The sequence below is a fragment of the Leptosomus discolor genome, chromosome 5 (assembly GCF_034619465.1).
Source record: "Leptosomus discolor isolate bLepDis1 chromosome 5, bLepDis1.hap2, whole genome shotgun sequence".
Classification (NCBI taxonomy): domain Eukaryota; kingdom Metazoa; phylum Chordata; class Aves; order Leptosomiformes; family Leptosomidae; genus Leptosomus; species Leptosomus discolor.
Genome location: NC_141395.1, coordinates 57,745,309 through 57,880,400, shown reverse-complemented (window position 1 = coordinate 57,880,400; position 135,092 = coordinate 57,745,309). Strand labels below are relative to the sequence as shown.

The 135,092-nt window shown below is 41.4% G+C and overlaps 2 protein-coding genes across 8 annotated transcripts; both read right to left on the bottom strand.

The window, feature by feature from the left end:
* Window positions 1-20,571: 20,571 nt before the first annotated feature.
* LAPTM4B (lysosomal protein transmembrane 4 beta) lies at window positions 20,572-79,350 on the bottom strand. The gene is made up of 7 exons (XM_086465695.1): window positions 79,255-79,350; window positions 62,882-62,993; window positions 55,751-55,824; window positions 55,026-55,148; window positions 46,750-46,848; window positions 39,032-39,127; window positions 20,572-20,646 (listed from the first exon to the last, which is right to left on the bottom strand). The coding sequence occupies exons 1-7, from the start codon at window positions 79,348-79,350 to the stop codon at window positions 20,572-20,574; spliced, it is 675 nt and encodes a 224-aa protein (XP_086321821.1).
* A 16,062-nt stretch (window positions 79,351-95,412) lies between these two features.
* On the bottom strand, window positions 95,413-130,233 carry MTDH (metadherin). 7 transcript variants are annotated; one of them, XM_086465016.1, is made up of 13 exons: window positions 129,829-130,233; window positions 123,552-123,656; window positions 119,080-119,161; window positions 118,457-118,636; window positions 116,914-116,982; window positions 114,124-114,372; window positions 111,836-111,922; window positions 109,739-109,837; window positions 107,322-107,446; window positions 106,657-106,776; window positions 104,053-104,190; window positions 99,892-100,039; window positions 95,413-98,263 (listed from the first exon to the last, which is right to left on the bottom strand). In XM_086465016.1, the coding sequence occupies exons 1-13, from the start codon at window positions 130,231-130,233 to the stop codon at window positions 98,193-98,195; spliced, it is 1,878 nt and encodes a 625-aa protein (XP_086321142.1). In that variant the 3' UTR covers window positions 95,413-98,192. The 7 variants fall into 7 exon arrangements, with proteins under 7 accessions (XP_086321142.1, XP_086321141.1, XP_086321144.1 ...); XM_086465015.1 differs by having other exon boundaries at window positions 99,892-100,048; window positions 104,071-104,190; XM_086465018.1 differs by lacking the exon at window positions 111,836-111,922.
* Window positions 130,234-135,092: the final 4,859 nt, after the last annotated feature.

Below are 135,092 nucleotides of genomic sequence, written 5' to 3'. Positions count from 1 at the left end.
TTTTCAATTTTCATGAACTGTCATGTGAGAATACTGAAAAATGAAATTGGGACTTCATCCTTAAAATACCTATTTCCTTTGTTGGACAGCACTCAGAACAACACAAGCCTGTTTTTACCCTTTCAAACATCTTTCCATGGAAGTCTCCTCATAAGGTATTGATGGCTGGTTTGGACAGAGACACCCCTGAATATTCAGTGTCAGTGGTGATAAATCAATGACTTTCTCTACTGCATGGTGCATGTTACTAAGATTTGTCCTCTTCACTGTGATAACTCTTGAATAATATCAAGGGAGAAGAGATGCTCTGTGGCTTATGCTGAAGTCAGTGTCCTTCTATCTCTTACCCCACCACAGGGAAATTTATTTCACACAGAATTGGGAAACGCTTCCACTGGCCTGGAACACCACCTTTTTTTCATTCAGGGACCTTAAAAACATACCTGTCTTTGGGCAGATCATGCTGAAAAATAAATTGGAAAACTAGGGCAGTAATATGTTTCAGCTCATGCCTCCTGCTCCTCTGGGTGGTCTCATTCCTCATCCTGTAGTGCAATTTCCCTTCAAGGCTAAATCAGAGACATGAACACCATAGACCCCTACTCTCCACCTTCTCTAGCTGCCACCAAAACTGGCACAATGCACAGAAGGGGAAATTCTCAGCAGTTACCAGGAACATCAACTCCTTTAGTAACTGCAGATAATATCCCCTCTCTTGAACCCTATATAATTTCTCGTCATAAATGGGAAGGAAAGGGAAGACAAAAAAAAAGCACCAGAGGCAGCAGTTACTACCGCTGTAGAGGCTGCCTCCAGCTTTCCTTGTTTGATAGCTAAAAGAGACAACCACTTACTTCCAGCTGCCAGCAGATCTAATGTCAGTGGTTTTAAGTTATAAAGAACATAAGTGCACAAAAGGAGAAGCATTCTGAAGTTCTTTCAGCACTCCTTATCATTTACTCATTTTAAGATAACAGGAAACTGTAATGAAATCAAAAGCTTTTACTGAAGTTAAAGAAACTGCAAACGATCTATGTAAGTCAGCAAAATCAGTCTGTGTCCCCAGGTTAGCAAGCACAGTGAGTTACTTGGAAAACCAATGAGCTCTTATTACATGAAAGCCACAAAATATCTTATTCTCAACCCCATCACCTCACAAATTAAAAAAAATTAAGGACAGCAGGCACTGTAAAGCCCTGTTAACTATCAGTTACAACATGTTCCAAGATACTTCACTATACCCAAGCCTGCACATGCATTGCTAGTCCATTAGTCATTAAAATCACTGTGTGTGGCACAGAGTATTAAAAATTTCCTCCATCTTTCTGAACCAGTTGCTGACACAGCATTTTCCAGTTCTGAAAAACAGCTATAGAGCCCCACAGTGTCCAACATCGCAAGATATCTGTCCCTAGCTACGCAGGTGTTGTGTGGGGGCAGCTGGCCACAATCAGGAGGATGATTTTAGCACATCAGCAAGAAGTACCATTTTGCCTTCATCCCTACAAAGGAGCACTCTGCTGTCATCCTGTTCCACCAAATGATGCACTGGATTTTCTGCGACTCCTTGCTGTACAAGAAGGGCTTCACTAGGCTCAGCAGCACATGACAGGTAGAACCCCCTAAATCATGGTCATCAACTGGATCTCATCAATATGGTCAAATCATGAAGAAGAAAACAGGTTGCAGGCGCTCTAAGTTTGTAAATTCCTCCTCTGCTCCTCAACCCTGATGGCAGGCACTATGAGCACATGAACCGACCCACCACTGCACCAAGTCCTACTAAGCAGCAGAGCTCCCTTGTTAACACTTTCTTCAGCTCCTTTTCAGAGGCTAATCTGGGCCACTCATGCCGTCAGTAGTATCAGGTCCGTCTGGGAAACTCATTATATAAAAGTCAATTAGTAATTCAGCTGTATTCTGAGACAGACAACCCAAACGCAAGCAGCTTTCGTACTAGCGCAGCAAGCCACCATAATAACAGAACTAACTGTTGACTTGGCAACATCAGTCTTTTCTATCAATCTAAAACAATGACTGTCTGGACAGTAAGAGCAACCCAAATCTGCAGTGTGTTTAGGATCAGAAGTTGTGTACTTCAGCACAAGAAGACTGGGACAAATTCTTTGCATGGGTCCATGAAGGTCTGCTTCCTGACAGGAAGTTTTATGGCCACACATGGTTGTTTTGTGTCTGCAGAAGGGCACAATCCTAGCATATGATGGCAATTTGCCTGTTCCAGACATGTCTATATAGTGATGGGGACAGGATGACAGCCACAGATTCATAAACTCTTCCAGCTTTGCTTCCTATGCTTTCATATTGTCCTCCTCATCCAGCACGAATCCCTGTCTCGGCAGCTAAAAGGATATTCCAGTCCTCTCTGCACTGAGAGATCCCCCTGCCTTGCGTAGCAATTGGGCTGCAGCTGAAAGAAACTCCATCCGTATCTAATTATTCTGGCTGCCGCTATGAATGCCCACAGCTGAGTTGTATCCTGGACTAATAAAATCAGATGTGACAGTGGACTAAATTAAGTCAGGTTTTGAAACAGTAAAAGGAAGACCCAAGATGCATTATAGAGCAGTTCCTAGAAAGGAGGTGAATGACCTTTGGTAATCAGCCAAATATTCCCACAAACCCAACACTGAACATGAGTACCCGTACGCAGAGTGTAGCTGAAGGTGCTACAGGTTACAGGAGGGCAACCACACTCTGGAAGCTGTCAGAAGAGCATGGCGGAAGAACAGCTTGCCTGTCCAAGCACAGACGTCAGATAAGCACCCACACACCTTGATGAGTATACACACCAACACATACAGTATATCAGCGTGAGCACGTATCAGCATTAAATTTTAGTGTGAGGTGTAAATGTAATGGTAGGACTTTTACACAATGGGCTTAGTTATCTAAAGGGCTTAAAGTGTATATACTACATGTATAATTTAATTTTCTACAACTCTAATGAAATAAAAGAACATTAAGGGATCTATGAGTTATTTTTAAGTCATTCATCTAAATCACATATAAACCTCCTGACATCACTGTTGTAAAACTAGTAACCACTAAATCATAGAATCGTAGAATAATTTAGGTCAGAAAGGACCTCTGTAGGTCATCAGATCCAACTCCCACTCAGAGCTGAAGCTGACGACCATTTCAGTCATTTCAGAAACTTGCCATAAAAAAGTTAACAGTGGTGCTGTAGAACAGTGCACCCATAGTATGGTTTACTCTGCATAGTTTCCAGTGGTCAGATAGCAGGCTTCAGCAGTAGGAATTCTTATTTTATGACAGCATCAATCTCCATGTTATGATTTTCTTCAGTTGCCACTTGGACAATAGACCTTTTCATTATCTTGTTCTTTTGGAGAAGACTCATTTGCACTTTCTGGTTCTGAATCTGGTCTAGACATCAGAGTTTCCACAAAGTTCCCAGAAGAGTGGCACAGGAAAACTGAGAAACTTCACTTTTACCATGAAGAGTAGGTATTTATACAAAAGCATATATTATATGGCATATAATACATATGTGGGCTGCTTAGTTTTGCCTCTGTGAAGTGCAGTCACAAACCATAACAGACTGTTAATTGCAAACAGAAAGGCTTTTTTTTAAAAAAAAATAAAAATGATACAGTAGTTCTGAAATTTACTCGCAAACCCACATTGACCCCAGTACCAGCACCAGTGTAAAACGGTAATTTGGGAATCAAAACCATGCCATTCCTTGCTCATAATGGAAACATGATCTAATAATGAGTACACTATATAAAAGGAGATTATTAATGATGTCCAGATTATAATTAAATAGCAGTGCTTAGTGTTTTATCCTCCTGCGGAGACAGTTGGGAGAATACATGTGAGAGTATTTTGATCTGATTAGCCTTTCCCTAGTTTGCCTGGACTGACTAAAACATATTTTACTATTACAGCTGGGTCCCAGCTCATAAGCACTAGTGTGCATTAGTTTGTTCGCGAGAAGTCCCGGTGAAGTCAATGGAAAGACTCAGGTAAAGTAATTAGGTGTGAATATTGAGTGCAAGATTGAGGATCTTAGCTGCAGCCTTGTGTAATAACCAAGTGCTACATTTTCTTAAGAGATAAAATAAATCAAATTTAATTTGATGAATATAGTTATAATCATAGTGATACACAGTACATAAGGAAAAGTTTTAAAAAATCTGGTGTTAAAGCTGACACATCTATATGAAAGTGTATAATTCAAAAATTATTTTGCAGATTTTGTAGGATTTTATGGAAAAGCCGTATGTGTATTTTACTGAGCTCTTGATTTAAGGAGAATTTATGATGGGATTCAGTACGGTAATTTCTTCTGAAGTAGTCAGCTGCCTGACAGCAGCACAGCTATAACATGGAACATAGCATGTTACCATTTCTGATCTCAGTCAGGATCATTCACTCCTCGAATGGTGTCCCCAAAAGAAAACCCAAGCATTTAGGAAGTATTACATAAGCCTGTAGGCTGCATTCTTCCCTCTCGGTCAACACTAACCCATGGTTAAGCAGTGACAGCGGCCAGTGTGATGCAGAAAGACCTGTCTTCTGAAACACGAATATGTGGTCACTAAAGATGCCACAACAGTGGCATCTTATAAGATAAGATTAAAGAGCACCATCTAGGCTGGGTTTCCAGGGTAAGCATACGACAGGCAGCAAACCGTTCCCCACTCCCTCCACGTCCAGCAAATGCACTGCTCCCCGGAGCGCGGGCAGCTCCCACGCCGGTGTCAGGGGTGACCGCTCCAGTGCGGAGCTACCGGCGGGGCTGCACCCCCTGCACGGCGATAAGCCGCATTCTGGAAGCTGGTAAAGACACCTGCAGGCTACTCACTAACCAATGTTCCTAGGTAAAGTCCGACTCCGATTCTGCACTGACTTTAAAATACAGAGGGGTTTTTTCCTTACAGCACACACGCTGTTAAAAAAGTTACTCAAGCATGCACGGGGAAGAGGGTGTGCGGGGAGTTTGCTCAGACCCATGCAGTCCAGAGGAAAGGCAGGCATTTCTCCTGCGGCTGAAACACAAGCAGCAAACCACTCCAGCAGGACCCAGCAAGCGAGCATCTAACCCAGCCCCGGACCCCGCCGCGGCCCCTTGCCTCGGCCTCCCGCTCCCCGCCAGGCCCCTGCCGCCCGCGCTGCAGCCCCCGCTGCCCGCGGGGCCCTGCCCGGCCTCCCCCTCACCCGAAGGGGCCCGGAGTAGGACCCCTTCCCCGCCGAGCCGGGGCCCCGGGGCGGGGGTGACCGCAGGCTGTGCCGTGCCACGGAGGTGCCGGCAATGCCGAGCCCCGCCGGGCGGCGCGGGAGGCAGCGGGGAGCCGGTGCCCCCGGGCGGACCCGCCTGGCGGGCGGGAGAGGCGAGGCGGGGCAGGGCAGCGGGGGCGGCAGAGCCGGGCTTACCTGAGGGGCTGGCGGGGCCGCTCCGCTCGGCGGCGGGCAGCGGCGGCGGCCGGGAGCGAGCGCGGGAGCGCCTCCTCCCCCCTCGGCGCGGCCCCGGACGGCGCTCCCCCTCCCGCCCCCCCGGGAGCGCCGCGGGCCGGGGGGAGCTGCCGCCTCCCGCCAGCCCCGTCCCCGAGCGGCCGTAGCCCGGCTCAGCCGTACTGAGGAGAGGGAAAGAGGGGGGTCCCCCTAGGGAGACACCGGCCTCCCTGCCCAGACCTCCAGAGCCGTCTGATCCCCGCGCGGCCCCGGCAGGCAGCCGCGGGCGGCCGGGCCCCTCTCAGCCGCCTCCGCCGTCAGGGACACGGTCCCGCTCCTTCCGGCATACCCCGTGAGGGACACGGGCTGTCGCCTCGGTCCCTCCCGCCTGTCCCGCATGAGGAACGCGGGCCGTCCTCCCGCTCACTCCCGCATGCCGTGAGGGAAGAAACAGGATCGACGGCCCTCACAGGGCACGGGCCGTCGGCCCCCCGTCTTCCCCCCCGCCCCCCGAGGGACGCGAGACCCGCTCCCTCCCGTCAGCTCCGTCAGGGATGCGGGCTGCCGGCCCCACACCCTCCGGGCTCCTGGCTGCGGTGGCCCCGTCTCGGCCCCGCCGCCCCGCGCCCGCCGCGCACCTCGGCCCCGCCGCCGGTTCCTCCCTGTCGGTCCTGGCCCTGCGCTGCGAGGGGGCGGCAAGAGGAGCTCCTGCAGCCCCGAGGAGGAGTGCCTGCCCGGCCGAGGGGGCTCTCCCCGCAGGAGAGGGCCGTGCGGTCCCCGCTAGAGCAAAGCAGTGTGCTTTTGGGCTGGCGGCTCAGCGCCGGGCCGGAGGCATCCTTCCCGGGCCAGTGCCGTGCTCCCCGGGCCGGGCCCGCGCTCCCTTCCAGGGAAGCCGACCAAGGGAAACGTCGGGGAATGGAAATCCCATTCCCCGCGCCGAGGACCTCCGGGCCAAGGCAAACAGTCCCTGGTGAATCATGCGGGTGTCTGCCACCGCGGCGAGCCTGTGGGAGCCTCCGTCGGGGAAAACGCTGAGGGAGGCGTGAAATAAATGGGCCAGGTAGAAGGGATCGTCGTTTCTCAGCTGTCAGAGCAGCGGCACAGTCAGTATTCTAGGCAGAAAAAGCTGAGTATGAGGTTTATATCAACATTTATGGTTTTATTATATATGAAGAAGAAAAAAAATAAAATTCCTTCTTTGTTCCAAAGCAATTGTGATTTCTGTTTCCTGGGAAAAAAAACAACAGTGAAAGCCGTTCCAAACAGCGAAGGTGAGCCAGGCTCACTGTCATGTCCGACAGGAAAGGGATGAAATTGCCAAGCCATGTCAATTGCAGTGCATCAGGTGCCAGTGCGGTTGGAGAGAGGAGATTTGTACTCCACAGGGTTGCTGCAGTGGTGAGCAAACTTTGGAAATCAGCAGAGCTAATTTGAGTAAGTTTTGTAAGTCACAATTAATTGTCTGTGAGGTGAGTGTACAAAATCTAATCCCTAAAAAGTGGGGTGTAAATGGTGAGCAAATCTCAAACTGAAAGTGGCCTGGTTCACCCCATCTTTCATTCTGAGCATTGGCTCCTGAGCCTCTCCTGTAGCTAGAGGAAAGGGAAAAATTAAAAAGTCAGACGAACATTGATAGATGTTATAGCAAACCCAGCAAAGCCAAGTGCAGAACAGTTCACCCGTTCTGTTTTATCCTTTTTAATGTAGCACAGGACGAGGCCCCAGTCATGGTCCCCATTAGTGCTCCGTCATCTCAAATTCAGAATCTGTACCCCTGAAGATTTCACTGTGCTGTGGCTTGAGGCACCAGCCGAGTTGCCAGAGGAATACAAAAGGCAGGAGAGAAAGTGTGGTGAGAAGACGATGATGTGAGAGCCCAGAGGCTCGGCTTGGTAGCCTCAGCTCCAGCTTACGCATAGGAAATCCCAACAGTAGCTCTTTCCAGAGGCCGTGCAGCCTGTTGCCATTGGCAGGTTGGACACGGAAGGTATCCCAGCCAGACATCAAAGGAAGGGGTATGATGTCAGTGATAAGGCATCTTTTTGCTTCATAAGAGACAGCTTGGAAGATGGGGGGATTTTTATTTGACTTTACTGATCAGCTTTGCTATTTATTTAATACTGTATCAGAAATTCTGTGTATTCCCCACATTACAGAGTCACACTGTCTCTTCGCCGCTTGTCCTTCCTCAGATGATGAGCTTCTGTCCTCCACTTCCATGGTATGACTTCTTTTTGTTTGAGAGAGACATTGTTCGACAGTAGATAAATCCTACCCAATACGTGATCATTCATTTTATATGATGGTATTTCATCTCTCTTCTAGTTCTTTCATTAAGTTCATTCATTTTTTTCCAAATAAGATCCTCCTTCTCCTTTACATTTACAATGCCTATTAACTCTCCTATGTTTTATCAGAAAACTTCCACTTTTGCCTGCCAGTTTCATGAATGAAAAAGTCAAATGTTAAATAAGATTCCCAAACTGATCTTTTAATGAATGACAATAACTTTTTCTCTAACTTTCCCTATCGAACACTCCCTCATCCCTTTTTTCCTGTTGCCATGAGCTAGGTCCATACTTAGCTCATATTCCTTCTCCTAGTTCCCATTTCAATTGCCAATTTCCTCTGTGGCAATGCTTTTCTGCAGTGCAGACAGATTAGATATACTGCAGTTCCTTTACCTAAAAAAAAGCAAGTTAGATGAGCACAGCCTAATGCTGGGAAACTAATCCTACTATCGCTTGTTCATGTTCCACGACATCTTTAATTATTCTTTGCTTCAAAATTTGTTCTGAGTTTTTAGTACTACTTGGATCAGAACAAAAGCTGAGATGGCCTTTGTACAAATCAAGTTGCTCTAAGGTATTCATTGCTTTTCATTGGGCACCATTTGTCTCAATCCAATTGTTAAGAAAATTTGGTGTGATAGCTGTGCTGTCACTAGGGATGGAAATCGTCTGCTCCCCTTGACATGATCATGTTTTAAGGCTCATATCTCCCTTGCTTGTAGTTGCTGCTGCTCTTGCTCATTATCCTGCCTTTGTCTGTGTTGACTGTATAAAATATTTACAGATAGCAAAGTTTTTAGCACTAGATAGACAAACTTATAGCAAGACAGGTTTCTTAAAGGCCTCGATAAAAGTTTTGTTAGTTTCTATTGCAAACAAGAAAATATTTAGATCTTAGTAAAAATAAATACATAAAAAGTGGTTGTTAGTGTAATAAAAAGTCTGTGACTTTTGCAAGTGGAGGAATTCAGCTTTTTATTTATTGACATGCAACGTTTGAAATGCTTATAAACAAGATCGTTAAGCTGTTGTACTATTAAGTGTCTTCATTAATCTATAAACCAAACCATATTTTTTAAAACTTTTCAAAAGTTTCTATCTGACAGCCCTATGATTGGAAATGTTATAATGCACATGTAATATTAAGTCGTAGGTTTGTAAGTCACACTGCACTGCAATTAACCAAGCAGAGCTTCCAATGAATACGCAAATTGCAGTCTATCAATGGAAGCACCAGCCTTAATTATATAAATAGAAGAGATGCCCTTTCCTGGCTCCAATACTCGCTGAAATGAAGTTGTCTCCACTGGCACCTGGAGTGCTGGATCAGCAGGTACTTGGTATCTCAAGAAACATACAATGCAAGTTCTTTCTAGTTACAGTGGGATCTTCAAATTTCTAAAATAGCTTGAGAGTAAAACTGTGTTGATCTTTTCTTTCTCTACTACTGTTCTTAAACAAAAAGAAAGAAGACAGATTTTTTTTTTTTTTTGCTTAGATGTTGTGGTTAAAACGACTGTCATGTAAAACAGGTATGTTATGGTTGGTCAGGAGTTGTCAATTACTTTATGATTCTCCATTGTTCTAACTTAAAATCACTTAAATACAAGATAAGGATATAGGGTTCGAGGCTGTATCTAATCTGTTTTCCTGAAGAAGTAGATAGACTTCTATATAGAATGTGCTATATATCATCATCCCCGCCAAAACATTATCCTTTTGCTGTGTCCACAAGCCCTTTCTCCTTCAGGGCTGCACTTAACTTCTTTTCTTTGCTGTTTTGAACATCTTTTCCATAGCTAGCCACCTCCTTGAGGCTTATGTGATTCTAATTTGTACACGGTACATTATATAGCTTCTAAAAAGAAATGAAGAGAGATATTTTTTTAAAAGCCATACTGTTTTCTTGCATGGATCCTTTCTGTTCAGCTGACACTTTCATAATTACAGGAACATTGCTGCTGGTTAAAAACAAACTCAGTAAAGATTCAAATGCAGATGTAATGACAATATTTATTTCTCGCTTGTGATAAAAAAGGACTCACCTGAGCCTTAGTGATGGATGGATGATACATGAATTGCACAGTTCCGTTCACGGTTTGTGAACTTCATTACATATATTTAAAAACAGGGGAACTGAAAAAGATCGAAGGGTTTGAAGGACTGTGAATTTGTAAAAACCGTGCACCTACTTTTCTCCCACACTTCTGTGTCGATTTTGCTGTGTTGTAGTTCCAGATGCTTGAGGATTAGGATCTTGTTTAGCTCTGTACTTAATTCTAAGAATCACTTCGTATTCTTAAGGCATTTGAAAAAGTCAGATAACTCACAGCCTCAGTTCAGTCCTTTATTCTTTGCTCTCTCTGTACCACTGAAGACCTCCGTCTTTCTGATTGCCACAGATAACAGCTAAAGTCACCTGCAGTGGCTCAGAGAAATGGGCAAAAGGCAAAAGTTTTGCTTATTGAAGCCCGGATGTTGCAACTAATAAAGTTTTTCCTACTGAAATCCTCTTGGAAACTTCATTTGACTCTTTAAAATGTTTGGAAGAAGAAAATAAGAACTCTTGCAGCTGGTACCTGAAAATTTGCCATGTATGTGAGGTACATCCTTTCTTCATTTGCCTCAGAAAAACTGCGTGGTAGTGTATTGTTACTGTCCAGACTGGACAATGTTTACCATTGAAAAAAAATTGATATAAGATATCATCAGGGGTGGGACTCAATGAAGTTATATGCTGTTGATAAAACACATACTGAAATCATCTGTGGACAGCACTCACCTGCTTTAACTACCTAAAAAATTGTCCTGGGATTGCCTCTCTGCCATGTATGTTCATAGGCTTTACTTTTGCTGTAACTTTCAACATGTGGACAGTAAAATTGAATTGTCAGCATTTCCCTTGGTAATTTAAGCCATGCCATGCTTAAATTCAACTCTCCTTCAGAATCCAAGACAATGGTTTTTTGCTCAGTTCTTGGGACAAAATTGAGATCAGATATACAAGGAGCTGAACTTAGGTCTTGCAGTATGATTCCGAAAGCGTGCAAGCTGCTAGCTCTAAATGAGTCCTTGCACAATGAAAAATATTCTAAACATAGTGGTGTCTTTGGATTTTCACCCCTGTCTGGGTCTTAAACTAAGTAACAAGGTTCTTCATGAATCTTAGGTAATGTCTGTGTTGTGCTCAAAATAGGCACTGACATTTCATCCGAACTACAACTTTGGCAGAATTTAGGCAGTCTGGCTTTTGACCTAACGGTGTTCGTACAGAACTATGTAGATAAAAGTTTAAAAAGAGAGAATGACATCAACATTTAAATTTTGGCGATTCAGATGCCAAGCAACTAAATGGTAGCCAATCCAGCCAGATCTCTGAGTGCTTTTGTGGTATCATTTGCAGCAGAAATACCTGCCTGACTGTCTGTCATTGCTGTGGCTCCTGAGTCGAGCTTTATCCTGATTTCATCTTTAATGAAATGACGTGAGCCGGCAGTGTGCTCAGGTGTCCAAGAAGGCAAATGGCATCTTGGCCTGTATCAGGAATAGTGTTGTCAGCAGGAGCAGGGTGGTGATTGTGCCCCTGTACTCGGCTTTGGTGAGGCCGCACCTCGAGTACAGTGTCCAGTTTTAGGTCCCTCTCTACAAGAAGGACATTGAGGTGCTGCAGAGGGTACAGAGGCGGGCTGCCAAGCTAGTAAAGGATTTGGAGCATGTCTCATATGAGAAATGGCTGAGGGATCTGGGGCTGTTTAGGCTGGAGAAGAGGAGGCTGAGGGGAGACCTTAATTGCTCTCTACAACTACCTGGAAGGAGGATGTAGTGAGGTGGGGGTCAGTCTGTTCTCCCAAGTAACAAGCGATAGAACAAGGGGAAATGGCCTTAAGCTGCACCAGGGGAGGTTCAGGCTGGATCTTAGGAAGAATTTCTTTACTGAAAGGGTTGTCAGGCATTGGAACGGCCTGCCCAGGGAGGTGGTGGAGTCACCGTCCCTGAAGGTGTTTAAGAGATGGGTAGATGTTGGGACATGGTTTAGTGGTGTTGATAGAGCTAGGACAAAGGTTGGACTCGATGAACTTGAAGGTTTCTTCCAACCTAAACTGTTCTATGATTATATGGTTACTACTATAAAAGGAACCAGATTGTCTCGTAGCAGGTATCAACAAAACTGCAGTGCTTAAACACATGTGCTGGTCCGTATTTTAAAAAAAGGAGTTAATACAAAAATATTAGTGAAACTTGCCTGCCTCAGAATGACTCAGCTGAAATACGTTCTGTTAAAAGGCTGTTACGGTAATGTATATTAATTAATATAGAGAACCGTGGCTATTATGAACCACTTTGGTGTTGATTAAATGTTGCGTACTGGAAGCATCTTTTCTTTTGACTATGGTACAGCTATGATGCTGAACCCTAGTTAAGTCTGACTCGTGAACCACCTTGAGGAGACAATAGGAGGCACCAAAGCCTGCACTGAACTTAGGTTTAAAGATGATTACTCATGGTCTCCATGTTAAGCATGTGTTCAGAGGTTTTGGTCGTTCTTAAAAAAATCATCGCCTTAAAAAAAGTATTTGAATCCTGAAAGTTGGCCTTGCAATGCCTAGGTTTGTGGCAATGGCCCTGCGAAAACCTGGTGCTTCATGAAGCTCATAATGTACATGTTAATGCCCTTTGTTGCCAATCCTGTTCTGACACCTATAAGACAAGAAGTCTGGTCCTTGCTGCCAGGGCTGTGCGGCAGACCTTGGGAGCTGAGAAAGGATGGCAGGCCTGACCAGCTCTCTGCGAGTCCTTGTGCTGGTCACCCTGTGCTCACTCTCAGGCACACTTCCAGGGCAGATGTTGCAAGCCTCTGTACAAACAGCTGTTAGCCACAGCAAAGCCACACCTGCACCTCGGACTGTCCTGCAAAAGACACTAGGAGCCACTTCTGCGTTTTGTGAGGAGCAGATTTCTGCCGATTTGTGCTGGCTGTACTGTGAAAGCACACAGGGGGACTTGGGTGGCTGAACAGCTTCAAGGAGCTTGTGCATGAGCTGGGCAGCAACCTGCTCAGCCCTGTCCAAACTGATGATGCGTTAAACGTAATTATCAGGTCTTTCTCCTTACCAGAACCCCCTGGGGCCAAGGCAGGAGGTGAACACCAAGTTCCACAGACTGGAGAAAACCTGGTCTGCAATGCAGAACTGCAGGCGCCAAGGGAGTAGCGAAACATGAGCAAATTGTAGCATTTGTATGGTTGGGCAGCCACTGAACATGCTGTTCAGACATCACTTTTGGAATAAACATGCAAGTTCTTCTTTGAGCCTTCTACATACTAAGAGATGTGGAATTTCCCTGAATCAATTAATTCCTGAATTAATTTACGGATTGCCTTACAAAACCAGTCATTTATTACTCAAAAAATAGCCAAGGAGAAAAAAATACCATAACAAACATTATCAAATATGAAGGATGGAGATGTAGAATAGCAGAAAACCAGCTTATTTCTAGTCTGATTTTTCTGTCTGCAGGTTTCTATCCTTAGGTGCTGTTACACTTCTGTTGGCTGCATCGAAGGCAACTTTTATTGAAGTTTTGTTCCCTATGTACTTACTTATATGGTGTCCTTAAGTCACCTCCTAAATATGAGTTATTAAAGGCATTGCATTTCCTGAGTTTTTCGCTTGATGGCATATTTTCCAACTCTCTAATGGTTCTTCCAGCTCTTTGCTAACTCACTCCAAGGTTTTTTAAATATTCTGCTTGAATTATTCACAGTTTTAAGGATAGGCAAATTAGAAATTTTTTTTGCCTTTTTATTGATGATATATGCTTTCTTTAAAGTCATGGATGAAGAATTTAAAGCACCATGGAGTCAAAAACTGGTCCTTGCAGAATTTGTCTTGAAACATACTCACTTACTGACTATTCTTTGCTCACATACAGCTGAGATTTATGGGCTGTTTTCCAATCTATTTCATCTGTGCACTGCTGTTGCTATAGCATTCTAGTTCCCTACTCAAATATTGTGTTGCATCAGGTAAAGTGCCTAAGAAATATGCAAGTGTATAATGTTTACCCTTGGCCCCATATTGGTCCCTTTCATATCCCCTTTCAAAAAATAAAAAAAGGTACTTTGACAAAGTCTGTTTCCCCAAACAGTCCTGTGTTCTATTATCAGTTTTCTGAGTAATGCACTAAATGATGGAATTACAGAAAAAATTGCGTAGGAAGTGACCTAAAAAAAATCCCCAGGGATGGTGTTCACCTCTCTAAGTTATAGCCTTGTATGATGAATCTTCTGTTATACCTGAAGTCTAAAAATGTTAATTCAGGAGCTCTCAAAGATGTTCTTTTTGAGTACCACCGCTGGTGGTGGTGGTAGCATTTGCCAATGTTTTGGCTCTGTACCAGATCACTGTGCTTTTGAAGACTGAAGAGGAAAAAAACTTGGAAAAAGAAGTTGTAGTGAAAGGACAAAGGATGAAAGGCTTCTTGAAAATACTACTAGATATAATAGTAGATATTGCAGATACAGAATATCTTAAATAATTTAATGTGTTCTTCTTAATGTTAAAAAAAAAAAAAAGTCCTCAACCCTCCCTGCAAAGAGAGGAAAAAGCAACCAAAATATAACGATGTATTATGTTGTGCTTTGGGCTCTTTTTGCTGCTGATTCACAAGACAAAAAAACCCACAAATAAAATATACCTTTGAAACAGAAACCATCCATTTCCTAAGATGAAAATATGGCCATAAATAACTTTATGAAATAGCTATATTTAAAATGAAAACGTTTGCATCAAAAAAAGAAGCAAACTTCAATATTTTTTGAGATAACCCCCCCCAAACCTACTGTATCAACTAATCTGGTTCATTAAAACCATTTTGAACTTCTTTAGTTGCTTTTTCTTTATGAGAAGCAAAGAAGCAGGTTCACACAACAGCAGGAAATTTAAGCTGGCCTGTGCAACTGATAAAGCTAATTTCATCCTTTGCTCTAATGCAATGAAGGAAATTAAACCCATTCCAATTTTCTAATGGTTTGATGGGGAGAAGACTTTAAGAACTCACAAAAGATAAATATTTGTAACTAATTGCCAGCTTTTGCCTTTGTTCCTTTACTTTCATTGCCCTTGCTGCCCTCAGGTAAGTGCATCTGATACTTTTGATGCTGATAATATATGACTGCATTCATATAAATAGCACCAATCTCCCAGAGTGTCTCACCAATTTATTGTTTATCTAGCAGTCTTAAAGTGGTGTACTGGTGAATCACAAAATATAACTATAAAAGTAATTGTCTGTCCAGCCAAATTTTCTCCATAAGAGACAGGATGCCTGTTTATGCTTGCCCCTGGCCCAGAAAGAAGCTCAAAAAATCTGCCATCTGTAAAGTAGAACATATCTGTCTTACTAGGACAGTGGCTGTATTTTTAAGATCACCTTGTCCATCCTGACACTGAATGGGCTTAGAGGATGCGAAAAGTCTACCAGTCACAGAATCACAGAATGTTAGGCGTTGGAAAGGACCTCAAAAGATCATCCTAGTCCAAATCCCAATGTTGGACCTCTGTCTCTAATTGCATCCTTGCCTCAGCTGTCATGAAGGCACCTGAAATCGGGCATTTTGGACAGTGAAGCAGTATCAGAATTACAGGTGATCAGCTCCCCAGAGTTCCTGATGAGGAAGTAGAAGGAATCACAAAAAAAAAAAATCTCTCAACCCCTCCGAAAACTAGAAGTATTTGGATACTTGGGCAAAGTTTATACAAAACCAGAAACATGTTAGAGTCATTAGCAGGATGCACTGAAGTACAATAATGGAGCCCAGGTTCTGAGCTAAAAAGCTGTGTGTGGCTCAGCCCTGCTACTGCTGGTCCTGTTGACGTCAAAGAGCAAACAGGAGTCCTCTGAAATGGCTGCAGAGACTCCGTGGTACTGCAGCTCCCTCTCTCAGAGTAGCTTCACAGCTCTTCTGTCTCTGCTGGCTAGCAAGCGTCTCCTGTAAGCCAAGTAGCCAGCCCTGCATGCCTGATTCATCCTCTTGCAGTTTATTCAGCCTTCCAAATGACCCTGTGTCCTCTGCTCAGACTAATTAGTTAAGTCCAGCTGTGGCTACAAAGGACAAACCTTTCATGACTTTCTGAAAACTCTCCTGTTTGAAAGGTTTGAATAATCTGAAGGAAAAAAAGTAAGTTACTGCATTAAATTTCATATAAGTTCTTCTTTAAAATAAGCTACTGTTGTAGCTCATTGTCTAGGATATAGTTGTAGAACTGCCTTTTTGCTTTGAAATAACTTTGTATCTGCTGGCTGGGTGACAATGAGGTTTTCGCTCCCGTTGCCTCAGAATCCTGTTCTGCTGGAGGTAGACACAGGCTGCAGGCAGAAGGTCACAGATCTGGCTTCCACACCCCACTGAGCTATTCAGTGAAAAACTGGCCACGTTGCAGAACCATTTTGGGTCAAATCCATGGGTGTGGAGACATCATTTACAAATACCAGAGTCCTTCTCTGAAAGAACTGTAATCCTGATTTATCAGAGCCGAGCTTCCCTTTAGATAGCTACGGTTGCTGTTTTGGGTTTCTTAGAGCTGTGAACTGAGATAGTGCTGGAACATCTCCGTAGCCATAGGCACTGAAATTTTGCAAGTAATGCTTTTTCGTGGTACCTGACTGCAATTTCCACAGCTAATGGAGACGTGTAAATGGGAAGGATATAACTTAGCTCCAGAGAAGCAGCTTCTAAGGAGAGCAGCCTCTAAGGAGACAATCTCTAAGGAGAGCAGCCTCTAAGGGTATAACTTAGCTCCAGAGAAGAAGATTGGAGTCTTCTGTCAAACTAGACAATTTGGCAGGAATTTAACTAATACTCCTTTATGTTTAGGAAAATAAATCTATAGATGTTTTTGCCTTACAACAAGTAAGACCAAGCTATCATCCAGTCCAGCAATAAAGGTCCAAAACAGAGCTGGCATAACAGCTAACGTAGCAGATTACATTTCCTCCTGCCCATAGCGGAGGAGAAAGACAGCATGTAAGCTAAGCAGGTTTGTAGCAGTGAACCCTGTCAATGCAATGACATCTGTCTCTCCATGCTGTTTAAAGAACATACATAAACATTGCCCTCCCATCCTCTGTCCATGTTGCCGCTCTTCTCTCCATTCTGTCCTTACCAGTAGCCACGTCTTCCATCCTGCATATCCCAAGCAGCAGTGTGCAGACTTGATATTAGCAAAGATTTGTTAGAACTGTCCATGGTGTCCCTAGTTGCTATACTTTGGCCAACAGGGTAGCGGTGAGAAATGCCCTATTTTGATAGCAATGAATTTAGAATTTGTTTCAAACTAGTTATTGTTCCCTCTGCTTCCTTGCCATGGATCTATCTGATACGGCCTTTGGTAATACATCAAGTGTGGATTGTTTTTACCAACCAGAGGTTTTCCCAAAGAAGTACAGACAGGCTAACATCTAAAATAATGGTCGTTAATAATTGTTTTAGAAAATTTAATGTACTTAGGAGCACTAGTGCCACACGCTTGGGTCACCACTACAAATTCCTCTTTGCTTCCTCCAATGCAATGGATGCATGGATGAGCGTACAGCAAAGGGAATCTGCATTGTTCCATCAGGAATAAGAGCATCAGACACAGAAGAGAGAAATGGGATTAGTGCCTTAGTGAGTGTAGGCTTTATGAAGCCTGCAATGCGTTATAAAAGACATGTCCAAAAATTAGAATATTTTAGCAAAAGATCTACTTATATTTCTGTTACTATCAATGTTTAGATTCCTACTTGCTGGTTTTGGCCCCATATTTATGATGTTCCATGCTAGCATACCTTGAAAATATTTTCTTTTCACTCTTAAGTTACTAGAAATTATTAATAAACTGCTATGTTAGAGTTTAAGATAAGAAAACAGGAGAGAATTTGAGTAAGCACATGCTCCTAATATCTGGGAGAAAGGAAAAAATGCAAGGAATAGTGAAAAAAGCACTGTTAGGAGCAAGCAGTTCCCAAAGCCCAGAAACTTAAGAAGCCAGGTTTTTAAGGCGTTTCTGCGTCACAGACGACTGACTAGTAAAAATGAATTATAGAAAAGCTGTGGTGTGAATTCCCCAGGATTAGACATGGAAATGGAGAATGAATTCAACTGAGGATGAAAAACCTTCAGCTGGAGTTCATGTCCCTTCATGTAACTCGGAGAATCTAATTTTTTGAGGAAGTAAGGGAACTTGTCTCCCATGTGGATCCTCTGATAGGTCAGCAGAGCTGAACTTATTTTACATTATTTGCTCCCTCCTACGCAGGTGTCTTTCTACAGTATGTGCAGGAATGTCATGGTTTTAATACCATAACCTCCCTCCCTCTTTAACTCAAATTGGACAAAATCCAAAAGGTATTAGGAGTACTGGCAGGACACATGTACTCGCACTTATGCACGTATGGTGTGTGTGAAGAAGTCGTGATTCTTTAGTAAGACAAGGTAAAGTCTACAGAAATTTCATGTGAATTAGCACATTCTCCCTATAATGATGTGGAGGAAAAGAAGCCCCAGCTTTCAGTGTAGCTCAGTATAGCCCTGATCTGTATCACACACTTCATCAGACCTGGAAAACTGCCTGCAGTTCTGGGCAACAAACTAAAAGCTTGACTTATCTCTTGTTTTTATTATACAATAAATTATAGAACTTACTGCTCTGTTCTCCATTTATACAGTATGGAGTGAAAGCTGGTGAATCGACTGGTGAGTGGACTGAAAAACTGTTGTTTAGGTCCCTTACAGAGAAAATCCTGCCATGTCAGATTGATTGGACAGGAATTTATGTATATTTGTGCTTGGAAGACCAGCAAAAATGATTTCCATAGTCTTGAGGAAACACCCTTTTATTGTAGAGAAGTTTGTATACACAGATGTGATGTATTTACAACCAGCTTTTTTCAAAGAGATGACTGTTTAAAATCCTTCACAAATCTGTCAAGAATGAAAGAAAATGAAGCTCAGAAGCCCAGCCAGCCAGCCCAATCCCCAAATTCAGATTAATTCCCGAAGATAACTGTAATCAGATAATAATACATGGACCGATTCTGAAGGAAGCAATAGGAGTGTGACAGAGATCAATGGATGGACTTCAGGATTGGTTCAGTCAAAAGCACTGCTTAGTTTGATCTCAGAGTAGAAGAACCCCAAAGTAAAATTCCAACAAGGAGATGGGAACTTGCCTTTTCCCAAGGTTGTGGAAGAGACAGGCAAAAAGAGTCTGGCCCTTCCTTCCCTGGCCTCTGCAAGAACAGGTCACAGTGGCAACCTCTGTGAAAAGAAGTTGTTTGTCCTGTGTTCTCCTGGAAAGCTCTTTTCCAGAAAAAGGCAGGAAAAGCTCCACTCTTCTTCAGTCTGCAGAATGGAGTCAGTGCACTGAGGGTGAGAATGGGTGTCCTCCTTAAGGAAGGGTGTGCACTCACATGCCAGCTCAGTCACAGGAGAGATGGCACCTTGGTTTCTTCTGATGCCCCTTCAAACTGTGGCTCAGCTCTGCACTGCCCTTTACCTGGGGTGGTGTGCAATGGCATCAGTTTAGCTTCAGCCTGTTCAATCACCCCAAATGCAGAGGAGACAACACAGGGGGAAATGATGAGAGGTAGAGACACACATTATATTCCCTTTTCCTGTTCTTCTTCAATTAAAAGTAGAACCTTCATCAGCAACAAAAAGTTACATGTGCAGGAGGCACTTCTCTGGGGAAGAAATAAATACCTCACACAAGCATTCATGAATGGATGAGTCCCATGAGAAACATTCTCAACACAACCAGTTCAGTCATAAAAGGAATCTAAAATCCCCACATTGATATATATGAGAAACACGCAAAACATATCTGCTAATGCTCAAGGAAGTTACATGCATAAGTTTCCCATAGGTTGGGAATATATATCTCAGAATCTGCATAATTTAGTTCACACTCAGCAGAACATCGCGATATTTACAGGCACATTCCAATGGGAAAACATTTGCATATTGAGTGCGAAAGATGCAGCTTTGTCACCTAACCATGGGACTTTAAAGGCAGGGATTTTGTGACCTCAAAATACTATTTGTGAAGTTGGTGGGGAGGAAAAAGGTGTGTAGGCAGGAAAAGAAAATTACTAGAAATTGGTAAGAACTCTTTTTTTTTTTTCAGTGTTAGAATGGTTGCAAGCTAGGACAAAGTGAGTCTGTGTAGACCGCAGGTTCTGTCTTTTACATGTCACAGAATGCTTCGTCTACTGTCATTTCCCATGCTTATTCTTCCCAATTAAATTTGTTTCCCATTAGCCAGGTTGATGAGAATACTGCATAAGACTCATTCTTCTTGCGATCATTATCCTTCATAGCATAAAAACATAATAAATTCTTGCAGAACAGGAATGAAGTGGAATGTCACTTTTTTTGGACTTGGTCTGTATTCAAAAGGTGAAAGCGGGCATCTGAGAAACACACTTGTAATGCTTTGGAAGTTTTACAAATAAAAAAAATAAAGTTATATTCTGAACCTGATGAAGAATTCCAAGTTCTATGTTCTCTAGCACTGCATGTCAGACACGGTGGAAAAAGCTATTCAGTGACTACTGTAACCTTAGTGCTACCCAGAATTGTTCTGAAACCAGTTCACTAGTTTCTGAAACACTACTGTAGCTACAGCAAATTATTAAAACTATCTACAGAATTTTAATCATACAATTCAGGTTTCAATATGTCAGCAAAACAGCAATATATAACCCTTAGAGGTTATATTCTGGAAGTGAAATTGTCAAACTATTGCTCCAATGTCTGAAAAGTAAAGCTATCCTCCCTAGGTACACGGCACTCTCTCACTTATGCTGACACATAAGGTGGTGGTGGATCTTTAGCAGCTCCATTCACAGGCTCATCATATGGTGGCAACAGGACCTGCAGGGAAAGAAAAAAAAAGTTATATTTTTTAAAAAGAAGCCAGCTGATAAAATTTACAGGAAAGAAAATGTTTAAGGCCTTGTCCTAAAAAATAACAAAAAAGAGTAAATTAGTGAGCAGGACCAGAATAGCTAGAAAATGAAAGAGTACTAACTTGAAGTTCCTCCTTTTCAATTTGTGTGCTTGTTTTCATTACGAAGGAAAACATGATTTCTTCTCATTTCTTATTGACTCCAGTGAAAGCTCGATTTCAGCCAAAGATCATTCATTGCTAGTACCTGAATTTGTTCAATCTGTCAGTGAGAGCAGCTGGTTATTCTGCAGCTCTCCTCTGTCAAAAGCGCTTAAACCATGCCTCCTGGAGGAATGCTCAGTGCTAAGCCAGGGAGGGAAAAGTCCCCAAAACCTCTCTTTCTGAGACTAGCTAATAATGATTTTGGGGTGGGGAGAAAGAAAGCAAATGGAGAAAAAATCACCCAATGTCAAAATGAATCTCCAGATTTGTGCTTCTGGGGCACTCAGCTGTGAGAAGGAAGACCTACATTCCCATAAGGCCTTCAGTGAACGCTTAAACAGCTGATAGCAATTAGGACAGCTTTAATCATATATCATCCCCGTTCACAGCAGCCCAGGCACCTTCCTAGGACATGGGAGATACAAGTTCAGGCCACGCAGGGCAGAGGAGGGATTTGAACCAAAATTTCTACTTCTTTAAGCACGCATGCTAGCTATCATGCAATTTTTAATGGCATCAGCACTGATGTTAATTAGCTTGCATGTGAAAAGGCCAAGGAGCTCTTGGCCTGTGAATCCCAGCAGGGACTGAGGATAAAATAGATGTCTGAATGAAGAATGAGTATATGTTCCCTAAAATATCTCAATATCGTGTAAGAATATCAGTTGTAGTGCACTGGCAGAGATACTTTATGCAGCTGAAGATCAATTATTCATGATGGAATTTCTAGATTTATCAGCATTACTTCTTGGCCATTAAAGAGCACACAAAGCTGATTGATTGTCTAAACATACATAGGGAAAATCCTGGTCTCGATAAAGTCAATGGAAGTTTTGCCATGAGAGAATTTTACCGGTTCTTAAAGAAGTTGATAACCTGCCTTCTGCAAATAAACTTCCATAATCATCCCCTTTGGACCTCATCCACAACATAAAAAAATCAGTGGGAATCTTTCTGTAGATTTAAACAGATTTTGGATCAGGCTTTTGTGGGATAGTTCCAAGGGTGATTCACATTATACTTATGTAATTTACAGACATGCATAGATGACCATGTGTTCAAGTACATCTGTGCACATGTTTGTTAGGTTACAGAACGGACATCTTGGCATCTTCAGCCTTTCATCAACACAGTTTCATTATTTAGGAAAGGAAATTGTCAGAGCTATCGCTCTTTATGAATACCATATGTTTGAGCTGGTAAATGCAATATACTATGCACATAGCCACTACATAATCTAAAAAGCCTTGTATCAAAAAGCGTTTAATAAATTGTGTCAACTTTAAAGGGCGCAAACAGCTTATGGCAGACTTCTTATCTAGTGAAATTAGGACAACATATAGAACTTCAAATAAATATTGTGATAAAAATAATAAATATATTTTGCAATGCAACTTCAGTAATTCACACCACTAAAGCATCTAAACTGTGAAAAAAGCTACAGTTGTGATCCTCTCCTTAGTGCTGATCATTAGTTTAATAACAGGGTTTCTAGTAAAATCCTTGTGTTACTCAAAAAGGCACTAGTTTCTCAAATGTACTGAAACTTGTTCATTAGTTGATTATGAAGCAATATAATTAGTAATTAAATCCGATCTACATATGACTCTGAAAATGAATCAAGTTGGCTTTGTGGAGATTTAACCGTCTTACTGCACCCTTGTAATGCTAAGCCCCAAACTGTGGTCCCTTCCTTTCAGGTTCAGAGTCCATTTAATCAGGCATGATAAGAAATGACAGCGGACACAATCTAAAAAGCTGTCCATCTTCCAGGTCTACGAGCTGATGAATAAAGGACAATACCTCTTCCTGTGCTCTGATCCTCTTTTAGGTCAATGTGTCCTGAGACTACTGTAGTTACATCAATATTACTTCAGCATTGAGGTTACTGTCATGTGCAGTAGGTCTGCTGGGAGGTTTACTGCTATGAGTAAGCGTCTTCATTCCCCTCACTCCTGTATCAAACAAAATCTGCCTGGTAGGAGAACAGCCTCCTGGTGGGGCTTTTACCTCTTGGGAGGCGAGCACTCTGCTTTGCTCTATGGACCCAAAACTCGTACATAGGTCAATGGCTGCTTTCTCAGAAGACACTTTCTCACTTATCAACAGTTCAACAAGGAGTGAAGGGAGATAGGAATACCTACAGGAGCCATTTTGGAGAAGTCACTGACCAAATCCTAAGGCATATGGATTTCTATAGGAATATTCAAGATATGTCCGGTATGAACTGGGGACACCACTAAAAAGATTCAGAAGTTTCACAAGAAAATATCCACAGTGGAAGGCTAAAGAGTATTTGCCAAATGTCTGTAAGGTTTAGGGTCACTTTACTACCAGCAAAGCTTGTTTGTTCTGAACAGTTCTATCAGTGATGACTTTACAGGCTTACTCCCCACACGTTTTTGTGTTTAAATGTTTAAATCTCCTGATCTTGCATTCCCCGACATGAACAGAATAGTGATAAAAAATAATGAGTATAGAATGAGCAGAATTCAAAATTACTACCTTTGCCTAGCGGTATTTGAATTAGACAGAGAAAATAGGTACAGCATATTAAACAAAGGTTAAGATGAATGAATGAACATGATGGACAATACATGGAAGAAAGCACTTGTAGTTCATGGAATACACGGCGCTGGCTGGGACCCCAAGCATCTCATGTCATTAGTATAATATAAGTCCATTAAACTAATTTAACTGTTTTACTTTCAGTCAATGTGGTTTTGTTACTGTTACTTAATCATCTGTCAACTATAAGTCTAAATAATCATCCCTCAGCTTCCATGAGTCTGAAAAACTCTTCGACCACTCTATAATTACAAATCTTGCAACTCTGCTTCTGTAAGACTACCTTTTAATTATTTTTGACAAAAACAGAGTTTCAGGCCATTACTTTCCCTTAATAATTTTTGCATCTTTTCTTGATTAAATCTATTTTGGCAAAAGGGAGAGACATGATAAAACCTGAATTATCTCAGCTTTTGACTGTTTACTGTTGGAATGGTTAACAGTTTACAAAAATCTCAAGGAAAATAGAATTCCATTAGAAATTTAATTATTGAATTTGAAACCAATTCATCATTGAATTTGAAATAATTTGAAATTTAATCATTCAATTAGTTACTAAAGTAGCTGAGATGAAAATCTGTATCAGAGTAGTTTTCCCTTCTCTTGTGTTAATTTTAAATCTCAACATGGTTTAATGGAAGCATCTAAGTGCCTTGGACATAAAACAGCATAGTTATTCAGGCAGTACGTTATGCTTTCCAGAGACATAAAATGGAAGTCAGTCACTGAGCCAAAGGGTGAATTCAGAAACTGGAAAAATAGACAGAAACTCACTATTCAGTCTTATCTAAGAACCTAACTAGAGTGGATGTGGTCTAAAATAATTCATGAAGGACAAAAATATATGTATATTTTAGGTCCATGGTACCCCCAAGGTAGAATATCCACTAGGACGACTGATGTGTTTTTCTTCCTAGGCACTACATTTGAGCATTTCCTTGCTTGTTTGTTGTGAATTGAGAAAAATGTATGTTAGTTCCTCTGGATGCTCTGGGACTAATATTTACAGAGCGTTTGAGATTATCACTCACAAGTTACTATAAAAAGTAATTATGAAGGACCCCCATTTTTTGGAACTCAGTGATCCCTGTGAAAGGAAGCACTGACTTTTTGTCAGTAGACTAGCAAGCAAGTTTGGAAGGTTAGATGGTTGCAGGTTTCAGTCCTATAGGATTCCTAAAATCCGAAGGACAGCAGCTCCTAACTTATTTCACAACCACTATAACTATTAAAGAACCATGTAGCACTTTAGCATCATCCTTCAAGATGCAGCCAGAGGAGGAGGTGATATAACTCACTGTTTGTATAGTTGTCTGGTGATAAAAAAATTGCACAGAGACCCTGAAATCAGAGCTTAGGTTTGAACCCTCAGACTAAGAGGGTTCAAAGCCACAGCTCCTATCTGCCATACAAATGCTCCAGATATGACGTTTTTGGTTAGGTTGAAAGGATCGTTTTCCACTCTCCTGTTGTCACAGTTAAGCTACGTGTGCAAGAATCCATGGGGAAAGAAAGAAAATAGGAGAAAGTGTTGCTATGTAGCCCCATGGTTAGAGCGCTTAAGTGGAACCGGGAGTCCTGGGTGCTGGGCTTTGCTCCCAATACCATTTAAGCGTTTTGTGATAAGCAGTCTTGTATAATACACAGAAATAATCCAGAACTGACCCATAAGAAATCCTGGTCCTGACTTAGCTGGTGTCATCCAAGTGGTTTGGATAATTGTATTACATACGCATCTCTCTATTATAAAGGACACGATACAGGATGATCTTCTCTGGAAGAAATAATTACCATACAAATTTGCCAATGGCTGTAACATATTCAGTTAATATAACCATATGACATGTCTTATTTTTTACATCCTGGTTAATCTGGTTTTGGAGAATAAGTTTTTAAAGACATTGCTTAGAAATATGCCTAAGAAGAAACACAGGCAAATATTTGTGTATTCAAACAGTTTGGAATTAATCTTGGCCCAAAGGTGTGGTTGGTTGTTGGGTTTGGGTTTTTTTGGGGGAGGGGGGATTACATAATTTCAATAATCACTCTGTAGTTTTGCAGCTGATTCCACATTTATCTGACCTTCCAGTGGAAAATTTTCTTTCTTCAGCCTATGTACAAATTTTCTCATATTGCTGCAGGTACTCCTGTTTGAACTCAAGCTCTTGGTGTGTAGTATGTTTCTAGAGGATAAAATATGCTTAGTCCTGTATGAGTAAACTTTGTTTAATTTATTATTTTTGCATTCTTAAGGGTCTCACCCCAAACTCACTGAACTTTCTGTATCTACAGAGAGCTTTGGAATGCTTTTTCCCGCAGCTGTTTGTATTCTTCACCGGGTGGAATGGTACAATTGTCGCATAACAGATTTGAGTTTGAACAGCATTTTGGCTGGCAGCTATATGAAACTTTTGAGAGTTCCCATGGAAAGATACCTTGTTGATGTCTTGTCAGAAACGAACATTGTTAGAGACAGCTCTAACATACTTTCCCCTACAGCTTCTGGAATAGAAATGCACTTGATAATGCCAAAAGAGCTATAGATCAAAAATGTCTATGGAAAGTGCTGATGGTTGTAGTGACCATTAAGGATGTTTTCTCAAACTTCAGCTTTTCAACAAAAACTCGAGTCCTTTATGCTGAAGGACTTCACATTGCATCAATACACAACATATAGACAGGGAGAGGTGACAATGAATAGCTAAGCGGAATTAAGGTCATCACTACTGCAGTTTAGTCCTGGTGCTGTCGCTGACCTTTTGAGTTTTGACAAATCATATGACTTTGTCTTTACAAATAGGAAGATCTCGCATTTGTAAACTAGGCATATTATCTGAAACATCTTAAAAGCTGTTGGAAACCTTAAGATAGATTTTAAAGTCTCTTGGATGAAACTTGCATATGACTGTATGAAACAGGGACTAAATTGTGGAAATATTTACAAACTAAATATATGTTTGCAGAAATTTCAGCCTATGCCTGAAAATGTTTACCTCAGCCTCTTCACCACAGCTATGTATGCATTACGTATCATTCTTCTGCAGAGGTGTCCTTTACATTTCAGACAGCCAAACCACTAGCAGGAATCCTTATGGGATGCCTGTGCAAATACACATGGAGGAAAGGGAGAGAGGGAAAAAGGAGCCTTTTCTTTCAAACAGCTCACATACCATGTCAGTGGGTTCAGGCCTTATTCTGTTTACTTAAAAAGGGCAGGAGACTAACCACAAAGTGAATAGTGGTAGGCAGATGGTGAGAATATGCCAGAGTACTAGATCGTTTCACAGGTAAAAGTGCTGAACCACAGGAATTTCCTCAACTGGGAGCCTCTGTCCGATGTGCAGCCCCTGACCTGGTGATGGGACAAACCCTGACACAGCTGCAGGTTGAAATACAGTCACCACGTGCCTTTCCTTTCTTAATTCAGGATAAATTTTCTCCTAGCTGTAGCACAGGGCTGAGGTATCAAGTTCAGAGACAACTGAATTGAAAGATGAGTTTTTAAGCAGCAGGTGCCTAGTTGCACGAGTCCTCTACTCCGGGTTCATTTAGTCTCAGTGATTCCAGCCCAAGACCAGTCACCAACTTGTACCAATCTGATACCATTGTGTGGCTTGGACAGGGTTTAATGATATGCAATCACATTTACTAATTTCATGTTTACTTCCCTGCTCTCCTGTCATTCACCCAGCCAAGAGGAGTGGTATTTCCTCCCACAGCTGTGGTGCTTTGAGGAGCCATTAACTGTGACCTAAACCACACTCAGCTGCAATGAAGCAGTAAGCAGCAAGCCTACAAACAGCTCTAGAGGGAGGGCTGCTGACGTGACCACCTGTCCAGTTCAAGATAGTCCCAACAGCCCTCATGTACTGTTGGGTTCTTGACTACGCAAATATTATGAAGATCACCTGGGGAAAACAGAAGGTTTCTGTGTGGATAAACAGCTATAGCCAGCTGATTGCTTCACTCTGTATGCAGGAAAGGCTGAGAATAAGTCTCTGCAACATTTTCCTGTCAAGTCTGACAATATGGTTTTCTTCTGAGAAGTCTGAGATTACAAAGGAAAATGTAAAATTTAAGATGTGTTTTTTGCTTTAGATTTTCAGAAATCCAGATCTTCTCAGTAGAGCTCTGTTTTGGAGACTTAAGGTACCAGGTGGCAGCTTTTCCTTTAGTACTATGTATGACAATGAGCACTGGATTATGTGTAAATATCACTGATTATATAATTAATTTTGTATTTTATTGGAAATGAAACAGGCCTATTAATGTAGCAAATGTTTTATTTCCTGTACAAAATTTACTGGAAGCTACTATATATACTTATTTTATTGAGGCAGACTCTTCAAAAGTTTCTAATGTTTCTGTACATAGGGTGGGAAGAAGTAGCATCTATCAAGAGTTTCTGAAGAAAGGTGGGGGTTTTTTACAACAGGTGCCCAAGAATTTTTAAGCCCCAGGGTTTTCAGATGTCTCAGAAGTCAGTCACCCAAGGTCTTCTGCTACTTCTAAATATTCAGGTCGTAAAATGCAGGTGCAAACTGCAGCTTTGGGTCAACTGATCTGGTCATGTCTGAGGTAACTTCAGAAAAGTAGGTAATATTTGGCCCTGAAAAACAGTAGATCATGCACACTCAGATTATCAAAGAAGAGAAAATGACTGAAGCAGTTAGGAAGCATTAAAACTAAATCCATTGAGAATTCAGAGTTTTCTCTTTAACCCCTTAACATGAAGACACACTTTACACTGACTGTATGAAAAGACTGACAACTTTCAGGAGAAGAGGGAGCTTTTCCTAGTAGTGAAGAAACAGGAAGAATAATAATTCTGTGGTGAGAAGCAGTGAAATGTTGCATACAAGATAAGCACTGGAGAAAGACATAGGGATTAGCTTTCATCATGCTGCAGCTAAACATGTGCACGTAGGGACAGCTCTACTGGATCAGGTGAAAGGTCCATCCAGATCACAGAAGTTAGTGACGGATGATGAAGAAAGAGAATTGCAAGACAGAAAAATAAAATAAAGAAAGAGCAGTGCAAACATATATGGTCACAACTTGCCCAGAATATTCTCCAAACTGTCAGAAATTTGAATGTCAAGGACTTGCTGAATTACTGGTCATGTCTTAAAGTAATTTTTCTTCTACTGATTTTTCTAGTCTGCATTTGAACCCATGTTGACTTTTAGTACCCACAACGCCCTGTAGTAAGCAGTCCCACAGCTAATCTAGGTGATACATGAAGAAATACCTTCTTTGGTTTGCTATGAAACCTGCCAGTAGCTATTTCATTGAATGACCCCTGGTTCTTTTGCTAAGACAGTGAGCCGTTGTTCCTCCTTTACCTCCTCTGGCACTCATGATTTTAAAGACCTCTACCGTGGTCTCTATTGTTCTGTCCCTCTTTCATCCCACTAAGGATCCTTGTTACCCTGCAGTGCAGTCTGCAGTTAATTTCTCCATACTAAGAAACTCACTTGACAGTTTTGGGTCCAGGCTGAAGAGAAAGCTCCAAGACCAGGCATGTGGAGAAGCGTTACCGTCAGGAAGGTGCTGGGGAGGAAGCTGACCTCCATCTGGACAAAGCTTCCTTCATGCTCAAGAGAGTGGCAGGCACTTTCACCCACCTGAACTATGTTAGATGTCCTTCCAGATGAGATCAACTGCCCTTTAGAAGCAATTCTTATAAATAAATGCTTATAAATATCTGTTTATAATGTAAATGGCTGCTCTGGTCAAATGGGTCCAGTGAAAGCAATTGTTCCTGAGGAAGCCAGAGAGCAATGTTTACAAAAAAACTTCCCTATCTGTCCCCAGATAAAAAAGCCCTGAGCATAGGGCCAAAGCTTCATATCTGAGCCAAATCATATTTAATATAAAATGAGAAATGTTTTAATTTGCTTTATGCACAGATGCTTTTGCTTGAAAAGCTTGTCCAAAATGTGCTAGTTAATTACTATTTAAGGGTTTCACGATATGTTGTCTGTCAAATAAATCCCAAGAAACTTTCCTCTCAACATGGACAGGAAGCATTTTCATGTTTATATGCATGCATTTCCTTTAGAAACCACACTAGAATGGTAACAGATGGAGTAACTGGAAGCAGAATAGCTCAGAGATAATTTATAACCCCATTCAGTGAAGAAGTAGGCCTCAATGCTGCAAAATCATCTGTGCAAAGTTAGAGTTGGTATGTTTTATTTTCCTTTAACTAAACTGTTTGTTTACTCCAAGCCACCAGCTCTCCAAGACACAATTTAAGAAACTTTACATGAGTTTATGGATTTCTGTAATGAAGCAGCACCATGTTTTCAGCCTCCAGATAGAGGAATAAATGTATATATTACTAGGACACAGCAATATTTAGGGACGGATTGTGAATACCCTTGAGTGGGAAGAAAATTAGATTCAGGAAGCTATTGTCTTTTTCCATCATGTGCAACCTCATGAAAGTCATCCAGAATAATGGTGCAATTACCCTCTCCATTCAAAGGCATGGAGGGATAGTCCACCTCAGGCCACAGAAGCCTTTCCTACATCTTGGCCAGCCCTCTACTGCTACATCTCTAGTTGCGCATCGTGATTTTGTACGGACAGAACATATTTATTTTTTCGTTAATTTTTTTTCAAAATGAGCATTTGCGGGGTAAGCGCATGCTTCCTCAGGGGGTACTTGCCTGCATGTCATCAGTACTGAAGACTTGAAGTATACTTTGTATAACAAACAGTTGATGTGTTGTCCTGAGTGCAGAGACTGTGACAGAGCACTAATTTTTCAATGGAGTTTTTAATTACTAATCTGCATCTCTTTCTATCTTTATTTCCTCTTATGATTACATTGTGTATCCCACTCAAGGGTTAAGTCAGGAACCTAGGAATACCTTACAAGGGGCAGTCAAATTGTTTAACTAGACTGATCATCTCCCAAGAGTGTGCCATGGGAGCAGCCCTGCTTGCATTGCAGATATTGCTGGAAAGGCTTCTGTCTTATTTTCATCTCACCAGATGGACCATATTTCCCTATCTATATGCCTAGGGACATGGGGGGACCAAATGCCAGTCTTTGGGCACCACAACAGAGAGATGGGACAGTTGTAAAGTTCAGAGGTAGATTTTGAAGTTTCATAACTTTTGGGAGCAGTAAGATCTGGGATTTTGAGATGACCAATCTCTAGCTGCATCTTCCATACATATTTGTCACTGATTTTTATTTTTATACAAACACATTATTTTGGTATCACTATTAAAAAGTAAGGCATAATATTGCCATATAAAATACAGTTTTTCTTGCACACTGTATTTAGACATTTCCTAGTGAATGCTGAAGGTAAGCCTTTGTTTATAATCAAATTATTATACTACCGTGTTGAAACTACAAAGGACTAGTGTCATGAAACGTGATGAACTGACAGCTGAGGAAAAAGTCTTATGTTTATATAAGAATCCATTAATGTTAGTAAATCACAACTGTAAAGCACCTGCCAACCAGTAACTCTCACAAACTTTTGCAGATCTTTTAAATTTGGTACATGAACGCTTACTCAGCCTTGTTCCTTCTGAAGTTGAGTGTTTGCCACAGCATTCATTTAAAGCAGACCTCACTTTCCTCACTGCTCCTGAGACAGAGGACCAAAACCACAAGTGCTGTGGAGTTCAGGGCAGACCACAGTGGACAGTCCTCTGTCCACAAAGAGTCCCAAGGGACACTTGGGAAAAGTGCAGTTGCTCTATGGGAGCCATTAAAGTGAATTGAAATCAGACTGAAAGAATGGTCCAGAATTCACCAGAAGCCATTAATAACCACAGGAAGCCAGACCTCTTGATTACTGTCACACCCTCAGCAAAACAACCGCAGCTGGGTGCTCCTCCCTGGTCGGGAGCTGAGCGTTGCTTTCAGGCAGTTTCTAGGAGAGCAATGCCACCTACTGAACCACCAGCTGCAGCGGCTCCCTCCTGCCCAGCTGATGATGTTCCTTCTGCATCTGCACGGTCTGTGGTGTTGGGTAAGTTTCTGCAAAGAGGCTCTGGGCTGGAGGGACTGGGATGTGCGAGGAGTTCCTCCTTTGCTTGGCAAAGGCCAGGCTTGCACTGTGCAAGGGGGAGCGGTGCAAAGATACCAGATGAGGTGGTGATGGAGCTGAAGGCAGGACCGACCCTGGAAAGAGCAGCTCTGCAGAAAGGCAGGGCTTCTAGTGTGGGCCAACTATATGGCTCTAAAGCCACAGCATGGCTAACTGCTGCCGGGACTTTGCCTCTTGCAACCTGCTGCATTACCCTGTTTGAGCAACAACTGCCTGAGTGAATTCAGGCCTCCCCTGTCCTTCGTTGCACAGTGTTAACTAAAACCTGAGCCTGACCTGGAAAATTCACACACGGCTCAGCTTATACACCAATATATCCTTGGCAACAGGGTTTTAAGTTGTCACTGGCTTTTGCTGCACTGATACATATCCTTGGAATTATACTGAAGACTTTGACTAGTTTTTTGAAGCCCACAAAACAGCAGCCGTCAGATGGTGATGAATCAACCCTGTTAGAAAAAAAGGTCTGTGAAGAAACACTGCAAATTTATAAACACTCTGGTTTTTCCTACATTGCAACACTCCCAATTAGTGAATCCAAAAAGATTTGAAAGATTTAAATTACACATCCCCATTTCATGTCTTCTTTTTAATCTAATTATGAACACTGAGAACAGATTTGTCTATTTCTATTGCAAATCTCTTACAAATTGTCATGTATTAGAATAATTCCAGTATTTGACCTGCAAACACAAATACAGATTTTGTGTTTAAAACAAACAGATAAACCTGTATATTTTGATCTTGTAATTGAACTTGTAAGTAAATTTAATGGCTGTAATGACAAGTAAAAAAGTTTTGGAAATCTTATTGTTAAACTTGAGAGGGTATTTGCCCCAAATTGACACCATTTATAGCCTGTTCCAAACAGCACAGCTGGCTTCTGACAGCAGCTACCTAGTAATAGGTGAGACTTGTAACAAGAAGTGTGATTAGCAAATAGCAGTAAGCAACAGAGAAAAAAGGCAGTATGAAGCAATTCAGTCCACAGGGAATGCTGGATTTTAAGACAAAATCCTTCCGTAAACAAAGAAGCAGTGGAAGAAAGAGCTGAGTATAGACGATAAGATGGGAAAATTACAATAAAAGAAGAACAATCAATCTCTTCACTAAGATTAAAGGACAGCTGCCAAGGGATGGGGCTTCGCTGCAGGTAGAATATGAAATGCTGGAGCAGCTGAGTATGTTTGTTGGCAGATGCAGACTGTCATGATGCATTTCTGGAACTCAGAATCAAACAGAAGAGGATGAAGTGAACTTATTGCACATGCACACTAGTAAGATGTGAATGCTGGCATCCATGTGGAGCCTGAGCCCTTTGAAGATTCTCTGATTAAAGACATTGCTCTGGGAATGTTTATAAGTGCAATGCTGCAGAAAAACAGATCCAGCATTTAAACCACACTCCCAGTTCTCATGTAGACTATTGCCTGTGGTTACTAACTAATCAGCCCCTTTACTTCAGTCACTGGGTAGTTCTGCTTATACCCTTTTTTTTTCTTGCCACTGCTGCTTCTTCCTCTTCTCTGCCTCCTGTTTTACCTGCTTTCCCTCTTGCAGGTTTTATCAGACAGTTTCCACTAGGGAAGGTCAGAGCTTGTCTGCCTGGACTCAGTTGGAGGGCCTGAGAAGGCCTCAGAGTCATGCCAGGTGTATAACTTGTGGTATTCACTCCCTTCAAAGCACTTTCATGGTTACTGCTCACTGGAAAAAGATACCTCTGATCTAATGGCCCAGTAATAATGCTATGCATACAAACTGTCACACAAGACCAGCTACCTAGTGAACAGTGCCAAGTTTGTGGGATTTTTATGCCACATTATGGAAAATATCTTTAAAGCAGGATTTTTCTCCAAGTTGTGTTCTACTCTGATGTGTAGCACCCCAAAACTGGCTAAGTAGTTGGAAATCACAGGTCCAAAAGCACCTATCAGAAACAGGAACTCTTACACATGGTTTCTCTGCCTGTGGTCTCCATCTCACACTTCAGTCTGTTTACTTGGCGTGAGTCTAAGGGGCTTTCTCTCTGTCCATAGCCAAAGTAATTGCCTTCCACACACGTAGAATAACACAATAACACAAAGAATGGCTCTTCCAACCTTATCCAAGAATATTCTTGCTCTGCTCAAAGGAATCATCCAGCAGGAATGAAAGACCCAACTCTGAACTTCTCAAATAGGTCTCCTATTGCTTTGAGAAAGGGAGAGCAAACAAAAGTGTTGACAGATTAATTACAGGCTACTTGGTTGATGTCATGTCCACAGAAGGAATGTATCTGCATGGAACAAACAAGTAACTTATTAACCGTTGTGAATAAATGTATGTCAGATAAAATCCGTTGGAGCGATTTGACAAAAGTACACAAGGGTCTAAATCCCACTTTGAAGGGAGGTTTACAGCTTTACATTTTATCCCCACTGGCAGCATGACCGGAGATGAAACTTCCATTGATTGACTTTAGTGAGAGTTAAAAATAAACAAAATTAAATCCCCCGGCTATCCAAGAGCACAAAGGAGCTGCTCCTGCTCTGGAGAACAAAATTTCTAACTTTGGGTTATCTTCTGCACTCATATACTGGCAATTTTTCCAAATTGGATGAACACTTCCATGGTACTGCTGTCACAGTTTAAATTAGTGTAGAAAATTAATCTTCATCTGTGTTGTGCTGGAGCAGTTGGCAGGAAAAAGCAATCCCAGACTCGGAAAGTGGAAAAAAATATTTTTCAGTTTACTGTGGTTCACTGTGGGGGGCCACCTTACTGCCATGCCAAAATCTCCTACAGATACCTCCAGAAACTGAGGAGAGAGAAGTATTGGAAAAACACTTAGAGGAGGGAGATTATACCGTATCCCCAAGTGACTCTGCTGTGACTATAGTACACCGCTGGCTACCCAGGTCCTGGTGTTATCAGCCCCTGGAGCAGAAGAGGGTCATGTCTTCCCACCAGCTGGGGTCCAGGCCATTCTTCTGCCCAGCACCACCTGATCTCCCCACCCCATAATGCAGTCTGTTCACGGAGACAAGCCGGGTACTTTCATGTGCTATCAAACTTTGATCAAGAGCCACAGAAGGAGGACCTCTTGCCTAACAGGGGCAGCAGGAATATCCTGTTCACAGTCTGGAGTGGAGAGGACGTCTGTTTTTTCCAGATGGCACGCTTGCAAAAAGTACAGCTTAAACCACTTAGAGTGAGAGACAAAAATCAGATTATCTGGTAGCCGATAACCTTAGCTATCAGGTTAGTTACAGTTCAGATCTATGAGCATTATTTATAAGAACCAGTTTGATCAGGAGGAGCTAACTGGAGATTTCTATACTGAGAATTTATTAGACAGTAGGAAGGCAAAGAGACAGCTGAATATTTTTTTTTAAAAAAGTATTACTGAATTGGGGGCAGGTAACAGAGAGGGGTCTGTAGAGAGGACCTCACAAGGAGCGTGACACAAAGTACGACAGACAAAGGAGAGTGCCAGCAACCGGCGTTGACAGAGCAGTCCTGTATGAGGACAGACAACACAAAAGCTCATGTCTTGGAAGGACATAACAGTAGATTTCCACCATGTGACCAGACAAGAAGATGGATAAATACTGCTGTTGAGACCTGTACGCTCTCAACATGAATTTACAGAGTCATGATGGACATATTTTAGATAGAAATGGAGGAAACTAATGGTGAGACCCACCAAGGACTTCCTGAATGCGGAGAGCCAAGGAACAAGGAACAAGAATGTAGCCCGCACAGCTGTGCTTAAGGAGTTATCCGTTCTCCTAATCAAATCTGGATGTGATGGGTAACTGTGCTTACACACCTTGCCAGTGGTAAATTAAGAAATGCAGTAAACCAAAACATAATCTGTTTATTATTTTCAGAACAACTTTCTCGACTGCAGAAACAATTATATACAATCACAGCTTCTTACTCTTTTGAACCAAATCATTGTGGTCTATATTAGTTTCCTTCTTTCCTAAGAAAGAGATGTGTAATCCAAACATCTCAGAAGGGTTCACAGGTGCTACAGCCAGCAAGTAACTGTGGACCCTTCCTGTCTCTTGTGCCATGGCATCCCAACGAGTAAGGATTTGATTGTTCTTCTCAAGAAAAGCTCAGTCATTAATGTCATATTTCCATTTAAATTGAAACTCTTAGATGTATCTTTCAAGCAGGTTTCAAGCAGGTTTATTTCTTTTTTCCCCTGGGTGCAAATTATAATAAAAATAAGGTATACATTTCATTTTTAAGATATTTTTCGAAGACAGCTCTCCCAAAAATTTGTAAAACACAGTAATAAATTTCTGAGCTTCATTGAAAATATTTATGTAACTGCAGAAAGATTATGAATTTCTAATCATCTCAATACATAAACCAGATCTTTTAATTTTTGGCAGTAAACTAACCCATAATCTAGCCCATGTCTAAACTGCATTCTAAATGTGGGGCGTTTTTTTAATACTGTGTCTAGCACTTGCAAACCTAAGAACTTAAAAAAAAAAAATCTTGTATGTAGAATGTAGATGAGATGCATTAACTACTATGCAGTCCAAGGGATATTAGAAGGTAGCAACTGGAATCTGATCTCCAGATTTTCGAAGTGTTGCGGTACATTTGAAACTTGTTACTCTAAATGGTAGCTGGTAACCCAGCCCCATATTGAAGCTTAGATTTTCTCTTCCATTTGTACAGATTGGTATTCTTTCAGCTAATTCTGATGACAAGTATATATCAAAAAACCATCCCTGAAGACGAGAATATGCCCTGCAGATATGACCTGCAGCTCTGTTGGAATTCAGGTAGCAGGTCTGATTCTAAAAATGACACATTTCTTCCAAAGCAGAGGGCAGAGATTGACCCACATTTTTAAAGAAACTTGTAGTTTCTAATTTAAAGGCATGTTGGCATGAAGGAGCCCTGCTGAAAGAAGTTTCCCAACATCAATAAAAATGAAAAAACATTGGATTAGCACAAAAGTACACTTGAGTGTTGGGGGAATATTATAAAATTCAACAGACAGCAGTGACCTATCACAGCAGTTCAAACTTTCATGAGTTTTCTTCAAGAATCCTAAACTGTCAAAGGTCCTTAGCACTCAACTTTCAAAGCCCTATTCTTCCACACTTCATTTTGAAACCTGTTTTATCCTATTGTGTTGAGCTTGCTTTTTCACAATCATGTGAAGAGATTTTGCTGATGCCTCTCAGTGTAGACATAGAAAAATATTTTTTTGAGTCTGTGATTTTGGGGGGGGTGTGAAGGTAGTGCGGAACAATCTTCTGATTCACAGAGGAGAATGATGAGGATTTAACCCTACAAACTGTTGTTCCTTGCTGAAGCTCAGCAATGAGCAGAAGAAAGAAAGAGCCTGCTGAGGAGCATGTCAGCTCCTCCATAACATTGCTGAGTGCACTGTGCTGGTGGGTGTCCACAGAGCTTGTCAGGCAAGACTGTGCAAGAGATAGAGACTGACTGTGTCACCTAGGGATGAAGGTACTCATCCTGACTGGAGAGTAGCAGTCAGACATAGGTTTGAATGAAGCTTGCCTGCATCCCAAATAAATAATTCAAAACCCAGGTTGTTAGTGGCTCTCTCTCCTCTTGTCTCTCTGTCTGGGCCTGAGAAACTCTTCCCCAGCAGCGTTGCTTCTGAGGCTTTCTGTACTCCTGAACAAGAACTTTTGGGTGAAATTTTGGTTGGCTGGTAAATTCCCAAACAGCTCTTTCTATAGGACCAGATCTAATGTCATCTCATCGAATTTACTTAGAAAGAATGAACAACAAATGCATCATACCCGAAAGCAAAAGATTCTGACCATATTCAAATTAAGGAGTTGTAAATATCGAGGGAAGAGTCCAATGGCCAGGGCACCAGCTAAGAATGCACAGCCTTTCTCAAAACCTGCCTCTGCTGTAGCTGTCTTGTAAGATCAAGATAAGCAAAGCTATATTAAACTTTCAGTGTAAGAATATGTCATCTGTAAAAGGGATAAAAGGGTTTCCTTTCCTCACAGAAACACAGGTGCTTTAAAGATGAGGAGGCAGCTCAGAGAACTTTGGTAATTACTAAAACCAAAAGTACCTAGAGAAGTTTTGGTAACCAGGCATATCTGAAAACCGAAATATTTTGCTTTGTAAAGGCAGCAGTGGGTCAGGTCGTTTTAATGTAGCTTTTAAAAGTAAGCTTAGTTTCACACATAATGCAGCTAACACTCTCCCACCACTGAGCCTGCAAGTTCTGTGGGTTGTAGAGTTAGCAATGTTTGAAGCTGAGTTACAATGAGCTGAACAAAAGAGCTATAAAAATTATTTCACATAAAACTCCTGGTTTTACTCAAAGTAGATTCCAGTAAAGAAAGTAGTAACACTTCTTAGCTTTCAATAAACCCATACTTTTACACTTAAATGTTCTGGTTGCCAGCTCTGATCATAGCTCTTAAAGCTTCTTATGCTTTTATTAAAGCTGCAGGTATTGCAGACAAATAACTATGCAAGAGTTACAGCTTTCATGTAAAAGTAGTAATATTTTTCTAAGCCCTTGTGGCTGCACAGGAATCGCTCATTCCAATGCTTTAAAGTTGATGGTCTAATATCTCAGGGTGTGGAGACCACCCACGATTATGAAATTCTGAAATTCTAGCCAGATGATCCAAAGGACCAAGTTCATGCTACTCTCATTCTGTTATGTAAATGATGTAAAGACCCTCCTTACATAAGCCAGTGGAGTCACCCCAGGGCCTGATTTGGCACAGTGCCCTCAGTGTGTAGCTTGGGTGGAACCAAGCAGCTCCATGGAGATACTGTTGCAGGAAGAACTGTCTCTTCCCAGGGACTCTTTCTTCTTGTATTTCATCAGTGCCTTCTACAACAAGCAAGACATTGCTTACCAGTCATGCCTGGCACGTATGCATGTCAGCACTAAACTGCTATAAAGTGAACTGACACCTTCCGTTCTTTGAGGTTGAAATCTGTTTATTCGGTCCTTTCATGTTGATCTTTGTTTCATTCTGTCTCCTTACTACACCAAGCCTATCATGCACTGGGAGATGAATCACTGAACTTTTGTTGGCTTTTAGCTCCTCTCTGTGAATATGTAAAGCACTACACCAGATGTTGAGTGTCCTAAATCACAGTTTCTGCAGCTCAATCCACATTTCACAGCAGGTGTAGACCATGGCATCCCTGGGTCTTGATCAGTCCCTCCGCTGTCCAGATCATCACACAGCTGGAGAGCTCAGAACTGGGGGTCATTCCTGGGGCCACGAGGTAAGCTGTAGTTTATGCTTAACACAGACCCTTTAACAGATTATGTTAATATAATAAAACCAGTACTTTAGCAATAGATGTGATTTGTAACCATAGGACACCAGTCTGTTGAATCTCAAGTCTAAATGTAACCAACAGATGAGGACTCTCTAAGGAATTAAGATGGTTAACTAAGGAGTCAGAAATTAATATAAAGTTATTAAATGCATAGTATCAGACAAACGCAATCTGACATCCTTACCGCAGTGTCATTGGTGGTAATGTACACCAACACATCTGAGTTGTTTCTGCCATTGATGTATCGGTAACAATTCCACACGCAGCTTATCAAGTAACCCTGCAAAGAAAAGGGATTTATTATTCTGTGCAGAAAATAAACCATATACATTTTTCTATTAGAGCATTTCTGTTCTTGTATAAATAAGAATATGAGCCTGATAGAAGCATGGGACAGTCACTTTGCTGGTCGCAGTGACCATAAGTGTGTGTAGGGGTTCTATGAGTAATCCAACTCCATTCCTCATACTGAGAGCTGGGGTTGTTCAGTCTTGAGAGAGAAAGGTTCTGGGGAGGCCTTTCCACATATAAAGGGGGCTTATAAGAATGATGGAAAGAGACTTTTTACCAAGGCCTGTAGTGACGGGCCAAGGGGCAGCGCTTTTAAACTGAAAGAGGATAGAGTTAGAATGGACACAAGGAAGAAACTTTTTACGATGAGGATGGTGAGACACAGGAATATGTTGCCCAGAGAAATTGTGGATGCCTCATCCCCAGAAGTGTTCAAGGCCAGGTTGGATGGGGCTTTGAGCAATTTGATCCAGTGGAAGATGTTCCTGCCCACAGCAGGGTGTTGGACTAGATGACCTTTAAATGTCTCCTCCAATCCAAACCATTCTATAATTATATGGTTTTGTGATTATGGGTACTTGTGCTGCACTATGAGCCGCTTCATCTAGGCAGTTACTGCAATCTAGACCTATCTGAATGAAGTTTGCTATTCCAGATATTTAATATTACAGCATACTTAATGTAGACTAATTGTTTTGAAAAGAATCAGTTTCTCTGGGCCTGAATATAATCAAAGTAATATCATTTTGTGTATATAACCTCCATTTTACTTAAATAAGCAGGTCACATATGCTGGCTGGGTTTCCTACACCTCTCTAGAAATACAGAGAGGTGAGAGTTCAGTCAGACACCTTGTTACTGTGCATGGGATACTGCGTACCAGCAGGGGTGAGTTTGACGACATGAAATGATGGTACAACTTACACTGTGACAAAAAAGAGAAGGTGCTGCAGATGCAGAATGTCTCAGGGACAGCAGCAAAAAATAAGCAGAAACCAGTTTTGGATTCCTCCATGGTAAGGATGTTTAAATATTGTCAGCTGGGGGTTAGTAGTATTAGAAAGTGGAAGCAAATCCCAGTAAGAAGCACACAAGCACATTGGGCACTGAAGAATCATCAAGCAAATTACAGGAAACTCTCCTAGTCTTGTGAGTGGAAGCCTGGCCAATGACTATGTCATGATCCCTTATATCACCTGCATTGCTTCAATACTCCATTTCACTTAATCTGACACTAAACCAATGTATTCCATATGACTGGAATGGTCTGGGATCTTCCTATTCTTACCTGATTAGAGAAAATTGCCAGTGTTAAAGTTTTTATTAAAATCTGAAATTATTTCTGACCTTTTAACTATTATTAGAAATACTTCCATTTTTTTTTTAATTGTAAACGAAAAAACCTGTTATTGCAGCAATAAGCCTACTGCAGGACCATAAACTTCATTGGTTTTGTTCTTGGAGCTCATTTGGCTTTGGGTAGGAGTGCTGCCTGTCAAACAACTAGTTGTCTCCACTTTTTTTTGAACTGGTTGTGCAAAATGCTCACATCCATCATCTCCTTCACCAGCAGGAGAGATTCCAGTTTGGCCAGCAGAGATGAGCAAAGTGGCTAGAAGGAAGACAGGAGGCAGTAACACATGTGGAGGAGCAGGAGTCAGACCCTCAGCATGCCAGGGACAAGGCTGGTGGGACTAAGCAGTTGCCTCTGGAGTTTTCTGCTTCCCACATAGTCACACATGGCAGTCATGAGAAGAACAATGTGTTTTGATAGTGCACAACTTGTATTTTTACTTAGTAGGTTCTGCATAGCAATTCTTTCACAAACCTACTGCGTGCAAATTAAACTGCCAGCACTGATTGGATTTGCATGTGTGTCTCACTCTGAGTGAGTCATATTTTTGTGACTCACTTGCACTGATGACCTTCCAAAAGCCTCTTATCCTTTTGAGCTGCCCCGTGCTTCCTCCCTCTCCAGAGCTGTCACACGATCGGTGTTTTTCAGGATGCCACATGACTCACTGATGGCTCGCTTGCAGATCAGGAAGTTTTTTCCACCAGGGCCAAGCTGGCTGAAATCCAGTAAGTTTGCTTCCTCTTCTTTACCGCATCTGACAGACCCTGAATGGCTTGGAGGTGTTGCAGACTTTGACAATACTTTTGACCATCAAATGGGGAGAGCAAAAGGAGTCCCAAGGTAAGGTTAGACTGGCTTTACAGCCTGAGCTGTGAACTATGCAAACTTGCCCCAGGCTACTGAAACAAGTGGAGTAAAGGCACATACATGCAGAACTGCATCTTTTCCAGAATTAAATAAAATGCCATTGTTAAATATGAATAGTAATAAGTAGTTCAGTAGCTTTCAATGCTCAGATACTATGCGCTGAGAAAGGCATAAGAGCTAGTACAGAATAGGGATTGAACATAGTACACTTCTGTGGGGACATGACCCATCTTTGTAAGAATTCCTTTACATTAATCCTACCTGTTTGCAAACCAATTTCTGTATGCCTTCTGTCATAATCAAAACTGAGGGAAGCCCTGTTACAGCTAATACAGTCTTATCTGGGAGAAGCTAGTGGGGGATTTATTTTTTAATGCTCCCATTTCATTACATATGGTGAATAAAACACATTTAACCCCACAATGAACCCCTACAGCTCTCCGAGCTCTGAGCCCTAGCTCTAATCAGCTCTGATCCTGCATGCACGGGCTGTTTTTCCATGGGTGAGGTCCGTTCCAGCCCTTGAATTAAAGAGGTCATCAGCCAGCACACACCAAATAATTGGCCCCGAGACACTGACCCATATACAGCTGAGAGTGGGGGCAGCTCAGAGCATGTCCTTGTCCAAGTGCTTTGGACATGTGCTGCTGGCCTGCAAATCGTGAGTCATGGAAACTCGTTTTCCTCAACCTGTAACTTCTTTAAATCTGTTCCTAATCATTGTTTTCTACTGATGCTGCTGCAATGTTAAATGGGATTGCTGAATCAGTTACCGATTTTTTTCCTGAAAAACTTGGCTGACGTTTTATATACTGCTTTAAAATGTGTGGCTGGACACATAGTATATAAATATATCTATATTTCTCTCAGGAGACCAGTGTTCACATTTCGGATAGGCCCAACATAAAAGGCATTAAGTCACTTCAGCCTAATCCACCCTTAGTGGTATTCCCGCATACCATAGCACAGGCCACCAACAGACACCTTTTGAGGGGCAGCCCCAAGTAGCCACCACGTGAAGGGACAGGTGCACAAGAAGGGCTGAATGTGGAAACAGGCGCTGTGCCTACTTCTACCAGCTTTCAGTCTTCCCCTTTGAATGGTGGGAAATAACTCGAGCCCTTAAGGAACTGAAACCCACAAAACTTCATAACCCTGCCTCTCGCCGTTGTTATTGCACATACACTTGTTAAGCAGCATAACGACAGTAATCTGCTACACAACTTCTGCTCATCAGTCACATGCCCAACCAGCTGACTGACCAGCATCTTTGTGGGAATTAGAGGCTGCTGTATACTGCTGTCGTAACACAGCAAGGAAAAGTCTGTGCTGATCTGGGTCACAGAAGCCCTCTGGGCAGCTCCCTCGCTGGCAGCAAGCGCAGGGTGAATGCTACAGACCTGACAGATCTCCCTCAGGTTAGGAACTGCCTGCACTAAGTCCTGTTTTGTTCTCCAGCTGCTTTGAGTTTTCTATATACAGAGATAAGCTGGTCTTCAGTAACTGGTGAAAATGAGATAAAGTTTTCTACACAAACTGAAATATATATGAAGATTTCAGAGGGATGCTAGTGGCAGAGCAATTGGCCACATGTATTTCACATGTTGGTGCTGCAAAAGGATAAACAATGCGTTGCTGTGCTGATGAAATCCACAATTAAATTCATCTTCTCAGCACAGAAGAATGTGTATCTTGTGAGTATAAAAACGCTCCTTATAACTGCAAAGAAATGCTGTGATTGAAAAGAATTAATGATGTCAAACCAAACCACTGGCCTGCAACACTTTACATGGCACCTTATACAGGCCAGGACATCATCTGTTGGCTCACAGTTGCACATACTGGAGTATGCAATTTAAAGCAAATAAGCAAATGTCCCCTGCTTTAAAGACGCTTCTCGTCTAAGTATGCTGCCAGTACCAGTGGCAAGCCCAGTGCTTTCGTGGAACAGGTGGCAACCTTGTGGCTCTGTGTTGGCCATTCCTGGGAGAGGGGATCAGAGCTTGGCTGTTGAGGCTGTGTTCATGGTCCCGACTGCTGCTCCATCACCCCTGTGGGAAGGTAGTAGCTACAGGTGCAATGTGCTGCAGATCAGGGTTCCCCCTGGCAGGAGGCATCCCCCTGGGCTGAGACACGAAATCTCTCAGGGTGAGCACAGAACTTCATTCTGCATCACCCCTTCCTATCTGTTGAGGACACCAGGACATTCAGAGCGGTCTCATCTCCAGGCTTGACACCTTGTACACACAGGTTACAGGCATAATATGGAGACCACGGTTAATAGTTTGCTGAAGACCAGCCTGTCTCACTGAACTGGAATACATTTCAGCTGCCCCACTGGCAACTACCTCTTCCTACCTCCTTTCCAGAAAAAGAAAGGCAACAAGAGAAGAGGAGGCCCTGGTCTGCAGCTGCAGGGCAGCCTGGGGGACAGGTTTATTCTGGTTGTATTTGTGCTTATCTGAGCCTAGCTCATTTGGGCCTGGGGGACTTTGCCCACGGTGGGGAGGGGGAAGTCGAAGCCTCAACCGTTCTGTCTGAGCAGCTGGGGCTGGCCAGAGGAAACTGAGGCCCTGTTCCCCAAACCAGCTGCAGATGAGGGCGTGATTCGAAAGCCACTGTGTTGGCTATATACCATTTGAAGTCCTGCGTACATGTGTATAAATACACTTGTGCTGCTGGATGTCCTTCCTCACCCAGATAGGAAACACCTATGTTTCATGGTATGTAACTCTGGTTCAGTTTCTATACAAACACAGTAAATGGAATAACACATTTTGGTCTACTCTGAAAAAGATTCTGCATGAAACCACCTGAAATATCCATTAGCTGCTTTGGATCCAAGTAAATCCTAAGGACTAAAAACACAAGTGCTTGTGTGTGGTTAGCTGCCGTGCTTTCTTACTGCCCTCTCTTGTCCCTCTTTTTTTTTCACAGTCCCATGACTGCAAAGCACAAAACCACCATCTAATACTGCTATATCTTGATTTCTACTCAGTAGTGTTTTCCTTTGCATGTAGCTTCACCCAAAACAAGTATGTCACGATGCCAAATATTTCTGAGGAATTATGTGATTCTGTTTCATATTTCCCACCAGCTGAATGCAGCTTTTCCTACTGTAGCTTTTCCTAGGTTACAATGTTTTCATTTCTCTCCCCATTTCTAGTCAAGAGAGGGAGAGGGAGCTCAGGCATATTTTTATGCACAGTACCTTTTCAGTTTCAGTATATAAATGTGGTACCATCTGTTAAGTCTATCAGTGATAAAGTGTGATGCATCTGATAGTGTCCAGCTTTCTTTTTATGGAGCAGATTCCATAAATCTGCACAGCAGCTCTTCTGGAAACACAAGAAATTCAAGTGAAAATGCTAACAGGAATTTAGCATGTGCTTCTGTGTGAGTCATATTTTTTGTGACTCATTTGCACGACAATATGTTGCTAGAATGAGCATTATAAGCCACACATATTATTGGAAAAAACATGTCTTGGCCACTTTAAAACAAAATGAGTCTTTTGCACTATTAATTTCTTAGGTCTGTTTTTTCTGTAGTAAGTATTTTTGCCATTCCAATTTTAGTTGCATTTTTTTATAAGCTTGAGACTTCCTTGCCACTCTTAATCAATGAAATACCAGACCCACCTAGGGCAAGAATGAGCTAATGCTTGCATCTGAGAAACTTAAAGAGCACATCCCATGTGGTACCTGACAGATTTACATATTTATTACATTCATACATATTTCTTAAAGGTGCAAACAAAATCAGCTGTATGGTTCTGAACATAGAAAGCCAGAAGGCTAAACTGTATTTCTAAATCACAGAATAGAAGTGAATATCACTTCCAACAGCACCTTAAAATACCTTATCTGTTTGTTTTTTTTTTTCCAATTTTGAAGTAGCTTCTAATCTACCTCTTTTGCCACAATAACTTTCCCTGTCCATGTTGTCAAATGTGTTGTCTGGAAGCAACATCCCTGGTGTCACTGTGGCTTTTTGGGATTTCTCTAACCTAATGCATAATTGCTCTGCAAAGAAAGATCAAGAACTATTCTGAACTAAAACCCAACATGAGAAATACAAGAACAGCAGCTCGGTGCTGTGAGAAATTTACAGAAGGGTGCATGAAGAGGGCAAATACACCAACATACTTTCCAAGAGGTCCAAGGCTCAGGGGACAAGTTGAGCCACAGGTGGTTGTTTTTCATACATCATTTGGTCTGATCTTATTCTGAGCTCCTTTTGGACTTCTGCCCCGCACAGCAGGTGGGGGTCAACCTCGCTAGACCATGAATCTGGGTGCAGTGGTTTCACATCAGCCTCTTCCAGCTGTGCAAGGCAATGCTACATCTCCCCTTCGTTTGGTATCTGCCACCTCCACCCCTCTCACATACAAAGTTTGCATAACAGCAAATGAATTATCACTCCCTGTGCCGTTTTACTGCCTGGTGTGACAGTCCTTTACAATGCCCCTCCCAGGAGGAATTTGGATCTATTTACCTGCTGTACAACATCCTTTTTCAGGTAGGGCACCAGAAGTGAAGGCATGCTTCTAGAGGTGGTAGATATCAAAACTGGCAAAGAAATCTTTAGATTTCTGGTTGTTCTATTTCTTAGCATTTGATTTACTTATTTCACCAGAACTGAGCAGTAAGCTATATATTTTCACAGGTCTATCTATTATAGCTACAAGCTCGCTTTTTCAGGTGGTCATGCTTAGTTCAGAATCTGCTGCAGTGTCTGCCAAACAAGATTGTGCTTCCTCTGTGCCCACCACTTAGAATTCATCACCACTGAGCCTCTCTGCCATTTCATTAATCAGTCCCTCAGTGTCATGAGATCCTTCTGCAAAGCTTTCTTGGCTGATTGTTTTCCCTATTTTGAATGACATTGCAAAAAAATGTTGTTGTTAGATTTCCTTCTCCTTCCCAGATCTTTTATGAATGTACTGAACAGCATGGGTCTTGCTGTTGTAAAGACTGATAATTTATCCTTATTCTTTATTTCCTAGCTACAGTCTGTGAGATGACCTTTTCTCTTGTCCCTATGCATCTTAGGGTGTTTTTTAAAGCCTTTGATGAGAGACTCTGCCAAACACCTTTTGAAAAACCAAAAAGACTGTATCACCAGACTCTCCCTATTCCACTGGATGACTCACTCCTTCAAAGGATTTGTGTGTCATGAGCTCCCCCTACAAGCACCATGCTTCCCCATTGTGGCCTATATGTTCTTGTATTTGTCTCTTTTTCCACGATGTCTATCACTTTGGTTTGTATAGCTGTTGGGCTGCCTGGTCTGTGGTTCCCAAATCTCTTCTAAAGCCAGGCCTCCCAGCAAGGGACATTCCACCCATGACCAGAAGTAGACTTTATACACAGTAATGCACTTACCTTAAAAGCCAAAATGATACTGATGAAAAGGAGGATAATCACAACTAGACATGTAGGGTTCACAGACATAATCTCTTCCTTGTAGGGAAAATTGGCGGGCTGCATAAGCAAAAATAAGCAAAACACTGTAAATTAATGTCACAAGTCATTTAAAAGCCATTCAATTAGTGCACTCTCTAATTAAGTTTATAAAACCTTCTGTAATCTACTAAATCGGGAGCTCCCTGCACCAACGACCAGTTTCAGTAAGTTTGGCTGGAACAGGCATTATGAAGACTCAGCTGCCAAATGTTTCCGGGAGGGCTAAGGGATTGGCTTTTTGCTTGGTATATGGTCTGGGCTATCTTTTACTCTGTGCACATTGGGTTTGTATCTGACACAAACTAGCAAAGGATGTCTCCTTGGGAGCTTTGCAGCAGTAAACCTGCCATCTTGGGCAACAGCAGGCAAGTCCTGCACTTATTAACTGATCATTATACTGGCACTGGTTGTCAAAGGCCAGTGGCTCCTTCCAGAAAGTCAAAGCTGGAAAAGCTGAACAGCACAATCCTTTCACCTAAATATTTGATCAAAAGACATTGCGCCTATTCTGATCCATCTTATTTTAGCTAAATTTGGACTACTTCTCCAGGAACACTTGTTAGTGCTGCTGTCTGAGTGCATGCACTCGGTAGTGCGTGTCTCAGGCATGGGTCCTACAGGCGAGCAATGTCATGATTTCAAATCAAATTTGTGCTCCAGGTCCTTCTGTTATCTCATACATGAAATGGAAGTGACAAAATTAATCTCCTCTCTTAGCACAGGCTCTAGTGATTACAATTGTGAACACTGTAGGTTCACTAGCTGAAAAACAAGCTCTAAAAATGTTTTACTGTATTTGGCATTGCTTAAAGAAAACACACCCTTTAAAATGAACGTTCCAAATAATTTTGAAATATTGCAAGGCACAAGTTCCTCTTTCAGTTAGAATAAACCATTGTTCACAGGCAGAGCTGTTCTCCACAAAAGATAGCTCTGCTGCAACACTGGCTCATTATAACTGAATGCATTAGCTCCTTCCACACACAACCCCCTTTTCCCTTACAGGTCTAATTACTTAACCAGGCCAGTTCTGCATCCTTGTCAGGACAATTAACTAGACCGAGCTATAACTGTATTCTTGGCAATGATGGTGTAAATCCGGAGTAACCCCTTAATACCCCTTATACCAGCACTCAGGCCAGTGCATCAGGAAATTATCTTTTTTTTTTTGGACAGCTGATAGTGAGAATAGCTCTTTATTTAGCACTTTTGCGAACCGTTCAGAGTGGTTAACATCAACAGCAGCTGTAACCGTTTGCAGATAAATGTTACACGAGCACATTTTCCGCTTCTTGACAGCAATGTTTCTGTTCCTGTACTGAATTTCATGGCTGAAGTTTTTATCACATTATCTTCTTTATCAAGATACAGCGTTTGTAGGAAACTAGCTTGCTATAATTCAATAAGTTGCTGATTTATTTTTTTTTTTCACAGAAAGTTCTTGCTAAATATAGTGGAAGTAGTCACCCAGAGACCAAGAAAGCAAGAGTATATGCCAAGAGAAGATGCACAGAAAAATAAACATGAACCTTATATGCAGAAAATTTAAGTATTAATGCCACAGCCTGGCCTCCTACTTGCAGGAGGGAGGCCATGCACATGGTTAGAAAGTCCAGTCAGTTACGGACAGTTACAGTAAAATTGCCCCAAAACAATTGTTTTAGTACTGAGCTACCATTAAAAAACTAGTCAAACTAGTTTGTGAATGTAATAATAAATGCCTTGTGAGGCTTTGGTCCTCCTACACTCTGGTTTTTGGGAACCAGTCATTGGTCTAAGACTGGATGACTGCATGCTGTGGTCATAGCCATAACCTAATGCACTGTTTCCAGACATCAGCTCAACTGGGATTTGTACGACGGCAAGAGGATGGCAAGAAAATTACCAAGAAAGTTCCCGCTACCTTGAATAGCAGGAACGTCTGCTGGAGCCATAAGCCCCAGCCTAGTCTGGGGCCAGCACGTGCTGCTAAGCAGCCCCTGGCCCTCCGTTACATCAGCAGTGTTTCAGGTGAAAGCAATTCAGCACCACAAGCAGCAAGCCAGGAGAGCACATGAGGAGCAAATGCTGTGGTTTATCCTCTTCAGGCTCAGCTTTCTGTGTCTCTGTCCTGAAGAGATGTGAGGTGTAAGCAAGCCCCAGCGAGGTGGCAGGTGCTGCACCCATGTGGTGGTCACCCCCACCCACAAGCACCGGGAGATCTTGCTGTGGGCTGTGAAAACTGAAGCTGGCCCCTCCTGGAGCTTCCCTGCTTGCTGTGTGGGAGAGAAAGCTTTCAGGACTTCAATGAATAGCCCAGGGGTATGGGGTCAGCATGGAAGAAACTCCGTTTGTTTGCTAATCAGGCTGGTGGCACCTGCCGACCAGAAGACGTTTAATGCTGGCTTGCCTAGGCTGGCCTGAGAGCAGTCTAATCTTCACTCACAACTACAAGTCTCTTCAGTGCAGTAGGTAAAGCAATTTATAAAACCTGCAGCTTTTGGCAAAGAAGCAGGAAAGATGGTGGGAAGCATCTCAGCTGGTTACAGGCTCACTTGGTGCAGACACCATCATGGAGCCAGTGCTATCAGGAGGCCCTTGGGATCCTCCCACAGCAGCAGCCACTCCCAAAATATCATTCACTCCCATGGAAAAGGGGTACCAACAGTGGTTCAGATGAATCAAAGACCCACTACCCTCCGACTGCAGTAACAATCTTAAACACTAATGTAGATGTATGAGGTGGGAAAAGAAATTTTGCTCCTGCGCTAGGGGTTTTCTTTGCTGTGCGGAGACCAGTAGCTGAAATCCTACTGCTGGTAAGGCCCTGGGCACTGGGCTTATTGCTGCAGCTCAGTGTCAAATGTTGTGCAAGGTCTGATGAAGCTGAGGCTGAAATACATCTGGGTGGGAAAAATCAAGCTCATCACTGGAAATACAGGAGTGATTTTGCAGCAGGACATGATGAAATTTTCTATACAAACAAGAGGTAGTTGTAGTGGTGTGGCACTGGCATGCTAAAGTCATAATTAAAGTGCCATTTATAACCTTGTCAAGGACATGGAGAGGGTGCATGCATAATAAAATACGTGGTAAACTTTCAATTTAAAAAATATTACTGCTTATACATAGCAAAGCTCTATTAGACACTTAAAAATAATCTAAAATTTGCATGGAGAGTATATTTCTACTGCATCAATATTGTACAAATGCACATGAAGAATAAAAAGCCCAAGGCTGAAGCCCTTTCTCATTCCCTCAGCCTGCTTGCATAACCTTTCATGTTTTCCTTCCCCTTGCAACACAAAAAAATCCACTTTAAAAGATGGTGTGGTTTCTCATTCAACCGTTACAATCCTCCAAGTATCAGAATCTCACAAAATTGAAAGAAAAAGTAATGTGTAGAATTTTTAAAGCTCTGCTATAATTCTTTGGAATTATAAAACCGCATTAAAAATGTCAGAAAGATATTCCTTTTCTAAGCTTTAGTTTATAGGAAAAATTTCTTTAGGTTTAATCTCTTTTACATTCTCTAGATGTTTCCCTAGGATTTAAAATAATGACTGATACCACCTGAATTGTTAGACAGCAGCATTGCGGGTAGTCCGATAGTAAAGCTGTTTTACATACTTTCAAATTTTCTTTAGATGAACTGAAATAGTCATGTACTTTAATAAAAAACAAGTTTGCATAGCTCAGTTGCAGACTAGCCTGTTCTGCACCTCTGCTTCAGTTCATTTCATATACTGTTATCAGATGACAGAAGATGAAGTGTTTAATTTGAAGGCTTTAGAAAGCCCATATATCAAAGATTTAGTGGAGTTAAAGAAAAGAAATGTGCTTTAGGTCAAACTATTTTAGACCACTACTGCTCCAAGAATCAAAATTATTTTTATTTTACACATGGTGGATTTATGGTGTGTGAAGGTTTTTGGTTTTGTAGTGACAGTGATAATGACCAAGATGTCCAACATAACCCTTAGAAAGTTTTATCACATGTGATCACCATACAACATTTCAAATGCTAGATTTGTAACATCTACTTATTTTACATGACCCTTCATGCTGAGATGCTCCTGCAATTTATGGGAATTAAGTGGTACATCTGTGTGCCATTGGCTATTAAAGGGCAACAAAATTTTCCAAAGACTCTTGGGCCTCTGAAAGAAGCAGCCAGTATAGGCTGACACTAGCAAATGCCCTGTGAACACAATGTTCTGTATTTTAGAAATGCAACATTTTCAGCTACAGCTCTGCCTAGCCTATTGATAGGTATTCATTTATCATCTTGTTAAAAGTACATGGAGGGTTTCACAGTAGCTTGCAACTCATCACTGATGAACTGAAATCTGGCAGATGTGCACCAAAGTGAAAAGATAACATAATCCCAGACACTAGCATAGGGAAGTAGAAATGGTTAAAAATACAGGGGTTTCACCTTAGAGCAAGAAAAAAAATGTTTTTCTGAGACTGCCAAATATATTCCATTACCTAATGCATACATTGTTCCAGATATTCATAATGGATTTGAAGAACGATTGGGATTTTTCATTTCCCTTATGGAGCTGTGCTCCCTGAAATATCATTCCCCAAATTCAAAGCACTTTTAGAGGAATAAAAACTGTAAGAATGCCAGGAAGAAACAGAACCCTTCCTTTCTGCCTACCTTGGCAGACCTCTGCAAAGGGGGTGAGGGCAAGATGACTCTAGAGCTTATTTATAAATCATCAGGAGGGATCCTACCCAACTGTCAGGACTCAGGTCCCACCTATGCAGACAAGGGTACTAACTGCAGTCTTGTTCTAAACATGGTGTCTGAGATGACAAACCCATCTACCATGAGTGTTATTACAAGGTAAGGAACCAAGTCCATGGGTACAAAGCCTGTTTAACAATATTTGAGTGCTAGCACTGCATGGATGGCATTTTTGCTAAAAAATTTAAAAGCTTGGGTTTAGTTTTATCTCATTGTGTGTCTGATTATCTGATACCAGGGAATGTGATCTTCACCTCTCCCACTTGCTTTTGCCACCTCAGACAGTGTATTTTCTCTGAACTGAATGCAACAACCTTTTGCCAACTGATGTGGCCCTTCCACAAAAGGGTACGAGGGATTCCTGCTGAGCCACTTGTGCTTGGGACCACAGTTAAGACACAGGAGGCATAAGCAGCTTCAAAGCAGATGCAGAACAGCTTCAAAACCTTGTTGAACAGGTGACATCAACCGTACAAAACTTATCACAGACCTTGGTTTTTGCCAATCACTAATCTCCAATGTGAATGATAAGATAGAAATGACTCCTTGTTTCTAAATGAACTTGACTTGGACTAGTTTTTAGCTACTCATTATCATTATGCCTCTCATCTAATTTAAACAGCCTTTTAATACCTCATTATTCTGCATATGAAAACCCTAATGGCATCACCTCTTGGTCTCTTTCTCTGTAAAGGAAGCAGGAAAAGCTGATTGTCTGTCATCATGCTACAATGTATCCAGCTTTTACAGAGTTTTTGGAGGAACTTTTCTGCATGTTCTCTGACATTTAAGCATTTTAATTTTAGTTTAATTTTATTTAATGAATTTTAAGCATTACAACCAGACACCATAAATAGACAGCTCAAACTTATGCCACCAACTGAGGAGGGAAGTCTCCTCTCCATTGCTACTCATTGCTGGTTTTTTCTGTCTACAAATCCCATAAGCAGTTTTTACAAAGAGGAAAAAACCCCTGGGGACTCTTGCTTTGGCACTTTGTTCCCTAGACTGCTTACAGGGTCACTGCATCCCAGGTACAGTTGCCATACTGTGTGCTCATCTGTATTCCTCATGTTTTTTCATTTTTTTGCATTTAGCAATGTAGCACACATTAATGACTGAACTCAGGTTCTTGGTCAGTCTAGCTCACTCTGATTAATGGCTCCATCCTTCGTGTTATTTGTTTCTTCATTAATCTCTGTGTCAGCCATGGGTTTTATCAGAAGTGATTTTGCTGGGAAAAGTCACAAGTACTGCCTCTGGGAAATGCAGAGATGTGCTCACTTTGGGCAATGCAGGGATAGAGTTCTTCAAAGGATGACGCAGGGCAGCTAGATTAGGCTCCTGCTTGCAACCTCCCGCTAGAGGACATGATCCCTCTAGACAGTGAGCCTGGGGAAGCTCTCTCAAGGCTGACGTTAGCCTTTGTGAACAGCCTCTTGGGTACCAAGGTTATTAATGGAAGTCAGGAAGAGAGGAAATCTACTGCCGATTCCTGGAGTCCTTCCTGTACCCAAAATAGAAACTCTTTGGCAGATGGTTGGCTTGACCATGACCCTCTGCAGTCTGCCAGCTAACCTCTCCTAATCCATTTGATACACCCTTTATCGATCTGGTGCTTTATTGTTGCTCTGAGCATCATGCTGCGAAGTCAAACGTCTCACGAAAGTCTATTATGCCCCTGCCCATCTTTATTGACGAAGCCAGTAATCTTGTCAGTGAAAGATAATGAGTTTGCCTGCAGGACTGATTTTCCGTGAAAGCATGCTGGCAGTCATTAATCATATTCCTCTGGTCTAATCCTTCATCAATTGACTCTCCTCTCAGCCCTTCTGTTATTATTCTGCTTGGTAGCAATGTCAGGCTAATCAGCCCATAATTATCCTGGAAATCCCCCTTGCCCTTTTGAGCACTGACAGTTTAGCACTCCTGAAGTCTTGCGGCATTTCATTACCAGGCCGGAAAATGATTTACAACAGCAAGACAAAGACATGTGCAACCAGAGGTTTTAACACTCCAGAGCAGCAACGCAGCTCATAAAGTGCTCTGCTGCACCATTCCCAATACCTTCCAAGGCATGCTCCTTGTATTTCTGCTATGGAAGGGCCTATTATTTTTTTATCTGCAGGAACAACAGTGATGTTTTAGGAGACATTTTGAGAGAATCAGCTGCTCTTTGCCCTTCTAGTGAGCTGGCTCCAGATGTGGCACCAGGTTTTCAGCAGAAGAGCAGGGGCTTTTTGGTGCGCGTCTCCCAGCCTGCTCCTGTGCCCGTCACGTCCTTGCAGTGACTAAGACTGAGTAAAGCCCAGTTACGACTCACACTCTGGGAAGTGGGGGAGTTCCTGCAGCCACACAGACCCTGGTGCTGCCACAACAGCAGGGCTGGCACTGATACAAAAGCAAGGAACTGCAGGCAAAGGATGGGCAGGGGGGCTACAGCCAGCAGTGGTGCCAGCTTCAAGCACTTGCCAACCTATGGCCATGATTTACTCTTTTCCACTCGTATCTCTTGAGAACCTTTTGAATTATTCCTATGATTCTTTTCCAGTGTACCATCAGCTGTGAATGCAGGCGGGTGTTAAATAAGGTGAAGGATAACAGGCCCCTGATGCATCCCAGCTCCTGCTGACTTGACACATTGCCTCTTCCTGCAGATTTGTGTGGCTACTTATCTGCCTGCTGTTTCTCATTACCTGTTATTTATACTGCCCTAGCTAGTTTTCCATCCACATGACAAAGTTCATAGCCAAGCTAATCTGTATTCAGGTTCTCAAGGCAGATTTTCAGAGACAACTGCAGCATTGGTTTCTCCAGATCTCTGCAACTCCACCTGAACCCTACCAGACATGGCACGCGGTCCAGTGATGAGATAAAGGCTGGTGGGCTCTTGTCTTTACTTCAGGTGGTTGCAATAGTATCTTCTAAGCTCACACAATACTGGCTGTGGATGTTTGGCCAAAGTAGACCATGGCAGGAAGGGAGCCTCTAGTTGTCCCTAAGACAGAATCCAAAAATATTTTCCGGCAAAAACAAACCTACATTGAATCAAACTCCTGCTTAATGAAATCTGTGTTAAAACCACCAAATAAATTAAAAGGAACAACAAAACATCCTTGAAATAGCACCAAAAATAAGCCACTGGATATGAACACAATAACTGAATCCAAAAGCAATTGCTTATTATCTATGTCTTGCAATATGAGTCTCATTCTAAATGAAGTGCTGTTGAGAGCTTCCACAACATTGCAAAACTCCAGAGCTCTGCATAAACATGGTAATGTAAGTCATGTAACCTTCCAAGGATGTTGAATACAGACTATCAAGGACTGAGAGGACTTTTCAAGGACTCCTTAGGAAGTCAACGGGAAACTGTTGGATAGAAATAAGAGGAGAAACAGAGCACCTTGCATAGCTTTTTCCCCCAAAGCCCCCAAAGGCTTGTGAACAAGTGATTTACCAGCTGGCGGAGGTAGTCTTGAATTGTGCTGGGGTAGACAAGTACACTGATGGCAACCAATGTGTTGAGAGCAAAGTCAAAGATCTGGTAGCAGAAGAAAGGGATGATCCAAGCCGCATGTTGCTAAAAAGGAAATAAAATAAATACTCATCAGCCACAAGCTAAAATAGAAGGATATGCGTCTTTCTGCACTAAAATCTAAGGAATATTTGACACAATACAGTGTTAAATCAGCTAAAAGAAATATGACATTCAGCCAAAAGGGTTGGCCAAGCCAGTTAGGCTGCTGAACTGCAGTAATATGTGTGGTGTAAGTCCCACAACTCATTATACCAGGACATTTAGAAACCACATGATACTTTTCCCCCCTACTTAATAGGATTAATATTGGGATAAAACACAGGCTTGAGAGGTGAATGGGAAAAAATTCCCGTAACTTTGGTAGGCACAAGATTCAGTCCTCTGAACTAACAGTTTGCCCAAAGCTTACTCATATTTGAAACTGCAGGCAGTCAACACAACTGGGCAGTCTTCCTGCCTGCAGTGCGGGGCTCTGGGATACCACTGATCTGAGCAAGCTGTTCTGCTGCTTCTTTGACTTCTTTTTTCTCTCAGTTTTCAGCTAAACAACTAAACAAGAAATTTTAGAAAGCAATTTTCTTAATTTTGTTTCTACAGAACTGTATAGTTCGCTTGATTCATGTCTTGACCAAACAATGAATTACCTTATACGCTCCATACGTAGCCATTGCACAGATCAGAATCATAAGAAGAGAAATTGCTGTGGCAATGCACATATCTGGAAGAGAAACAAATCAAAATGATTGCAGATAAATTCAGAGCTTGGTTCAGTTATTTTGCCATCCAAGTCGTGCAGAGCATCCCAAAGGGCGGGGTGGGAAGTGCATGGAGATGGGGTCAGGTGCATCATTCAGCCATTGCTGAAGGAATTCTCTGCCTCTTGTGAGAAACCTCCTAAATATGACAAGTGCAGACAGTGATTACACTGTGCAAGCCTCTGCAGCCTCTATGAGGCTGTGGAGATGCCACGAATGGTTTAATTTTTCTAAGGATTTTCAAAAATCAGGAGCAGTCTTGACAAGAAGACTATTTTGCCATTGATGATGACATCTGCTGTCAGAAAGCGTCTGCTTTTCTGTGCTACAGATAGTTTTTGCACTAATAGCTGATGTATACCATTGTATGTGATGTGATTGTATGATGTATACCATATATCTCTGAAAACTCTGGAAGAGGAGAAATGAATTTTTAAAAGCAAAACTGGCAGGTAGAAGCATATTAGAGCAGAAATAACATCTTGGAAATTTTCATATCAACCAAGAATACTACAGAGATATACAGTTTATTAATGAAGATGTGTAACTGTCAGGAAAGATGAAGTAGTACAAGAAGAAAAATATTCTTTGAGGTCTTGATTGGAGTAATTACAGGACTCCTATCTTTTTCTGCTGTTTCTGCTCAGCTTTCAATTAATTTTTCATTAGATTTAAGGCATTCCTAAGCCAAGAACAGCTGGAAGAAGATCCTGGGGGAAAAATTACATACATTTGGTCTTTTCGATTACAGCTCCCTTGAAATCATTACAGGTCATAGTCAGGATACCAGAAGCGTATTTCTGAACCCAACCTTATAGTGAGTTTGGAAGTGCAACTGAGTATTGCGAGTACTTTTTAAAGACTAAGCCAGTGCACAAATAGGAGAGAGGACATGACTTTAGAGTCCCACACCTGTCGTTATCTCTGAGGTGCCTGCTGTTCACACTGCTGTCACCAGGTGCATTTAAACTGCCTGCCTCGGTGAGACGTTTGGTGGACCTGAGACTCAGAAATACATGACAGTGTTCAGGCCATTCACTACCCATCACTGCCTGATTTTGGAGGCATTCAAAGTTTGAAGATGCCTCTGTTTGATCACAGATTTGCAACAACATTTAACTCAGCACATGATGAGGAGCATCCCAAAGCATGGGACAGTCCCTCAATCTCGCTGGCTGCATCAAAATGAGGTTCTGGGTAGACGCCCTGAAGCCTTCATCAAAGTCCCTGGAAGGTCCTGATCTGGTAGCTGCGGACAAGTCTCACCTACCACCAGCAGGCAGCAGTGCAGGTTCACCTGAGTAATGGCTGAAAAGGAAGGACAGACACTCTCATTTGTCATTTTTTCCAGCCTACCAGTACAATCAACCATGTAGAAGACAAAGGACCCAGTCCTTGATCCTCCTCTGCCTGAAGGAACACAAAGCTTGCACTAGTGCAAAGCTCCTGCCAGCACTAATCCAGATTTCTGCTGGCCCTTGATGCAGAGACGAACCTGAGACTTGTGAAGCTAGCAGAAAAAATGAGCAAGAGGAGACTGTTGCTGGCTGGTGAGGGCATCTCCAGAGGGTGATTACATACACTGGGCTGCAGGCTCCTTGGATATCGTGCCTACCAACAGCAAGATTAAGGTCTCCCCTTTTCCAGGACACTGCTCTTGTCCTTGGTTTCAGGACTCTTACTCTCTCTCTCTCTTGTCCCCAAAGGCTGATTTAATGGATAGGGCCCCTTTCCTAGGCACTTGGAGGAGCACATTTAAACTGCTGTAGTCTGATGAAGTCCTGGAGTCCAGATGTCCTTACTCACAGTGCAAACACTGGCATCTTTTTCTTACTGTCAAAATAAGCATGTCTCACCCAGAAGAGGCACCAGCAGCCAGTGCTGAGGTTAGCTGCACCCCTGCACCCACTGGTTCCTACCCAGTGGCTTTATGCAGCTCAGCTTATGAGCACTTAGAAATGCCATGGGGAGGCAGCTGGGCTTCCTGCTCACAATTCAGGAGGGGATGACATTTCAGTGCATCTCAGACTGCTCTTCATCCCAAAGAAGATTCATCCCAGAGCAGAAGGTACCTCCTTCTCCTCTTTGACTGTGTAGAGAATCTGGACGTTCACTGCAGGTGTCTGAGCTGCAGTGCTGTGATCAGTCTCCAGGTTTATAGGAGCTGTAAGCCTGTGTGGTGCTTATTAGAGGTGATCTGAACTCTGCCCTCAAGAGGAAGAAGCACCCACAAAATAAACCTGTACTAATAAAAGGTACTGCAGTCTCTTCAGGCACTCTTAACTGTGTGGTCATTTACTGGCTGCTCACATACATCCTGTGAAATCAAAATGATCTTGAATGGACCAGGTACAATCGAGGTAATGGAACAAAAGGAGAGTAGTGGAGATGGCTGTCTGTAGCCACTAACCTCAGTTGAACCTCTTGTAAAAGAGGCTCTTGGATCAATATTTTCATTTTAACCATCAGTTTGAAGGCACTGCTCATGTATTTGCTCTGTCCGTTCTTAATCCCAGTTACCTACTCACTGTACCCAAGGGGAAGCTGCTGTCACTGTCATTTGCAGCAGATGCAGCAGTCACAGGCCTTGCTTTGCTTGTGGCTGCGGCAGTACTGGTTCAGAGCCAAGGCCTAACAAACGGCATTAAACTTGACATTGAAGCTCTGGTCTGACACACTCAATCTCTCTGTCTCCAGTGTCTCTCTAGCTGAGCTCCGCTGTGCCAAGTCCTAGTTGGCTGAAGATGGTTCTTTCTCATTTAAGGCTTCATTGGGTTTTTTGAGCTGTGTCTGCTTCAATTAATCAGAATGAAACTAGATATGTAGCACATTAAATGAGAAGCTAACAGGGGTGTGTGAATTTTTTTCCAGCCATGCTGTACTTGCCGTGGCATTCATGGGTAGAAGGTCTGTACTTGGATGCCTACAGTGGTTATACAGCCTGTTGTCCTAGATGGCTCTTCTAGTGGATTTAAAGAAATCAGTTGGGGTTTTTTCCTCTTACACTTTGCAGTGAGATCCTACCTTCCTGCTGAATTAGGGAGAAGATGCTGCTGGGGCTGGGCAGAGCTTCTGCTGTGGGGTGCTTGTGTGCACGGCAAGCTCTGCAGCTGGAGCTCCCTTGAACTCACCTCACAAGCATTTCCTTGCCTTCCCCTCCTCTTGCAGAGAAGGCTGGTGGAGAGTGCTGTGGGGTCAGGGAGGAGCAGCCAGTGCGGCCACTTCCTGAGCCAGGACCTGTGTGGAGTGATGGAGACCTCAAATCCTCCAGCTCATCACCTGCCCCAGCCCTGGAGTTAATTACTGGCTCACAGCTCCGACAACAAGGGCTAGAAAGCTACTGATCAGCAGCCTGCAATCCTCAGGCAGGTCTGCTCATGCACCCTCCTAGCCTTATTTATCCAGCAGCCTGGCCTCCTTACTGCTAGCTAAGGATTACTGCCTCACTCTCTCCTCCAAGCTGCTTGTGCAAGTTCGGTGCCGCTGCTGCCATGCCAGCCTCCTGGGTCACCTCCGTGTGGCAGTGGCATTTTCTCTCTGGCAAAGGAAGAAAGCCAATGAGAAGGAAAGAGTTTCCTGCACCTTTAAGCCCAGCTCATTTGCTCCAGAGGATAACGCTAGAGGGGAAGATGCAGCCCTGAATGTGTTATGCTGGAGCAGGGAACTAGTTTTTTCCCCCTCCCTGTGACATGGGGCTTATGCTACATGTGTAGTGTTGATGGATTTGGGCAGGAAGGGTACTTACGCTACTACTTCCATTTAGCTCCCCAACAGAATTCCAAGCTTGCTGTCTGTAGGTTTTTCTATTAAAATTTTTCTATTTGAATTAATCTCTTTAAGCCCTGGATGCATGTCACGTTCAGCAGAGACCATCACTTATTCTGCCCTGCCCAGAGAACTCTGCTTGTCTTGTCTGCCCGTCCCAGAGCAGGGACACAGATGGATTTGAGCCCGAGTTGTTGACATTGGTGTCAAAAGTTCCCCTCAGTTTCTATAGGGCACACATAGGATTTCAGTCCTTGTTGTCATACAGCTGGTAAAATATCACACACATCTGTGACACTGTGAAGGCAGTAAATAAACCCAGGCAACACTTGCTGCTTGTTTGGGCTGTTGACATGTCAGGATCATGGTCTGTGTATCTGAAGAGGCTGAGCAGGAGGCTCAGGTAAAACCCTCTGGGAAGTCAAAATGATTTATAGGGATTTTCCACCCCTTGCCCAGAGATTAGTAGTCTTTTAACAGCAGCAGTATTACATTGGGCAGCTCACACGTTTCTAATTTTTCCTAGTCCAGCTTCTAGTTCATAAACTCCCTCAGGCCCTAAGGAAATAATAAAAAGAAAGATGAGACTTAATGGGCTCAGCTGAATATCCAGCACAGGAGGAAGCCCAGCATTTTCCCCAGCTCCCAGATGTACATCTCAGGGAGCCAGCCAAACCACACACACTGGTGTCTTCCAGTACCTCCATCTGCCACATGGCAAGTCTTGGCAGACTTCTTTTCCCCCTTGTTTCCTTTTCTAGAATAGAAAGGAAAAGCTACAACCTACAGCTTTTTCTAAGTGCTGAGGTAAATCCTTTCTCTGCTTAATCAAACAGGCATTTTGGAGTCTCTGGGAACCATGCTAAATCCTGAAATTAAGGCTGAGCAGCTTTTCGCAGAAGAATTGATGCTGCACTGGCATTTTAAAGCAGTTTGCACTAGACTGGCTCTGGCTCTGCATGTGGCAGGAATTTTTCCCGCTGCTGGAACAGAAAATTGAATATTCTCCATACACCAGTCCTGAGCACAGCCAGAAATAAATATGAATACGAATACAAATACTGGGGGAATCCTCATTTCTTGAAAGACAAGAAAAATCAGTCACTAACTTCAGGTTAGCCATGATTCTGCTACTGTGACTCAGCGGATACATTTATTTCCAGCTGATATTTTCAGATCTTTTATGATGGAGCATATTTGAGGAGGGAGGGAAAGGAAGTGGCAATTTTACATGTAAACTCTGTGTCTGCATTTTAGTTTTGTTCGTTTGCTATTGATAGGAGCACCAAAAGTAGTAATGGGAATAATGGCTACTAGTATTTCCGTCATTATTATTTGCCAACACAAGTCCGTATAGATAACAACTTTGGGACCTTCATTAGCATAAAAATTGATGTATGTTCCTGTATCTCATACACATAGTTTCACATCTAAGAATTTCAGAACATTCAGCTAACCTGGAAAACATTTCTTCAAGAAAGTCAAATAAAAGTAGGACAAGAGAAGAGCACATGGAATTTTGCCTGGTGTTTTATCTCATAAGAAAACATTTCCTCAGATTTGAACAAATACAGTCATACTTAAAGAAAAAAGGAAAAAAATTATCTCCTGCCAGCTATTTCCAGTAACTATAAAAGCCTGATTCAGCTGCCTTTACTCAGTAAGGCATTAAACTGAAGGGAGTCAAAGAATAAAAGGAGACATTAATTCAAATGTTCATTCGTAACTTAACTGCCTGTGAAACGTTCCCTTTACTGAATAGAAATGAGGTCGCTTGGCCCACAAGCCATCCTTTTACAGTCTTGCAGGGTTCACTTCAGAAGCCCCGACAGAAAAAAAAAACAGAAAATACAATTTTCAAGTGTAGATGGAAATCCCTAATGTACTTGATCTGACAGCTATTGCATTACAAAACAGAATTACTATTTTAGAGCCCTGGGCACTGGCAGGCCTCTGATGTTGGCTATATAAAACCACACTGACAGACAGTCATTACCAAGGTTAATCTCTGAGAATTAGGACAAGGCAGTCAGTTTTAATATGTCAGAATCAGCCAGGAGCCCATCTGTATCTACTATGGTCCTTACTTTCTTAAATCCAGTTATATAAGAAGATTTTTAGTCGGAAGTTGTAGGTGGTTTTTCAATGAAGACACAATAAAGTAGCAATTGCCCCTTATTATTAATTAAATGTAGACCCTCAAGGCATATCTGCACTAAAGACCTTCTGGAAATAAGCATCCCTTAACTGATACCCAACAGCTCTGACACAGCATGGGTGCAATTATTTTTCTCACATGTCGGGCTGTTCCTTTTCCTACTTATATTTTTATTGACTTCAGTAGGAACGAGGAAAGGACTTAGAGGCTTTTGCTATGGATGGGTGTGATTCTGAGCAGCAAGACACCAGTGTAACTAGCAGGAGACCTTGTTTCAGATTACTGTGAGAAATGTTGAATGTAACAATCTTGTGAGCAGAAACGAAAATAAACAGGTGCTTTTATCAAAGTTGCATTGAGGGAAAACTGTTTAGATACGAATTAAACAGCTAAAGCAAATCAACAAACCAAACATCACCAAAGAATTTGAAACAGTTGTGGAAGAAAGAAACATTTGCCAAGGACAGGAGGCTTTTGCAGGAGACATACATGGCCTGGCTCACCCTTCCATTGAACCAACTGTACTGAAAATTTTCTATGTTGCCCTTTGGTGAGAGAAGGAAGCAGCCCTGTGTTATCCTTAATACACTGATGAATATACAGTTGATATTTATACCTGCATCTATTACAACAGGTTTGTGCAACTCGCGCCACATGCACGAGGGGTGTGTAAATATGTACAACATGAACAAACACATTCAGCCAGTTACATAAACAGCAGTATGGGTTCTTATGCATGTGCAAGCACTATGGGACATGATCTGGGAGGTGCAGAGACTCCTTATCTCCCTGTGTCTTGCAAAATCCCCTAGGGCTTTCAGCGTCATGGTCAGGGATAACATCTCCTCGCCTAGGGTTGGCTCTGCCCCTGCCAAGCCAGGACATAGCAGAGCAGATGGATTACCAATAGGTGGCAGATAAGGTTACCACTAGGTGACCAGTTTGAACTGTGCCATGAATACACCTTTCACAATAATAATGCATTTGTAATATACCAAGGTGAAGCAATAATTAAAGGACAGTAATTATTGAAATAATAGCACAGTTACATAAATGCTGGAGCAATGATTACTAGTATTTAGGCAGTTTGTACTTACTGGCATCATCCATAAATTCAAATTCACCGCCTAATTCAGCACTGGTCAGGTGGTACTGGTCAGGATCAGTCAGGGCGCTCAGCAGAATCAGCAATACCACCGAATTGATAATCTACAGAGAGGAAAAAGGGGAAAGGGTCAGGCTGTGAAAGCAATCCATGAAAAATCTCTGAGCAGCATATATCCGCCACAGTCCATGCCAACTATGGCAGAGGCTGTTTTCCAACCGTACAACTGTAGTGTTTACCTAACACTGCACTTGGTTTCTCTGGGTGTGTGTAAACAGGACCCATTTCTTCCCCAAGAGGCGGTAGGAAAATGGAAAAAAAACCCGTAGATTACCCCTTTTCGTTCCGACCCTCTCCCATACCATCGGAAAAGTTAGCACTGCTCTTTCAGAGTATAAAAATCTTGTTAGCACATCCCCTTCCATTTGTTCTGTTGCAAAAACTAAAATCAATTAAAAACAATAATTTTGAGATTATTAAAAATGAGTGCGATAGTCAAGGATTATTATTATGGCAGAGCTGGAACTGGGGACAGGCCCTGTGAAATCGCTAGATGATCAAAGAAGAGCTGATTTGTTGGAAAAGGCTGAATTTTAAGAGGCCGCGAGTGATGAGCTGATTCACATGAGCTGCTAAATCAGGAGGCCTTGAGGGGATGGGCATAGGTGGCAATGTGAGCCCAATGTCTGATGCCCACATTCATATGTGTCATACGGCACAGAGGGACATTCACATACACTGAGGCCTCGGCTATGAAATGCAATACGGGAATTAAACACTAGAATACAGTATCAAGTGATTCAGTAGAAGCAGATTGTCAAGTATCAGCTATGAGAGGAACGCAGAGGTAGCCAAGAGCTATATTTTAAAACAAATCTGAACAAAATGCTCATATCACTTTGAAGTGAAGAGGGCTAATTGCAGAAAAGAAGATTGCTCAGCATGAAATAATACAGCCAGGCTAAAAGATTATTCTACAGAACTAGGAAGATAACAAATGAACAGGAAAAAGGAGAAAAGAAAGCCAATAATAGAGTATGCTGGGAAAGATGGATTTTTATTTCTTTGGTTCTCGCTTTGAAGTCATCCTAATCTGGTCACAAGTTAGTAAGAGCAACAAAAAGGTGAGGAACACAGGCTACTATAAGCGTTTTTTGATAGGCAGATTCCATCAAGTTTAGCTGATACCAGATCTGTTAGCAATGATCTTTGAAAAACTGTTGAGAATAGATTAAGTTCACAAGATGGGGAAAGAGCAAGCACGGTCTATGCCTTTTCAAAGAAGGAAGACCATGTGAAGATTTTCTAGCTAGATTGTGAGATTTAAGAATAAAATAAAGAACAGACAATCAAGAAGTCTCCCCACTAGCACTTCAAATTTGTACGGTCATAACCAGCAATCCCCATGGGCTTGTTAAGGACTAACTGTAATGAATTCATCTTATTGTCCTTCTCTGACAGACTAAGAGGCCTTGTGGACAGGGAAAAAGCAGTAGATATCATCTCTTTGCATCTCAGGAAGCCCTTTGACATTATGAGATTCTCATAAATGAGCTAGGAAAACCTAGTTTGGTTGAAAGCGCAGGAAGGTGAGTGGACAGCCAGATGGATAATTGTAATGAAATAACAGTTGTCAAGGATTCACAGACAGCATGGAAGATATATTGATCATGGTTTTCCAGTATCGTTGAAAGTTTTGGTATTTCAAGTCACTTGTGACTTGTACCTTTCTTTAATTTGCAGACAATGCCAAGCTGTAAGCACTTTAGGAGATAAGATTAAAAAGATTTTGCCCAGCTGTGGTAGAATTCAGACAATAGACCACAGTTCAGTACCAACAAGCATAGAGCATCACAATTGTGACAAACTGCAGAAGAACAAGAGGAGAAATAACAGAGTAGGTAACAATTTCTCAGAAAGGAGTCCGGGTATGGCAATGAACAAACTGAATGTGACTCAGTGCCACCTCATGAGCTCATCTTTGTAGCTACATGGTGGTGGGCAGTACTGCAGAAATCTGGGTATTAGATGCACAAGTCATCCTCCCACTTGCCCTCCAGAGGGCCTCTGCAGAAACGGTCCAGTTCGAAGTCCTAAAACTTACCGAGAAAATACCTGTGGAGGATCCCACAACAGAACAGAGGGTGATCAGACATCTGGAAAGTGTGACGGACAGGGAAAAAAATGGGGTTGCTTAGTAAGGAGAAGGTGGAGGGAGATGCTCTCAGTCTTTTGTGTGCCAAAGGCAAGGAAAAGAAGGAAACAATAGACTTTTCTCCAGATCCGCTGGGAGATGAGTAAAGTTACAGATTTAAATTACAGCAAAAGGAAATTTAGGTTAGGCAGATTGCTAAACAATAAGAACAATCGGACAGCAGAAAAGATTGTTAGATAAGGATTTAGATATCTTCATTGCTGCGTTTTTTCATAGAACAGTTAAATAGCTTTTTGTTGGAAATGTAGCCATAGATGGTATTGGCTTTGCTTTGAAGACAGATCAGATGACTGTCAAGATTCAAAGTCACATTCTACAAATCCTACTAATTTTTAACATTACGTATAACTTTATATTGCAATCCAGTTCTTGCTTTATACTCCTTTGTGGAAAGTTAGAGGACATATGCCAGCAATAAATACGTTACTTAAGAGGAGTACTCAAAATAGCCAAGCAACCAGAAACTATAAATGTATATAGTGTTGCTATTTTAAAGACATACAAGTTTAATCTTTTGTACAGATATAGTCATGAAGACTCATAAAATATTGACCTAGGCACTCTCTCCATATGGATATGTCCAGATTCAGATTATGTGTTTGTCAGCATTGCCTTTAAGTCTCCTTATAAGACACAGATTGTGTTTGTCTGATCTGAAGTCTGCTGTGGTCAGTAGGAATCTCTCTAATGCTCTTTAGTGCATTACTTTTCTGTTCTATCACGTTGTTCTCTTGAGATCTTCATGATCTCTGAGCACCTTTCAACCGTGCTGTCAGCAGTGCGAGTGAAATAGATCATATATTTATTTGCTTACCCCTTCCTCTGAGAAGAAATGTGTGCACAGTTGGGTGTATGACGTTTTTCTTCTTTTGAAAGCGATGCAAATGTTGAATTTTGAAAAATGCTTTAATGCATAAATTTAATGTGCCTAAAAACTTGCCAATGTGGCATCTTCCAAGGACACATAATCAAGGACAAGAGCATAAAGTGATCCTTGTTGATTTATGCAGTTGGTATGAGAGTTGAAATCTCTGTCTAGGAAAAGCAAGGGAGATTTTTCTGCTCTCTCAATAGGACCAAGATTTCCTTCAAGATGTTTTACATTCCTTCAGCAACAAATAATGGTAATGACATTACATAATGTAATGAAAGCATTTTCATTACGCAAAATTTCAGTAAGAATCTAAGCCCTATACCTTGACAATGAGACATGTTGTCCTGCTTTTATGGATGGAGAAACAGAAACCTGCTCATGAACATGCAGCAGCATGCTGTTCAGCAGTAAGAATAAAATGCAAGATTTTGCACTTACAAGACAGATCTGTGACCACTGGGTCCTGCTGCTGGTTACAGCCATAGTGCTACCCAGAGTTATAGGAGAGGAGCCCTGTGGGCACTTACAGGCCTTACTGGCCCTGCCCAGCCCCATCTTGGGCCTCCCCACACCTCTGCCCATGGCCCAGGACCCCACTTCAGCTCAGCCTGGGGCCATCAGTCCCTGCCCCCGTGGTACCACTGGAGTGCCAGTCTCCAGCCATGCTTCCTGGATGGACCCTTGGAATGCATGTTGTAGCTTGTCTCCAGTTGTGTCCCCCGTCTCATCCCCTTTTGCTCCTGGTTGAAGCCCCCTGGATGGCCCCTGGCCCTGGTTCATCATCTGCCATGTTGGAGGTTGTTGATGGACCCCATTATCAGCCCCCAGTTCTGCACCTGGTGCCCAGAGTGCCCTAACAAGAGACTGGACAAAGATCCCACAGAAAGTCCTAGGAATGCCCAACTGTCCTCTTACCCTGATACAGAAATAAAATAACAATTTAAAAAATCCCCAAATCTTGCTTCTCTGGTGAGCAGACGGAATACATCCACCTTCTCATCAATGCAGAGGAGGAAAATAACTCAGCTTTGTAGAGACTCCAGAATGTATAATGAAAAGGGAAAAATAAGAAACATTATGGAGGAGATGACTAGTCCAAATATTGGAGCACTACTTGGATTTCCTGCTCTGGGCTTAGAAAAACACAATTTCAGATTTGAGTAGAAGATATTCTAAACAGCAACCACTGTGTGAGAGAAGATGCATGCAGGCATGAGGGAGAAAGGCAGCACATGCTGAGACTAGGACCAGCGCTGCCAGCCACTGCTGCTGCTTCCATCCGCACTGTGATAAGGAGCCAGCAGCGTAGGTACGATGTGAGGCAGCTCTGCTACAGGGAACGTGCAGCATTTAGGATGCAAGGAAGCAACCCCATGTCTTCCACAGACAGCATCCAGTGTTTAGAAACTATATAATGCACTAAAATTTCAGTTTCTAAAAATTCTGCCACCAATGAGTGAGTTGCTTTCTTTTCCACATCATTTGTTCCAGAGATCAGCAGTGAACTGTGGTGACCCATGGAGAAAAAATGCAGGGCATAGATGGTGTCAGAAGCCACTGCATCCACAGGTGATGAGAAAATGAGTACCACTATAATTTCAGACCCTTCACAGAAGTTCAGCTTTATGGTATCTATCTCAGCTTATATAACATAAAATTAGTTCCAGTAGCTCCTAAAAGCATGCCATTAACACAGATCTTTTGCTGATTCCTAACTCAAGCAGACAGAGAAATGCTCAAGCCAGCAACTTACATAGATGTCTGTAAATACTAAAAGAGTGGTCAGGATTTACAATGGCTTAATTTTTCCCTGCCTTTCTCCAGCTTACAGTCCAGAATTGAAATAAAATTTCTCTGATAAAGGAGTTTAGAAGAGGAGATGTTAAGCTTACTTTAACTTGATACACTGCATTAAAAATACGCCAATGTTTCTATTGAAGTCCACAGGGTCCCCTCTACAAATGTTCTATTACAGTTCTCCCAAGACTTCCTAATGCAGTGAAGGGAGATCCTTATATTTACAGGAAAAAGTAAGGAAAAACCTGTAGCTTTTATTTATATCGTGGATTCAATTTATAACTGAATCCATGCACGTAATGGTCTGGATGCTGCCAATGCGGTGAAAAAGGTACATACACTTTTAATTCTGGATCTCTTTTCAGCCTCACTGAACTCAAGAGAGGTCCATTTAAGCACACTTAAATCTCTGCGTTGGTGAAGAACTAACTCACTGCCTGTGCTCCCTGTCGGGGGCCCTTTACAGTTCCAGAGAGCTGGTTTAGTGACAGTGAACACCCCAGTAGCATGTAGGTATAAAACCCTGATACTTTTAGATAGGGGGAGCAAAATGGAAAACTGAAAAACTAAACTTTGTTTTTATGATATATAATGGATTTAATGAAAACAGTCATTCTGGGCTAACCCCCCAACTTTCTGCAATCCCTACTACTGAATTATAATACTGTGATTAATATGGGCAGCTAGTTACCAAAAACATCACTGTAGTTTAACTCTATAGTCCCTGACACAGTATGAGCTACCAGTTGAGAGAGGAGATGATGTTTCTGAACAAAAACGGTTGTGACTGAGCAGCAAATAACAGCAGATTTCTCTGAGGACATTGAATTGTGAGCCATCTTGGGGTGTTGCTGACCAAGGCTCCTAAACCTTGGCCAGACTTTGAACTCACATACACAATTCTAGCATATTTTCAATACCTCACAAAACTGGCAGGGTTTAGTTTGTTGCCCTCTGCAGAGATATTATTGAAGGAAATCACCAAGGACATTAACTGTACTAGTAAGAAATCCTAAATGTTTTTAATAAAACTGAAGAAAGTCTCAAGCAAAGCCCCCATACCCTCTATCTCCCTTCAAAAAACTCAAGGTAAATTTATGACTCTAGGTTCTCATTCTCTATAGAAACCAAACCCCAGTCTTAAACTATTTTTGCTCCTTGAAATGAAACAAACATCAGAAGAATATTTTATGATACTTGGATATTTGAAGTCAGTATTGCTACTAGAAAAAGTAAGAATGTAAGGAAAATGCACAGTTAAGCTAACTCAACATCCTTAACTCTCCCCATCTACCTTTACCTTCCCACTTGGCATGTTCTTTGCATTTTTCTTGCCTTTTTCTTTTAGCTTGGAAGATATTAATAAAAGCAAGAACACATTTGTTCATCAAGAGGACACTAGAACACTACAAAAGGAAAAAAAAATGAAGTTCAGGGTTTAATTCAATAGCTCAGGGTAGATTTGCACTATCTGGGATGCCTTTCCCAAACGTCTCTGTTAGCATTGATGATGAGTTAAGGTTTATGATCTATAGGCCCATATAGGCAGATTTTTCTACCTGTTCTCTCTCTCTCCCAAAGAGGAGACAAGGAGGTAATTTTAGCAACAGAGGTTTTACGGCTGTCTGACTGATGTGGAGAGCAGGCAAACAACTTGAGAAGGAACACATCCACACCCCCACCCCCCCCCACCCCCCCATCCCCGTTGTACCCAAGTTTCTTTACAGATCTCATGGCAATGATTTAGTCACCTTCCTCCTCAGGGCACACAGGGCCCAGGAGCTACATCTGAGCACTCTTCAGCCAGTGGCTTGAACTAGGAAAGGAGAAGCAGAAGAACTCTGGCTGTCAGGGTAGATACCTCTCTTTTTTTTTTTTTTGCTCTGTGAGTCTTCTGCCTCATGCTAATGAAAATGTTTCAGCTTTCCAGTGCTGGGCGGCAACTGCAGATGTGTTAGTGATGCACAAATTAATGAGTGGTTTGGGGAAGGAAACCCAGCCACACTCCATTATCTTTTTACCCAAGTCTGAAGGGATACAGAAAGATGGCCACATAAAGTTGGGTTAAAAGGGAATCCTTCACCTCTTTCACCCGGGAAACTCATTATCAGACATTATTAGCGAAGCCAAAAGGTTGGAGGAACACGGAAAAGGATAAGCTGTTTACTCACGAAATGCAAGTGCTTAGTCGCATTACAAAGCATCTCAAAGAAAATAAATACAGGCCTTCCTGCTTCAGGTTATTGTCCAATCTTGAAATAATAGGAGAACAAAAGAAAATGTTGTCCCTGCACAAGTTGTTCTATCTGACTTCCCTATGTGGTTTCTCAAAGCATATGTTTCTGGCTGCTACCTGAAATACTGCACTGGAACAGGGAGAGCATTAGTCAGATCAGAAGATGCAATTAAGTTTTTATGTACTTTAATCTGCAGAAGACAGGGTAGAGTCTGCAATTCTTGTGGCTTATTTTTCCAGATTGCTCATGAGAAGCCAAAGAATGATCCCGGCAGGCTCAGACTAGCGTATTACAGGTTGCATATGATAGAGAGCATAGAATAGAAAGCTGTGTAAAATATTTTAGACTTTATATATAATTTCAAGTTTGATTATTATAATGACACTAAGCATTGAACTTTATAGGCTATGCTGATTAAATTGATATAGGAAATCCAGCAAAATTTATCAGCACTCTTCTATACAAATGACTCAACTACTGCCTACTGCTAGCCTTTTAACAGTCTTAAAACCTAAACCACAAGAGGTCTGTTATTAATGAAATATGGTAATGACTACATTTATAAAATAAAAAAAAAATAGACAGACTGTGAAGGATGCACTAGAGGTTTCTGCGTCCCTAGAGACAGAGTTTAATTTGTCATATACTTAATCTTAGTCCTCTCATGGTTTAAGGAAATAAAATATTTGTACGTAAATTTATCAGTGGATTCTTTGTACTTTTACATTGCATTTAGAGAAAGTGGAACCTGTATCTGAGCAAAGTCTTGAAACTGATTGCCAAGATCTTCTGCCCAGCACTGGGGAAATATAATCATATATCTGTGTCCAAGTCATAACATTGCCAGACCAACTCACAATTTCTACTAAAGCACATCTTGGTTCAGGTTGCTGTGGAGAGCTAGCAAAGAAATGGTATGCCTTAAAACATTATTAGAAAGTGAGTTGTTCAAGTGGTCAGTTGGGATTTGTTTGGTTTCTGCACTTGTCCTCGACTTCCGAAAATGGATTTTTGAGTCTTCCAGGTGACTTAAAGGTTGAGGGCGGACATGCTAAAGTGTCACTGTTACTGCAAGCTGTGGCAGCTCCCATGGGTCTGAACCTTAGTGTGGACTCATGACAGAGGATGGGCCAGTAACCCCAGCTGCAACTGAGTACCTGGGCTGGATTGCCCAAGGCAGCTGGCCCTGGCCAGCAGCTAGTGTGTCCTACCCACAGCAGCCCATGGTGCTGCCTGTGCTCAGACTCACCTCTGGCCTCTTTGGACATGCATTCCTGCACTGGTGACAGGAGAGTGCCCCAACTTTTGACAGCAAGCCACATGTGCCCACTTAATTAAAAAGGCCCACCAAAACATACCAAACCTTTGATCAATTATTCTTAAGTCATCATACAGGCAATATCCACAGAAGACATGCAAGGGACCAGGGCTGTCAGTAGTAAACTGCATCACTCTGAAACCCAAGGCAGGGATTTAGCTAAGCAAGAAGAAGCAGGCATGCCACAAAGGATGGTACAGTACAGATAAATACTGAAATAGTAAATAACATGATTGCATGTATTTGATCTCTCTGGGCACAGCTGTTTCACAGTTGGGAAATGCACCTCCACAAGGTGAAAATCTCACACACACCTGCGTTTCTGCCAAAAGCATTTGTCCTGTCTGTTTTAAGTAGCTTAATATATCTCCTGATAGAATAAGACCTTGCACAGCACAAGGCAGCAATGAAATGAAAACCAGCCACAGTACTTTAAAAAGCTCCTCTAAGGCAGAGGGCTAGGATGACAGTACCCAGAGCTGACTGCAGACATCCAAAAGAGAGCAGGCCCACAGGAGGTCCAGGAACAGTGTGCTAGGCTCAAGTCCAGATTATTTCTTCAGTGATGCCTTCATGGCAGATTCACTACCTCAGATCGACCTGGAGTACTCCCTCAGCAACGAGCGTGGGTTTTCTCTTTCTATTCTGCTGTTTGGAGAGTTGTGACTTTAATCCTCCAGCCCAGCTGCAAAACAGCACAGGAACTCCTGTGCGCATTTTCAAGCCTCAGCTACTTTACAATTCCAGAGTTTTACAGTTGAAGCATGAGCCTCACAATAAAAGCAGAAAAAAGGAAAGCAATCAAGGAAATAAATTCCTGGCTATTTTGCAACATCCATTCCATATGTCCAGGAATATATAAGACTAATTGTGTTTTCACTGACGTCAGTCTAATCAACGATCAGTATACAAAGCTTAATGCATTCTCCTCTGGCTCACTAGGAGATACACATTAACCTTCAACAGAACTTCTAAACACATTTTATTTGATTAATGTAGTATCTCCCCTCCTTTCTATAAATACATCATGATTTTTGTATAAAAAACAAATGTAATTATAGCATGCTGTCCTCTTAATGGGTTTCTTTCCTTTAACAAGCATTTATGTAAACTTTGCTCCTTACAACCAACCATCTGTTTTCTCACTGGAAGGACCCAACTGTTCCTTGTAATCTCAGTGAATTTGTTATCCAATTGAAGGCCTTACTAAGAAAAAAAGAGTATTTTTACAAAGGTTTGCATTTCCTGAATTGATAACTGTGTTGATTAGAAGAGACAACTGTATCATTATCCTGGAGAACTGTTGCAGATTATCAGCTTTCACTGCAATGTTTCATATACTCTGAAAAATCCTAGTGTGGTATTTGGGGATACAAGAAAAATTGCATATGTAACGGGATTAGAGCTCAAAGACGTTTTCAGAAATCCTTGTGTTATGTTACAGACTAATAAATAGTTCAGTAAATGCATGGACTGTGCAAAAGATGCTTACAAGAAATTTTATCCCTCCAATGACTTAAAAAGTTTCTAAAGAAAAACATTAGTAAACACACTGATGTGTGACAGAGTCTGGGGAGAACTGACTTAAGTGCTGTTTCTGCTCCTCCCTGCAACACAGCAAACACACAAATCTGGTTATTTTCACTCAGAACAGAAAGCACAAGTAACTTGGGATATGGTGTACAGATGAATCCATGCTTTCCTCAGATAATTTTTCTGGCCTGTTCATGGATTGATTCTGTCACTCAGACAGAGGTGAGTGATTAGGGTCTTTGCAAGCTGTGTTATAGATTGTGTGATTTAAATTCCTCCTACATGGTGCTTCATTTTGTAATTTAACTGAAGAGGACCTGAAGCATGAACTGGAGAAAGGAGGTGGGATAAGGTCCTGCACTGCAGCAACCAATGTGGGTTTGTGCACAGTGGGTGGGAGTTCTTTAAGGAGTTCTCCAGAAACCATTCTCAAAACAATTAACTGTTATGTTATTTAATACTGTCTCTCTAGGTAAGTTACAATCAGAATGTAGTTATTGAGAAGGTCCTTCAGACAAGATACATTTTCTTCATGCTAATGATCAGTGCTGGTCTTTATTCTTTGCTCTATCACGTCTAAAATGCACACATATGTTTTCAGTTTCTTAAGAAAATACCATGCAGGCCCTGAGCAGGTATTTGTGTGCAGGATCCATCGTCTATTTCCCGCTGGTCTTGAAGAAGATAATGAAATGGATGCAATCCACTCCAAGAGCAAATACCCTGAACCTTGCCTGATTCCAGTCTCAGTTGGATATTCAGCATGTGCATCAATCACACAGGGAAGACTTTGAAAGTAGGATTCATATTTTTCTTTATTCATGATGAATTCCAAGTTTTCTCTCCGCCCTTCTCAAGAGTAAGCATGTGCACAGGAAGTCTCCAATGAGTTACTTGGGAATGTTACTGGGTTTTTTCCCCAAGACCTCAGCTTTCCTTTTATGAAAGGAAGAACAGACAATAGAAAAATTAATTTTATAACCATGGCACTTGGAACATAAATATTTAGTCACTGCAGCCATTTCCACTACAAGAATTGGGAATCTCAGGTCATTTCAGATTATATCATGGCCCCTTCACCTGCCAGTGGAGAAATCTCACCTACTGCTGACACCACACCTCCTACAAAGGGGTAGGAATTGGCCATGTCATTGGCACCACCCAGCTCTTTCCCCTGAACATACTGCCTGGGTCTGGGTCATGGAGGGGCAGTCACTTGGTGAACCCCCAGCAAACCCCATTCTGCAAAAGTTCTTTCCCCAGTGACACCAGTATTGGGCTGTTAGTGGAGATGATAAAGGCAGCATTGCCTGCAGGATAAGCCGACCCAACACCCCAGCTATAACACAGTGGCATGACATGGGAAGTGACATCCCTGGCTAATATGAAGGAACAGAGCCTTTGATGAGCTGGCTGATGTACTATGACCATTCACACAGAGATAAAGTTGGAGATCCTTTATTCTTAGCCCATTTCATTCCACATAAAAGCAAATAAAGCTAATTTTCTAAAAGTAAAACACAAGGCCTCATATTTGTATTCATGCAAATTCCCACAACCTGGCACTGGGATAAAAAAAGCTTCCAATTTCCTGTAACATCAGGCTTTCTGATGGTGCAATTCACCCCTTTTCACAGCTTTGGTTCTTTTTTCAGTTTTCAAAATCTCCCAATTCTCACAGGTTTGGAGATAATTAATAACTTCATCTTTTCTTAGAATTTCTTTATTTTCCCTGAAAGGGCTTTTCCACCCTGTTCAAGGAACCCCTGCTTACAACTCCTTGCTGATACAAGCAGTCTCAGCCAGGTTGCAGGAATGGGGACAGAGCAGCTTGGAAGGACCCCAGTGTAGTTATGTTTTGTTTACGTGAGCAGTCAGTGCTGATCTCTACTCCCTGTCAAGTAAGCCAAGATTTCAGTAATCTTCTAGCTGGTATTTAAGCACATTGCCATACATGCTGTTTTGCACGGGGCTTGACAAACACAAGAAAAGAAATGTGTCCCAGTCGCGAAATATATACCTTGATTCTCTCTCTGCCATCAAGTCAAGTGCACTCTGTTGATCTCAGCAGGGTGTTCAATTTGGACATTGATGAGGCCACAGCAAGCAGTGCTTCTCTTTTGCTTTGCAATATAAAGAGGCCACCACCAGTACATTTTCTCATCCATTAGGATTAAAAAAGCATTCCACAAGTAGCAGCTCAGATGCGGAGCCCGCCCCAGCTAACCGCTTTGGCTCGCTTTGTTCACGTTCTTGCTGCATATCCTGCAGAGGAGCTGCACAACTCAGTAACTCGCTGTTACGGAAGGTTCTCGGCCTTCCATCAATTTTTACTTGTAGCCCCTCTCCACTGGGGCCCCGGAGGGTGGCCGGAGCTGTACACAGCTCCAGTGGGGCTGCATAGCCCCCCACCCCCCGGCCCCGCTGTGGCAGCAGCCCCCGGGGTGCTGTGGGGAGGAACAGGGCAGGTGACAAGTGGCTCTGGGCACACAGAGCTCAAAAATGTCAGCTCTTTCTTTTAACTTTTTTTTTTTTTTTTTTCTTGAGCTGATGCCTTAAAAGTTTCATCTTCCCCCCACCGAGTCAATGGGAAGTAATTCCCGCTGTCCCGGGCAGTGCCCTGGATGCTCGGGGTGTGCGTAAACCCCACTGCCATGTGTTGGGACAGCGGGAAACCCTTCTATAACACTGTCAGTGCATCTGACATCGTTCCTTCTTTGTGTTTTAGGTAAAGAAAGGGGAGTCCGTTTACTCGGGAGGAAGACATGCTGTGTTTATAAATGCTGTCACCAACGGGGATGTTATTCTGCCTCACCAGAACCAACTAGGTCACTCGGAACTGACAAAACCACCAGCTTTCCCCTGGGCTCTGGCACTCGGGAGATTAGAACTGAAGTTGGCTTGTTTCAGTGGCGTCACTGCCTGGGACAGCACGCTGGTACAACTGTCTAGGACAAAACTAAGCTTCCAGAAGTGACCTTCTCACTTTTCGTAACTTTTTTTCAAACTATGGCACTTGTAAGACTTTTATGCCCCAAAATGTTGCTGCGTTATTACTTGTGACCTTTGATTTCATGTTATAATACAGAGAAGTGTAAAGTCTGTGCCAGTGGGATAAAAATCAAAGATTAATAACCAGCTGAATAAAACTGGTCCTCAGGTTTTGAAATCAATATTAGCCCCCAGCCAGCCATATTACTGCCATTTTAATCTTGAGCATAATGTTCGTATCGAATACTGCAGCACCTCCTCATAAGCTTTTCTCCCCAAGGCAGCACACTAGTTCCTGAAGTGCAGGCTATTCTGCAACCCGATTACATATTCTTTTCAGGAAATTTCCTCTGGCTGCTCCACCTTTTACAAGTCACTTTTTACACTGAAGTACCTCAGATCTCTGTGGTAGTATGTGGATCGCATTATGGATACTGCATTGCAATATCATGCAATGCTGTATTATATTATGTTATTCTAGATGCACCACCTACGGCTCTACCAGGAAGAAACTACTGAAACATAAGAGCTGTAGAAACATTAGCATTCTGATGTCCATTATGTTCTAAAATAGAGCAAAGTTAAATATTTATTTCCCATCTATTGATACTTTATGAGACCATTGTAAGTGTCTGTGGCTGCTGGGTGTGTGTTGGAAATGCACGCAGCATTCCTTCCATTTACCTATGTGGGAAACTGCCCTTATCATGCAGCCTTGGTGACTCCACCTGAACTCAGCTCCCCACTTTCTCCGCTGTTCGTAGGATCCCATTAAAACATTAAAATTAAAGAGCTAAAATATCCCAGAGAAATGCACTATTTTTTCCACATTTAGTCAGACATGAAATTCTGCCTTCTGAACTTATACTAACTCAAAACCGGTTCAAACATGTGAAAATGTTCTTTTAAACATCTGCCAAAACATTTAAGCTACTATTTTTTTCCTCCTTCTGAAGCCGTTTCTACTTAAGCATTGTATTCATAGTCATAGAATTTATAATAAAGTTGCATTACACAGGTAGCGAGATATGAAAAAACAACAAGAAAACTATTCATTCTCTAGGGGGATGTTTTTTCCTCAAGTAATTTCCTGTAAAGCATAATGACAAACAGTACACAGAATACATGTTGGCATGGCAAAAAATCAAAGGGTTTTTTGTTTGAACCTTATTTGAGGTAATGCTCATAGCTCATGTGCGGTTTGGTGTAAGGCATCCACCCAAAATGCATGCAGAGAAAAAAAATTGCCACCAGGCCAGCACCTATTTTCGTGTAAACCCTCAGTAGCACATGGTATCAAATCTTCTGAGATAGAACAGTATTTTTCTATACGACTTCGTAAACTAGACCTTTCAACCAGGGTGGCTATTACTCAAGGAACTACCCCTTCCTTACTTATTGCTTCCCAACTGTGTAAGCTAGCAAAAAGGTTTAGTGTTTAGTATCATCATGCATCTAAATTTCTATTCTTAATAGCTAATCTTAAAAATCTAAATATTTGTGATAGAGGAGAAAGCACAGAAAGAAAAGTGCACCTTGACACGTTATAAGTTATTGTCAGTTTGAAGTCATCCAGAAATCTGCCCTAAAAAATTTATGAAAGCAAAAGAAGCAAGGTAGGAAGAGGTGTAAATCAAGAAATACCTGCTAGTTTGAAAAGAAAAAACAGATTTTCCAGAAAAAAACTATGTGGAATTAGGGCTTTGGTGTTTAGATGTTACTAACACAATAGGTAACAAAGTCTGAAGAGCTGTCAGGGTTTTCTTTGTATCTAAGGCCAGCTAATGCACTTACTTCCCTCTTCCTCAAATATCTTTAGGTCCACTGAACAGCTAAAATATCTGTGTCCCTGTCTTTGTGGAGCCGTTGTGAAAAGGCTTCATTCAGCTGAAGGCAGAAAGATAACAAGCATCCCGGAAGAAATGTTCAAAAGCTTTCAGGTCATATTAAAACTTACTGAAGCTTCATTGCAGCCAGGCAAAGAGGGGTGTCTTTTCAATACTGTCAGTATTCCAGATACCACAGGCTGAGGACACTGCCTTCAACTATATTTTATTAAACCAGGAGCAAGAAATAGTTCAACTGATGCACCATTTTCTCAGTGATGAAATATATGTTTTATAGGACATAGAGCATTTTATATGATTTCTAGGACATAAATGTCAACCTAGCCTTTTTATTACGCTGATTGAATTTATTTAATGAGCTGCCCTACAATAGAGGCCAGCCCTGCATTTTTCACTTGCTTCTGAAGGGAATTTCAGTAGTTAGCAAATAAGCCTGGGTCTAATCTGCTTCCGTCTGCAATCATTTGAAAAATGATGCTTGGCAAACAGCTCTGCATGGCCTTGCCATCAGACGGAGACTGATTTCTCATGCCAAGAGATGGGGAAGACTGAGCAGGCCAAGAAGTGCATCGACATAACCTACAGCAACGAACCAGCTGTTTTTACTGTTGTGGCGTGTTTGCAAACCCTGCGACTATGGCAGCACCGGCTCTGGGAAAGCTGCTTTTCCTGCATTGCTACCCAAGGGATTGAGACAAGATCGTCAAAGACAGGAGAGGAACTGAGGGCTTAATGCGTCTCCTCCTCACCAAGTCTTTCCCTTGGCTGTACAACTGGGTGTGGAACAACCTCTGGGACTGCTGGTAACCCATTAAAGCTGTGCCTGGAGAGTTAATTCCTCACTCACGTCCTATAACCCTCACAAGGAGGAAAGAAGTCTTTCTAGTACCTGATAGCACCTGCTGGAAAGGTTTCAGCTCTCTGCCAGGCAGCCCAGGATACTACTGACAAACAATTATCTGACACGCAAGGAACAGCAGTGACGAGAACAGCAGTGACGAGAACACCCGATTTCTTCATGAAGCAGTGGCCAGAGATGATAAAACATGATTTTCCATGCAGTGTGGTCAGAGTCCAGGCAGGTCAGTGGTCCAGCCCGAGCCCCCTTCACCAGTGGGGCCTCAGCGCTGCAGTGTCCACTCCAAAGTTTGGGGGGGAAACCCCTTCAGCTCCAGGGATCTTCACTCCCCACATTTTCACACACACACGCCCCTCGCCAAACCCCTTGCTTTCCTTCAGACCCTGGTAAGCCCACCCGTGCTCTGTATCTCCTGCCCCCACCCTTAAACACCCAAACGCTTCATTCCTCAATTTAGACACTGTCTAAACACCAGCTTCTCCCTCGCACGGGTTGTTAGCAGCGGGGAAGAACCCTCGGGGGGTTATCTCCAAATAAACCACCTCTTGGGCTGCGAGGGGCAGCCTTAGCCGCCGCTATGGGCAGCTGCTCCGCGGAGGGGGATGCCCATAGCGGCGGCTAAGGCTGCCCCTCGCAGCCGGTGCCGATGGATCAGGACTGGGGAACACCCCCGGGGAGGGTGGGGGGCACTTACCAGGTACCAGACGCCGAGGATGATGGTGCCGGTGCGGACATGGCAGCAGAGGCAGCAGCTGTTGGAGTAGAAGCGCGCCCAAGGAGAGCTCAGCATCTCCGCGGCTCCTCCGAGCTCCGCGTTGCTCCTCCACGCTTTTCGCTCCGCGGAGGCGGGATCGAGACCGCGGTTGGGGCCGTCCCTCCCGGCGGGCGGGACCGAGAGCGGAGGGACCCAGCCCAGAGGGCGGGGGGGTGCGGAGGGACCCAGCCCAGAGGGCCGGGGGGTGCGGAGGGGTAGTCCCCCGGTTCCCCCCACCGCAGGGTGGGAGCTGCACCTCTGCAGATGGCGGTGCCGCCTTCAGACCTTTCGTACAGGCACTAACACCAGCCGAAAAAACGTACTTAGTTATTTGAGACTTGTATCATTCTTAAGAGGAAAGAACGAAGGGAATTCTGCCAGGAGGTCTGTATGCCCAGCCTGACACTAAGAATAATTTATCTACTGCCATCTCTTTTGGCTTCCTACCAAATTGCACAATTTAGCATCAAAATATAACACTGAAAACTACTCAAATGTTTCCCTATATAGTTGCTTTGGGGGTCTTCTTTATATCATACATATATCTGCACAGAACAGGAACTCCAAGATAAAAGCTAACTTGGCACACAGGAACATATCTAACTATGCCTTATCCCTACTTGTAAAGCCACTACAGTAAATTAAATTAAAGATACTTTAAGTAGGAACTTTACATAACCCCTGTTCTTAGTTTGTCCTTATAAAACTTTTAGGGCTTTGAGCGTTGGGTTGTTTTTGTGCACAAAGAGAAAAGCCACTCGGCACTGAATTTATAATTTTGACTTGTATGCATAATCCAAATATTGTATTTTCAAGATTCATATTCAAAAATGACGCTAAAATTCTAGTAAAATTCTAGTAAAATTCTAGTAAAATGAAACATCCACATTGACAGAACAAAAATTTGAGAGACCAAAGGAAAATCTCAACCAATGTGGTCTGGATTATCTCACTGGTAACCTTGAGAGACCTTGTCCTTTAATAGCAGAAAGTAAGCAAGTTAGAGACTAAACCCTTGCATGTACAACTTGAAGTGTACATGGAATGTAAGACTATATGCTTTATGAAGGTTATCTGACCAAGGACCTGACCTTTTCAAAGCACAGGGGACAATAAGTAAAGGGGGATGTGATAAACAAGGACACACAGACGAAATCCTGGTGGACAAGAGACAATGGAGACAATGCCAAAGACCAAAAGTCTCCAGTTACTGATTGATGGGACATTGAAGAGCTCTAGGTACAGCTTTGGAAAGGGTCACCTGGACTTCGTAACTGATAGGAAGGGGCAAACAAGAGGAACATGAGGATCTGTGATATTTGAGAGGGACTCTGCAAAACTTAGGAAGGAATGATTAGAAGAAGGGGATCAGGAAGGAGCAAATGGGGAATCAGACAGAAATGGGTATAAAAGGGGTCAACTGTGTGTAAAGTACACTTGTCTGACCAAGCCCTGCACCTGGCCACCCTCTCTTAACTGTCTCTCTGTGTAGTCTCACTCTCCACACAGCGTGCGTGTGGGAGGGCAAGGAGTAAGTAGCAGCTACTGGGGATCGATGTAAGCAAGGTGAGCGAGGGGTTCAGCGCTGGCGGCTGGACTGGGACCATCGGTCACAGTCTGGGTGCCTGGGCTGTCTGCGGGGGGTGAGAGTCTGTATCTGCCCCAAACCGGGTGGGTGGGTGTTATTCGCTTGCAAGGTCAAGCTGGACCAGCTGGTCTGTACTTATGTCTTCTGCGAGTCCTACACGTAGGAGGCACAGCTGAAGGCAGCACCTTGTCTATGGCCATCTGCAAGCCATCGCCGTCGGTGTCCTGTGCCTGCAAATGGGAAAGCTGCACCAGCATCCATTAGCCTGGGATGGGAAGAACAACCTGGGCTCCAGCAGCCAGGCAGGAGGAACCCCAAGCCCTGGAGCTGCTAGAGGCAGTAGCTGCTTATACCATCTCCCAGCACCGCTCTTATCTCTGTAAGGAGAAATGAATTGCCTGTCTTCTTTTGCCTATGGTTTCCCATCAATGACTTTAATCTGGATATCCTCAGACAAAAAAGGAAGGAAGAATGAGAAGGTGAATACTAATTACTTCAGAGCAGTTTCCTGTATCATTATTAATTTCCATTCAAAAAGCCTGGTAGGAAAGGTCAGGAAAGATTAGGCTTCGTATCACACTCCTAATTTATAACCAACTCTAGAAGTCCAGGGAAGTATAAAGGTGGATTTTAGAGAAATTTTGAAGCCCTATCTCCTCCTTTCTATTTTTATTTCTGCGACACACTACATGCTTTGCAGATGGAAGACCTAGTCCCTGCTCTGCAGCAATTATAGTCTTCAGCTCTCATCAGCGACTGGCACAAGCACTGCTGTGCCCTTGCATGGAGCCCCACTGGCTCTGAGGATACCCCCACACTGACCCCAGCTCACTCCCCTTGCTACCAGCTGTGGAAGCAAAGACATAGTGACAAACTGAATTAAAACCAAAAGGTGCGAGGGGCAGTAAAAGGCCAGTGGTCACAACACAGATTGCAGCATGAGGGGCTCCAAGGCACACCAATCCATATTTCTGGCTGGCAAACGTATTTTGAGAAGACACTTTGGCTGCTGCAGGTCAAGCGTGCAGCTTTGTCTGCAAAACCTCATCCAGAGGAAAATTTGCTTTCCTGCCTCAGCTGTGAGCAAGCTCTTTGGAAGGAGAGTTGGCTAGCAGGACATCGGCACCTGGCAGTAGTTTGTCGATGGCAGTTGCTGGCACCATGTCGGTCTCTTCCTTCGAGGCCTGACCACCAAGACATGCAGCCCACCGCTGCCATGTGCCCCATCCGCCAGCAGTGATGCCAAACAGCCTCCAGCAGCCACTGCTTAGCAGAAAGAAATCCACTTACTGGAACTGCTACATGAACCTTTAAAGGCCTTAGAAGTGAGAACTCCAACAGAAATGAAGTGCTAACAAATATACAAAACTCAGTGTTTACTGATTTGTTTCAGAGCCCAACTATTGCCACAGCTACAGATCCATAACCCCAGCCACCGTAGCTCAAGCCTCCGTAGCCTTATAAAGCAAGAAACGACAAACGCATCATATAGCGATGGCTGTGAATCCATCATATCTGATCTTACAGCCAGAATGGTGGAATATCATTTAAGATGCACCAGTGATAACTCCTGAACTGGATGAGACCTGAGTTTTGTAAAGGTTCCTAGAGGTACAAGAGACAATCATCTTCATACATCAAACTTGAAGAGGACCAGTCTTGCTGCCTTGCCCAGAAGGTGGTACAAACCCAAGTGAATAAACAGCCTGCTCAGAAGCACTTGTTTTAGTTGTGCTGAAAAAATAGATGATCTTTCCAGTGGGATCCATGATAGAGTAAGAAATTTTTCCAAGTGAACATTTGATTCTGAAATTAAACACAGCACAGGGTCAAAACCTCACATGCCCTTGCTGAGCCACAAGTCAGCGTGTAGGTTGTAGGACGTATCCAGAAAAGAAATGCAGACTCATGGCTCTCACCTGCCCCTCCTTACCACAGCTGAGCTGTAAATCACTAAACGCATTTCGTACAGCCAGTTGTTCCTCGCTCTCACCCTGAGAGCTACGCTAGCGAGCTGGGGAAGGACCCAGCCCAGCTTCAGTTCATTGCCAATTCTTCTCTGTGCTGCAAGCTGCTAAAAAAATCCAGTATATTCTGTGTCCTGCTTCTGCTCTGCACTCCCCCATGATATTCTCACTCCAGGGGACAACTTCACCCTCCTGCTAGAGGATGCTCTGATCCATTTGGCATTTTCTTGTGCTTTCTAGTGCTCACTAAAATTGGTTATTGGTACTCCTCTTCCCAACTTTTTTAATACCGATCTGAACAAGACTGCTTGAAGAGGATAGGTGGCTTGGAAGCTGCCTATGATTCCCACCTTCCGTTGCAGTCCGCAGCAATTGTGGAGCATAGTTCAACTGGCCTTGAATAATTCAATTACACTGTTGCCCAGCATTGCCTGTGGCACATACACAAAAGGGCAACTCACGGGAATGGCATCTGCTTGTAGGATTAGCCACGTGCTCCAGAGTGACCAAAGAGGCTGTTAATTGTTTTGTATTTGGCCAGGTTAAGACAAGATAAGAAAAGGGTTAAACATTGTCCAGTAACCAAGGTCTGGGTATTGTCCTTGGGCACAGGGTGGTGACAACACTGGGAAATTGACTGTGATTGTAGTGAAGAGTCATTTTAAGAGCCCAGCTTGTGTTCAGCTTGCTTCAGAGCCTGTGTTTCAGGATGGCTGCGAACAATTCAAGTATTCAGGGCTGCAGAAATATTTAATGCAACAAAGTTTAAAAACCACCCGTGCTTTCTAAAAAAAAAGTAACCCTCTAAGAAACATCTGACTCTGCCACAAAGACTAGACAACATGCAATGAGATAGGACTGCTGCCACTGTTTACAGTGGGTTCAAGAGGTCACTCATTCTCCTGGTTTGTGTAAAGTTGGTTAAGTGAGAACAGGATTTTTCTCCAGCATGTTACCACTCTTAGAAGCCTATAAAAGAGCCATTGCAATGGCACAGCTTGGGGTGCAACCACTTGCACAAAGCAAGTAAAATTTTCATGCTCCAGTACCAAACAATGGACAACAAATTATTTTCCTTTTATCTATCTTTCTTTTTAAGTTCTGCTTTGACCTTTAAAAATTGTTGAGAGAAAAGCCTGGACCTTTTTAGCTCACTTCTGGGATATTTTGTCATGATTTGCCTTATAGAAGATAGTGATTCTAATCTCTTAGACAGCTGATATACATTTTCTTTCATGAAGGTAAACTGCATTTGCAACTCTACCTCCCTTCCGCCACAGCTTCATAATTGTGTTTTAAAGTTGCTGATTTTAAAAACTACATCACCACATCATTAAAATATTTTGATATGTTGCCCTCATAAATCAGAAAAGCCAAGAGTTCAAATGTTCTCCAAAAAAAAGCTCACCTTACTGCTTTCTTCCTTTTCCCCTTTTATGACTTGAAAGCCTTTCAGTTTTGTTGTGAAGATACAGGACTCACAAGAAGGCTGGTGAGCTCTGGTGAGCTCTTTTCCTTGCAGCCTTCGCATTCATGCTAGCCTCGCAGATCAATTTTAACATTTTGGATGAGAAGAAGCCATCTGTGCTACATTCACTAGAAACCTCAAAAATAGTTTAGGCAATTATCTAATTATCTGCCTGGCAGCAGATTTGCAATTTGGTAACGTTCTGGAAGCCTTTCTTCAGTGTCAGATACAATGTGTTATCCATGGGCTGCAGTCTCCTCAGAGGCATACCTGCTCCAGCATGGAGCGCCTTCTTCCAAAAGTACATGCCCCATTATGTTCCCAACAATGTCTCCTTCCATGTGTCTCTTCCATTTCTCCTCAGGTGGCTCTTTTGTGTCTCCTCCCTTTCTCCTCTCCCTTGCGCCTGCTGTTCTTTTTTAAGCACATTTGCACAGAGCTGCCATGGGCTCCCCTCACTGAAATTTTGGTGTGCAGGAGATATTTACAGTGGAGTTAGAGCCATCTGGCACTGGCTGTGACCAGCACAGGGAACAGCATCCTCCCACACAGGGCACCCCTGCAGCCCTCAGCTACCAAAATCCTGCAATTTATGCCAAATATATTCCACTCCTAGAGTTAGATGATGGGGTCAGCACTGTTACAAACTGAACATAGGCTTACTACGGGAGTCCATCCATCCTCCCTGATGACCAGGTTACAGGGCTTAACACTCTAACAGACTGGACGAGTATCTCTTACAAACTTCACCTCTTGCCCCTGCAAACCACAAAGCCAAGAATATAATGTCTGTTTAAGTAATTTACTATATTTTAGAAAAAAAAGCAAATAATTCGTATGATATGAGCAACAATTAAAACCACTGCTGAAGGTACCAATAGGCTCATGAATCCTATAGCAGTGGGGATTTATCCAGACCTGAAGAGAGCAGTAAACAGTGTTCTCTCGATGCAGTATGGTCACTTCTTTCTTTGGGGAGTAAAATTCACACTAGACAGATTTAATCTCTTGCTCCAATTCCTCCGACAGCATTAGCAGAGCTCTGACCTTTCCCTTGTGCAAGTCTTCAGCTCACGGTGCCAGATTTCTAGAGGACCTTCCACCCTACTCTGCCATGACCTCTCCCTTGTCTTTCCAGAAGATCTGTAAGTCTCAGCCTGTAAGGTGAGAGCATAGATAGTTTTCGGCCTTTCTTGACACTTTTTTCAAGGTCAATCACACTATGGGATTTCCCGTATTATTCTTGGCCACGCTACTAACAGCATTGTCTCTCCTGCATCTTCCCCACGTCTGATAGGTATAGATCCCACCTTGACCAACAGGATTTCCCACCAGCTCATGAGGTAGTCATCCAGGGCCATTTGTAACTGTGTCTAGCTGTCAGGGCTTTTGGGCCATGGCATTAGTGTTCACCACTGTTTCAGGGTCCCTTACCTGTAAGGGGACCTCTGGCAGTCAAAGCAACTGCAACTCCTTCCCAGCCCCTTCACTGAGGCATCTCATTGGTGGGACTGGGAGAGTTGGACCATTGCTCCACATTTCCCTCCACCAGCAGACCCCAAAGCCCTCCTCTGTTGTGCAGGGCAGTATTTAGAAGTGGTATAGGCCCTGGACTCCTCTGAGCTCTACTCTTTCAAGTCATCACCCATTAGCTGGCCATCAACCCAACTCCCCCATGTTACCAAGGGGTCTCAGTCCCTCCAGAGCCACACCAGGAGCACATGTCAAGCCCTAGGTGCCCCATGGCAGCACAGCACACTGATCTCCTGGGGTTTCACAGCAGGACCAGATGTTTGGGGTTGGGGTGTAACTGCATCCTTTGGCTGCTCCTCCCTTCTTATGTGTGTTCCTCAGCCCCATGTGGGTCACCCTCTCAGCTCACTGAATAGTTTCTAATAAAAGCACACAAGGGTTTCACCTGAGGCAACTATTTAAAACAAAACTGAGGCGTACTAATTAGCCAGCCAGCCACCACACAAGAGTGTCTGTAGATAGCAGGTCCTGCAGTCACTAACCACCAGAAACCCTGGCTGTGGTTCATAATGGAGGTTTTCTCCCTCAGGGTTTGACAGGAACTATCACCATTCTCAACTGCTGCCTAGGGGCATTGCCAAACCAGAAGATACAATGGGCCTGAGAATTTCAAGTGTCTTGTAGTTCTGTCTGGCTCCGGTCTTCATCACTGGGGGACACATACGTGTTTTTTTCTTCTTAAACACCCAAATGCAGAAGGTATAGATGGAGGAAATTCATACAGCATAAATGAACCTTAGCATAGTGGTACACAAGAACTATTTTGTTACAGAAGCAGATTGCACTGATCTTGATTAAAAGAAAAATAAAGGCACAATAAGTTTATTAATTTTGAGCATTTAGATGACTCGCTAGAATAATTTTTGGTTAGTAATAATTTGCAAGTTCAACTGCCAATGCAATTTTGACTGAAGGTAACTGATGTTAGCAAAAATGCTTATGAGATGAATACATGAAACTAAAGTATATAAAGTCAAACAGACTCTGAAAAGTACATCTAAAGATGGAGTATGAGATGTTAAAAGCATGTTTACTCTTTGAAACTTTCTGCCCTGCAGCTTTTCTATACTACTAACCAGTACCTTAGCAATAAAGAACATCAATTCTCTCTCCTTTTGCCTTGGGAAGTCTGTGAATTTCTGTCATAACTTTAGTTCTCCCCACTAAACAGAGCTAGTGAACCTTATACCCCAACCCACACCCTGGGGGGTGGGAGAGCTTTGGCTTTTCCCCTGCACTGGCTCAGTGTCCAAAGGCACTGAGAAGTGGAGACATCACCACTAATGTTGGTGGCTTGGTTCCAATCCTTATCAACCAAATTGGTAAACACAGGTGTTGTATCCAACCTAAACTCCTCATCTTTTTCTCCATCAGGCTAACGAGCCCTTTAGCACCACCTGTCCTCGTAACTTCTACTCTACAACGAAATCTTCACCAAATCTTTTTGATAGATTAATTCTCTACTCATCAGGCACTGCCTTCAGTTCTTTGAGTACACTTATTGCTTTTCTCACTAGTGTGGGGACCTAGCCAGTTTAGTAAAAGCCTTTAAAACTGCAGACATCGGATATCACAGCATTTATTTAATTGATGAACACAGGATTGCGATTGTATCCCCCATCCTCTTCACCACTCGGATTCAAACACCCCAGAATTTACACTTGTCCTTTTACTACAGCAACCCAGAGGAAGGTTGTGCTCAGAGTTTTTTTGGCCTTCTGGCCAGAACGCTTGTGCTGGACGTAGTATTATGGTGACTGGTACAGATGGGTACATTTTATCCATAGCCTGTAGCCAATTATAGAACATGAAACACAGCATATGAGGATGAGATGGATCTGTTGGATAAAGAGGTGGGTTGTGTGCCAGCAGTGTCTTACTGCCTGCCAGATTGCTTGAGCAAAGGAAATCTCAGTGACAGGTTTTAATGCTGTGTTGAATTTGCAGTGAGAGAGGTCACAGGTCTTTGATTGATAGGAGAGGCAGACCTTCTAAGAAAAGCTAATATACATCAAATAGTATTTACTTCCTTTTAGTTCCATTAGTTAGATTAGTCAATGTTGAATTTATGGATTCATTTGAGTATGGCTCAACACTGGGAATGTTGCCAGATTTTGCTCCCTTTTTCATTATGTAATTATGGGCTGTCCTCCGCTTTTTTTTTTTTTTTAAAAAAACCTTTTTTTAATGTAAAAGAATGTAGATATTCCTCCAGTTTTGTTCATCAAGCAGGTTCTGTTTACACAGTTGTTTGGATTTTTTTTTTTACTTATATCTAGAAGAAGTCATGATCATTTTGACTTTTATTAACAATCTCAGTCTACTGATAAACCATTTTCTTCCATCCTAGTGAGAACCAACACTGATTTTCAAGTACAGTCAAGAGGAATTAAAACAACACATCTTCCATACTTGTAATTTATTACTGCCTGTAAGTTACACAGCAAACACTTCCCAGTTTGTCTTTTTGGATGCTACTCGGGTTTCAAGCAGTAACTCACCACTTCACTTGGGAGCCTGCTTAGATTTTTCCTGTGGTCTGTTTTGTTCTTTAGCACATTAAGCACTAAAAACCTGAGCTTTCATCAGTCTGTCCTGAGTCGCCTTGACAGTTGACTTGATGAGCACATGACAGGGACTCAAACAGTTAGACAGTATTTGCCTTTTCTGCAGCCCATGGAGAGGCAAACTGCAAGTACTGTACACGCAATGTAACACCTTTCATACACACCGTATATACTACAGGTCCTTGGTATGTCCTTCATGAAGTACAGAGATACAGCACAGATGGATTTGCTACTTCATGAGCAAGGAAAACACTTATTTTGAGTGCTGGTAGTGCAGAAAGCTTAATTGGATGAAGTTTGTCCTGATTTATAAATCTTTCATATGTATTGGGAAATGCAGCTAGGAAAATTAGATTGAAAGCTACATGAGATGGAGCCACTAGCATCAGGTTGTACGTGTAAGTGGGACTGAAGCTCTCTAGCACTATAGGTTTTATACAGTCTCTTCTAAAGAGAGACAGATCAAGGCTGTTAATGTTCTTCTAATTACAAAAACCAAAGATAACTCTCGGCTTCTTTTCATCACAGGCTCCTCCAAATGTCAAAAATGTCCCCTTAGGATCCCTCATACCAGAAGTAAGATTGATAGTTTAAATAATAAGCCTAATTGTTAATCCTCCACTTTATAGCAAATAGCATCACAAATACCAATATAATTCTAATGAAATAGCATTATTTGGCAACTGATCCCCAAGTGCAGCGTACCCCTGACTTCAAAAAGCATGTCTCACACCCACACTTCTTTCTACTGTGTGTCTCTATATAGGTTATCAGTATAAAGAGTATTACTGTGTTGTGACTATAAAACACTTTATAGACACGTACATCTGAACATATTTGATTACTGTCTGAAGCAATTTTGGGAAATCCCAATGGAGTCAATGCTGCAGAGATCTCCCAACTCACACTGGTATTCAGTAATAGACTGGCAAAAGCACAGAGACAGTTTAATTGCAATAACACACAATTCTAGCTCATCATCTCTGTTGTGACTCATTTGGTATCAAACACCTATGTACATCTATGTACAAACCTTTGCAATACAAGTGGCTTAGGCATGGCATATGGAAACCCCACCTCTGCAGATCAGAACAATACGCGTTTGTCTCTTTGGAGAGCAGCATCTCCTATTCTGTACTAACTCAGCATCTCATTCGGTTTTGATTTATGCTGTTTTCCTGCTAGAGCTCAGGTAACACGCACTGACTTGAGATTTCAACTGCCAAATTCAGCCCGAGGTTTATGATGGGTGTACATGAGTACACTCCCAATTTGTGAACTGGTGAACTTTTGGACAATATTTAAACTGGATGTGAAAGTGCTCTGAAAATAAGTAAAACTTGCTGAGGCAAGTTGGTAGATATGTAACAGTACAATGCCGTTACCACACATTCTGCAGCCTCCTTACTGCGTGCTCTTGTAGTGAAGTGCCTAACCCCATTTGCTCAGCTTCTCAGCATCCAACTTTCTTTTCAACTCTATCACAAAAAATACTGATCACCAACATGACGTTCTCCAAAACTAAACTTACTTTGAAAATGCAGATCTGCACATTTTCTCCCTTCCCCTTTGATGCTTAATGTATATGAGCCCTTAAACTGCTTAACTCCCACACAGGCCACCTTAATACTTGCAAGCTAGTCAGCACCCCTTGCTGGGAGTTTTTACCATGCTGAGGGAGATGTCCTTAAAGCCCTGGCAGAACACCCCACTGATAGCTCACATCATTTGGAGCAGGGCTGAGACACTGGTTTGCCACAAATAAAGAACACAATTTGCAGTTAGCAATTCTTCCCGCAGTTAATCGGTCAAATATACCTTCTTTGAGGTGGACTGCTCAAGAAGTACTTGGAACAATTAAGTCTAAAGAGTTTAAAGCCTCAAACTGTATCATGTACTCCCTGCAGCAGCAACATGGAGCAAAAGTAACACACTTTCTGAAACACAACGTGTGGTGCTCTCAGGAGATGTCAGCATTACGTTAAACCTTCACATAAGAAAACGCATTCCAACATGATGTTGTCTGGCAGCACAGAGCAATGGATCCCAGTGGCATACTAGCACGAAGTCAAGATTTTCAGTGATGGAATTATAAATGCAAAGTGAAGCACCTGCTTCCACATATTCACCTTGCGCTGTACGACAGACATTCTGCCTGTAAGTGACTTAGCAAAAACCTGTTTTCTGCTGTGACACACATGACTTCTGACCTCAAGTTTCCTATAGCACAGGGTTTGGATGACGTGACTCCAGAAATCCAAAACAGAGGGCACTCCTTGGCTATGTAAAACCTGCCCCTCTCAGTCACCACCATGCCAGACCTGGAACCCTTCAATTTCTATCAGAGTCTACAAAGTATTTTTTATATTCAAGGCAGTAAGAGCTAAAGTGTCTTAATCATCACAAAACCAATCACCAAATCTACTGTTCTGCATGCCTTCTAAGGACTTGCAGTAAAAGACAGACTCTGAAAACACCATAAAGAAGTTCCATAGTTAACAGCAGTCTGCATGACTTGGATGACTTTGAACCGCCTCTCTGGAGTATATGAATATAAAATAGCACAGTATTGATTTTCCAGCTCAGTTCTTCCAAGTGCTGAGCATCCTGAGCCCGCTCCAGAAAAGCGCTTAAAATACATTTTACTACTACTACTGTTCAAAAGTGTTCAATCCCTACATCAGATCTGAGTAACACTTTTTTTTTTTTTATTACAAAGTCCCACCCTGCCCCCCCTTTTTTTTTTGTGGTTTTTTTTTTTTTTTGACTAAATCATCACATTAGTTCAGAGCAGACGGCTCTCTGAACCTATCCTGAAACCTGCAGAAGAGAATTCCACCAAAAAGGAAGTAAATATTTCAAAAGTCTACTATGATTAAGACTTTTAAAAGTTTTAAAAATAATCACCTAAGCATGACTGTGACAGAAAAAAAAAGGGAAGTTACCTATGAGAGGGGAAAAAAACCCCACATTAAAGACAACTGTGAAAGTCTCTTTCTTAAAGTAACACCAATATTAACCCCACTCTAGATAGCCCATAGACACGATTTAGAGCAGAAATACGAGTGCCAGCTGGAGCACTGCCGCAGCCTCAGCCTTATTTAACTGCTACTCTCGCACCTTCTGGAGGGAGTCAAACAGACAGCGCCGGGGCAGGTGGACTGGCACTGCTGCTTAGGGTGTTGGCCAGGTCTGCAAGAGTGCACGAGTCACCATACAGTCTCAGATTTGGTTCTGGAAGTAGCTATTCAGACCGTGCTGGCAAGCACGGAAGAAGAGATTTATCAGAAAAGATTTCAAAGACCTTGAAAGACACTAGCTTTCCAGCCAAGCTAAAGGCCAGTGTAGCTAAGACACAAAACTGGAAGAAAATAGTTCAAGACATGAAAAATGATGCTGGCGTGGCAGGGTTACTTGTAACAGGTCACTTGAAATAGGCACCTGAGGTAGCCGCCTTGTCCTGAACTGTCCCTGGCAAAACTCAGTTGGGTCAAGATTATTACAGTCTTTGTTTCACTGCATGTCTAGGGTTTTTTTTCCCCCCCATGCTATCAGAAAAGTAAATACTGATGGATTACATTCCTTTGTAATTCAGAAGCATCTAAACTCTGTTGGTGGTTATGAAAAGGACACTGTTTAACACTGCATTAGTGTAAAGCAGTACAGTCTTTGAAGGAGAATGTGCAGATCTCCCAAACTCTGAACACAAACTTCTGCAGAAAACCACTTTGAAAAGTTCACACAGGGTTTGACTGAGAGAAAATCATAGAATCATATCATAGAATGGTTTGGGTTGGAAGGGACCTTAAAGGTCACCCAGTTCCACCCCCCCTGCCATGGGCAGGGACACCTTCCACCAGACCAGGTTGCTCAAAGCCCCATCCAACCCGGCCTTGAACACTGCCAGGGAGGGGGCAGCCACAGCCTCTCTGGGCAACCTGCTCCAGTGTCTCACCATCCTCACAGGAAAGAAAATATAGCAATTGAGGTATGTTTCACATATACCACAGAAAAATCCAAACATATGGAAAGCCAGGTAGCAGTCCTGTGGAATTTTATAGTAGTCTGTGTTTTCTGTTCATAATTTTACTACGTTCAAACAATAAAGCAGCATAACCAGCCAGCTTCACTTTGGCTTTTTTTTTTTTTGTCTTTTAAAGGGAATCCCTCTTCATTGAAATGTAAACTTTTTTTTATGTTTACTATGAGATATCTTCTGTGGATTTCACAGTCCCTCAGTTAAGGGAAAAGATGCAGCTCCAAAGTTGGTGGGCATAGGAGGACCCTTCACTGGGTTACCTTGCAAAACAGATGCCTGTACGAGGAAGTTGTTACAGTCTCCCAAGTCTTCTGGAAGAGAGCTCCACCACAAAGTTACCTTCAAAGACTTCCTCCCCCTCTCTCTCCCCCCCCCCCCCCCCCCCCCCCCCCCCCCCCCCAAGATTGGATAAAAATCTAGAAGGGAAGCTTAAGGAAAACATTCTGGCTGCAAAAATATTTCTGCCAATTACATTTTGATGTTGCAATACTTCAAGCTTACAGTCAGGAGGAGATTACCTTGCCAGTCATAGCTTGCCTGTTGGGTTCGAAAAAGCAAGATGAAGAACTAACAGATGAACCAAGCACAAAGAAAGCAAGAGTTCTGGCACGCGCTAGATCCCCAAAATACCTCAGCTCCCAAGGCATGGATTATTATGGATACCTGGAGTATCACCTGTTTCAAGCAGCCCTTCTTTTCCCAGGCAAGCACAAAGCAATAGCGGTTGACATGGATACAGCCACATTTGGGAGCCCTTCAGGACTTGTACGTGTGCAGATCAAACGACAACAAATGTGAGGCGGCTCAGAGGAAGGGAGAGTGAACTGAACAGCCTGAGCTCCTCTCAGCCTTCTGTAAGGCAATTCTTTCCCTTTTCAAGGCAATGAAGAAAAGTTTAAGGAAACACCTAATCACAGTGTATACAAAAAGGGAATTCAACGTAGCTGTTCATTAGCAAACTAATTAATTTTTCCACTTTTAGTTATTTATAGCTCTAACGAAATAACTAAATCAGGATTTAATTCTAGCAGCCACTCTAGAATCCAGCCTGTAGCTTTTCATAAATTGTAACGACAGCTTTGGCACTGTCCCTCCCCGCTTCAGAAAGATGTTGCCTTGTTTCTAGCAACCAGACCATGAACCAGAAGTAGCCATCAAAGTTATTTCAGGTATGGTTGCACTCTGCTCACATAAGGTCAGATCTGAACTTCCAACAACGGCAACTTCTTGAGAAAACTAATTCTGTAGCAATTTCAGACATGACTGCAGGCATTTTTCATGTACAATGGCTCCACCTGTGTAAGGGTGAAAACGCCAGGTTACCCATCTTTCACAACGCCTTTGGAGACTTCTGAGAGCAGAAGCCAAGCTTGTACCTCTCCTCAGCAGTAGAGGGACCATCAGCTGATACAGCTCTTGTTCTTTTAGCTAACTGACTAAGGCTCAGAAAGACACTCATCTCCCCTCCAGCATGCCTCTTCAAAGGACACATTAAAGCCTGGCTGTCCCAGAGCAAGTGAATCCAAGTTCCTGTATCACATCAGAGAGGACTTATCTCCCACCTAGGGCTTCCCTTGCAGAGGTAGCTCAAGGCACGACTTTAGCTATGTGGGCAAGGATGGTCAAGGAAACAGCATAGTCACAAAACCAAGCTGTGGCAGCCTCGGCCTCTGGAAACAAAGCTCTTTGTAACCAAGTATTTGGTTTAGACTTCATGAGATACTTGAAATAAGGAATCGCTTAAGCCTAAGTCAGAGCCTGTTGAACAGATAAGTGGAAGCATTGTGTGTGTAAAAGACTTGCTGTCCCTGAGAAAACAGGGAACCATCTTGAACCAGTCAGTTTTATGAGTTCATTGTGGTGATCCAGTTCTGAGTGGTCCGCAACTTACTCTCTGCCATGGACTGAATTAAAAATGCTGAGCCAAGTTAAGAGGTCACCGGATGCTACAATTAGGATAGAAAATGTACTTGCTTTGAGCTGCAGATGTTCCTAAGCATGTTTTTCTTTTTTTTAAGAGCACTGTATGAAATCCTAAAACCAAGTTTCACATTAAGAGTTTTAAATGCAATTTTCCTTTCTGGAATACACCAAAACTGAAGACATTATAGCTTCAGTAAAGAATCTGATTTTCAATCAACCAGAAACCTTCAGCTTGATACAACTACCCAGATATTTAAAAGAACAGAAGTTCAATAGTTTCGTGAACTGAAGGGACCCACTATGGAGACAATAATTTTAGCAACTTAACCAAGTTTCAACAGGAGCAACCTGCGAGCCGTTAATAGCAATATGGTAGAGAGTACAGGAAACAGTAATTCCCCCCCACCCAGCCGGTAAAATACAAGTTCTCCCACTTCGTTCCCAACATCCATCCCAACTAACATCATTTCTGTTAGTCTTGCAGGGGATAAAACCCGTGGTGATACGGCACTACTTTCAAGTTAAGAACTATTGGCCATGCAGCCCTTCCTGGTCCTTGCCCCCACCCAAATCCACTCAACTGATGCTTAGTTCTTAAATGAAGCAATTCACTTAGAATTTTAAACAGTGAAATAATTTCAGCAGTATTCCATTCTTGGGTTTTTTTCCCCCCCCTGCTTACAGCAGAGCACAAAAAAGTCAGTACTGGCCTGGAAAACTGAAACTCTATCCTTCACAGGTTCTCAGCAGTCACTAGAATGAGATGCACAGGTAAAAGTGGCTGCAAGAGACTGGCGTTTTTTTAACAACTGAAATCTTGACTGGCAACCAACTTGAGTTATTGAAAGGCAAAACAAGTATGATCAATAATAGCTGAAAGTCTGCTTAAAACATATATTCTGACGTCTGCACTTTTCCAAAGCCTCATTCACACAACAATCCCATGCCTTGGGACTATTAATATGAGGGTTTCCAATGAGATAAAATTCAGTTACAACACAACAGTACTAGTATTTCTATAAAGTTTGAAATGTTTTTAATATGTACATTCTTTCTTAGTAAATATTAAATTAGTGCTTTTCTCTTGCACTTTTTTCTTTAGACTTCTAAAAGGGCATCAGAAATACAGTTTTCACCCCCCTCCAAGCCAATGCACAGATGTTACCTTCGTAACAAGCACATATGAATTCTGTACACCTTTCCCTCCCCACAAAAGAAATAAAAATATGCCATGACTATCCAATTACACATCATCACAACAAGTTTTAAATTACACATACAAATAAATCCAGAGTATTTTGAAAAACCCAACATATTGGATTTATGAAACCATTCCATGCATTCAACAAAAGAAAAAAAAAGGAAAAAAATGTTCAGTTTCTTTAAATGGTGTTTCATCTTCTTATCCAAGTACCAAAATCTGGATACAGTGTATCATTAAGACTAACCACTGCTTGAGTCATAGAAACATGACAGTACATAGATAACCAAGTTTCTATTTATAGACAATATGATCCACGGTTACTACCTCTTCAATGAATGTCAAATAAAGCAAGTTTCGCTCTCCAAGACATTGAAACTGCACATTAAGAAAACAGTAAGAGGTGCTGCTAAATAGGTAACAACATTTTGAAAGGAAGGCTATGTATTTATATGATCCTGCTTAGCAGTAGCAGTTAATTAGCAGGGTTCCTATGTTGTTAGCTAGTTTGTTTCTTTTTGCCCGAATGACAAGCTAGTCAAGAGCTAGAGCTTACTAACCCAGAAATATCACCAATTTTATCTTCAAGAGGAAAAAACCTGAATTTATGCAGTGAAAGCCCTTGGGGGCAGTCTCTCTCATTACATAAAATCTTTGTATTGTTCTACCAAAGAGGCTCATAGCACAATAAACAGATTGGAAACAGACATTTCGGACACACATCAAAAACCTGAATTCAAAGGGTATTCTTTTTAACCTTTACTATGAAGAAGAGAAGTAAAATCATATTATTTACATGCAAAGGACTCTGCATGATTTTGTAATATCCTATTTTCAAGTTTGCCTTAAGATACTCCTTGAAAGCTGTACTTCAGTTCTAAATTCATTTTACATAAATCTTGACAGTTAGTCTCGGGCATTACTCCCTCCCAGTAAATAAACCAATTCTGTCAATATGCTCCATTTATTTTAACAAATCAACGTAGCATGTCACATGTTCCTGATACGCAGGGGTTAATGCCTAGGCCAGTTAGTACCCATTTATGAGGAAAGCTCTCCATTAGCAAGGTGCATTTTCAGTACAATTAAATCCAGCTATTCTCGCCTTGCAACGCCGTCGGGCTGCGCTCAAGTACAGTAAGAGTACAACATTGCTGATCAGTACCATGTGTTACAGCTGTTAACAATTCTGTTTGTGCCACAAAACCAGAAGTCAATCATTTGAAAAAAAGTCTTGGCTCTTCTTTAACTGAATTTACCAGGTGACATTAATTGCCATCCTTATCACACACATTTTTGTAAAGGCTATTTACAGGGTACATGGCTGAGCATGCACCTTACAGACACAAACACATCGGCCAGTTTGATACCATGTAATTACACAGTGCCTGAAAATGACAACACATCTTAAACACCATTTTAATTAACAGTTTCAAGCGGGAAATGGTCTTTATTTTACAACTGCTATACTTGCATGAATTTTTAATTTTTTTTATATAAAAACACTAAGTCCTGTCCAGAAGTCTAGACACATTCTACATACTACAGGTTAAGGCAGTAAAAAAATGTGTTCCTGATAACTGGTCTTGACAATGTCAATTAAAGCTGTCTGAAGCCACTCCAGTTCTCCAACAGATCTTTGAAATCCTAAATAATTTGTAAGTGAAAAAAATCCACTTTGCTTTCTTCAGAGTTTTAGTAATAGAGAACAGAACAGAATTGGTATGGCAGAACAGAATTTGGTACAGTAAATTAAAAAGTTTTAAGGGAAGGGAACGTTTGATTTAAATTAATTCTGTGAGTTCAAAAGTTGAAAGAATACAGTTTTAGATGGGAATCTGAATCAACCAAGAACCATAGAGAATGAAGGAGAAACCCAATTTTATGCATATTACTGCATTCTTAAAAATATACTGTTATCTTCAATAATTCAAGTAAGGTAATAGACATTATCAAAAATAACTTCATGAACCATACTCAAGTTTCAAATCACATTCTCAAACTTCTAACCCAAAGCAGTTTTATTGTGTTAACTTCATATAATAAACCATGAAGGTCTGGCTGTACAAATGGTTAATGGTTTGCACTTGTGATTCCTGTAATAGCTAGCAGACCTGCTAACCAACTTACTGTAAAGATATGGCAGATTATGTATTTAATCAAAGCACTTTGATTTAGGCATGAAACAAACTCAAACAGTTGACATTCTGTGCTTCTAATGCACCACTCGTACAGACAACTATTTTTACAGAAAACCCTTCCTTGAAATTAACTTTTTATCCGCAGCTGTAGATGAGAGTATAATCTGTTGTAAACAGGGCACTGTGTTGTAAAACCAGTTTTTTTAATTCAGATCTCTCTCCAAAAGTTGGAAAAACAGACTCTTCAGAATGTCTTTCAAACGTAGCATGTTCTGTTTGCTATATCATAAAGTTACTTTCCTTTGATTCCTTTTTAAAGATGTTTGCGTTCACAGCAGTTTGTTTTTAAAAATTGAACTTTATATAAAATTCTGTACATGTTCACAAATTATTGCATAAACAGCATAATCTTCACGACAATATTCAGCAACACATGTCCATCTCAGGAAGTTCACGTTTCCCTTCTTGCTTTTTTCTTCTTTTTAACTTGTTTGGGGGATTCCCAGCTTTCTTCAGACTTTGCTAAAAACAAAATATAACTACAGTGTTAGAACTGAGAAAGTTTACACAGAACTGACTTTTAAAATCCAGGACAGTACACCCCATATTATTATGAAGTAATTCAGAACAATCAGCTAGCATGATTTTTGAAGGAGAATTTTATTTACCTGCTTCCCCCAAATAGTCTAACTTGAAGGGCATCTAACCCAACATTTCTTAATTTCAACCTACTTTTTTACATCACAAATACATCGACTAACACACAACAAAGGCCATTCACTTTGTAAATGTGTTATTTACAGTACAGCCATTATTCTTTGGCTACCTGGAAATAATGTGCATGTATACAACTGACATTAAAGGTTCACTTCTATCAGATTACACTGTTTTTAACCACTAAATATAAGTGACACGTCAGAAGAATGTTTTTAAAAATAATGAACTACATAAAGATGTGGTTACATGGAATCCATAATCAAAGTAGTACTATATTATTCCATTAAAACAGATTGCCTTAAAACATGCTGGCTGCCAAAAGTGGTAAATCAGGTAAAATGTTTTATATGCTGAACATAAGAGATGCTCTTTCAACTGCCGAAGCACAGATGTGTCACAAAAGCCTTCATGTTTCAGAATCAGAACAAAATGTTGTACGTTGACACGCTGACTTGAAAGATTCTGTTGTTTAATGTATTCAAAACCACAGAGCCAACTGGTGCAGTTGAAAGGGACAAATATTATGAAATCACCTAGTTTCTTCTGCAGTCATCAAAAACTGGTTTAGTACTTCAACACTTAGCCAAGAACTTCTTACGAAATGTCAGTATTTATTAATCTCATTAAAAAGGCTAACTCAAACAACCCCTTTTTTTTTTTGTTTAAAGCGCTGCCTTTCACATCCTGACTTCCCTTCTAATTTTTTTGTCTTACTGGGCGAGCACTCCAGCACAAGCACTTTTTGATGAGTACAGCAGAGGATACGTTTGACACCTCTGGGCTAGCATGTAATTAAAAAGCAAGACTCCTGCAGCAGTTCAGCCTGATGTATGTGCTGTTAGGATACCACAAAAATAAACGCATCACCCACTACCTTTCCACTCTCATATTAGCAACTGTTTTCCTCCATGATGACTACATTTCACAGAAGCATATGGAAAAAGATGTCAATGGACTAAGTTGAGAAGTTAAAGAAAACCCAGCAGGTTGAAAACTGAATTGCTTGTATTTTTTTTCCAAATTTCTGGTGGGTAAACACCCTATCAACCGCTATGTTAGTATCCATCTGTTCCACTGAAGGCTTGCAAGCAGGCCTTTGAAACAGTGTTGGCAGAACTACTTAGTCACAGCAGGGAGCTCCAGTCCTAATGGTGAAGAGTACGTCTAAACGTCTGTTAAGGACTGGGCAAGGCCAACAGACATTTTCAGTCATTCAAGCATATGAAGCCAGTTTTTCCTCACAGTGAAAGCACATTTGTCAAAGTACTTCAACAAAAGCTAAAATATGGCCAGATATAGCAATGAAATACAGAAGTACCTGATACAGCACTCTAAACCCAAACCTCAGGGCAAAGCATTCTGACTATATATGCTCTGTATGAATTCAGCTAATGCTTTTTTCTGACAAATGAATTGTACTGAGAGATACTTACTCTGTGGAGGAGGCACACTGTTTTGCTTAATATTGGGACTAGAAACATCTGTCTCTTGCAGCATCTGTGGCACTTGGGAAGCGACCTTGTCAGAATCGCTCTCTGATACAATTACAGATGGCTCAGTAGAAACAGCAAGCAAAGGAGCCTCCTCAGGCTAATTGAAAAACAGAAAAAAAGTTTCCAAAAGTTTATGAAGTCATACAACGGTAAAATAGTCTTAAACCGTGTTATTTTGGCAGTATACTTAGCAGCTGCTGGAAAGACAGCATTGAAAAGTTAAGCCAGTATTAAAATCCTTCAAAATTTTAAATCAAGGCTGCAAGGCTATGACTGCCATCTAGTGGCAAAACTTTTAGTTGCATACAAGCAAAGACAAACCAAACAAACTAATTCTTCTTAAAATACGTGACATGCAAAGAAAGGGAGACCAACCAAAAAAAAAAAAAATCACTAAGACCTAAAAAGAATCTAAAACACATTCATAAGAGATGCAGGACAGTGACATGTTTGCATTTGGTTGCAATGCAAAGAGGCAAGCTGGACAGGTCCAAACACACAACTCAAAACCTGAAATAAAACTTTTATAACACTTAGAAAGCATTTGCAGTCATTCCTATCAACTGCTCAAAACACTCTGTATGCTTATATTAGAATAACAGATGTTTGTGAGAGCAGTCAGAAAGTATTTCAGTGGAAACTACTTTAGAAATAACTGCCAAGTAAAAGATACTCGTAGTATTTTCCAATTATTTGTCTGTTTTGAGGGTTCCCACTACACAGCCAAGATGTCACTGTAGCCCACCACCTAGTACTTACTGGAATTAAAGTACAGTAAAACAGAAGTCAAAATGCAAAAAACAATTTTGACATTCCAATAGGGAAGTTGGAACACAAACGCGTGATCCCCCAGCAGGTGACCTACAGACAAAAGGCTTCAAACAACATAGTGTATCAGAAAAAACAGTGCCTCAGTCAAGTAATAAACCCCAAACTTCAGGATGTTATTACAAAATCATTGCTGTAGTTGTGCCACAACAGCCAGGACCTGGAACCATCACAATAAAACAGTGAAGCCTACGCCCACCCCTTGATGTGAATGTACACAGATCCTACATTATAGTCACCAGCTAGTAGTGTTTCCCTCCCTGTAATGTCAGCATCTCAAACATTTAGTCAGAACATACAAAAGAAAAAGATGATATACTTCTTTACTTTTCTTTTTAATCATATCATACTGAGCAATAAGTTAAACAGCTTTAACCAAAAAAACCCAACCCATGAATTTAGAGGGTAGCAGTTCTCTAACCTTTTACGAACAGGAGCCTGCTGTGTCCTTACGCGTCAACTGTAGCAAGTTTTAATAACTACAATTGCAATATTTCTCTTATTCTACTGAAAACATGGTAATCTTGAATTGATTTTTTTTTATAGTATCAACCACGCTGATAAAGTGAACTCCCATCCTACAGGACTTCCAAGCTTAGCCAATTCTAATGCCATCTAATGGTTAGCAATCATCAGCTACATTAATATGTGAACTCTAACAAAATGGATGTGGCCTCTAAAACAGGAGGAGGACTTGAAGCTCCCAGTTGTGCAAGGTAATTGATTCAGGTCACTGGTGTCAGAGTTTTGTTAGGACAGTCACTTTCTACTTGCAGGTAAAGCAACTCAGTTAAGACTTAAAAGGCACACAGCTGTCTCAGGCTGACTAACAAACATGTTCCAACTTGAATGTTAATGCATGCAGTGGTACTGCAAATATAACCATACAGCTACAGACAGCATTATTTGGACGCTTTTCCAACTACCATACTTCTGTTTGAATTTTGGATGAGGGGAATTGCATAATGATACCAAACATTAAGAATTGGTTACTGTTCTTCACTAGAATATTCTGTGATAACAAACCAGTTCAGAAAGGGAGCCTGAAACAATGAATAAAGCCTATCTGATAACATAAACAGTTATACGCATAATTCTACAATTTATTAATGAAGTAGTGACTTGGGGAACTGTCACAAATGAAGGATTTCCAAAGATATCTCTTCATTTATAACCTACACCTGCTGATAAAACGCCAAAGGTTTTCACACAGCCCAATGCATAATACAGGAAAAATATCATCACCAGATAAATACCTGAAGTGTTCAACAGTCAGATGTTTTTGGACTTTATGAGGATATTCTGGATAACTCATTTGTAGTCCATTTTTTTCCCCTCATATTTGGTTCTCATGTTTTGGAACATTTGTTCAAGACTAGATTACCTACCTTGGAAACTGAAGTGATCCATTTGACACATCAGTCACAGACTGTTTCTAAAAATTTTTGGAACAGCCAAGTCAAACAGTATCAGAAGGCATCTTTGCATGTGTGAAATTACAATGAAGCCAAATCTGATGGCAAGGAGACTTGCTGAAGGCTGACAGACCATCTGTATTGTCAGTTACAATAATTCATAAATTGTCCTTTATCAAGTCTAACTGCCAGAGAATGTTGTTAGTAATTTCTGTTTGTCCTTTGCCCCCACACCAAGTTCAATACAGAGAATGCCCTGTTTCACAGAATTGTCACTAACACAGCTACACATAGGCACATATATGAACAGACTGAATTTAAGACTCAAGAGAACAGGAGCACTCAAGCCCCCCAAAAATAGTGCGCAGTGTAGGTCTACATCAGAGCTGGCACCATCCAATCACCTAGGAAGCTGGGTGTGGTTTTAAACACTAAGCAATTGAGTAAAGTCTACTGAACTGGGCTGGTATTTTGGCAGTGCTGACACCTCGTGAGAAAAAATGAAAAATCTAACTGCAGATCAAAAGAATCACTACATGCAGCTGAAAAGTGTTTCTCAAATCAATTTAGATTTCTAAACAGGAAAAGCTAGCCTTTTGGGACACATCAGTTCACCTCTTTCTGGATGTCAAAGAACCCACCTTGATGTCACAATCCAAATACGAGTTTTCTGTCTACACTTTCAACTACGGCCTGCAACCCAAAGCGATGTATTTGCTCTTAAGTTTTTTAAAAAACACACACTGCCAGGAAAAAAGCCACTTGCACAGATAGGCAGATGTCCTTCTTCAGATACAGCTTCAAAAAACCCTTAAAACCCAATTTTGCACTGGTCAGATAGAATAGGTAGCTGTTGCTAACCATAATGGTAACGAATAGATTTTGTCTTTAACACTTAAATAAAGGTTGAACTGAACCTCAACTACATAATTACACTAAAAGCTCTACTTCGATGTAGGATATTTAGAATAAGCTAAAAGTATGTGTGAATGTGCTTTTCAAGGCACATGTTCTCAAACACTTTCTGTGCTTTTTTGTTGGTGACTTGCAGCCTCTCAAAAGATTCCATTCTAACAATTTCATCTGAATCTTAAGACTTGTTATCTTTATAAAACCAAAGCTTAGCAATTAAAATGAACAATTCAGTATGCTGACAGATATTCAGATGTCTCATTGGAATTGTTCACTCTTTATGGAACACAAAACCGTACCACTAAAAATATTAAATAGTCTACTTCCTTCTAAAATGAGAAGCTTGTAAGATAACAGTATCTAAAAAAAGTGCTGGTTAGAGAAAGATTAAAGAGAGCTTGTACTCTCTAGAATATTTGTTTCAACTGTGAGCTGAAGCAAACAGTTTCTGAATTGGTTCAAATAAAACCTTTTCTCATTCAGTCATTACGTTAAGCTCAGCACAGTCATTAAAAACCAAATTTAGACCGCATTTAAGTCTATTAAGCATATATAAGCTATATATTAGGCATATATATCAGAATATAATGTTAGTAACACTTCATTCTGTTGCAATGAAACCGTAAAATATGCTAGCAGTCTTGTGCTCAGACCTATTTGTTCTTAGGCTTCCAGATTTCCAAGTTTTAAACTATTGCTTGAATATTCTAACAAGGAAACAACTTGACAGTCATGGAAGTGACTACTGACTTAGAACGCACTGCTTTTCAGAGTAGACATCCTTTTTAAAACTCCTAACTGACCTATATCTAAAATGCAACCTCTCAATCGCCTTTATATTCACAAACATATAGCCTAAAGCAGCATTCTTACTGAAACCTTACCTATACAAATTAATGTTTCAATGGACTTTGAGCATTTCCCAATTAGAAATTGTAACATAAACCAAATTTTGTATCCCTACCTTAGCTGGTTCACTAGTACTTATGGTCTTCAGAGAAAAAGCTATTTCCTGCTGTGGTTGAACTTTTGAGGTATCCTCCCGAAATTCCTCTCCAGCTTCTCTATCCAGTTCTTCAGCATCCTACAAAAGGTGGGGGTGGGAAGGAAAAAAAAAAAAAGAGCCTGTATTTGCAGTAAAGTTCTGACTCTTCTTCACTGCACATCAGTTTTGTTGCCTTAATCAGCTTCTATAACTAAGAAAACTTATCTAAAAAAATTAAAGTAGTGGGCTAATATTAGCCTATGCTAAGACTCAACATTTAGAGAATAACAGAATACAAAATACCCACAGAACCCAATAAAGCCCAGAAAACAGCACTCTTCATGCACTTCGCTAACAAAAATCCCAATTTCTCAATGAACTGCACTTCACACTCCTGTGAAATTTAACTTCAGTTTCTCTAAAAACTTTGCAACATACCACAATGAGACTTGACTGCTCTCAGTTCTGTGCTTTGTTAGAAGTAAAACATTTTTAAATGCAAGCTCTGCATATTAACCTGTGTATTTTCCTATCCTATATTAAGCTTTAGTAATAATTTTGTAACCCAATTTAATCTGTCACGATGCCTGTAAAACAAGCCCCTTTGTACAGAAACTGAATATATATCCAAAGTATCCAAGAGTCTCAACCTCTACCCCTTAAATACTCTAATGGTGGAAAGTTTTCATTTTACATGACAAATTAGAGTAGTTGTATTTGTTTATAGCACCAGAAGAATCCTGTGTTGGTGAACAGTAAATAGAACACAGGCCTCTGGTTTTAAGATGGGTGTACCTCTTGAAACATTGTCCCTTCACTTATTTCCCCTGGAACCTTGTGAAAATTCAGTCACAGTCTAAGTCTGTTGATTCTTGACAGGAAAGAATATATACTGCCTTACATCTAGCTCAAACTAACTTCTATTGCCTTGACAGGCGCTGAAGTTAATAAATGTGACTGTAAACACTTAAGTATAATCAATGAGAAAGATAATGTTTAAATGAATATATTCAATTTTCAGAGGATAAATATACAAATTTTAAGTGAGCTCAAAGTAGAACTGGCAAGTTAAATTACTGAACTACTGTAACAAGGATAACTTATCTCTGACTTATTAGCAGTTCTGTCTGCTCCTTTCAAGCAACACTCCCCCATTTTCCATAAAAATTTCATACAGATAAATTCTCATCTTTAAACTGATGATCTCAGACGGATGGATTGAAAGAAAAAGTAACAAAATCAGAACAGCTGGAGACCAACGGGTAGAATAAATGAATCTGATTACGTTAATACGGACAGTAGGATTCCATTTGACATATATAACTCAAAAGGCAGCTCACAGGCAACAGAAAAAAAAATTCAGAATGCACTCACTGACCTTAAGATCCATGCAAGACATTCGCAAACACCTGTTAACCATAACCTATTTATCTTGACTTACACTTAAGAGTCATTGCAGATACCCAAACATGACAGATTTCAATTACAAAAAAGCTGCAGCCCTAGAACCCTCAGTTTGAATTTGCCTCAAAAGAAACACTGCAAATTGGCACAAGCATCCACCTCCACATAGACAACTTTAAAACAATTCCATGTAATAGGAATTTAATCTTTTAAAACTGTTTTAATAAAATCTCACACTGAAAACATGGTAATCATAAAAAGCAAATCCCAAGCAAGAATGGCTGAAGTAATGCTTTCCCCCTCCTCTCCAATTCACCCAGTCAGATTCTACTGAGCATTTAACATCTTGTAAAGAATGTAAATTACGAATGGCTGTCACTAGAAGCAGAAGCAGGATGTATTCTGAGCATGAGCTATTAAAAGCTTTTTCCTATTAGGAAAGAACTTGGTTTTCATCTATTCAATTGCCAAGTGAAGTGCAATCTGCTTTTACTATTTTTACACAAATCTGTTTCAACATAATTCTTCAAAAGCTATTTAAGTAACACAGAAAAAACCAACCATCCTCAGTTTGCAAATATTATCTAATTCAAGTGACTCACAGAGTAGCTCCACCTACTGAGTTTGAGGCATTGATACTCATCATTTCACATAAATCAAGCTACAACAGCACTTCAAGAAACCACTATATTATCATAGAATTGTACTTTAAGACAGCCTAACAAAAAACTTCAGTTTCTCTCATTCTCCTAGCTAGCTATGTCCACCAAGGCAGCTGCCTTTTCATAGGACAGGAGGAGAAGGCGTTCCATGCAGAGGAAGTTCCTCCTGGAGGCAACCCTACAGTAGAGAATGCTGATTTGATAGAAAACCAAATAATTCAGGACAAATACCTCCCACATATTTTGGGCTTTCTATAAACCCAGCAAAACTATGTTGCATTCACAAGTCAAATATAGAATAATCCAAATTAAAGGAAATGCTAGTAAATTTAACTAGAGCTAAATACTTGAACTCTTGAGAAACAATAGTAGACACACCAAGTTACGAAGTTACTGTCCCCAAAATAGTTTCTGCTTGAGACACTAATACACAAACATAAGGCGATTTTGTGAACTCCTTGCAATTGCCTCTCAGACTATCCAGATTTTGTTCATTTACCTGTGCAGGGGAGTTAGCTTCTTCACCCTGCTTCTTCTTTTTCTTCTTCTTTTTCTTGGATTTGCCACTTGTAGAACTCTGAAGAACTGGCTCTGCTTTTTCTCTTTCATTATCTGAAGCCTTCATATGGGAACAGAAGCATTTAAAAAGACAATGAAATGTACCTTCTGTAAACTAAACACAAATTAATAGCTATGAGGAATTTAATTGCATATAAAAGTACATATGAACATAATCTTCTCTGTTCAATACATTTTAGGAAGACCACATTCTTTATGTGTTATTTGGTAATACAGGTACATGACTTGGAAATGAAAAAGGTAATAGAGCACCATGTACTAGTGGCATGGAAATGCTGTTTTTCATACAGAGAATTAAATACTGTTAAGTATTTATGAAAACAGATCTAAATCCTCTCAGTCTCTAACAATAAGTTAATCCTTGGTGAGACAGCAAGATCTGACATAGAGCTAAGTAGCTTCCATTTTCTCAGTAACAACATTCATAATTTTCCTTCTCTGTGTCCACATTAAACACAATTATGCTACTCTTACCAGTGTAAAAGAGATGGGAGATCACCTTTTATCATCACCCTTAAGTTACTCTAAGAAATGGCAGCAGTAAGGGCAAAGTCTTGGAGCTAAGGAGAAAATATCCCCTTTTACCTTCTGAACATCAGATATCTCTTCAGGTTGAGGAACAGAAGCAACTTTTTCTTCATCTACCCAGTTTCCCCACTCTTCTGCTGGTGCATTCCAGTCAGAGCTGGGATCAGTGGAAGAAAGTCCATCTACAAAGATTAAAAAGATTTTTCAGGAACGTCTCTTTACAGATGCTCTTTGACAGTTTAAAAATGAGGAAAAAAAAAACCCTATGCATAAAACCACTTCTTACTATCAAGATAGAAATATTTATTTCCTGTATTTCAGAAAAAAAGTAAAGATTTTAATGATGGGTGGAAGACTTTTGTAAGCAATGAGTAAGACTTAGTTATCCTACAGAGCAATTGGATTACAAACTAGCCACAGCAGCAGCTAGCCACATGAAATTGTTTTGTGATACTTTTCCAGACTTTGCAAAGAGGGACGAATTTAAGAGTTGGTCTCTATCTTAAACTTTCTTCCTAGTTTGTGAAAATATTAGGACGAACTGTAACACTGATCAATCTTGCATTAGTAAGAATCCTTTACAAGTGATATATCTGAAAGTGTAAATCTTACTGAGCCAAAAGTCATCTTGTAACAGTGACTTTTTTTTTTAACAACCTTACTTTTTCTAAAGCTCCAAGTCCCTACTCCATTTTGCTACCATTCCTTTATGATGGCACACATTTATGTTGTCACGCAGGAATGACAGCTTTAAAGGGTCAGTTATATAAAAATTAAAAATATCTGAAGGGAAGAACTAAGCCTTAGACTGCTTAGTAAAACTTTACAGCAAGCCAATTTTAAAACAGAACACCTTGTAAAAGATCATCTTTCGTTTCACATTTATGTTATCATCACAAGTATTTCTCACCCTCAGTCTATGCCAAATTGAAGGAGAAGAGGCAAACTTGGTCTGCCAACTACACCGGGATTCAGTTTAAACATTTGAAAATCAAGTCAAAATGAAAAGCAGTAATAACCCAAATTAATTTTACTGGCAAACATTATGAAACCAAGAATACACTAAGAGATCTAAAGATTCTTGCTTTCATATAAAAATATCTCAATTACATTTACTTTGGACACTTAAAATCTACTGACTTAAAAACAGCTACTTGTCCAATACAACCCTTTACAGTTTATCTACTGCCCTCTCACTAGTTACTTAAATGAAAAAAACTCTTCTTTTTTATTCATAATAAAAATTAGTACTATTTGTATATACAGTTAATTTCCTTGTCCTGAACTTGATAAAGCAGTAAGGTGTACCTGTGTATCACAGTGGCCTAAACTTCCATTATTTCCCCACTTCTATTAGTTTACATTTCAATTAATTGACATCTATGACCAAACTACTCTATTAACGAAACCACAGCCATAAATGTTCTGTGCTCAAATATGTGAATAAGTTACTTTCAAATGATTGACTGAAATGTGTTTCCCTTATCCTCAAGGTAGATAAAAGACAAAAGATAAGTTTCAAAATAACCTAGTATCAGAGCAGTCATGCCAAAACTGGTGGAATCAAGGACTGCATCAATGCATTCCACCTTTGCAGTTACTAAATAAGAAGTTGTTCTTAGAGGGAAAGTAACAAGCAAGGTAGCTTTTCTGGTCAACTTGATCAATTTTTCAGGTCAATGACCTAATGGGGGGCACTAAACTTTTCTTAAATATTGTTAGATCTGACTGAGTAAAGCTATCAATTACAAGGCAGTTCAAAAGGTGAATGTAAGCCTGAAAGCTTTCTTCACAGGTACAGTTTCTCTGGAAAATATTTAGTAATAGCTGTAACTTTATTATACTACAGCCCTGTTTAGGGAGACACTGTCGTAGGAATTACAAGAGGATTTTAAAATTGGCAGGGAGGGGAAAAGGGAGAGTAAACACCAATTTTACTACAACTCCTAAGTAACTGGATTAATTAAATCAAATCTTGCATATCCTTCCATACACACAAGAATTTCCTAATGTTTGCTAAATGATAAAGTAAGTTAGACTAAATGCAAGAGTTATGACACATTAAGTTTTCAGCAAGGTACAAATATGTAAAAGAATACTCTTGTGACTCAAATACAATCCGTTAAACATGTCTTTTGCAGACTTGCAGGAGATTTTTCTCATTTGCAGTAAGACTGTTTTGATTACCAAGTCTTTCTAGCAAACAGAACTACTTTAAAATGCATGAGCTCTCCTCTACTGAGTTTCAATATCCAAGTATTTCCCCCCCAAATTAGCCAATTTCTATTACTATTCGTCAAAACACTTCTTCCTGCTTTCTTCACACTGTCAATTAGCTTTACAGAACTGAAACATTCCACGTTTTTCTTCAGATGCTCACAACTAGCTAGTACAAGTAGCTAATATAAGTAACTATACTTGAAAGTAATGGTAATTAACAAAACTTTGTTAATGAATATTTTAGAGGAACATACTTAACCCAGACCATTCATCATCAACAGGGGGTTGAGCATGACTTAAATCCCACTGAAAATCAGAAGTACCAGCCTGAGAAACTGACTCACTGTTGGATCCTGAAAGGGAATAAATAAAATTATAAGTTAACAAGCTTCCTGAGTTTTCTTAGGTAAAGAAAGAAATTCCAATCAAAGTAGGAAAGGAAGACAGAAGGCTCAGAAAAGAAGTCTGATTCTATGGACTGCACAGGACAGGAAAACTACAAGGCTCTTGAAACGAGAGATCTTCAGAAAACAAAGGAACTGAAGAAGGAAGACAAAATTAAGTCAGGAAAAGAATATGGAAAAAAGAGATAAGAAGGGTGAACAACAGCTGCCTATAAGGCTTACAGCAGTCTCCTCAAACTGGAAAATACAATGAAATTTTATGGGTAGCAAAATTATTACCCTGTATCACTAAGAACTCTTACAGGGAGAAGCTTAAGAGAAAAAGAGTACAGAAAGAAACCTCATCAATTGCATTACAGATACAGCAGTTAAATTATTCATTACTAAGAACCCAATTCTCATTTCAAGTAAAAGGTTTCAGGAACATAAAAGCAGCAAGACAAACAACAGTAAGGACAATACCAGTCATGATAACAGAAAGTGTTAGACATCTAACATCATTATTTTAAGCAAAATAAGGCATCAACAAACAGAAACCATTCTATAAAAAAAATAAACCCAAAAAACCTTACTTGGGAGACTGAAATAAATTCATATATCGCTTTACGATGAGACTTACTTTTGAAATGAAGTTTAAAGAGGACCATAGCTACCTGGGTCTCTAATTTATAAACACCTCTGCAAAAGATACCTCAGACAACAGGAACCTTGATATGTTCTCATTTTTTGCTAGCCAGTCACAAGTAAGTATTTATTCATGTGGTTGCTTTGCATTACAACATGGTTGGCTAAGGCGCATCGAAGATGATGAATATGCTTCACTGTCTTCACACTCCTCTCAATTAAGGTTGGAATGGTGGTATTGCAGATGAATCTCAGATCAGCCTGTCATCCCACTTTTGTTAACTAAGCTTTCTGAAGTTTTAGCCTAGGGAGTGAACTTGAATTCAAGTGGGTCCCTGGGAAATGTTTTTGTATTAAAACTCTCTGTACAATTAAGACTTGGTTTCTTCTTTTTCTTTAGGACAAGGTTTCCATAAGTTTTCATTAAGTGAAGTGTCCTTTGGAAAGTCTGATAAATTAGACCTTGGCATTTATAGCTTGTTACCCTGCCTCAGATACATGTGTACAGAGAATAAAGCACTCGTGAGCTGTAGGACGCTGAGCGCGAGTTCCACAATTAAAAGACTGTAAACTGCAATACAAGTAAACAAGGCCTAAGTGCATAAGCACTTGGCCAGCTACTTCCTAAAACAAAATAGCCATGCCAAGCTCATTAGATAACTGGAGTAGGCAAGCAAGAGCAGAAAACTCGACATGTGAACCCTTTATTGTATAATAAATCACTGTAGGATTTATGTCAGTAGTTTAACACGCAAGATTTGTTATGAAGCCAGGTTTGCACTCTATAGCAATTTCACCCTTCAAAACAAGAAAACCCCTGAGCTCAGCTTTCCCACCCATCATACAGAAGAAAGACTCAAGAATTCAAATCCTGCCTATGGAACATATTTGGAAAGTGGCGCTTCAGCTCCTTGAAAGGAAAAAACCCAACCATCAAATAGCAAATCTCCCAGAAGATCAGGGTAAATAGACTTTCCTAGAAACCAACCTTCAGATCTCCAGCTCGAGACATAACAATACTGAGCAATCTCTTATACTCATTATTTAGACTCAACATACATACAGGAACACCAAATGTGAAACATCACCTTCTTACTGATCTAGCTTTTGATTATCAATTTAAAAGTTACTTTACTGCATAATTTCAGCATAACAAAAAAAGCTTTCCAGGTTTTCATAAAACATATCTTCCACCTGTTCCTAGTAACCAGTACTATTGTCAAAGAACAATGAGAAAGATGCATATTAATAACACTCGGCAAATTTTATTTCCATCTGGTGGAGTAGAAAAGAGTGGAAAAATCTTTCGAAGTGCATACATACCAGAAACTCCAGGAGTTAATCCAAATGAAGAGAAAGAAGTAGAATTCTGTTCAGAGGTATTAATCCTTGCATCCACATTCCAAGCAGCTGTGGGGGGAAGGAAAAAAAGAAAAAGTAAAAAAACCCAACCAAACAAAAAACTTCCCACTGCTGGCTATGTTGAAAAAGTTAGCTATTTAATTATGAATAGGGTCAGAAAAACAGTGGACATCCCAGCCATGGTAACATTTTATACAACTGAGGGCATTATTTTGCTTATTACATCAGACAATCAGCTCTGATAGAGAAGTGATTCTACGAACACCCAGCTTGAAACAATTTTCAAGCTAAGATCTTCTTTCCTCTACAGCCTTTTGTACATGTAAACTTCTTAGAAAGTAGAAGTAAATTGTGTTTTGAGCCCCATACTTTTGATTCCCATTACAGCTATCATCTAAGTGATAGAAAAGCATATTTATTAACTTCGTAGATGAAACTTTGTGAAAGCAAATTGTATATATAGAACAGAGTATGTACATAAAAAAACAGAGCTGAGTTCAGAATAATTTTGGACAAATAGGAGCTACTGCTTAAAAAAATCAAGATATACTTGACTGTTAAGTGTAAGGTAGAAAATAAGCAGAAATAATCAGTGACACTAATGTGTTAAAAGACCTTGTTAAAATGTGATTCTAAATAAAAACTACTAGTAGCTTTTGTCTAGTCACACTTATTTAACTGAGGGGGTGGGTGCTCAAAACTGGACAAAGTACTCCAGATGTGGTCCAAGAAGGGGATAATCGCTATTCCCAATCTACTGACTCCTGTTAATACAGCCCAGAATACTTTGTGTCCTTTGCTCCTGCGGCCTATGACTGGCTCACATCCAGCCTGGCATTCACCAGGACCCCTTATCCACAGAGCTGCTCTCCAGACAGTCAGTCCCCCGCCAGGGTGCTTCCTACCCTGGTGCAGCACTTCGTATTTGTCCTTGAACTTCAGCAGGTTCCTGTTGGCCCATTCCTCCAGCTGGTTTAGGTCCCTCTGGATGGCATCCCTGATCTGGACTGTATCAACTGGTTCCCCCCTCCCCACTCAAGTCTGTGCAAATTGGGAATCTGATGTGAAAGACATTCTGTTGCCTCCTCCAGGTCATTTATAAAGATGATAAACAGCACAGCTCTAAGTACAGAGCCCTGCAGTATTATCCCCCTTGTTATCAGCCTCCATGTAGAATATGACTCACTAACCACTACCTTTGAGCCTGCCCAGTTTTTCAATCATCCTAACTTGGATACAATAATACCGAGAGAGACAGTGTTGAAAGCATTACTAAAGTCATCATGAAAGACACACACTGCTCTTCCCTGATCCACAAAATTTGTCATTTTACCAGAAGTAAATGAGTCTGGTCAGGCACGATGTATTCTCAGTAACAAACCCAACAACAAGCTGGTCACAGTCACTAAGAACTACCTTATCAGAATATACAGCACAACACAGCTAACTGGAACATGGAAAAAGCTCTTTGCCTCTACTTGGCAATAGCAAAGCTTCCAATGGTATAGCAGGTTCCGCCTCAGGAACCACAGTTCAAGATAGGCAAGACAAACAGAAGAGGTCTAGACTAAAGTAACACTGCTGAGGAGTACAGAGGCACACTGCTTTCCAGAAGAGACTACTATCACTCTGACTGAACAGTGGGAAGGACCATATTACAGCATGTACTAAGTTGACGATTGTTGCCCAGAGAGAAATGAAGAATTCTCTTCTTTATTATTATTACTATGGACAGTGCAAGTGATTAAGGCAAAAAATTGTACCGGACAAGACTAAAAACAAGGTCAATGAGAAAACCAGAGTAACACTAAATGTCACGAGAGCTGAACAATCTTTATGCCTGGGGCCTAAACAAACATCTGCCAAAAACATAGTTGATTGGATCACGTTGGATCAACAAAATAGACTTATGACCCGTGTTTTAAGATGCTTATTAAAAAAAAGAAGTTACACTTCAAAACAACTTAGTCATCACTTGCAGAATTTTAAGTAATATTAAAAATTTAATTCCTTCACAGAAATAATTTTATTTCAGATAATCTCCAAAAACGCAGTTAAATGTAAACAGCAACACAGATGTTAAGCCATCAGAACTTGCAAGAAACAGAAACTGCTTAGTTCACGTTTCATTAGACCACTCCAAGATTTTTTTTAATGTACAAACATAAAGCTATTTAAGCTATTCACTACTAAAAACATACTTATGTAAAAATCCCTAAGTGAAGCAAGTTTTCCTTTGAATAGCTTACCAATAGGATTGAACAAAGAACGGTCTTTCCAGGGCCTGCCCACCAGGGTTACACCCCAGTCCTTTCCATTTCCATTAGCATCTCCAGTGTCCTGGCCCCAAGCCGATGTCTCAGTCTTCCTTTTCCCAGCTGCAGTTGAAGGAACAGATGTCCATTTCTCCTCCCCTACACCAATCTGTGAGATCTTTACAGATTTCTCATTCCAGCTTCCTCCATTTACTGTATGGCTTTCATTCAATCCTGGAGAAACTTGAATACAAGCATAACGAAAGCATTACTTAAAATAAGAACTGGATGAAGAATTAAAATGTTACTTACATGCATATACACTTATAAAATAAAAAAAAAAAGAAGGTACAAATGAACAGCAGCTTTGCTACACCAGTGTGATAGAGAAGAGCTGCTGCTCTGTCTCAGCTGATTTTCCAGTTCAGATGATATGCACCATCTGTCTACTAACTTGAAGAGTGAGGGAAAAACAGCAATAAACTGCACTCTCCTTCCTGCATCCATTTCTTTACAGGGCTGACATCTTGGTGAACCAGTGCCTCCAGGTTAAAAAAAAAAAAAAAAAAAAGAGGGTGATTCCAACACTGCCAGGTAATTTCTCTTACAGCGAATGGTGATGATTTGTCAAAAACTCCATGCACTAAATGGAAAATAACTTCTGTTTGATAACTGCATATAGCAGTTCTCCAAGCAGGAAGTAGAACAAATGACCAAGGATTAGGAAATGCTTCCCAAACACTACACATGATTTACAAAGAGCATAGCTATCACATTGACCATAGTGTCCATCAAGGTTATAGGAAAAGATCATGGTAATACTCTCAAAACAAGTTATAAGCAATATATTTTACATTACATTAAAATAAAAGACCAGAAGACTGCAAGAGTCTGCCCTGATGAGAAATTACTAGCCATAGCAAGTTTAATATATACTTTGAGAGGAGTCTGTAGTATACTGAGCCATAAAGATCATTATAAAACTTTTTTATGTCCCTATAAAACAAAGGCTGATGGTCATCTGCTGCACCTAGCCTGACCTCCTATATATCACAAACCTTTCTCAAAAAGGGCTCTGTATATCAAATCCTCTCTCTCTCTTTTTATATGCAGTGTAAACGATAAAAACTGCTGGTTTAAAATAATTTAAGAAATGTCTGCATATTGCAACTGTAACACTTAAAACAGTCAGCCAAAACCTGATGCACAAGTCAGTCAATATCACGTGACAACCAAAGCTACAGACGAAATATTTCACTCCTCAAACGAACTCATAGCTCAGGCAGCACGAACATACCAAATTCAAGGCGGCCTCACTAGCAAGGAATTGATTAGGTGAGATATGCCTAGATTTTCTCAGAAAAATCACTTCCAAACAGACATCTGCAAGGTCACCATTGCTATACGTAAAATCACTGCCCTGTCTTCACAGCACTAACATCATTGTTGTCAGTCAACATCCTCTAAGGGTAATATGACATCTTAGGGGAGAGCAACATCAAAAATACCAAAAAGACAGAAACCAAACTGTAGCTGGCAGAAAAACTCTTTCGCAACCTTGCAAAAAGACAGGTGAAGCCCTGAAGCAGTAGCTCGATAATTCTGTGTTTATCATACTACTCTCCTGTCACAAACTTTTACCTTCTATATGACCAGCAAGTTTTCACAGAATCACAGAAAACTTAAGCTTGAAAGGGATCTCTCGAAGTCAACTAATTCCACCTTCTGCTCAAAGCACAGCTGACTGCAAAATTATAGCACATCATTCAAGTTCTAGAAATCATAAAGGCTGATAGTTCAAAGCATCTCTAGGCAATCTTATGAAGAGCTTTCTTCTTCATGGCCAGTCAGAATTTCCCTCACTTGATCATTGCCTCCTACCCTCCCTTTATGCATCTTGAAGACGATCGCTCCTTCCTTCTGTGCTATGGTGAAGGAAGTTTGCACGTGAAGTAAAGCCCTCAAAAACTAGCAGAAAGCTATTTACTTTCTGGATCTGGGTGCTCTTAACTCATTTGTTGACTTGCTTAATTACATTAACTACTTTTCGTTAAAGCACAACCACTAGTGTTGGTTATGAGTAAGAAAGAACCACTTTTATTTCATTACGCAAAACTAATTCACTTCAAGTATTACTATAGCAGTATGTCTTATTAGAAAACTGCTAAGATTCACTAGCAGATTACAGTCTAAAAATAGCCAAGTATTTTAAAAATTACATGTATGACAATGATATATATATTTATTTATAAACATACTTTTATATTTAAGTACTTTCAAAATGAATGTATTCAAAGTATGCGTCTCAAAGGAGTATGTAAAGAAATGAGTAACTCGCGTATACAATCGGAAACAAGTGCAAACTTTGCAATAATCGGGACTGGTATCTCTGAGGTCTTTGAAGTTATCTGTATCAAATTTTTCTTTGAGCAAATAATCAATTCATTAACACAAAAAAAAGTTTGAAAAGCTAGTGCAAAGGATTTTTAAGTGGAGCTTGAGAATAAGCTTTACTGTTCTGTAAGTAACAATTCGTATAATAGGTAATCTGTCTGCAAATTCTAGATACTGAATCCTTTTTCTACATGTAACAGAGACTATTTTCAACCTGTTAAAAAGTAACTGCAACTTAGAAGTATAACATTTACATAGCCAAAAAAGCCAGATGCATAATAAAGTTCCAGATCAGTAACTGCACAAAATCCTGCACCAACAACTCATGCTTTCACTTCTGTAAAACACTTTTCTAGTTACTTAGGACACCTAATAATGAAAGCCTTTTACCTTGTGGAATTGATGATTCCCCCTTGGCAGGTTTAGAGCTGCTAACCTGCGCATTCAGAAGTGCATCACCTGATTAAATAGTAGGAGGAAAGAGGGCTAGAGTAAGTTTTGTCAAATAGCAACAACTGTAAAAATCCTCTACAACAGTATCCGTTACTGATATTTTAAGAAAAAAACGGAACAAAACCAACATCAATACCTCAAAAGTAAATTAAGACATTTCCAGAAAGCTTCAGAATAAAATTAAAACGCTCTATTTTTTTATTATTTGTGTTTATTTTGCAGATGGAATGAATTCAAAACTGATTTAGGGTCTATAAACCAAGTAACCACAGACTTCAAAGAACTCTAGCTAGTTTCCCCAAGAATGCAGCAGAAATCTAAAGTCACAGGCTGTCATTTTCAAGCAAAGGACAGCTCTAAGTATTTCAGAAATACATAGCTATTTCTAATTTCTGCCTTACCATGAAAACACTAGATACAGCTGAGTTCTTTTTAGTCTGGTACAAGGCAATACATAAGAACATATGATGCATAAAGGACTCTGGCTAGAGAGGTTACAGTCGTTATGGCTAGGCACAGAATATACGGACAGTTGGAATTACCATTTCTTGCAGCTGTTTGTGTGTAAATGGACAGAAAAAAAACATAAACAGAAAACAATTGATCTAGTCCTCAAGGACAAGAATCATGCACTCAGTGAAGATGCAAACAAGTGTTAATAAAAATACCATGTAAGGCATACAAATTTCAATGAGTTGTTAAAAAATACCAGACAGTCGCTAGGCTCAGTCTCTTTGTCTCTTTGCTAGAACATGAAGTTTCATCTAATTAAAGCACCAAATGTATCGGTAGGTTAAAAGTATGTTAGAAAGCCAAACTGCTTGTGTCTTCAGATTCTTTCAGCTTCTTAAACTGTCTCTCAGTTGCAGCCAAATACACATTCCTGTGCCTACACACAGTTTAAACCAGCCCATGCAATTTTTTTCTGAAACAGCAGCAGCCACAGAAGCTAAGCCTACATTTCCATATTGAATCCTTAGCTGCAATAATCAATTACTAAACCTCAGCCCGATGTGCCCCACCACTACAAACAGCTTTTGTAGAGGTACTACTAAATCTATGTTGGAAAGCCTTCCCATAAGCAAGCTTCCAAAAAGTTAAGGAGTTGGTGCTGCCTGCAGCAGTGCTGAGGGTGCCTCTGAAGCTTCCAGAAACGTAAGAGGCAGAGTCAGCAGAGCACAAGTGAAGGAATGGGGACATATGCCTGTGCAGCTGTGCAGCTACTGACAGAGCACCAGCGTGGAGGCCAGCATCTCTGCCGCTCACTCCACAACATTCTCTCCTGAGCTTCCCCAAAAGTGTGGCTCAAAAAAAGGGGGAGTTTTGCACAATGAAAGTATCTTTACACAGCCTGAAATAATCTCCTCAAGAGTTACACCTTCAAATATAGTTATCATACATCCAAAACAGAGCCACTGCTAAAGCATTCAAGGAAAGTTATCCTTCTAGAACATGTTCACAGACCTATCGACCATCATACCTTTATTTTTTCTCAGGCCAACCGGAAGTGATGGTGTGGGCATCAGTTGTTCAATGGATACAGTAACTGTATTTTCCACCCCTTGGAGATTTGATTCTCCTGAGCCACCATCAGTCATCACCTTGTCTCGCTTACGCTGCTGTCGCTTCTCTCTGTTACTGATTTTTGTTTCCCAGGTTCCTAAAACATCGCCCCAAATGAAAACATCACTAAGTAAGTCAGAGAGCAAAAAGGAAAGAGCTTCAGCTTGTTTCATAAGAAGCTGAAGTCCAAGTACAGGTTCAGTTTCAAAATCACAGACACAGCAGTCAACTTCAACATTAGTTTGAAAATATGAACAATTGGCCAAAGGTAAGTTTTTCTGGATGCAATGCGATAATAATTTTCTTCACAGAGCAAGACATGAACAACATGAAGGCCCTATTATTCACGACTTTTCTCAGTTTTTGTAAGTTTAACTTAAAAAAAAAAGTTTGTTGAAATTATTAAATATTGTTGTTTCAAAGATCAGATTTCCAGATATGATATGCACCTATGGAGTTAGACAAAATTAGTTTCTTATGTTTCCTTATGAAGCACAAACAAGAAAATCAAACAGTGCCTAAGCCAAAAGTGTTCAGTACCTTCATCAACTTCCTTTCCATCTAGACGTGACATATCCTGAACTGTTTTAGCATCTCCCTTTGATTTCTTCTTTTTCTTTGACTAGAATAAAAATAAAACATCATCTTAATAATTACTTAGTGATCACTTATAGTGATTTAGAGTTGCCCCCACACTGAAATACAGGAGTAAATTTGAAACAGATTTTTCTGAACAATGCTCAGTATGGACAGTCCTTTGCAAGGAGTACTAAACAATACTCATCGCTAAACATAAGTAAAGTCTTTCATGTTACTTCAATAGTCTTATGCAGTACAGAAATGGCAGGTGGGGGGCACGATTACTTATGCTGCAGAGCACAAAGCCCGGTGGAAGAAACTGTGCTGATGGCATCACGGTCACAGAGCAGTATGGAACTCTTTGGCAAGGCAGATCCTGCTCTGGGAAAATTATACTTGCTTCTGCACAAAACGAAAGTTACACATGGAGCAATAAATAATGCTAGTGACTCTTTTAAAAAAAGTGGGTAAGACAATTCCAGCTTGGAAAATTACTTCAAAACAGGAACGGTGATTAGAGTCCATACAATAGATATACAGGGTTTTCTTCCGAGGTTTCACCGGTTATGGCTTCTCAGCTATACAAGCAGAGATACACAAAGAGGAACAGAGATGACTACTTCTGCAAGCAGTTCTGGTGCAACATGTAGCAATAGAAAGTGTTAAAAAGATAATATTGAGGGAAAAAAAGATTAAAAATGTCCCAGAGAGAGTATATGCAGAAAGCCTTGGAGTTTAATCTTTTGATAAGCTAAAGTGATGGGAAATTGACTTGAATACCTACTTAGAAAGAAAATACAGTACTAGAAAGCTTCCCAACTTAAAAGAGCTGTAAGAACTACCAGATAAACGTGAATGAAAAAAAGAGACTTTTAAAAGAGAGACAGTTATCCACTCAAACGTTTTAAGAGTAACTACTCACTGATTCACTGTCCCTGAAGTATTTGAATAAGGATATTCTAAGAATGCTGGACATCTTTCTGGAATACATGCTTCTGCCAGAGTAAGACTAGTAATTGCCAGCTTCATATCTGAGTTCAAACTATACAGTCTTCTTGTCCAAGAAGAGTAAAGAGTCTCCAGAACTCAGAATTGGTAACAGCTAAATTATCACCACAGCTGCAGCAGACACCCCATGGACCTGCAATGACACGTGGTTCACATGCCTTTGCGTTAGCATGTCCGAAAAGGATCATGCAGCTTCAATATAGGTACCAAAAGCAGTATAGCTTGTTAGTGCAGCACCAGAGATAATAAAAATTTCACTGCTTATATACAGCGCTGTGCCAACACACCTATAACTGCTCAAGTCAGTTCCCGAAGTGTTAACACACAGCTTACTGCACTACAGGACCCACAAGACAGATGCACCCAAACTGAATTATCTCACATGTTTGCTCAGTAGTCTACCTTTACCTACACACCAGCTACCTAACTTCTGAAAAGTCTCTAAAAGAGAAGGGCCAGGTTCAAAAGCAACCTGAGAAGAGTTAGTTCTAACAATGCGAATGAGCCAAATTATTTGCCAGAGCACCTTCTAAGGAAAGAATTAAAAAGGAAAGTGAAAAACAGTTATGAATTGTTTCTTGGAGCTCAAGCAGAGGAAAGATTAGTAAGTTTGTACCTACATCTCCCATTTTCAGCTACACTGAGAATGGGAGTTGAGGTCTTAGAAACTCTCACCCACAAAGCCGTAACTACTCAGCAATCCTTTGGCTCTAAGAGAACACCTGAAATGACTTCCTAAGTCTCCCAGACAGCAGCTCCTCCACACTATAACTCCAGTTTCTTAAATGAATAGCTCCTACAGAGGTATCGACATCAGATTTTACATGTCTCATGAAAACAAAGTTTAGCAGTTTTAAAAATAAGTTTGTTACCAACAGTTTTAAAAAAGAATTCAAATCTTGAAAATACACTTTCCTAACCTGAATTACTAGAACCCAATCTGAGAAACGAGAACCAGCATTAGTTACCTTAGATACTCACGACTTGTCAAACTTAGTGCTGTAACAGTCACTATCTCAGTAACAAACTGACTGAAACAGCAAGAGATGTTAAAGGTTACCGAGTAAGCTAGCTTGTCATTTTGCAGAAGCCTATTCATTCAAAGTGTCACCTTCTGCAACATAGAAAGCTGCCAGTGTTGGCTCTGCCACCAGCCAAAGAGCACATGAGGAACTCAGCAGGCCTGCCAAAATTTCTTAAGTCTAAGATGCACTGTCCCCCCATGCAAGAACAAAACAAAAATAAACGTTTCTTCCTCATCCCTAATGGTCTGTTTATTCCTAGTATTCAAGTCGGTTGTGTGTTTGCAAACAGAACAGGCGATAAAGTTTTAACATCCTGCAATCTCATCCACAGTCACTTCTTAGATGCAGTCTCCTCATGCTAACTAAAAAAAAAACCCAAAACCCTGTACTGTACACGTCACTGAAATAAAAAAAGGGAAGAAACTATTCAAAGTGTTAAGAGGACCACAAACCCTATGAACAGCCACAGTCCAGACATTACCCAAAGCTTCCTTCTCTCCCAAAGCAGAACAAGAGGATACAACTTAAATGACTATCCTGAAAAAACATGCATGAAATTCTTAGCTGCTTCAGGGCTGTGAAACAGAAACACAAAGGGAGCGTTATTTTCATTCAAAGTATACATTCAAGCACAACACCCCCGCCCCTTTCAGGTTATAGATTATATATATATTCATATATCTACACACATGCACATACTACTTCGATCCCATCCATTGACTTATACCACCCATCCCAAGCTGTACAAAGACACATACACAGGACCCAGCACTTAAGTGTTCAAGGCCATGCCCAGCATGGCCTTGAGCAACCTGCTCTAGAAAAGGTGTCCCTGCCCATGGCGGGGTGGTGGTGGTGTCAGAACTAGTTATCTTTAAGATCCCTTCCAACCCAAAGCATTCTATGATTCTATGACCCCTTACAAGTATTCTTAGCAGGTTTATAATGTTACAGATTTAACACATGCCCTGAGAAGCTTAACCAAATAATCAGTTGCCTGTAAAGTTACCTGTAGTTTAAAGAAAGTTCTTGGGTATGTTTTTAATTGAAGAGTAACAAACTCTTGAGGCAATCATGCTTTGCCCAGGGTTCCCAAAGTGATACAAAAATATAATTAGTTGAATAAGCATCCATACTCATATAGCGGTACTGATTTCCTGGAGCTGCAGCTTCAACTTAACATTTTAAAATTCAGATCCCTATGTTTGTAATTTTAAGGTAAAGCTTGAGTTTAGCATTTGAACACCTTACCTACCTGGAAACCTGCTTGAGACAAAGTGAAAGTTGAGAAGAAAAATACAGTTATTCCTTCAAGATCAAATTTTATTAGGTTCTTGAAAAAAACCCCACAAAGTCAATCTGATATGCGACACACGGAGAAGAAGTGTGCAGCATGAAATTTTAAGGCAAATCCATTTCACAGAAAAGTCTTTCTATTTGCAGATGCTAAAAATGTTTAGGCACTATAGTCAACTCACAGGATACAGTCTTTTAGCCGACATACTAACTGCAAAAGAAGTTACTATAGGATAGTCAAATAAGTTAATTTAACCTTGAACAAGCTAAGAAAATTACAATAATCAACTACTGGTTTCTTACTGTTTATGCATAATCATTTATTTTTCCAATAATCCTCAGTATAGTTAAAACAAATGCACTTTGTTGAAGAAAAATCAGAAATCTGTAACAGCAGGAAAGTGTCATGCACAACATTAGCATATTTTGTCAAAGACCTATCATAAATATATCTATGTTGCCTACAAATGATAGCATTTATGAAAAGGCTACATTAGTCCTCACAGTGAAAAAATAACATTGCCATTCGCATGGTTACCTTTTACAGCTAAAAATATGTTTTTAAAGCTTGGTCTGTAATGTAGCTGTTCGATTTGCATAACAAAAAGCTCACACCAGACTTCAAAGCCTGTATTTGTCATCAGAAATTAAGAACTCTAATCACTAATGGATACATCTGACTAAAGAAATAAGCAGGCACATGGTCTTAATCCTTTGAATAGTAGTCCCCCAATTGTTAGACCATTTACAAGCCACTTAACAATAGTATCATTATGTTGCATCTCCATAGAAGCCAGCAAAGATGAAACACAAACTTAATTTCTGTAGGCTTAACGTTTTCCAACGGTAAACAGAGGTATTAGCGTTGAGTGTGGGGCAGGAAGGGGGGTTTGCTTGATACAAACATGCTGTGATAACGCATGATGTCAGAAGTTAAGAAAATACTGCTCTTTCCAACACCAAATTAGATTAGTACTCTTTATAGTAAGAAATATGCCTCTTTACTCATTTAAGTAGCAGGACTTCAAAACACAAATAGAGTTATTAGATATTGAAATAATGTGCACTAAACTTTAACATTGTGATTTTATATCCATAACTGACCTTTTCATTCTTCTTTTCTGTGTCCACAGGCTGCTTTATATTTTCTTTACGGACAGTTTGTATTACTTCATCCTCAGACACACCAAGGAAAGAACGTCCATTAGGCTGTGTAAACAGTAAATGTGAATAATAAAAAATCTGGAGAAAGTGGATGAAGCAAGGCTCAAACTACACTATTACTGAAAGGCAACTATTTGTTGACCGAAAAATATTTGTAAGATTATGAACTAAAGCAGACAAAATTGTGGCTTGGTGCTCAAAATATCTACTGCAACTCTATATTTACCAAACACAGACATGAGAAAGAAAACAGGTCTCCTCACTTCATCTCAATCCTACTCAACACAGGAACTGCTGATCTAGAGGTAAATTTCTCAAAGTTACCAGCTTTCAGAACATGCAAACTGCTTCAGAACATGCAGTTGTACATACCATAAGTTATCGAATTAAATGAACGTGCTTACCACTTTGTAGCAGTTCAGCAATGGGCTGAATTTTTTAAAATAATTTCTACCTTGACCAAATTTCTGCAATTTCTACCTATACATATCCCTCATGGCTCATTTCCTTCACAAGTTAAACTTCATAGTGGAACAGAAATCAGAGGTCAAACATGAAGCATGACTAAGTATGACATCCCATTGTTCCGTTTCAGACAGACTTGATTACAGGTGTCAAGTTAGTCTACCATTTTCCCCTCCCATAATAAAGGAAAGAAAACTAGCACGTATTATTTAACATATAAAGTTAAAACTCTGGACAGTCATTAGTCTTTATCACCACCTTTGACAGCAAAGGCATACACCTTAGCCTATATATTTCCTATGCAAAAAGGTAGAAATTTAAGTCATGTTTAGTGTTAACAAAAAACTATGGCTGAAGTTACTATGCTTAACTGCAGAAAAGATGAAAATAAGAAAAGCATTATACTTCTGTTAGCCATTAATGTCATCGAGTGAAAAACAACTGTCAAGAGTAGCAATTGATATCGAGTCCACAAAAACTTCATACCGATTCATATTCATAAATATTCAGATCAATTAAAGACTAAAAATTAAATATGACATTAAGCATAAATAAATACTTCATAACTGCTATAGTTCCTGCAATTTCTTTTTAAATAAAGTCAAACTATATTATCTTTAGTTATTTTCATTATTAAAACACCAAAAGCTATTTTAACTCTGCATCGCACAAACCCGATCGCTTTAAAGTAAAACAAAGGCCATGTTACTACTTACTGTGACCTATTCTTTTAAATATCAGAGCTGATCCTCAATTTAATGGGTACAGGTATTTAAGTCTTGCCATGTTATATTATGCTTACAAATCGCCCGTGGCATGATTTCACCAGTGCATAACACAGTATTGCTTACTGTAGTTAGCCAGCGTGCCAACTTCTTATTTTGTAACTATTAATAGAAATTGAAAGGATCAGGTCACCTAACCCCTCTTCCCCTGCAACAACCAGCTTTAAACTAGACTTTTCATAGCTAAGATGCAGTACCTTTCCCTCAGCATTCTGAAAATGTGTACTTTACAGACCTGTGTCTCCAAACTCTTAAAAGTTCCTCTCGACCAAGCTCATAGTACTCGATTCCACAGGGATACCAAAGACCTAATATTCAATCTCAAAAATAACCCGTTGCCAAAAATCAGTGCTTGAACCCCTTTATTTTCTCCAGATTCCGCAGAGTCACGTTATTAGTGGTATGATGTCTTTCAATCCATGTTAGGACCTGCAACATTTAAGACCTTAAGCTGGAGAAAGCATCACTGTTTCGAAGTTATTTAGCAGTAGAGTTAGATCACAGATTTGTTGCATCTAGTATTGGACTTCTGTCAGAAATGTTTACAGCCAACTAACTTTTTAAATTCTGTACCTTGCTTTGCTGCTTTGATATTACATATATATCTTAAATTAAAAGCCAGTTTAATCCCTCTCAAAAAAATCAATAAATAAAAGTTTTAATCTTTAATTTAAAAAAAACCCAGCTGTTTCTCTGAAGTAACAAACTAATTCATACCCATTAAGAACCCTCTGGAAAACTGCATTCACATGACTGTTTAAAATGCTGTCTGATCATCTGATCACGTAGACAACCACCATCAGAAATATGTTTAAGAACTTGGTACTTTGATAGATTTCTCCCTGAATGTATCCCTGAATTGTAACAGTCTCCTTTCCAGTGGAAGCTTTCCACATTTATTTTCTGCCCACAGATGAATCAGAATTTTAACCAAAATTCATGTGACCATTTCTGGATATAGCAAAGATAGTAACAGAAGCGGGAAAGAAAAAAGCTTTTCTGTACTATTCTTTTAAAAGGCAACTACAGCCCAAAAGATTAAGTTTTAAAGTTTATGGTAATATATTAAACATCCACTGGCAATATTAGGTCATTCAAATTGTCCAATTTGTTAAATGCCATATTTTTCTTCCTCATCCTAAAAGCTATAGGGAAGATGCAACAAGGCAGAAATAGTTCTGTCAGTAACACTACTGATTTCTGAACACAATTCTTGCTTGCTGACCTTAAAATCCCAATATTTAAATAAACTGTTTTCACACATATTCACTTGAGAGTGATAAGATAATCCAAAAGTAGAATAAAGGTTTTGCTGAGACTGTTAAAATGAAAAATACTGTTCTTTAAATATGGTACAGCACAATGGATAACTCGTGTCACACTTCAAATGGCAGTAATGAAATTGCTATCAGTTGAGTCTTACAAGGCTGTATTAGCCAAAGCCCTTAGTTACACATTGTAAAGATATGCCTACTTAGAATATCTTTGGCCAATGAAAGAACACGTTTGCCAGGATTATTTTCTGTAAGTTCCTCTTCAGAAACCAACCAATTTTTTCTTTGAGCACTGGAGAATCCTACAGCCCTAGTTCTCCTGCAATTTGACAATTAACATATACACAAAACCAACACTTGAATATCAGTTGAAAGTACGAAAAAGTCTCTGTGCAGTCTAAGTGCAATAAGTATAAAACAGTCATAGCCTGAAAAGTGCTTTCAAGCAGAATAAGTAGGAAACTTTCTCAAATGAACAGAAATGCTTTTACTAAAATGTGTAGCATTTACTATCCAGGTGTCCTTCAAACAATAGGAAGTACATAGTCAATTTGGTACTTTCTGCATCTAGAAATAGATGGTATGAATTGCTTTCTAAAGCTGTAGCAAAGTATAGAAGATGGTTACCTTCAAGTTTGCACAGCCTGTGCAGAAACAATGCAAGAATATTTTCACCTTTTTCTGCTGAAACTTTAGAAAGTAGAAGAGAGAGGGACAGCAATATTCAGAAAAGCATTAAAATTAAAGATATATTTTGGAAAGGAAAAAAAAACCCACCTTAAGAGGGGCCAAAGAACTCTGACAGGAGACAAAGAGCCCCTGCCAGGAGCTAAAAACCAAACCAAACCAAACAAAAAACAGGAAGAGAGGCTTCAGGTTTACTGCACAGAATCAAAGTAAGGATACCCTACTCCCTTGCTCCAAGCAGCTGCAGAAAGCCAGAACTGGCTCTGTAAACTATAGTGTTAATGAATGCTGAACTGTTTCAGCTTCATTTTTTTCCTCAGCCTGCCCATAGCAAGTAAATGAAATAGTTGCTACGGTACACTGTCAGCTAAACTTACTTCACCAAAAATACTGGGTAACTTGTATCCTACCTATACAGGAACTGAATAAAGCCACATGCAAGGAAACAAAGCAATACTACGCTTCCTCAGAGAGGGTACAGTGAAGAACACTTCTGATCCTGACTGATCAGAGTCACACATCACCCGCCATACAATGAGCTCAGTAATTCTTTATTAAAGTAACGCTACAGCTTTTAATTAGACATCTGTAGTGTGTTCTTTAATGCTACAGACCAGTTGCTCTAAGCTTTCTGAAACACCCGCAATGGAAATCTAGACCCTGGCATAGCAAACCTTGTAGTAAATCTACTGATAATAGGCTTACTCTTCTCCCTTCGCAGACCGCACTAGCAGCATCACAGCACACAGAACACAAGACAAAAATGACTAGGCAGCAATCAGCAAGCACTTTTGTTACATCTTTAAATTTCCAGTGTTATTTTGATAATTTTTCACTTGAAAGTCAGAAAATATTGGGACATGCTAATACAAGTCTCTACAAACTTATCTGGGATAACGAGCATGAGGCAGGCCTATTAAACTTTGCCACTGGTATAAACTTATCTGCACTACAGTTAATGATTCAGTTTGTGCATTTTCTTTTTGGAAAAGGTGGTTTGTATTTCTTTTATCTCTGCATGGAAATAACTAATATAAAGTACTATAAAAATAACTTTAAAAATCTTAACAATACAGAATGACAGCTTGACAGCTGAAAAACTATTTTACTCTCTTGATTATGAAAATATTGCTCTCACAAAGCCTTAACTTTATTTTGTGCCTAAGTGAACCAAGCTTGAAACAGTACAAGCATTTATATTCACCAAAAGTGTCAGTTAACTAAGCCTTATATAAAATTAAGACAAAGTTTGCTTTTATGAAGCCCTGCACTACAGAGCACTGCCAAATTAACTGTGTATATACCTCTTCACTCCATCTTCTGTTGAGGCATTTTTTTAATGTCTTCAATGATGACTTGCAAGAGTTTATGCTTTGTTTTTTATATTGGAGTTTAAAGAAAATAAACCAAGCAAAATCTAAATTACTTCTAGCATTAGTCTTTGTTTTCAAGAAGGCATAACAGATCTACTAAATCTTGAAGAATCTGCTGTTCAAAATGGCAAAAAAAGTGCATCTTTAACATGCCTTCTCCAAAATGGAGACCTAGCCACACTAGAAAGCCTCTGAATCACAAGGCTTCCTCTTCTTCATGCTCAGCGTTCAGCCTCTTCCAACTTCCAGAATCAACTTCAGTAGTTCCCTGCTCAAAGATAGCTTGGTGGTGTGTGCAGTCCTTGTTTTCTTTTAAGATATCCTAGCCTTAAGTTCTCATTTAAAAACCCCCAAACTTCTGAAGTTTTAATACTGCCACAGACTCAAATGAACGTACAAACCTATTTTCTCTCCTTTTCCTGATCATTAGCTAAACAATTCAGATTTTATAGAGCAAGATATAATTAAGAGACACAGCTGTAACAGGCAGGGGACATCTGCTGCACTTTCATTCCTATAATCCATTTGGACATAAACAGGATTACAAACATACTAACAACATAAAAGCTATAGAAGCAATCCCTTCGAGCCCCAAAACTATGGTAACTGGAAGCTCTAAAAGGCCAGTTGATAATTTCTGCATTCTACTAATTTTCTCATGAAGTGCATGCATACTGTCAAAGATAGAAGGTTCCTGCACCACATACTGAGGATTTGAAAAAAAAAAAAAAAAAAAAAAGAAGACAGGAATGATCTGTTTTTAAGAGGCTGCTAAGACACAGATTTCCTTATTAAAGGAGATGATCCCTACTGTAACAAACAAATCAGACACATTCCTACTAAGGCAAGCTCACCATGAGAGTGATCTTAACATGTTCTGTCGACAAGACACAGCAAAAACCCTTACTCAAGTCTGAATCATCACAGCACTTACGGGGCTTACAATGCTGCTTTCAGTAGTCTATACCTGCCTGGACTACAACTCCTGTCTTGAAATTCTAAGCCATACTAAAGTCTCCACTACTGGTTCCTAACCCTGAAAGCAATCGATGAATAATAATAAAAAAATAATGCTTTCATACAACTCTTGTCTCCATTAAAAAGCTTCTAAAAAGAAACGAGCGTTTTCCTCATCACCCAGGACTATTAACGTGTAATTTCCGTGTGCGCACGCTGCTCCAGGTCTTCAAAGCAAACGAGTAACCCAGACGACACGAGACAGCTTCCAGAGCAGCAAGCCAGGAGCCCCCCTTCCCTTCCACAGGCAAAGATCACCCAGCTGAATGACACGGCGGCTCGGGGGGAGCTCTATGACCTCCAGACCCTGCGGTCGGTCCTATCTGAGCAGCAGGCCTTTCGCTGAGCAGGGGGCAACGGGGACAAGGCGCGGGGAGAGCCAGCCGCGCTCGGGGCCGCTCGCCAAACGGGACCTCCCCCCCGCCTTTCCGCAGGGGACCCGCCGCGCCCGGCCGGGTACTACCGCAAGCCCCGCCGCCGCCGGCCCCATCCTGCCGCTGTCAATGGGCCTTTCATCCCCCTACCCCACCGGCTCCCGGGCCCACCCGCCTCCCCCGCCCCACCGTGTCCTCACCCATTCCCTCCCGAGCGGCGCGGCCCTCGCAGCCCCCCTCACCCGCGCCGTTTTCTCCGGCAGCTTCTTCTTGTTTCGCTTCTTCTGCTCGTCGCCTTTCAGGTGCAGCTGCCCGGGGCCCGGGCCCGCCGCCTTGCCCTGGCCCCCGCCGGCTGTCAGGGCCGTGCCGGCCGCCTCCTCACCCTTCCTCTCCGCCGCGCTCCGCGCTGGCTTCTTACGGAGGCCGCCTCCGCAGGCCACGGCCAGGAGCAGCCCCAGCAGCCCCAGCCCCAGCGCGGCCGGCACCACCAGGGCGAGCCAGGTGGGCAGTCCCTGCGGGTCCAGGCCCAGCTCGACGCCCAGCTCGGCACGCAGCAGGCCCAGGCCGCCCGACAGGACGTCCCGCACCCGGGCCGCCGCCTCCTCGGCCTGTTGGGCCGCCGTCTCCTGCCAGCTCCCCGCAGCCATCGCGGCCCCCTGCCCCGCAGAGGCCCAAACCGGGCGGGGCGGCGAGGGAGCGCTCAGGCCGAGCGCATCGCGGCCTCAGGAGAGCCGCGCTCGCCTGCCGGAGCCGTCCGGGGGGTACGGGGGGGCGGGCAGGACGGGATACGAGCGGAGCCTCGGCTGGACGCGGCTGCCTCAGTCCCAGAGGCGCCCGGGTCTCCTCCTCTTCCTCCCCACCCTCCGCCCGCCGCACAACGTCACAGCCCAGCCGAGCGCCCGTCACAGCCCCGCCGAGCGCCCGTCACAGGCCCGTCACAGCCCCACCGAGCGCCCGCCGCCGCCATCTCCGCCGCGCGCGGGGCGGAGGGTGACGCTTGCAGGGCGGGCGCGGAGCTTCCCACCCCTTCAGCAGCCGCCTGGCGCCCTCGCCCTCGACCCCCTCCTTCTCCTTCTCCTCCCCCCGCCCCGCCCTGCTGAGGGCGGTGCCGGCGGTGGCGCGCAGGGGCGGCGCGGAGAGTAACCTCGACGTGGCAGCCAGCGAACGGGGCTGGGGTGGGAGCCGAGGCCGGCGCGGCGGAGGCCGGGGGGCGGCTTGGCCGCGTCGCCCCTGCGGCCGGGGCGGGAGACCCCGCGGCGCTTCACACGGCGCTGGAGCGGGCGGGCGAGCGAGCGCGACCGGGGGTGGCGAGCTGGGGTGGTAGGAGGCCGTCCGCTCCCAGCGGTTCGGCGGGCCGTGCTCCTCCCGCTGTGGGCACCCACCACAGGAACACGCCCGGGCGGCGCTGCGCGGAGTGGGCTGAGGCAGCGGGTGAGGGCGGGCCTCGGCGCTCCGGCCCCAGCCTTCCCAGGCCCGCGGCCGCGTGGGTGCATGTCCGCGGTGGCGGTCGTGGATCAGCTCTATTTTAGCTTGCGGCTGCCCCAGAGAGGCGGCGCGGCTCCGGTGCGGGTATGTCAGCTGCCGGTTTGTGGGTGCTGGTCCCGCCGCTGAAACTCCGGGAGCAGCCCCGGGGCCGTGCCGGCCGCCTCTGGGACTGGCAGCTGGATGCGCCCGCCTGTCAGGCTTCAGGGGTCGGGGTCAGGGCCCCGCAGAGGCCATCCCTTCTCCAGAGAAGGCATTTGAAAATGTTGGAAAAAAAAAAAAAAAGTCGGTGTGCTTTAGTTACTTCTTGATACACTGGATAAGGTAATATAACAACACAGGTGTTTTTTACAAGCCATATTTTCTAAGATCTAAGCCACACGCTGGCTTAATACATCAAATTAAGTAGCATCATGAAAAATACAGCCGTGTGCGTCAAACAGGAGTTGTTTTGTCTTCAGGAACTCAAAAGCTGCTTTTCTCCGTGTACTTTAAAAATGAACCCTAAAAAGTTGACTCCAAATGCATGTCTTGACTTTTCAGAAGTCCGGTCTCATGGCATCCAGAGTTCCTGCGGAATCTGAGCTGTCAGAACCTCAGAGCTGGCACTGTTGAGTGGCTTTACAGTGACTGTAGTCTTCTGCAGTGGTGTGTTGCTGGAAAGTAATGCTGTGTCCCAGTCTTTCCCTTTGCAATTCTTATGAGGAATGTTGCTGTCATAGCGTGCTAGAAAAATATCTGCATTTAGTGCATGGAAACCTGAATGGGATACTTGAAATTTAAAATTTAGTAAAATAAAATTAATTTGCTTAAACAGCGCAGTGATAGCTCACACTGTTTTCATATACTCATGACTTTGCTTTATTTTGTAAAGTCAATGTGTCTTTCATATACAAGTATTTGTATGTTTTTAATGTTTTCAGTGTTTTTTAATAAAGTACTCCCAAATTGCTTCTGAGTCCTAATTTTTTTTAATGATACCACCAGGCAGTCAAGTCCTGCTTTTCTAATTAACTTCACTTGGAAAAAAGGATATTGCTGGAAGTAGTGGTAGCAACAGTCTCAGGCAGAGCATTTTACTGGTAGACATTTATATACTTTTAGATTTTTTTTTAAATTCAAAACACTATCTGGCTTTAGCATATGCTTTAGCATAGACCATACACATTTATGAGAAAATATTGACTATCATTGTACTGGTTGTTGCACAATTCAGCCACCCTAACACGCCAAATAAATTTTCTTTAAGTAGTTTCTTATTTTAAGATGTTGCCCTGTATAGATAGAGAACAGTGATCATGTAGTTTTAGTTCTGAATACATTAGCTGAAAAAATATGCCTAACAAATTTGAAAGCATCATTCAGCTGCAGTGGATTCGAGGCCACAGACTAGTAGCTATTGTTCATTTTAAAGAAAACACTGCAAGAACCTGGTGGGGTTTAGTTCCACAATACACGTGATTAGCTTTAGGACTTGATGAAGCTTTTTTAAATGCAGCACCGTGGCACCACCGAGCGGCAGCATGGTGAATAGCCGAGCAGTCGTAGGAAACATTTGTGTGGATGAAAAAAAAAAGGCAGCAGATCCGCACTTGAAAACAGCCGCTTTCCGTTCGATTCGGCTGGTGAAGCAAGCTAATCTGAAGCTAATAAATATCTTTTTATTCTGAACTAATGAGATACAGCCATAAATTGGCATACAATTTGTAGCAAATTGAAATATTTTGAAGAATGTTTGTGTGATATTAAAAATGGCAGGAACAAACATACTGCTCTGACATTACTCTTCAAATAAAGCAAACGTTCTATTTCATACTAATTCCGATCCTGATGTTAGTTTGGTATTATTCTTCAAGTGCCTTAATACATTTGATCAAAGTTGTTCCAAGGATTTATCTGGCAGTGCTGAATATAAAACTCTTTCTGATCTCATTCTCCCAAGGATCATAGCAGAAGGTTGAATGACACATCATGAAAGAGAAAATAATGACAAAACCAAAAAGAATGAAGGCAAAGCTTGATTATTTTTTTAAATGTAATCTCTCTTGTCCCTGCAAACAGTCCTTGTTTTACCACAACTGCTGTTAGACATACCCTACAAAATACCTTTCCACAACCATATTAAAACTCAGCAGCTGCCATTTGTCATGGCATGAGGAAAAAAGAACTATTGCTTCATAGATCTCAAAATACCTGTTCCATGGGGTTTTTATGATTATTGCAAACAATATTGAAGCCTTGTGTAGTGCTGCTCTAGGTATTCTTTATTCTAGAAATCAGATGGATACAGCAGAAGCAGATTGAGCTTCTCAGCATTTAAATAAGCAGAATCCCAGGAAAACACATTCAAGGTTTCTCTTGTCGAGGAAGTTGAAAAAGCCTTGAACAACAGGCAGTTATACTATCTCACACAGATCATGACTCCAAATTTTTTTAGGTGAACTCAGTGGACAATTACTTGAAAATACTAAGGCAGATACTCAGTATTTACCCTGAAGGAGGGAATAACAACAAAAAATCCACAATCTGACAATCGATATCCCTGGCAATGTCAACAAACAGCCAGGAAAGGGATGAGTTGTCTGCAGACAACGTTTTCCTTGAGAAATTACTCATCTGGGTCATGGCTGGGTGTCTTGGGGTAAGACTCAGCCCAGGCTGAGGGCTGAGCTCAGACTTAAGGATTGGATTAGGAGCAGGAGACTCACCATGCCTAGAGATGCACCTGGAGTGGAGCTACCAAGGGCGGTCAAAGAGGGGCAGGATATGAAAATAATTCTTCCCTGAGACATTTTTTGTCCAGGCCGTGGCTGGGCATGTTGAGGGAGGCTCAGCTGATGTCTGGACTTAGGGTTAGTATTAACGTCACGTACATGGTTGGGAGAGAGGTAAAGCCTAGAGCTTCGGTTGGTGTGGGGCAGAAAAGATGCAGCCAGACTAAGGGGTAGGCTGCAAAAATAATTCTTCCCTGAGATCTTTTCAACCTGTGTGCTAGCTCAGGGTCTGGAGCTAAGGCTCAACCCATCCTTTGCATTCAGATTGAGCTAGAGTTTTAACAGGGCAGAGCCTAGAGCTGCACTTTGAATCAACCTGAGAAAAGGTTGCTGAAGGAATTATCTTCTGAGAACTTGGTTGTCATGGCTATGGCTTGGAGTCTTGGGCTAGTCTCTGTTGATATCAGGTGTTAGAGTTGGGACTGCAGTTAGGCTTAGGGTCAGGGAACAGGAAAAGTTTGGATCTCCATTTGGAGTGAGGCAGGAAAGGAGCTGCAAAAAGAATTATCCTCTGAGAAGTTTCTCATCTGGGGCTTTGGGCTAAGTCTCAGCCCAAATCTGTGGTTAGGGATCTGGTTATGTTCAGGTTTGGGAGAAGAGAGAAAGGCTAGAGCTCCATTTGGACTGGGATTGGAAAGGGATTGCCAAAGGAAGGTACAGGGGACAAAAGTGATTGTCCCCTGAGGAGATGTTCACCTGGGCTATGGCTGGGGATGTTGGGCTAGAGCTCACCTGACCTAGGTTTGGGGTAAGGGTTGGAAGAGATACAAAGACTGGGAGCTCCAGTTTAGTGGTCTTGAAAGGGGCTGCCGAAGGGAAGAATGGAGTGTCTAAAGAATTTTTTCCTGAGATCTTTTCCATCGGGACCATGGCTGAGATCTTGTGCTGAGTTTCAACTGACATGAGCACATATTTATCTTGAGTCATGGCTAGGATATTTTAAGTGTCATCCAGCACGGTATCTGAGGTATTTGGGGCTAAGTCTCCACCAACACATAGGTTTGGGTTTGGGAGAGAGACAAAGCACAGAGCTCCATTTGGAGAGAGGCTTGAGGGATGTTGCTGAAGGAAGGTGCAGGTTGCAAAAAAAAATTGTCCCCTGAGAACTTGTTCATCTGGGCTATGGCTGGGGGACCTGGGCTAACGTCCAGTGACTTCCTGTTCTCAAAGTAGTGAATGATTTCAACAAGTCTTTGAACAATTTCAGTTTTTCTGATGCAGTGCTTCAGGAAGGATTTCTTTCCCAGCTA

What these genes read in the sequence shown, in the direction of transcription:
- LAPTM4B (XM_086465695.1), bottom strand. Translation starts at nt 79,350, where the DNA reads ATGCTGAGCTCTCCTTGGGCGCGCTTCTACTCCAACAGCTGCTGCCTC. An exon ending in TCCTCGGCGTCTGGTACCTG is followed by an intron (nt 62,994 to 79,254) that starts GTAAGTGCCCCC and finishes TCCTCTCTGTAG; the next exon opens with ATTATCAATTCGGTGGTATT. An exon ending in TTACCACCAATGACACTGCG is followed by an intron (nt 20,647 to 39,031) that starts GTAAGGATGTCA and finishes CTTTCCCTGCAG; the next exon opens with GTCCTGTTGCCACCATATGA.
- MTDH (XM_086465016.1), bottom strand. Translation starts at nt 130,233, where the DNA reads ATGGCTGCGGGGAGCTGGCAGGAGACGGCGGCCCAACAGGCCGAGGAG. An exon ending in GGAATCATCAATTCCACAAG is followed by an intron (nt 114,373 to 116,913) that starts GTAAAAGGCTTT and finishes CTTGTATTCAAG; the next exon opens with TTTCTCCAGGATTGAATGAA. An exon ending in CAGTGTGCCTCCTCCACAGA is followed by an intron (nt 98,264 to 99,891) that starts GTAAGTATCTCT and finishes TTTTGTTTTTAG; the next exon opens with CAAAGTCTGAAGAAAGCTGG.